Below are 144,179 nucleotides of genomic sequence, written 5' to 3' on the forward strand. Positions count from 1 at the left end.
TATTATTGGCCTAAAACCTAGCCCCTTTATTCAACAACAGTGGAGAGAAAAATAGTTCCAGTCTCCCCAGGCTTTCGGCCATGTATCTGGTGTATTATAACCATGGTATTTTAGTCCCAGATCACAGGACAAACAATGTAAAATAATTTCCTTACTGAGCTCAGCATGCATGTTGGCCCATATCGAGATCTAAAGAAGCAAGGGGGCAAGCTTAATACGATCCTCCACATGCTCTGAACCCAGTTCCTCGAGTAGTGCAAAACAGGGACTATTAGGCCCAACTCCATGTAAATGCCTGCAAAACCAATTTTCTTCTTGTTGCATAGCCCTTTAAATAACACCAACCTGGTAAAAGATTTAGAGTAAACACCTCCAACAAGGACAATATAGACGTATTACCAACTCTAGCTGAGAGTTCAAAAACAGAACCAACAGCAGTATTGACACTGCACGCTGCTTAGACATACACAGTTGCCAATTTCCCCTATCATCAAAGGTTACCCCCAAATAGAAAAACATGTGCCAGGACTAATAAGCTAACCTTTACTTGCTACTGGACCTGGCTTGCTCAATGACTTGCCACAAACCATAGAGTGAATTTAAATATATTGACTTTAATATCCAGGTCCTCCATAAAACTGACAAAGGCATGAACAGCTCCCTGTAAGCCATTAGATGTTCGAGACATAAGGACTCCATCATCAGCATTCAGCAGATCTGCGCTGTCTGTCATTTACCACCAGAGTATCTTTACAATGGAAAGCTAAAAAAAAAGTGTAGACCATTAATGTGTAAAAGAAAAGTGGGCGCTAAAACACACACACTTGCTGCACCCCCCTGAGGAGATGAAAAGATTCAGTGCACTCTCCCTACGTACTATACCTAAATGAGGCTCTAAATCCATCATGGAGTACCTGTAAAGATTCCACTAAATCTGGTGGCCTACCCAATTTATGTAGGATTCCCTAGAGTTCAGTGAGACTGAACATATCAAACGCACTACTTTGGTCCATGAATGCAAGATACAGGGCACCTTTCATAGCCGTTGTATATTTCCCTATCAGCAAACGTAGATTTAAGCACTGCTCCTTTTCCCACCTTCACAGAACTCAAATTGTACAGGACTCATAATAGCATTGTCGTTGGCCCAGCACTCTAATCTCCATAGGACAATACACCCCACAATCTTCACCATGGAATATATATAAATCCATTGGTATCCCATCAGATGCCTTTTTTGATGAACTTTTTCAAATCGCCATTATCACTTCTTCTAAACAAAACTTAATTCCCAAAATAGGGTGGGGCTCAGTTAATGACCCATCATTCCAGGGGACTTCCCCACAGATATAAATCCTGCTTAAGTGATCATACAATTTTTCAGGTGGAATGTTAGATCCCATACCTTCCGTGGTCTTAGTTGCGAATCTCCTTTTATTTACAATTTTCCAAAACCTCAGAGAGTCTTTAGTCCAACCTGCACAAGCTCCACCCACATTTTTGTCTTGAGACCCAGTTTCCTATTTTTAACAGTTGTATTCCTGTCGCACCTTTTTTATACTCAATCTATCTCTGGGCTTTCAACCAAGTTCCTTTCATAACCTCTTATTTGCAGTCCTACATATGAAATCAAACCACCCAGGTTCACATTTCTTCTCAGATCTGCCAGGGATAGTAATTAAATCCCTAGCTGACCTAATCAATTTTTCAATTGCATTCAAGGTCTCCTTAGGAGATGTGTTATCTGTCTGCAAGATATTCACGAATCAGGCTGAGATTTCTTTTCACCAAGGTACCAAGGATGACTGAATTATTAGCATGAGGCCAAGTGACCCTGAGGTCACTATCGTTAACCTCCATAACCTTAGGGCCCATAGCTATGTGTGATTTACTAGGAACTGGTAGATCCAATAAGATCTCAATGGGATTATGGTCAATATGTTCCATTAGGAACTCGTAGATCCAACATGATCTTAATGGTATTGTGGTGAATATGCTTCATCTCCTTAACTCTGCCCTAATAACATACTGGCTCAGGGATCTGGACACAAATGCATAATCAATGACAGTGCCTGAGACCCATCCTACAAATGTGGGTACCAGGGTGGGAAGATTACCCACCAGCTCAATTGGGTTAATCAGCCCAAAGGGGCCTCCAGAAGTGTTTTATTTCCAGTAGTTAAATATCTCTCCTTTCAATGATTTGCATAAATCCATTATTGTTGCAAATTAAGGGCATAATTTCCTCTTCATGTGTATACAAGAATAGCATTGTAGACCATTTGTTATATTGTAACAATGGAAATCGTATTTTCTTCTATATTATAAAGAAAAATAAACATAATGTGGCTTGTCAGAAAGGGAATTTCATTAATGCATACATATTTTTGCTATGTCACTGTTCAACTTACTGCATGCACAGAACTCTAAATAGTAAAGATCTAAATCACAGGAATGTATGCATTTAAATTTTATTAGAACTCACCAGAACTGCTATTCAACATTAGGGTTCTCTCCAAAAACGCCTCAACATAGGCAACACTGACACTTACGAATATAGAAAAATATTCTATTAACACAGAACTGGGGATTCTGAACAAGAGTTATTGCTACATTTTCAACATATACAAACATAATATAACAAAAACAACTTTATTTCAGTCAACAGTAAAATAACATTCTATTTACAAAACAAATATAAAAATATAAAAACTCTCGAGATCCTTAAAACATTGTCCGGAACAAAGCGCCCTTGAAGTACCTTGATGCCTACTTTTTTTTTTTAAAACAAATTTATGCTGCTACTCTACAGTGTATTTTTATACTTTAAACATGCTCAGTAATAAGTATCTATGGCGATGAGTGCACAAAAACATTTAGAAAGGTGCAACAACTTGGGACTGATCCAGTGCAAACAAAAATGACTGCCTGTTTCATGAACACATGGCAACAATATGGACTAAATATGTATTTAGGAATAGCGCAAAATTATTTACAATTTTATAAACAGGAAGATAATTAGATATTTTATGTGATCACATCACAACAAGATATGCAAAATAAAGCCATTTTGCACATTAGGTAGTAGACTCAAATATGATAATAAAAAGGCAAGTGAAGTAAACGTTTGGTTATGCCAACTAGGACTACCACAGTGCTTAAGTGCAGGCACATTGATGGGTGGAAACCAGAACTTCCCTAGTCACTGGAGAAGGTTGTGCATGTATTTCACCATTAAATTCCAACTACCTAATCTTCTAGCAACTTTTTCGGACTATTTTAATTACTTTACAGTGAAGCAAAAGCTATGGCCCTGAAAGCCTAGAGGACAACTTGTGGTAAAGTTTTCTGATCAGGCCATATTTCTATCTTAGCAGGCTTCGGAAGCGCTCTTGGGTACTTGCAGTCTCCTTATTGTTAAATGCACTTTTCATAAGCAACAGAGACGGACATGGCCCAAAATGGCTCTTGGGTGAAGATTTCTAGGCCTACGCAATTACATTTCCAAAGGCAGGATAAAGAGGGATATTTTATTGTATGGCAATATATAATGCTGGGCACCTTTGCCTTCAGACTACCCATTTTTGAACTCATCTCTGGAATGCTCTTATTTTCTGTCAAATAAAGTTGGCTTCAGAGATTAGACATCAGGTTGTCCATGGTCATGTATTACCTTTCGGCACAGCTTCGTCTGAGTGCAATGGCCAACTTCATATGTATAATTTTTTTTCTTGACCATATCACACAGGAGGGTTGTATTATTGGCAGAACAGCTCTTAGCCGGAGTGGCCCAATTTAACTGATCAACAGCTACTGACCGTTCCAATTGGACATCTGCCACAATATAGTTTTGATCTTACTTTATTAACATGAATGATTCTATAATTATATAACTAAATCCCTCATCTCAATTTTGAGTGTGGTGTTCGTTTAAAATGTGCTTCAGTTGTAAGTTATTCGTTTAACAAACGTACAATAAATTCTAATTTATGCAAGAGGGAGGTTTATGCTCAAATGGTTTCCTGTTTGGCAACATATTCTAACAAAACCACGCCGAGCTTTGGATTTTTATAGTCTACTACAATGAAATTGCTGTCCAGCTTTGTGTATATACATCCTGGATTCCACCTGATCAATAAATAAGGAGACTCTTGAGCAGCACTCCATCTCCTTAATGCAAACGTTCTATTAAACAAGCATTTATTTCGAAAACAATGGGTACCTTGGGACAAATTACCCGAGCACATACATGGTTGATATACTGAATATGGCCCAGTGATTTAAAAAAAATAGTTTTATTTCTAAATAAAATAAAATACCATTAATGAAGAACCTAGTGAGTAATAACCGGTTTAAAGAAACTCAGAGTGCTTCCCCAAGGATTGAAAGGCCACTACGCTGAATATTGTGCTCAATGTTTCAAGATACAAGTCCTTTACAGCTGTACTCACACCCTATTAACATTTACAAGCACCTTACAAAATACAGAATGATTGACCTGACACATGCAGTATCGCGGTGGTGGCAATTTGACTGTCTTCTCCGCTGTGCACATTTTTTCTGCAAATAGGTTTTTCAAACCCAATCTCAGTCATTGCAGATTATTGTTCAAATGTGTTTTTGCCAGGTTGGAAGGCGGCCATCACCTTACTTCACTTGAGAAAGAGTTTGAGCAATGGTAGCTAAAGTGGCGTTACAACTCATCGCTGTTAGGAAATGATTTCTTTCTAGAACTGGAGTCTGACAGCAGAGTTGAAATATTCTCCCATGTGTTTGTGCTCTGTCTAGGCAAAAGGAAAGAAAATGCTAATCAAAGTCATAGCCCATCTGAAGCTTGAGATCATCTCCGCCTCTGCAGGGTTCGTAGCCACTTGCCCTCAATCATCTGCTCGCACCAGCAGGGGTTGTGTGGATGAAGTGCTGCTGCCCACGGAGTTCATTCTCACAGGATGGTCTGGTGTTCCTTCACTAGCGAACGTAGTTGTTGAACTGGAAAAAATCTGGTAAATAATCCAAAAATTAACACAAGATTATCATTTTATATAATTGTTCCATACGATGATTTAATAGTGTTTTTTCTCTTGCTGCAGTCTGATGAAATTGATGTAAACATTATGTTTTTAGCACTAAAATGAGATCTTACCAATAGAATGTTCTCATAACCCTATAGATGCTGTGGAATTTTGAATGAGCAATCATTCTATGATGATGATGATGATGACATGCGTATTGTGTTTGAAACTCATCTTAAAACTATGTGGTCTGCTGTATGATGTCAATGCTTAGCATTGTGTTAATTGCAGGTGCACGTTAAGTAAGATCGTTGGATGGCATTGTCTCATTAAATGTGCTAGCGATCATGATTTTATACTGGGATTTATCAAAACTACCAAACATTTTCAATGTGCAAGATACTTATTATTCGCGACACACACAGTACTGCGGGGTAATGTTAGCCTGGAGTAATCTGCTTACCACATAATTTAACATTTAACTTAAAAACGTTGTCAAGAAGATGGTAGGTGTTTTCTTTGTTATGATCCAAGAAATACTTCAATGTGGAATTTGGGTAGAAAACTGAAACAACAATCTGTACCAAAGAATGCTTGATCTTTTACGTCACGGTGCCAATTTGATTAAAGTACTGTGTAGTGGGTGGCTACTTCAAGACACTGTATGGAAGGGGTAAACATTACAAGACTCCAGTACTATCTTTCAGGTGTTTGTTAAGATCTCCCTTCATCTGGGGGCTTTAAACACTACAGATTGGATATTGTAGGAGAACGAGTAGTACCTCTACCCGTATATTTATTGCAATGGCCCCCACTCTACACAATCTCTACTTCTCCACCAAACTTGCTAATAGAAGAGATCAATTTTATTAAAAAAAGCAAGGGAATCAATGGATAAATAATGCAAATACATTACTGGGAAATAGGGTAATTATGAAGTCAACGGAGGGTGCGCATTACAAGAGAAAGAAGAGGTATAAGCAAACAAGGGTGCCATTTCGCTTCGTAGTTTTTAGTTTCCTTTACCATATTGGACAGATTTTGTTCTTTGATTTTCACTCATTTTCCATATCCACCTTAATATAGTGTCAATTGGTTCCCCTTTTATTGAAGAAAAGGTTTTGTTCACACCACTGCAAATATACAGTAAAATGTTAGCAACTCCACTTCGATTATTATTGTGCTGCTGGTTATCACTGGTTACTGTGGGCCGGTGAGGCAGTGGGCTAGGACTATTAATACTTGTATCACATATAGTTTGTGGTATGTAGATGAAATATTCATAAGAAGAATTTAAGACATTAAAATCATATGTTTTAGCTGAAACGTTAATTTGCTTCAGGCCACAGGACTTTGGGCAGGTCACAACAGTATTTCCAGCTTGCAAGGCCAAGTTCCAGATGACTCCAGCTTTATGCAGTTTGACAAGATATGTGAAATGCAACTTTATTTTAAAAACTAGAAGCAATGTCAATAACGAAAAGCTATGAAGCATACACCTTTCAGGCATCACCAATTCAAACCGTTCACTGATCGTCAACTTTTATTTTTATTTTTGAGCTGTAATGCTTTCCCTTTCTCTTCACGCATTCACTTAAGTCCCTTAAGCTGTCAAAATATACCATCTCGGAGTTCATCGAATGGACAATAACACTGCTTAGAACCCATACCAAAAGCAGAAAATTCTGTGCACACCATTTTATACTAGGACTCTTGGGAGCTGGGTATTTTGTAAACTGTTATTGAGGCAGTACAGATTACCTTTGAGTCATCTCTAAACAAGGACAGGCGATCACACTTATTTTAAAATCTGTATCCTCCAAAACCCATTCGACTATAAATGATGGCTGACAGTATTGCTGACGCTGGGATACATACAGATCCAATACACAAAAATGAGTTTGACACTGTATGAAGTTTGGTTATAACCCTCCAAGTTTATTCCATTTTGGACCTTGGTTTTGGACCTCTTTTTTGGCATGACAGCCTCTAAATGATTGCTACCCAGTGTAATTATTTTGGTAAAATGAGGGTGAGCTGCAAATTCCTCTGGCTGCTTAAAGTCAGCGGCTGTGCTAGTGTGTGCATATGAAAGAGCTGACAGAAGAAAACGTTTCTCTGACTCAGCCCAGCTTACCCACACAGGTAGCAAGTTGACAGACCGGGCTCACACTAAAATACAACTTAATTGGAGACCGCGCCTTCCCATTTTGGGTATGGAGTGAGCTCTGTAAAGTTTTGGGAATTGTATTTGTGAATTATGTTTTACTGCATCACCAGCTTGGCTTATGAAAGAAAGGTCAAAGTTGCTGCCTTACATACAAATTGCTAGGCCAATAATCCAAAACATAAGGTCATGTTTGGATAGGTGGATTCCTTCGCAATCTTCATAATAGGACAGATTTGTCTGAGCCAGCCTTAATAAAATATGTGCTTTAGGATGCCTTCCTATGCAACCTAATTACTCTGCTGCACCAGCTATCAGATCTCAGAGTCCTGAGCAGAACAGGCACATTAAGGACGGTTAAGCTTCTTCTGTGGAGGTAGAAGGTGGGGTTGACATCTCCATAGCTTCCGGCAGAAGCTCTCTGCTAATTAACTAAGAGGATGTTTTCACATAGGACAAAGGAAAGGCAAGCAGAACTCCAGGCACTACATGAGGTTTCTTTGAGGCTGTAAAGGGAAGAGCCGAGGCCTACGCAGACGGGGATTGAACCGGAGAAGAGATGTGCCACATCTTAGGAGAGAGTTGCTATCATTAATCTTTCCCAGAATGCAAAGCAGTTGTGGGACAAGCAGTGGGGTAATTCTTGCTATTGACACAAATCGAAGGAAGCATCAATTTTCTTTTTTAAATCCCTTTGGAGGCTTAGAAATCCGAGAGGAACAGAACAGAGGAAGGACCAATCTGGCTGATGTACCTCTGTCATGAGTCTATAGACTTCTTGCTTCTACTTTGGACCCTGTGGACTGCATTCAAGATGGTCACACCATCTGACTGACACTCTTTGGATCAATACAAGGTGGCTTGTTGGCAAACCTTGAAGAAGTGAGCCCTAAGGACTTCTGTGGTGTGGTTACTTATGGGCCTTGCAGGAGTGGTTTTTACAAACTCTTGTTTTGTGCAAATCCAAACTCCAAGGGGCGGAAAGCCAGGGAGGCTCAAGAGTGCAATAGAGGATCTTGGGGGACTGCAGCCACTGAATTCAAAATCGTTCCATCCTTGGTAGTGTGGGGAATTGTTGTTGGCATCCCTGTGACTGGGGGGTACCACAGGGATTTGTCTCTTGCCATCAGGTGCCCGTGGCCTTTCGAATGCAACCTTGTGCAAGGGGGCAGGGTCCTGGGGAACCAAGCACATCATCTGCTTTCCATCTGTTGGAAGGAAAAGGAGCAGCGAGAGAGAAGGAAACCAACTGCTTCCCTGCCTAGCTTCAAGAGATAGAATATCAGACACCAGAGAAGTCAAATGGGCCATGTGGCTCTGAGGAGCCGGCTGGGTGGTCCCCAGGCCATGCATAAGGAAGGGTATGTGCACAGTTGCCCCACAGCAGGGCCTGAGCACCTGCTTTATTACTAAAGCACAAAAAAGGAGAGCAAACTGCCACAGGATGCTGCAGAAAGAGTTGCGGGACCTATAAGCCACTGCAAGGGCAGAAACCTGCATATTTTCTGTGGGTGCTCTTGAGGGGATACCCGCTCAGTCTAGCTATAAGGAACAATAAGTCCAACTTGTGTAGGGAAGAATCTTATACCGCAAGTCTCCCATGAAGGAGACTGCAGGTATCTGGAATCAGAAGGGCACCACATTTAATCTACTCAATAGGACCTAGCTTTATTAAAGCTCCTGGGTGTGTGTGTGACCCCCATGTGCTGTGGGGCGATGAGAAGTTCCTACGCACCTGGTGTAAAAGAAAGAATTGTTCATCTATAAAAAGCGCTGTTGAAATGAATAGGTTTGGCTTATTCATGGTGAAATATAAATGCTATTTCTTGTGATAAAGCCAATATGCTTCTGATTAATCACCCACCACAAGTGGGCAAAAGCTGTATGCCCACTGTTTGAACTGTTAATACACTTTTAACAAAGTTGGTAGGCATTCTCCCTAATTAGTAAATAACCTTTTAAGTTTGGGATAGAAATATACAGATGGGGTTGCTGTTTAAAAGGGCTAGGACATATCAGCGTGGAAGTTTCCATTAGGTACCTGGTGATAATGGTAACTTCTTTGAGGTACATGATTTGCATTTTGCTTAATCCTCGAGGGCCCTTCTAAAAAGATTCCCAACTGCATTTTTACCTGCTATCATGTACATGTGTCCATGTTTGGGTGTAGTATTTTGTTTCCTTTGTACTAAAATACATTTCCTTTTTAAAGAGGAAGCACTGTCTGGACAATGATCTATTAAAATGTATTCTACACACTGCTGTTCCGAGTTTCCAGCCCACAGCACTTCATCAAGCCAGCCTTGAACTGCTATACCTCACTAACCGGAGTCAAGTGGTAAAAAGTGTTTTTTGGGTCCTGCGGCAAAGAACTGGAACATGCTGCCCCTGCACCTCAGGCAGTCACCATCTCTACCTCAATTCAGGAAAGACCTTAAAACCTGGTTCTTCAACTGAAGCTTAGAGGACAAAGCCCCTAAGCGCCTTCAGACTCTTACGGTTAAGTAGTTGCGCTCTATAAACCCTGATTTAATTTGATCCCAGTTTGAGGCTCTGCAGTACAGAGACCCCAGTACAGCAGAGGTGAAAAACTCCAGTTGCCACAATTGGGGTCTTCTGGCTGCCCTGGACCCTCCAAACCCAGATTTCCCTATCCCACTCTATGATGAAGCAATATCTTGATTGTATTGCTAAGAATTTAGGATTTTATTACAAAAAAAACCATACATAAAATTTTGTAACTAACTAGAGAACAGCATATTGTGGTTATATTTTAGGAACAGGCACTGCAAGTGCAGGGGGGTACTTAGTCACATAAATCTTACTTACAGTGCTATCAGAAAGTTGTTGCTCAACCAGCTGTACAATCTGCTGGAAGGTTGGTCTCTTTACAGGATTGGCATCCCAGCAACTTTTCATAATCTCATACCTGTAAACACAAGCAGAAAAATGTATATTCCTATGCCACGCTTCATAAATATTAACAAAATATTCTTTAACAATTCAATGTTCTTAATAGGTCTAAATGTTCATTAGCAAGTTAAAAAAAGAGGGCTGTCTAAAATACCCATTGCCACAAAACTATATGATACAGAGGCAGAAATAGCAGCTCTGTACTTATGTTTAGATCGGACTTTTCATTTGAAAGACATTCTTGTTTCATACATAACTCTGTTACTGCTTTGTGAATCTGCTTGAAAGTTTAAAAATAAAAAAGCTCATCTGATGCTCGGCATGTAAAGTTTCATTGCAGATCCATAATGCAAGGGGCAATAAGAGGGAGAGATAAAAACAAGTGACTTTTACCATTTTAGTTCCCTCCCAGGAAGCCACTGGCACAGCTACAAAAAAAACATCTGAACTAAATGACACTGAACTTGGGAAGAAATTAGAAATGACATGTTTTCGCTTGGATTGGTGTAAATCTGTTCAGTAGTTTTCAAGAAATTAAACTATATAAGTATTTTTAGGCCTTAAATTGAACCTACTGGTCAATCAAGATGGAGCTATATGGGCCATTAGCTCATGAACGGTCTACAAACCCAGATTTGCAGAACATATTTGGATTTATAGTTAAAATAACAACAAAAAGAAAACCTTATTGGGCAAGAGAGATGTTCCTACTTGTGTCCATTTTGGGACAGTAAATCCAAAGTTGGAACTACAAATTCAAAGTCCCCACATATGCTGCCAGCAGCTTTGATAAAAATATTGCCATCCAATTACAGGAATAGGGGACTTAGTTCCCAGGTCTAGAAAAAAAACTGAAGAAGCCATAAGGGGGCACAAAAGCATTCCCTGACCTTTGGCTCCAGATTGGTGGCCACCAAGAGAGCCCTGTGATGTTAAAAATATTTAATTGCTATTTTTGTAGCAAGGTTTGCAGGATCTGAAGAGGCAGGTCATTTCTATTGTGACCCAGAGGTCTGAGATCTGCGGCAACAGCATCCTGGACTCTTTTGGGCATCTCACATAGGTTTGTGGACCTACTGTGGGAGAATGACTTCCCATGAGACATTTAACAAGAGTACAGTAGTTTTTAGGGTACATAGACCCAAAACAGGATCTGTGGATGGTTAAAAAAAAAATAACAAAATGAAAAAAACAGAGGACTAAGCCACAAGCCAGGACCTATAGGCAACCTCAAAATATTTTTACCTATAATTAACAATTGTTTTTCAGTTTTGATTTGGTCCTATAACTGAACATTTCTGATGTGTTGCGTTATGTTGTTATAACCAAAGGGAACCATAACTTCACTTTAATCTTTACTTAATTTAAGATATATGTTGCCACTGTGTAGTAATGGCTAGATCAGAGTTTCCTCACAGGTGAGAAGCATTGCTCTACAAATCCACCTTACATAGCGTGAGTTTTTCTTTTTGTTTTGCTAATAACGTCGGCGCTCTTTCATAAGTCTTCACAAAAATCTTTCCAAACAAAAAAAACATCTGCACTAGTGCCTTCCTGGAAAGATTCAAGTTAATCCATCACGCAGAGGCTAAGAAAAAGAGGGTGTCCCAAAACATTTTTTTCCATGTTAGGAAATTTTGGGAAGCAATACAGAAAAATGGCTGAACAGAGCACCACCAAATTTGGCAAAATGTAGGAACTTTACTCAAAAGGCATGTTTTTGCTATTTGGTGTAAATCCATTCAGCTGTTTGAGAAATTTTAATTTAAAGAGGTGCTCAGGGTGCTCATAAAAAGGTCAACCAGTTAAGTATCTGTAAACTGTGGGTGTCCAGCTATGCCCTGAATTTCCACTGAAAAATGAGATCAGCAAATTCTGACTGCCAGGACACAAGAAGAACAACGTGTTGTGGCAACCATTAAAGTATTTGGGGTCATGGTCCAGACTGCAATGCTTGTAGTGTAGTAAATATAAAGGGTGATAACATATTTTAGTCACAATATAAAGCATCATACTAATTTTAGGAATTATATTGTGTTGTAAGGAAATGCTGCCCTGTGAAAACATCTGGGAATTGATAAACCATGTTTGAAAGAAAACGGTTTTCTCTAGTGATTTTCTCATAGCAGTTATGGAAAGTGCTCCAGAAGCTAAAATGAGTGCACACTTATGTAATTTCACGCTATCTTTGTCAGCTATGTGAGGATAAAGTCAGATATTCTGAAAATAACATGTACTTCCAGCGGCAGTCTGTCAGTTGATTCACCAGTGCTCTATACAGCTTCAAATGAACAACTAGAGGGACAGAGCCAAGGATCTTGCTTTGGAAACTCTGACCTAACTGTATATACACCAATGTGGCTGTTTTGTGTGAATCTTTCTTTGGAAGATGGGTCTTTCTACATCTATAATGCTGTATCAACCACTGAACTTTTTGAAAGCAGATAATGTATTCTTGTCAGGGCATCAGTTGATAGTCTAACAATTGCCGTTAGGCACAGTGGCCCTTATAAAGATGGAGAAACTGAAACCAATCAGGAGTCCTTATGTAATCTTACTCAGTATGGTCATTAACTCTGGGCACAATACTGTACTCCTCGTCGAACCCAGCTGCATGTTGTTCTAGCATTGTTTTGACATTATAATACTGATCAGAACGTTCATATTTAAAACAATTAAATCCTGTTGCGGCTTGCGACATGCTGAAGGGGCAGGGCAGCGCATGGGAGGGGAAGGGGGAATTAACATTAAACAAAAAAATAATAATAATTAAATACTTACCTGGATTGTCACTGTCAACACCGCCGTGCCGCTCCTCTGGGGCAGGCTAAGGCTCCCAGCCTGCCCTGTGACCAATCCTGACACTGTTCAGAGAAGCATCAGGATTGGCTGGGAGACCCCACCCAGGACACTCCCAGGCAGACTGGGAGCCTGTGCCTGCTCTCTCCAGCCTGGTAGCACAGTGTCAGACTGGAGAGAGCTATTTGCGCATGTATGTTTGGCCGGCCTGAGACAGCCTGCCAACCATACATGCGGACTGAGGGGGATTGATGTGCACTCCCCATGGCCCCACCCCTTTACAAGAAAACGATAATAAACGCAGTTTATTATTGTTTTCATGTAAAGGTTTTGCAGCTGCCGCTGCTAGCGGGATGTGGGGGGTAGGGGATAGGCAACACTTCCCTTCCCTCGCAGAGTGGCCACCGCTAATTATATTGCTTCCGAAAAATAAACTTTGTGATTACTATCTTGAACACGTCACACTTTTGGAGCGCTTTCATGTGCTAACGTATCATTAGCAAATATCTGACAGTGTCTTGATCGTGAATACTGTGCCCATGACCATATTGAGCTTGAAAATAATTGGTGGACTGACAACATGGCATCACTTGTTATAGACGTTCACCCTTGTATTAATACTGTATGCCCGATTCACTCACTTACATTTCAGATGGTGCACAGTCCGGGCTTAGCATTCTGTAGCCATCCTTGATCATTTTGTAGAACTTTGAATCAACTGGAATTCGGGGATATGGGCTGCTTCCTACATGGAAATTGTTGAACGAATAAATTACATTTTACAATCCGTATTCACAAAACAAATCAAGAAAAGATACAGGGTAGGATGTGTGAGTTTTTTCTATTTAGCCAATGCGTTTAGTCATAAAATATTTTAAGGTGCAACTTATTTACCCAAAGAAAAGATTTCCCAGAGAAGTATTCCATATGACCAGACATCGCTCTCAAAGGTGTACACACAGTTGAAAATGCTCTCCGGAGCCATCCACTTTACAGGAAGTCGCGCCTTTGAAAGAAAAATAAAACAACAGGAGACACAAATAAATAGCATTTTAATAAACTACACGTTGCAATTTAAAACAAGCAATGCGCACAGCGAACAGATGCAAAACTATACTCACATTGCCCTTAACCACGTAATTTGAGTCACTCTTAATATCTCTCGCAAGTCCAAAATCACAGATCTTTGTAATGCGTCCACGAGTGAGAAGGATGTTTCTAGCCGCCAAATCACGATGAATGCACTAAGGGAAAAAACAATATGAATTCAGAGTTACCAAAAAACTGAGTGAAATACAGTGTGCTACTATTGTATTAGTACATGCTACCGAAAGCAGATATACACTAGTTTAAGTGTTACAAAATTTAAGATTTCATTGCTACTGACAGCAGGTTTCAAATGAGCGTTATAAAATGTGATTTTGGTTCCGTCGAAAAAAGGCGCAAAGTCTAGGTGAATTGCATTGTTTGCGGCAATTACTTCGGTGCCATAGTACATTACTTACTCTATTGGGGGGCATACACTTTATAGTCCTTAGAACCCAATGCATACGAAGAAAATCTGGCCATTTTCAGATTAATTCAATACACCAGTAAACTAATATTGTTTTTCAACATGCAAGTCTGAGCTACTCTGGTGGTAGAACTATTGGCGAGTCCAAAAACTGGCCTTTGCTTTTAAAAGTACTGAGAGGAATATCAGTAAATGAAGGCCAGTAACTTTTGCTGCACATCTGATTAAAAGACTATAGATACGTTTCGAGAAGGAGATTAGGAAAGAGAAGAAGAAATTAAAAGATAGTGGGGGAACAAGAGGGAGGGGAGGGGAGAGAAGGGGAAGATGAGGGAGAGAAATAGAGAGGCCAAGAGCAAGAGGATGCGAGCAAGCTTGTCAAATTAATTCAGCAAAATCTGTAATTTAAGCAAGGAATTCCAAATGCGTGGTTTACGGCATATTTTAATACCAAACAATGGACTTCTATAGAAGATTTATAAATAATAGAAAAACTGGGCTTACTTCTCAACTGCAAAACCTTTTTGGATCTTAAGGAACAAAATATCACCTTACTATTTTCACTGGATCATTTCACTAACTGTATACAATCCTCATGTGAGCAGATATCTTTGTATAACAAGATATTCTAAAGCTAACCGACCAAGGCGATTAATGCAGGGCTGCTTCGCACCCACCTCAGTCCCAACAATGTCTGTACAGCAACTTCCCAAGAGGCTTGGGAGAAGTGAAATAAGAATAAATACAATTTTTGTACCACCTGAGTCAGCAAAATTAGAAATGATTCTTGTACTTGAATAATTAACCAAGAAATCGAAAAGGGAACAAAAACTAAGCCATTTCGTCCTCTACCTTACGGAAAGTGATTTCCCTGTGGACACATTCTTTGGAAATCGTGGATAAGAGGTGGTATTCATTTGGAGGGTCCTGATCTCACAAGTAGGTCGCAGTTAAGTTTTCCCTCCTCTATAAAATACTTTAAGGTTCTTGGTTGACTTGCCTATTTTCCATTTGTTTTTCCCTCTAGAAGTTTCAGACGAAAGGGCAATTCTATTGGCCAATGCCCAGTGTGACAGTTTTTTTGATCTATGCTGGAAAAAGATCATGATCTGCTCCTTTGTTTGCACATTAACTTCTTAGGTGTGACTTTACTAAATGTTAGTTCAGAGAGAAGGCTACTTGGTGGGAGCCTCATCAATTCCTCCAAGCAATCAGAGACATAGCTTTTCATTTCTCCTTAAACTAAAATATCACTTGGCGACATCAATCCTAGCAGGCTCACCAAATTCTTTATGGTGACTTGCTCAGGGTCAAAAGGTAGTGATTAGGGTGAGGCTCAATAAGTCGTCTGCATAACATATTGTTACCAATACATTAAAATATACATAGAGTAAATGTTCTCACTCTGTCCCAGAGGAATTTTACTCTCATGCAACTGGCTGGGGGAAGTCTCCTTCCACCTTCTACTGCAAGGCATGAGGTGCTAGTTCACCTCTATAAATCATTACACTTTCCATTCTTTAGGTCATTTATGCATTCTATATGCGAAGCAGTTATTTTTTGTTATTGCTTCATTAAATCAGCTTTATTTTATTACCACTGCAATCTCCATGTCAGGACTTTCATGCACGCACGTCACAACATTAAAGCCCAACCTAATGGCTATGACAATTCTTGTTTTTCTCTAGCAGGCAGAAAATGCTGTTCTTATAAAGTGAAGTACAAACAAGTGCTTGGATTACGAGAGGGACTATAAAACTACTGATAATAGGTGAGGATTTCATTTACTGGGGACCACCCGAAACTGTCTTTTGAATGTGTGAGCTTTCTATGTAGAGTTTTTCATCTCCTATGTGCACTTTGTGAATACCAGATGTACAGAGTTAATCCTTAGCACTGCTCTCTACTACCACCAAATCTGAGAAATGTTATGTTTAAGACTTAGGGCCTCATTATGAGTTTGGCAGTCCCAACACGGGACCGACAAACTCTCGGAGAGGACGCCATCGCCATGGTGGTGATGCTCCTGCTCACCCTCCGAGCGGATTACAATGTTCCTGGCAGGCTGACCGATGGAAACATTGCAATACGGAAACAATGTTAGGATATTGGCTTTGGCTCCCTTGAGGGAGTGGAGGCCAATATCCTAACACTCCTGCACCCACAGAATATGCACTGCCTGCAAAGCAGACAGTGTGCATTCTGACGGTGCTGGGCAGGGAGGGCCCCTACACTGTCCCTTTCATGGGCATGGGCAGTGCTGGCGTCCCCCTGTGGCTCCCCCAGCGCGGGTTTCTGCCAGCCTGGCGGGTCCGCCCGCCAATCTTGTAATGTGGCAGGTCAGACCGCCACAATTGTGGTGGCCCGACCGCCACAGTCCAACCACCACCGCGGGGCTGGCAATCCTAGGACCGCCAACCTTGTAATGAGGCCATTTATGGGGTAAGAACATTTACACCTTGCAGACCCTATTGCTGATAAACAATTATGACCCATCTACTGCACTGAGAGAGTACTAGAATTGCCCCCTCTATATTTTTCTTGGAGCTATGCTGGTCTAAGACAGAATGCAAGCGTATAGTGCAATGTTTACATTCATATTTGTATTGATCTGAACTCCGAAGTCATTATAAATTAAACATAGTGGTACCTGTTGAGAATGGGATTTTTCAAAGGTTTGCTTTAATTCTTTGACTCCATCTCATTTACGTCAGGAAAAATTAGGTATGAGCAAAGTTATCAACCTAGCACAATTCACCATTTCATTTTGGGTCAGGATCAAGACTAATCCAGATAGTGTTGGTTACAGGAGCATGCGTGTCTTTTTTCAAGAGATGGAGCAATGCCTCTTCTGTGATTCAATCCAGTTGGTGTGTGTATAGGGACACACTTGGAGACCTTTTTTCAAGCAACTTCCCTTCCACTGTTCAAATTCAATAATTAATTAATTCTCAGGCAAACTGCAGTCACTACAAAAGGCATTACTACAGTATGAAAGGGGTTCACTATTAGTATATTTCTGATTAGGCTCATGAACTGTTGATGTTTTTCAGAGATGGTAAGAAATATGATCCAGTTGTTAAAATGCAAACCGATTATTATAAAAATAAATATCTACCAGGGAATACGTTTCTGGCGAATCAACAACCCAGAGACAATATTTTAGTAAATCATCAATTTCTCAGTTCTAAGAGTGTAATTCTTCCTCTAATCATTATGTATAGGTATTATCCAAACTGGAGATCAAAAATAATTTTTTTAATGTATATCTCACTTGCCATTTCTGCTATTCACTCTGTGGGATTTGTATGAGCAAGGCAGACTGTAGTATGTGTGAGGTATGCAGTAAGGTATCCCTGAAAAGTTGGGGGGGGGGGACAAGGTAAGAGTCTAAGGGCTGGCAGTTAGTTGGGTGAAAAGTCAATGGTTGATTCATTGCATCCTTGCTACTTCAATAAATCTTAGAGAGTACCCATGGCCCTGTTGAATACTCATTTATAGTCTCAAACACTCTATGATTCTTCACAGAAATACTTACATTTTTAGACGCAAGAAAGCTCATCCCCTTGGCAACTTGATAAGAAAAACTCAACAGGTCCTCAATGTCTAGAGCCAAATCATCTTCCTCGGGGACAGAGATGTTAATATTTTGATCAATGTATGAACCTATCAAACCAAGCAATAAATATGTTACCTTTCTAATTGTGCCAAGAACAAAATCATTCTTTTACTGAGTTCCATTATATACTACGATACTTACGCAAACCTGTGCTCCTATAACACAGTGCTTTTGGTAAAAAGCACCTAATTATGTTAACAGATACTTAAGCAGAATATGTGCTGTAACAAATGTCATGGGAAGCAACACAATATGGTCAGCACCGTACTGTGCAGGTTGGTGTTGCTATCGCAAACTGCAAGTTATGCACTCAAATCCAGTTCATCTCATGGTTGTTTGTGTACAAATTGTAATGTAAGAGCTTTACATAATTCAAAACAGAATACATTAAAATGTATTTTCACTGAATAGCGAAGAGCAGCAATGCTTGGAGTTTTTCAATACAATTTTAAGTTTGATACCTAAGGTAAGTACTTTGGACTGTGGAGTTTGATATATAATTTATTGGATTAAAGCAAGTAATATACACTTGTTGTCAATGTATGTTACTGACACAACCTGACTCCACCTCCACCTCTGACTGTAAGAAAAAAACATGGACTTGTGTAGAATAGATCAGTATTGGGCTCCACCTGCAGCAATATAGAGTACTCATTAGACTTATGCCTTACAGAGCTAATAAATAAAGTAGCGCAAGTGTGCTCACCCTGGAATATTCAGCTAGATTAGGGACTGGGGAAACAGAGGGCCGTAGGACACAGATTAACCTGTTTTATAAAGTCTTAAATCAGAGAGTTTAGTAGCAGCCGTGACAATTGTAGGCTGCTTTACAAACATATCATGTGTGATCACAATAAATTCACAAACCTACATTCTCCTGTCCAGTTTTGGAATTTCAATTTCAGTCAGTCTTAACTTGTTTATATGCTTATCAAATGTATTAGTGAAACTGGTGTGTGCTTGGTATACTGAGTCTTATAGAGCTATGGGTTCTTGTTGAGTTTTGATGGATATAAGTTTGTGCAAACACAAACTAAAGGAATTTTATATAGGACCCCCTATTGGTAGATAAATCCTGAAGTTAATGTCCCTCGTCATATATAGTCTCACTCTCCAAATATCCAGACAGCATATTTCTCTGTCTGGCTCCCTTGCAGGACCTTTCTTGGATAAACCCTGGGTAGCAAGGCTAATTTTACATTTCCTGTGCTGATCTCTAAACCAATTCTAAATTATTGAGTCACCTAGCTGTAAATTGTAGAACCTATTTTGCCTAAATAGTAACTGTAAATATTCACTCATAGGGTGTGCTTGTATGTGGTATTTCTGGTCTGTCCTTTTTCGTGTTTAATAACATTAATTTGCTCCTGAGACGCCACACCAAGAATGGTCAAACAAATATTGCATTACAATATTTATAACACCTAAGAAATGTCTGTATGGGTGCTGCATGTCTTGAAACATTTATTTAGTATTACAGTTCATCTCTGTCCTTCCAATGTATCTTTGGTTAAATCTGTAAATTAGGTCATTTTAGCGGAAGTACACGTTTTTCTCAAGAAATAAATAACTAACATGCATGCTGCTTGAATTATAACATTAAAACATTGTGTCTCCATCTCTAACTGACATATGGTCTTTTAGAATGAAGCAACTGGACTTGAAAACATTTTTATAACTTTTTTGCAAGATAACTATTGTACATCTTATTTTGAATTGTCGATAGAAGGAGTTATGTGAGCTGCTAATTCACAATCATAACAGAAGGTGCAATACCACTAAACCTCAGTAGCCACATACAAATTCCCTTTTCACAATGTTCATTCGGAAAACTAAACTACCCAGACTAAGGGCCTGATTTAGAATTTGGCGGATGGGTAATTTAGTCAAAAACGTGAAGGATATCCCATCCACTGTATTAGGATCTCAATACGCTAATACGGGATCGGAATACAGCGGACGGGATATCCGACACATCTGTGATGGAGTAACAGCCTCTGCCAGACTCTGAATCAGGCCCAACATTTTGTAAAGACAGTAGATGTAGATTTTTATAAATGCTTTCATGAACAAACACTTACTTGGCCTTCCAAATCTTCTTTTTTCTTGTTTGGGTGGGACAACATAAGGGACCCCCGGTTTCATATCCATATATTCACTGTTCACGTTGCTGTGTAAAAATGAACATAGGTTACATACAAGGCACCCTTAAATAATTCTGTTACAAGCAAAGGTGATTAGAAGCCGACCCAGAATTCAAAAGAGATGGGAATCTACTATTATTTAAAAAACATTAGCGAAGTAGAAAGTCGAACAGAGAAAATCTGCAAAAAATGTAGCTTGGACACCTAATTATTGTATGTTAATCATTCTTTATCAAGCTGTAACCAAATCCAGCATCTCGTTAAAAAAAACAAAAAGAAAAAAAAAGTCTGACAGATTGCCCTTATATGTTTAAGCATAACAGGATGTGTGTGCCACGGATAATAGAGTTATTAACCATGTTACAATAATGCTCTCTGGTTAACTGAGGTTCATGTTTTCCGTTTTATTTAGACACTGTGCTTCAGTTGTGCACTGTTACAGGGTTAAGCAGGCACAGTAGTCCATCATGATGATGTTAGAATATTTTACTGTGTAAAGAGATAGTCCAAGCAAAGCTTTTCTGAAAGCCCCAACAGCAGCAAGAATAGGTCTGGAAACAAGTTAGGTTGTAGGTGAAAGAAAAGACATAATTAGCTATGCATTGCAGAGGCATGTCTTACAAGTATGCATTAACGACAACGAAGCCCCTACAGGCTGTACCCTACTGCCAGGTGTAGAACTGCCTGTCTTAGAGCTAGTGCCAGCAGCAGGTATCTTATGAGCATGTCTTGGTTGTGCAACTACGGCTAGCGAGTATCAGGCCTGATCAACTAGTCATAAAAGTAGTGAGAAACACACATGCACAAGGTGTCAATGTTGACTGTCTACTCCCACTTCTAGTCTTTTGACAAACAATATCAGGGCCGATTTACTTATTTTGAAGGCGAGAACCCTGCTCCGGCAGTACTGGCTAGTTGATCTACATTAGAGAAATTACCGTTGTCTCTGCCAGCCTGTAATTTGAAAACGGAATCCACAAATACTGACATATACTTCACGTCCAGATCATCCAACTGCGGTTGGCTACAACCCTTGAAAGAAACACCAACCTCAGAGCATCGCCATGATTAAAAGATTACTTTGGCAAACAAATGGTGGGGTGCTGCTGTCATAGATTTCTGTGACAAGTTGGGAATTTTTTTTTAGATCTGCAAATACATAGATCTGCATATAAAACCTAAATAATAAATAGCTTACAAGCCATTGAAATCTCTCTGTATAGTGATACCTTACAGTATTACATTTTCTGAATTTAAAGTTTTTTTTCAGTATTAGAAAACCTACCACAAAAGGTCCTTTGGGCTTAGAAGATTCTTGTAAAGTGCAATTTCAACATGATCTTCAAGCTTTGGACAAATAAATGAATCCCGCTTTCTTCGCAGATAATTCAAAAGATCTCCATAGCAGCAATATTCTGTAATTATTAAAGTGGGACCTGAAAGATAAACAGATTGATTTTTTTAAAGGGTTGCATTTAAGAAAAAAAGACAGCATATCATGTTACCCTCACTAGTTATATACATTAGCTAAATACACCCTTCAACAGGTATAAAGATCATAAACTTAACATGGGAAAAAAATTAAATGGCACTTAAATAAGAATTACTGGGAGTATGAAATGTCACATGTTTTGCAGAACATGGTTGCCACTTATAATATTGTAGCAATGAGATTACCAGAAAACGCCACAAACATAAATCTTAAGGTTTTACTTGTAATATAAGGGGATATAAATCAAATGTTACTCTATATTTTCATCACTGTTTAACAGTAATATTTGTCCACTGTTGTTATAACACGTAACAGCAAACCTCATTGAAAGCGCTATCACTCAGAATAATTAAATTAAATGCAAGAGGAGAGGGCAACTGCCTGACAGAGAGAGAAATGACTGCAGCTATCTTGACTAAAAGTCAGAATGAGAAATGGGGAGTGTGAAATGGAAAGCTGCTAGGGCTCTGGCACTAGGAAGGAGTAATTTCTACCACTTTATGTAGGTCAGACTCGAGCATTCTACCACTAGAAGTTTAATATGCACTCACAGATTCACTGTAACCTACAAACGTGTTATCGTCGCTGGCTTTCAGTAAGGTTGTTCTCCAGGTGTGAGTAGTCCACTGCCCCGCTGAAGATCTGCAAGTAATTTGTCTTCTGCATTGGCACAACTGTTTCGCATTTCACACTAAGTACTTTTTTTTAAAAAGTACGCCTTAAAGCAGTGCCTAACATCCTTAATTCTGGCATATCTCCTTACACTGTGCAGAGGGGCGATCAAGAACTGCACCTAAAGTTTGAAATTTACTCTTAACTGTCTTACTCACACCTTTGGTCAAGTCCACTGAAACTTCCTTGGTCGTGGCTTTTCCGGGAATAAGCAACGTAGACTGATGTGTTTGTTTCACTCCACTTACAAATCAATCTTTCTTATGCTGTCATGATTTTAATGTGAAATAGAGAAATGTTCTCTTAAGTGGGTGCAAACTTTTAGTAAATAACATGCGAACTTTCATCATTGAAAATAATTGATGTAATAAACTATAATGACCAAAGTGATTGAGGCGACCAACAACAAACACGGGCGGCTTGATAGATAAATGTTTGCCTTAGGACATTTCCAGGGTGCCCTCACTTAAAGGGCGCGGAGTCTAAAATAAAAAAAGGGAAGCAGACATCTAGGATGGTCAGCATTCTGAGCAACTGAAGTTGGTAATAGGAGGAGCAGGGGAAACTACAATGATCTATTTATTTAACGGGCCCTTTCCATTCAAAGAGAACGGCAGGTGAAAGTTTGTCTCATACGCTTCTTTGAATTAGGACAAGAGGAGCCACCAAATGATAGAAGCACCTTTTAATAGTAATGACACTTCTGCACGTGCAGACTAATCATCATATCATATTAAACTTTAACGCATTATACAGCACTTTGACTGTCAATTTTGGCAATATTAACATTTAAGAGTAAATTACGACATGACGATTTAGCGGAGATGGTATGTCCTAACCAATGATTATGTGAACATGTCAGTAAAGTCCTGGCCCAGGAGTACAATACTTCAAAACAATTACAAGTACAGTTCACATAAGGGCACCCTCGTATGTAATCATCTGCACAATATCAGAGCATTAACTGGGAATGGGTAAATTCAATAGAGGGAAGGACAAGTGAAGCGTTAAACAACGTTGACCAAGGGGCCCTCAAGCAAACTAGTTTGAGAAACCAAGCCTTTGATGTTCTGCAGCATTACAGGCCCTCTGGACAATTTTACCAATGAAGAAACCATGGGGAAGAAGAGAGCTGCTGGCAGCATCAAAGGCTGATTTTTATCAGCAAATGTAAATAACCAACACATGACCATAAACGGGACTGAAACCAGCCCTTCAGAAGAACATAAAAGAATAATATGATCTGTGGATGGCAATCAGGCAGTGTACCACGAATAAATAAAACTGTGTAGGTGATCAGCTGGCACAGGTGAAGAAAATATAAAAGAATTAAAGCTGTGAAAGAGAAAAGGGGGCCCATGAATAGGAAACAGGGAGAGTATGTAGGTGCAATATATATATGAGGAACGTTTCTTTGGCAATCGTAGAGGGAAGTGCTGAAGCAGATATCACATATTCTAGTAGGTATTGAAAACTGGGAACGTTAAACTGAGAATATCTGAGTTTTAGGACAAGCAATACACCAGCTGCAAGGCCCTGAAGAGGCACCTGGTCATCGGAGCAGTCTAAAGGTGTCTTCCTCTTAGTTGAGATATGATGTAATAAGTCCATTGTGCAAAGGAATGTCAATCTTTCTCTGACGTCTTCAGCAGCAATACTGGCAGCTGCACTTTAAAGATGAGGTTTTCAATTTCCAAGATGAAGAATGATCAATCAGGTTGCGTGGCACTTCAACCCTAAGAGGATGAGCAGCCAAGGAAGACATTGTTTGCAATAGAAGTGACAGGTGGGCCAGAGGACGGAACATGCCACTGCAAGAATCCACTGTATGTGAAAGCAAGCAAGGTGCAGACACTCTACTAACTGGGCCTCTGCACACGGTTCCATACTCGTTGATCAATTTATCAGCAGAGCACATCTTCAGACACTATTGGTCCACGAATAAATGGAGAGAGCATGGCAGAGCCTGTTAAACAGCAGGCTCGTAGGAACTTTATGGAACGATGTATACTTCAATGGACAGATGTGCATTAATACAGGGCTGGCTTGCCGAGGTAAAGGCGTGGGAACACATTTACCCACTCCGTTTTGAACAGGAATATCGACTACAAATCACAATTGTTCTAAAATGAGACATCTGAATTCTGAAAAGTCAAACAAGCAGATTAGATCCCCATTTCACTGGACAACGAGGATGCAAGTTTGAAGTCCTTGGTGGAGCGTTCGCAGGAAACCATTATAAATCCAGAGAGATTCTGCAGATGGAGGTTAAATAAACACAAGGGCGCAGGATGAACTCACGATCAACGCCGGGCATTAATGTGTCAGGCCAGACACCTTTGTTTGGTTTTGTTCACTTCCTGATGGAAGTTGCGACGCTCTGAAATCGTCCTCAGGCTTTAAACAACCGGTCTGATTTACGTTTGTTTAAAATACCGCCTCAGGTTGTTTTAGCAATATATCTGAAGAGAGTGTGAGACTATGCACATACACGCAATAAAGCCCTTCACTCGCACTATGTATAATGCCAGAGAGAACTCAGGACAGGGAGACTACCTTCAAATAAACCGGGTAACTGCGCTGCCAAAGGAAACAATGCTCAACACTGCGCTTTCCAAGCGAAGCTGCCTGCACCCCACTGACATAGATAAGACCCTAATTTATAGCAGAAAATAGTGCAAGCTATAAATAGCCAAAACCACACATTCTTTAGGTTTAATAATGGGAGGAGGACAGAATTTTGGCTCCCTGGAGTTCCAAATGAGAACATTTTGAAGGATGCCTTCGGATGAGTCCGCATCCGACATGCATGGACTGAAATGTGACCAAAGAAAAAGGTTGGAGGCGCTGGTTCGGACTGACCCTATCATCCCTAAATACTCTGCAAGCATGACGTAAGCAGATATGACATGCTAAAGGGAAACATTACCACTTGTGGTATGTGACTGCTAAGATTTAAAAGGGCACTACCATAAATGTGATCATTAACCTTGCCAGAAAATGTGGGATGCAGCCTTAGTAAAGTCACAAATATCTGTGCCTGTGTATTTTTATTCACGTTCCAAAAGACTCTTCAGAGCCAGGAAGCCTCAGCCTCAATAGTTCTATTATGATCGACAATGCTGTCCACATAAAAAAACAATGTTGGATTCGGGTGCAAAACCCAGGCCCGGCGACTATTCACTATGCATTGACTTCAACTTAGATGGACTATATTTAAATTAGACCATGGGTCTATCCTGAAGATCTAACACGGGCTAACACTGGACACCAGCGATCTAATAACTACCAATATTTACTTTAAATCAATGTGGAAGGAGAGAAAAACACCAATTGATAACATTTGAGTAACTGACAATTCCAAACGTTAAAAATGATTTTAATCACACGAGGATATTGGTTCCAGGGACACCACAAAATGCAAGAGGTTCATTAAACAGCATGTAAATAGGAACTTTAACGTCGCCATTGATCGAAATGATGCCAGATGAGAACCATTGGCAATGCACAGTCTAATTAAAGTATACCACAGTGTCAATGCTCTTAGATGTGATATTGCTGTAAAATAAATGCTAATTTGTATAAAACAAAATAAAAATCTCAAACTATCTTTGAACTTTCCTTCTGATTACTGCTTCCAGCCAAGGAGAGAATAGGGTGTCCAAGTGATGTTTTTAGATCAGAGTAGAGCAGACCAGTACCTCTGTGACCAACTTACCCCCGACGGTGCAGGCTCCAAGAAGATTCACAATGTTGATGTGATGACCAAGGTAACTGAGGACCTTGAGCTCAGACATGAGCGCTTCTCTCTCTGTGGAGTGGGCACTTGCTAAAAAGCGGAAATAACTATTAAAGGACACATTCTCCAGTGGAATGCAGTTAAAAAGTACGAATTTTCCAGAGCTTCATAAAGAAACTTACGTTTTAGCATTTTCACAGCTACTGTCAGTGGTGCGTCAGACTTGAACAGACCATAAGCCGTTGCCTCAACAACTTTGCCAAAAGCTCCAGCACCCAGAATTTTCCCTAAAAAAAGTATTAAGCAAGGCTATAATATAATATTTTGGAATGACATGTTTGCCATTGGTATTCATAAAATGTAAGCAGTTAGGTTGTTCCTGCACTAAATTTGACAAATACAATAATAAATCAATGGTATCTTTGTATCAACTCATAAACAAATGAACATGAATGAACTCAAATAAGGACTCAAGGGCTGCATTTTAACTCAGACATCTATGAATGCCATGCTGCGATTTAGGACATGCTATTCATGCAAAAAATAGTTTTTTTTTTTTCACATATAACCACAAAGACAAATGATATCAGCAGAGTTTTTACTGCCACTCAAACTTCCCTAAAAAACGGTTGTGCATATTGAAATGAGATATTTTAAAACGTGTATAAGCAAGGCGTGGCTCAAGTAATTGACAAGTAGGGTGACAACATGCCAGGAGAGTTCACTATTTACATCTTCACAAAACCACATAAGACTATTTGGTGGCCATACTGATTCTTTTTGAGAGCACCTCAAACCTTTGAATTTTCTTCATTATTAAAAGTTTGTTGTCATCCCTTGCCTATATCTAGATTGGCGTATCTTGGGTTGAGGAATGGTAGGTCTTCTAATATAGAACGTCTTAAGCAGTTTTGGAGCATACACCGACTTTATTGTGCTCCGCGTAAAGAATAAATCAAATACTGTTCGACTATGAGGCAGCCAAACAGCTATCAAGCATACACACACATAACATAAGCAGTAATTTCAGACTGACCTCTATACAAATGCTAAATAACACAAAGGTGGAATAATGAAGAAGTTATAAATCTAATTGCTGCATGATACAAATATATGCATCTATACTAACCAAAGCAGAGTCGGTCTCTTGGGAACTCCCACTTGTGATCATAAGGAAGTTGTGTCGGGTCTATATACACGTAACTGTTTCCATTTATTTCTTCTACCACTTTCCACTGGATTTCATACTTTGGTTTCTGAAACAAAGAATACCCCCCACACATTACTGACATTTTTTTATGGCCAAGCTACTGCAACTGCTGGTAAAAACAAAATTAAAGACAAGTGAACAACTTTTTAGTATACCTGTATGTATTTGTAAATCAGCACAGCAACAGCGATGCACATAATCCCGGCAGCCACGATAAAACCTATCAATAAGGGAGTGAAGAGTGTGTGCGTGCTGATTTTCTCTAAGTAGAAAGAGAGAGAAAATGGGATTTGTTATGCCACATAATTTACTATAGCAACATTCAGCCATAGTGCATTCAGACGTGCAGTTTTCACAGCCAATCCATAATCCTACAACTAAATCCCCCAATTCTACTCCCCAAATTTAGAAATAATCTCCCCTGGTACAATCTGAGCTTCTTAGAAAGGATAACAAATGCATTATTTAGTAAACCCTAGAATGCCAGTGAAGTGTTGTATTCAAGTTCCTATTATTATTGTCCAGCATAGCAGATTTTTCGCTATACTAGCTTCGATCTCCGGGTGCACATGGTAGCAAATTCCAATTCAGTGAACCACAGCCACTGAAACTGCTTTTGCAAATAATGTCTGCAAATCTAAATTCAACATTTCCTATAAAAGGTGCGTGCATTTGATTCCATATGAATCCAATGTTTTACAGGCAGGCCAATGAGTCAGACCAAACTGGAAACAAGACTGAGGAAGGATTTCCCATTGAATAAACTATTGATATTAAACATATCTAAGCATGGTGTGTAGATGCGGTTAGAAATCTATAATGAGATAGATTTTGAGATAAATAAGCTAAGGGAAGAGAGACCTAATGAGGACATTATGCTGTTATACGGAATGTTCATGTGCAGATGGCACGTCTAACTAAGGACCTGAAGGCCTAACACAAGAAACTTAAAATTGTGCTCCAGTGTATTCAACGTAAAAAAAGGCTTTAGGGATATAAAGAGGTCTGTTCATCTGCATACTTGTAACTCTGAAAAATGATAGGGGAACGGGGGAAGGTTGCTTTTTATTCCACTGTTGATTATTCACAAATCCTTAATAGTATTGTGGCATTACCCTCAATAGAAAAGCTAAACACTGACGAAGTGCTTTCCACAACGTTGGACGCAATGCACTGAACTGTGCCATTTTTCTTCAAAGTGCCCACATCGATAGTACTTTCTACGATTATTTGGCCCGAGGAGGGAAATGATGAATTTTCTGAATAGACCTTTTCTTCCACTGGAGTAATTGCTGGTGAATCGGTGCACCTAGGGGTTAAGAAGCAAACATATTTCATAAGAAACACTTATTTAAAGGCGCACATTTGGAAAACCTTCTTTACCGCTAATACCCAATGGGAACGGTTTTCAAATTTTTAATCGAACCAATACAAATTCTAGATCAAAGTGCATAGTCTACATTCCCACGTGCATATGCAATGTATATTTGTGAGAGCACTACAAAATGGCGAACATCTTTATATGTGGAAAGGTTTTTCTTGTCTTGGTATTTAGGGGCGCCACTCTCTATGGTACAATATCTTACAATATTAACAGTCATGTTAAATAAGGCTAGAAAGGAACTGTCATTGGCCCAATTTTGAGAAACAGACGTGCATATTCAGGCTTCAATCTTACACAATTCAGCCGATGTATGAAATGGTGCTGTTATTGAGAAACAAATGAGTGAGTTTTCATAAGTGTAAATCATATGTTAAATGCCAGCTTTGCATTCACAAGTCACGTACCAGTATTTAAACACTTCCATACCCCTTTAAGAATGGAAAGTGGGCAGAGACAATACAGGCTATTTCTGCAAGATCCAACCAGCGCAAGGCCAATGCCGATTTCCAAATAATACTAGGCGCTTCCTTTTTAGCGACTGATGTGATGCACAATGCAGCACTGCCTTAAGAAATTAGGCCCAACACACGTGACAGTCAACTGGCCACACAGAAGGAGGCAGTCAACTGGCCACACAGAAGGAGGCCGGGCAAAGTCTCTTCAGAGACATTAGGAGTGCTGAGAAGTGACAGCTGAAATGTTGACTACCTCCCTAACGCTAATGCATCTCCTTCTCCATAAGTAGCTAAGCGGATTGCAGTTTAGAGAGGGCATATCTATGAGCTCTGTTAATGTCTTTAAACACTGACTGCCCGACTGTGAACGTGCTCAAGGTGCCAAAGAAGATGCATAACAATGGCTCCTTTCCAAATTAACTAGTTAAACCAATGAGCCATGGCATTTCATGAGTTTAAGAGTTTGCCCTTACATTAAACAAAATCTATATCTACACATCAGCAAAGTGACGTCCCCTCAGATGACAATTCGTACTGTCTTAAGGAGACCACGGCTTACCTAAAAGGCTCAGAGTAGAGGACATCAGAAAACCTGTGACAGGAAGTACGATTATAAAGAAAATCTTGTTCATGCGCTTAAACGTTGCACAAATATTCATCGTATATATAAAACGGCACAGACTACCGCTTTACAGACAGTGGTTGTACCAGATATTCAGAACCTTTGCATACAGGCAAATAAATATTTTAAAGATACCAAATTAGGAGGGCATGTTGGGAAAGCTAGCTGTAAAGTGGGAGAGGCTGAAAGGTGTGGGGTGCGATGGTGGAATGTATGCATTTGTTACATGTGCCACTGAATGCTCAGTGAAAATTATTCGGGTTACCATCCGTCTTCCTTCATGTTATGGGGACACCTTTTTTCAGTCCCGGCTTCTCTTTACACATGATCTTTTCCAGGTGCTACTGTCGAATGGGTTCAATGGAATATAGCCACGACCATATGTATTAAAATGAAATAATGAAGTAAATTAAAGTACGTGACTGGGAAAAAGGTGCCCCTATGACATAAACTCCTAATAAAAGTAAAAAATATATTCGATCCGAGTGTTTAACCACGCGAATGGATTAGGAAATGTTTGCAGTCAAACTCCATTTCCCTTTAAGTTGTTTGAATTAATTGAACGTAGTGCAAACATGGATGAGCAGAAAATATCTTTTATAGGGTCTCTATAAAAGGACTTAGGACAGTGAGGGGCGATAAATGTCAATATTCTCTGAAGAGATAGATAACCATGAGCGTCGATTCACCAAAACGTCAGTTGGTAGCGGAAGTGACATCACACGCCCTTTGACCTCAACTTCAACTCACAGACACACACACACACACACACACTCTCACATCAACACACTGTCAGCCGCACGCACACAACATTCATTTAAAAGTATTTTACTTACCTCAGCTGCCGTGGAAGGGCACATTCAAGCTAATTGTACCGCATTTTTACTACACTAATAGTGAATAATATATTATCATTCACTATCAGTGTTATAAAAATTGACAGAAAAGAAAGAAAGCGGAGTTTCTTCCGCTGTGTTCCTGCCACTGAAGTTGCCACCTATGAAGCCAGGGGTCGCAAAGGCAGTGCAAGTGGTCGCTGCTGCGACCACTAAATGACGTCAATTTCAGGGAAAATAAAAAGAGTCAGTCCGTTAACTGGAACGGAGGGCCTGGGAATGTTGGAATAGAAATGTAAAAACAACATACTAAACATGGATAGAAAAGTCAGAAAGAATATTTTACTGTACAAGCAACATTTGCACAGCAAAAGTCAATTAGCAATGGTCCTTTTAACAGCTCGTCTAAATAATTAAGAAGGCAAAATCCACACAAGTGAAGATTCTCATCAAATGTTGTGTCCCCAAAGAACACGTATTCTGTTGTAAACAAAAATATTATACGTGCTGTGTATGGACTGCTTGAAAAGTAGATTTCGTTTTTTCATACTAATGAAAATCTCTTCTCTATATTTCCATCAATATTTAATTATTTTGAAAAATCAATTAACGTGATGTTTCCTATTATCTCACTGTACTCTAAAATGCTGCTTTTTGTTGTTTGCTGAGAAACCGATAACTTTACACCTCCGGGAACACCATTAACAATTGATTACAATCCATGTAATGGTATTGTGTATGCCTTATTGGTGAAAGTAAACGGCACAAAAGACGGCACTGTTAGAAGCCTGTGTGTGAATAAATGTAGATGCACAATGGCACCAGAATGCAAAGGTAAGTTAACGAGTTAATACTATTATACAGATTAACAAACCTGACTAAACCGCATGCCATACCAATCAAAATTGTCTGAACATCCACTACGGGAAAGTAGTTGCGCTTTACAAGCACTGACTGATTGATTGTAGAAACGTGTGCGCATGGCCATCGGCAGTAGAATTTTAGATAACTTCGTATGAAAAGCATACCGCTGACACTAACATATTACTGGCCCTCACATACACCTGAGAGAATTATTTTGAAACACTGCCATATTGTCTAACGTGGCCTTGTGGATGGTAGATATGGAGGGCTTTCTGGGTCATGCACAGTAGAAGAGGGTTTATTCATTCACAATGATGGCTAGTAGAGGCTGGAGGGACTGCACCCTTGTTTTGCTGACGTCACCCTAGCACACACGCCATAAGTTTGATTTTAAAATGTACACATGGCCTAAACTACACACACCGATGCAGTGTGGCATGCCATGTATTCTTGCTAATGGGGGATTGTGGTCTCCCAGTCATGCTAACGTGGCCCTTTCCCACAATAAACAGCATATTGGATTCTGTGAATTGCCCATGATGTACATATCTTCTATATAACAAAGCAATAATTCACATCTAAAGACATATCCTTAAGCAAACTGTACTTGTGTCATGCAAGAACCCACCTAGTTCTGCAAGGGACTGAATCGTCAGCTACTTACCCCTGCTCATTTCCCGGGCAGAAGTACCAATCGATGGTAGGTGTTGGGTAGCCAGTGGCAACACACTGTAGCACTCCATTTTCGAGCCGCTCAGAGCTGAGGATTTCAGGCTTAGCTGCAAAATCACCAAGATAGGCAACATTACACTAACAGAATGACACCAAAAGAACTTCTGAAATTCTGGCAATTTCTTCAACTTACTTTTCACAATGATGTTAAAAATTGCGAACGCCTGGTCATCACAATTGGCCACATGAAACGAGTAAATGCCTCTTTCCATTCCTTTTAGGCGGATTAAGTGAAGTTCATTAACATACCTGCAAAAAAATAATAATTAAACATTAAAAAAAAAAAATACGCATACAATTATATATCTAGTTTTTACACTAAAAACATCATGTGCCTTCATACAGTATTCCGCAGTCACAGACGTGATAGAAACTGAAAATACTGAAATTCTACAGAGAAAATGTTGACACCTCTACACACCCACATTGTCTATAAAACCAGTTATAACATGGAAGACCCTTTGCCACAAACCCCTACCATACCTGGCAGAGAAATTAGCCCTCAGTGGTATACATAGGCACAAAAGAAGCCTAATCATGACAGCCAACACAACACTAGGAGCCAAGATATTGCCCGATTGGAAGCAGGAAGTGCAAGAATGAAGACCAGAAAACAGGCCTTTCCAGTTCACTCGCTCAGGTTCTTGAACAACATCTCCCTCAGCATCAGAACTGCTAATAGTCAACAGAAGTACAGGAGGAAACTGCAAAGGGACCTTTTCACATAAAATTACCACCCCACTGGTGAGGTACTATGCCTCTTCCTGCTGTTAACGTTCTAATAAAACATACCTCACTTTTCATTCAGCAACCCACAGCTTCTTAGCTAGGCTTGTACCATAAATGTACTCCTATGCATACATAGGTACCATCTCTATCATGGTCTATTCTATATTTTTTTCACTGTTGTCACCATCACGAATAGTCGCATCCATTACCTAACCATCTGCATGCTGCTTTTAGAACTATACTATCAAGAAACGAAACCGCTCAGCAAGTGAACCCCTCCAAAAGCAACATAAGACTCGTACCAATGGTTCAGGAATAAAATAATACATTCTTGAAGAAATAGTGAAACCAGATTGTGAAAAAACAAAACGATTTTCAGTCTAGGGTTTCTCTGTAAAGGTATTTTTTTCGGTAGATCTGTTATTTGTAATTACCTAAATCTGATCTTCACAGAATCCAATGCTACTAAATTAGCAATGTGTATGACATGTTTAAATTTACTCAACTTTAGACTGCATTCTACATTCAGTGGCTAGAAACTAAAAGGCAGTTGGCATGCTTACGGGTACCAATAGGTTTATTGTCCACGTGATGTCAGGTATTTACCTCTTAACAACCTGAGGAAAGGGCAATCACACTAGAATATACTTCTCAAAATCTTCCTCTACCTTCTACTGCATTTCATCCATAGGAACATTAGTAGTCTTTTAATACTTTCTGACATGGAAGCATCCAGGATCCGATAGAAAGCTTACTTGTACATATTCACTCAAATATACTAGACATCTGGTTTAGATGTACAGGGTATTCCTTACCAAGTTATAGACATGACTTGGGAAGCAGCAGACACCATCATGAGGAATTACATCTATCTGCTCTAAAGATAACTCTAAATGTTTGATCTCTCCAGTTGCTAAACAAAATTCAGACCCATGTGTCTGCGCAAACCACAGCCTTGACTCTTCAGTGTAACTATTGTGGGCACAGACTGTGTGGCCAGTTCAAATGTGAAAGTCTCACTCAGGAAGTCTGCATTATTTAGCTATTGAAGGTGCGTGAAGGAGCCTTCAGAGAAAAAGGTTTACATCTGGACTACGCAATAATGTCTAAGAAGCCAGATTTTTCTTACAACAATAACATTGAAAATACCAGAAATTGAAAATTAAAAAAATACCCCTGAGCTGACTGTATGGTAACAGGGTCAAGCTAAAGAATGCTCATGGTGCCAGAAGCAGAAAAAATGCGGCCGTTAGAATGCCATTTTTATGTACAAAACGTAAAGTTTTAAAGTTTACTTCCAGAAGGAAGAAAATGAGAATAACAGAAGGAACTTAAATGCAAGACTCTAGTGTCGCACATTTATTTTTAAGCTGCATCTTCCAGTTACAGGAAAAAGGAGCAATATATGTAAGAAAACCAAAAAAATGGCAGCTACACGACAGGGAACGGTAGAAACTCTTATTAAATCGGCCTTTTAAATGAACAGGTTACTCTACTAACTGTTCTTCACCAGTAAATTTGGAACTTCCGACTTTGAGGTTCAATTCACTAATACATATATGTAGTCTGATCAGGATTGTCAGGTTATTTTGCTACACATGGGGAACACTCCGATCTATTTTCGGATTGGTTTCTTTGTGCTGCTTTAGTCCACTGTTGAATTTGCGTACCGACACTGAAAAACATGAACATGTCTGGCCGTATCAAAAGGCAAGGGTGGTAGATTAACTGTCCGCCTCCTGCCTTTTCAGTCTTCATCCATCTCCATGCCATCCGTTTCTTCTTACATACTAGCCTGAAAAAGCATAAGCCCTAAATGCAAAATTGAAGCGCTCACATTTCTACACCCATGACTTCAGAAGTGGCAAACCATGATTCATGCAATAGTGCAAACATCAAATTACTACTTACGAGTACAGGTTGGTTACTCCTCTGAAAACAAGACGGGTCGTCACAATGCAGCCAGCTGTCTGAAGGCAAGTGACTTCAAATACATTTTGATCTGCCGGACAATTCCAGTCTACTACTCTCTAGTGCTGAACAAAAATTTACATTTGCTACTGATTTAGATATAAGGGGTTTCATCTAAAGAAATCAGACATATTTCTATAAGGATTTATGGAATTTTACTGCATCAGTAACTTTCTTGTCATCTCCTAAAGGTAACATCATCCTATACTCCATAACCACCAGCAGGCACTCCACTGGGGTTCACACAAAACAGTGAGAATAACTCTGTTTTCAGAGGCTGGGGAGCATAACACACCAAACCACTTATTCTGCCTTAAACTTGCTACACCTGTAGCCTGATCAACCAGAGGTCCTGAAGAGGAATATTAGACTACACAGTGGACCTCAATTAGAAAACAGACCCTCTCATCTGGAGTGGTGTTTGAGAGCAGGGTGAACATGCCATCTATGGAATACACTATAGAAAGGGTATTAGAACCAGGAGTCAAGTAAGGCCGAGAGTTGAAAGCATGGCTCCATTCAGAAAATTCCCCTTGCCAAAAAGCAGAGCTTTTATAACTATATTATAACATGGAATGTGAGCCCTCCTTTACAAACAACAGAATGACAATGAATCTGATGCAGACATTCTGTTCAAAGATTCCAATGTTGGGCTTACCGTCTTAGACTGTTATTAATTCTGGCAGATGGCCATAGAGAAACGTAGAGTTCCCAGAAGCTGGCTAATATGCATCGACTGTTTGTTTGTATTTTAGCATTCAATTTCACAACATTCCGCAATATTTTATGCGCTTATATCTTAAAGTTAGCATTCAAAATTACAACTAATAAATTCAGTTACCTGTTATTGCCTTCTTCCCGGAATCGTACAAAGTGGTCAGAAGTATTCAGTAGGGTTTCATTACGGTAGGTCCAGATTTGTTCATCTGGTTTTGGGTATGCTTCATATTCGACTCTTAAGACTAGGTTTTCTCCTGCATGTACTTCCACTGTTGTATTCTCCACCGGAAACAAATTGATGAATCCTAGATCTGATCAGCGGCAACAATACATACATATGTATATTTTAGTTCCGGTAATTACTGAATCCTTCCCCAGTGCCACAACATACAGTAATTTGCAATGACACAGAAAAAATAGATGAAGATGTTCGAAATAGGAAACTGAATATATAAATGTACCCACTAGTTTCTATAAACTATCATTTAATATGCTTAATCTAACAATGAAACAAAGACAGCAAAAAACATAACGATAAGGCAACTGTACATGAGCCATCAGTTACCAAAGGGCTTGTATAAAGAGAGATCTCGAAGGCCAACAGTCTATATAAACTATTGCCCTTTCTTCTGTGGGTCAGTTTAGCTCTACGGTATGTAGGCTTGTGCATTTATAATCAATTTGCATAAGAGCACATAGGCAGAGTACCACAAATTATCTCCACCCAATTACCCGTGTACTGTTCATATACAGTGTTCCTAAACAAGAAGAAAACACATTTGGTCAATCTACCCACAGTGCGTTAGTATTCATGGATACAATTTATTTTTTCCTTTCACTGCTAAATTCAAACACTATTAAATTAATCAGCGTGAAGCTAACCATCATCAGTTTTCCTTAAATTAGCGAAACTCTCTAAATAGAAAGACCTATTGCCTTATATCAGTTTTAGAAATTGAAAAACAAACATTTATTGATCACAGAATCAGAATTCTCATCACCTACCCACACTTTCCACATGAACTTCAATTGAAGCACTTATTTTAGATTTGCGAAGACAAAGTAAAAACAAGCATTTGCAATGCAAAAGGTCTCGCATTTCTCCGAGTTAGAGATATTAGCAGTTGTAAACTCCCAACAGGACTTTTCTTGCCTCATTAAATGGAAAAAAACGAGCGCAATTGCGCTGCTAAAAAATGGAAACGGAAATAGAAACGGTCTCAGGGCTCGACTTCTGCCAAGCAAGATCGCACTGCGAAAAAAGAGAAAAAAAGTAGTCCACAAACCGGATGGAAAACAGCGAGCTTCGTATGTTTTCAGTACTTGGTCGCTGTGCTCAAGGTGGGCTAATCACCGGAAAAGGCATGACATATGAATGCTTTCCACTAATGAAAGCAAGCAGATTTTAACAGGCAAGGCCATGAACCAATGAAAGACACTGACGTGACATGGCCGGGGCTCAGAGCCCTTTTCTAACTACTACAGTATCTCGCAAGTGATACGCATGTTCTAGCGCATGGTATCGCAGACTCGACCCTAAAAAGGTGGCTCCTATGCACGCAGTTTCCAACTTTTAATGCTCAAACTAGGGGGGTAATAAACACAACTCTGCAGCCGCCATGGTGCAGGGGGCCCCAGAGACCCCTTCAGCTTGTCTGTGCAGTGTGTCTCTCTCTGAAGCAGCTGCAGTGTGCTGCCTGCTTTGAGCTGATATATCACTGGCCCCAGGTTGAAAAGAAACAATGTAACATATTTGTTTCTTTTTAGCCTGATCCTGCCAGGCTCCTTACAGGAGTGGGTGGGTCGGCACTGAGAGACAGCATCCTCCACAGAGCACTGCATGTTTTACAGCAGGTGTCTCCAACCAGTCCATCCTGAGCAACCAGTAGCTCCCGGAGGTCTTCATAGTACCTCACAGCCTGCAGTTCATTTTTAAATAAGCACAAGGTCAAATTTTTTTCTTTTAAAGTTAAGGTAAGGCTGTGTTTATAGGACATTGTTATCATCAGGCTGCAGCCAGCAGGGCCTGATAAGGAGCTGTGATGGAGTCCGATTAACAGCCCATGGTGAGACACAGAGGTGAAGAATTGAAGCAATAAGGTATTTAGCTCTTAAATAAAAAGTCCTTGCAACTCAATATTGGAGGTGAGAAAATAATGTGTTTCTCAATGCTTTTAAATCTGAGAAAATTAAAATGAAAGCTTACCTTATGAATAAGTTACCTTTTTATTTTAAATTTTCTCATTTTTTTCCAAAGTGTTGCATTTACAAACACCAGGCATCTTGCTCCCAGAGGCCAGTAGAACACTGTGCCATATTTATAATGTAAAAATACAGTCACTTTTTAAATGGGATAACTTTAAAGTGCAGAGAAATGTTGACCAAAATTTCTCCCATTTAAAAAAAACAGTTGTATGTTTGAGTTATGCATGTATGTGTTATGCATGTAACGATGCCCCATAAGACAAAAGGTATGTCCTGTGCCACAAGTACATACGGCACACGATCTGTTACCCAAACACATATAGGCTCTCTTTACGGGTTCGGCAGTCTTTTTTCAAGACCGCCGAAGCCACTGCAGCCAGCATACCGCCGGTGCTGGCGGTGTGCTGGCCTGCCCTATTAGGACTTTTTCATCATAATTGGGCGGTCGGACAACCCTGTCTGCGGCGGTCCAACCACAATCGTGCGTGTGCGGTCTTGAGACCGCCCCACTCCTAATGAGGACCATAATCTTATTCATATGCAGACATGTTTATACATCACCAAAGACCACACTCACTGACACACTCGGAAGCCCTGTCATAGTGCCTCTAGTCATAGTATTTTGTTCAAACCACAATTTGGCTATATGGACATTAGGCTTAATGTCAAGGAAGCTGGGTGTGGGGGTGTCTGATAATAATGTGCAAGTTGTTTAGCCTTCCGTAGCTCACAATGATTTTCAATGATCAAAAGTAGCTCCCACTACAAAAAAGGTTGGAGACCCCGGTTTTAGATGGAAGAGGTAGCACAGAACTTGGAGTGGAGGAAGGTCGCCACTTTTCCCAAAGAAAAATTCCAGCCGGCTCCTCATATTTTAAGATTCTGCAAAGGCCTACACTTTATGGTTAAGTAAAACTTTATATGAAATAATCTGTATTCATTTCGACAGTGCCTTTATGTCTATGTTTAATTGAATTATCAGTCAGGGGTCATTAGGACTGCTGTAGAACATATTCTAACATGTTTTCTTCTTACATTAGCTGATAAGTGGCAAATATAAGGCCAGGGTAGTAAATGCTAGTCATTGCAGGAGATTTCACAATGCTGCTATTAAAGGATCTGGTGGAAACCTAGAGTTCTAATTTCCATTGGGCATGGTTTGAACAACTTTGAATATTGTGCAATGCAAGTAGTTTGGACATAATTGACAAATATATACCAATAAAAGCACAGCATTGAAAAACGAAAATGACCAGCTTTACTGAAATATTTACAAGTGCTTCATGTATTTCTTAACCAAATTAGAGCCTTTGTTACACACACAAAAAATAACCACATTAAGTTACAGGATACTAAATCAGATCTCAACCTATCACTTGCCAGATGTAACCCTGGCTATTTTTATTTTTATTTTCCCATTATAGACAAGACTACAAGTATAAGACTGCAGTACCCTAACTACTCATAGGTGTAATGGAAAAATGTGAGGTCACTGTGTAAGGTGTAATTGACTATTGTTTGTAAACATATGGAGCATGGAAGCCTTTTTCTTCATTGATGTTAGGGGCAGGCAGCCGTAAGAGTATTATTGCTGCAAGAGGAGAGTCATGATATTCTTAGAGGTCCAAATAAAGTCGGTTTGTACTGTTAGGTAAAATTCTGGTCACGATTAGGGTAAGTTACCCACAAAGGGTCCTTGAATGTGAATCGGGAAAAATTCCTGCTGTATGTGGATAAAAATAATCTGCTTGGGTCAAAGACATTGTTTCCTAAGGAGTCCCTGAGAGTGTCATGTGGGGCCTGAAAATATCACACATTAGGTAAAGTAAACAATGAAATGTCACACCTAAGCCGACGGAAAGTTGGTAGTCATGTTAGACATAGTTAAATGTAGGCATGGTGTCCCCTGCAAATGCAATAAACTAAGGGGAGGAGTTCTGTAGGGACATGTGACTTATCTTAATCAAGGGAGATGTATTGAAAAGGTGACCGCATCTATTACAATGAATGTGAACCACTCAACAAGTCATCTACATTTGTTACTAGGGCTATTGGAATTACCCAGCATGGAAGGACCAAATTATGCAGCAGGGTTGACTGAATTATATGGCAAGAAAAGGCAAATTATGTGACGTAATATGTCACATTTTGTGATAGTATTACTTCATAATTTTGTTATTTTTAACAAAATGTTAACAATGCCTGTGCAAAAGGTTGACCTAATTTGCACCAGTTGAACATACAAATATAGCAAAAAGCAATGGAAAGGTGGCCAGTCAACTTTTGCATAGGGCCTTCTACTGCACAGCAACACGTCACTTGGATTTTAGCAGCTTTTCATCTGTTTTGCCAAAATCTGTAGTTTATGCAGCAGCTGATGAGTTACGTAGCAAATGCAAAATAATGTGGAAAACGACAGCTGCAGAATCACATAATTCCACTGACCCAGTCTTTACCCAAAACAGCAATTATCCATGCCTGCATGGACCATTACATACATCTGCATTATGTTCTCTATTAACTTTATTATATACCATGTTTAAAATAGCACTAGCCAGACTATCATTGGTGCACCTAGAAATTAACGTCGGTGGAGGAAGTTGGGGGCGGGGAGAGGGCAAGTAGTGTTCACACATGAAGTCACACATGAACTGGTGCTACACCTTGGCACTCAGGATAAGGCATTAAATGGAATAAATAGAATCGGTGCTCCTCAAATTTATTGTAGATTAACTTGCTCTGCCAAAACAGAGAAAAACATGCTCAATCTTCACCGTTTGGTGACTAGATTTGATTTGCATCTGCACATCGCTTACAAACCTACTCCCCTATTTAGGCGCCAGGGAGGGGCACATTCACTCAACCCCGGAAGTTACATTTTGTTAATAAAAGGAATAGTAATATTACAATTATAAATATGAACACAACTCAATTTTTGCATGAATCTAGAGCATGCTTATGTCAGAAGTATAACTTTTCTCTTTGATTACAACCATATCATGGAAACTACTACTGATGTAATTTTGATGCAGGAGGCAAAGGTGAATTACTTCTGCAAGGTGGTAGGTAACTGCGAGGGAATGGGCATTGTGGGGTGGGTAGGGTTGCCTCACCCTTCCTTGCGGGGAGGGCTAAGGTTTTGTTATGCGACTAGCTGAAACCCATGACTACTAACCATGCCAGAAGAAATGCTGTACTTAACAAATATATCCATGTCAATAAGGTGTTTAAAATGAAAATTACTACTGACTACAGGAAAAGGGACAGTTATTCTGAGCTAAGTCATTGGAATAGGTGTGTATGGTCTACTAGGCTATACGACATATTCCAATCAATGGAGTAAGTAGCTAAGATGCCAACAGCACATAACTTGGAAAACTTTATTCACAGCCAATAAAAAAAACGTACTAAAAACCAAGTCTATGAAATGGAAAAAGCAAGTAGGGTTCAAGTGACATTAAAATGAGAAGAAGGGACAAATCTTAGGCATACAGATTGTAATGTGCATAGTATACTGTGCACTGCAGATTATGGATAATGGGGGGCCCAAATCTCACCCTGCCAACGTGAACATGGCACTTCTGTGTTTGACTTTAACCATTCTTAAGATTTCTGTGCCAATGATGGAGTACAGGAATGACCAACAGCATGAAGGAGTTAGTTGCAGCAAATTGCTTCACCACCTTGTCTGTCGAGTAGTTGCCTAATCGTACGCAGACTTTGCCACCTTGCACACAGCAGTACTAACCTGTTTTTTGGCACATTTGTTTTACACTGTCCTGCCAATCGACTTGGTCCCTCTAATTTAAAAAGGCAGTCTTTGAAATGTTTATATTACTAATAATTTCATTCTCATGCATGGCATCAATATTCTGAAGAACAATACCCCCCCTCCCAACCCCCAAATTTACACAATTAAAAGTCACTCCCTCAAACAACACTTTTGACCCTAAAAAATACACATGGATCCCTTCTTCGATACAAACATCATATACACTACATACATGTATAGCACTCAGACCCAATATACAACGTATGAACTGCAAAAGAAAAATGTAATGTCAAGAATTTCTATTGGTTGCCCTAGCCATTTTTTACTTTTATGAATTCTTGTCACAGCCATATGGTTTCATATGTGGAAGAATTCATTTTTCGTGGTTCTATAGAGGATTTCTTGATGGAATTCACATAATTACATTTTTTTGTAAAGCTCTGAGCATTTAGGCAGTAGTGTGCGGTGATCCTTGACTGATTGTGAATGTTTTTTTGCAGTTCAAGCCACCTATTTAAAAAAAAAAATGCTTCATTTTACATGTACGGTGCCCATCTCTGAATGGTTTAAGTATACGATTCATTACTACATCACTGGGTGCTTATTAACAGGAGACCGTGGGTGAAGGGGTTAGTTCACAATAGAATGTATGGTTTCTTCCATTTGCCACTCAACTGCTCATGAGCAGTTTGAGGTCTGTTTTGCTTTTGGAAGGATTCTGAGGTGTCGTATAAAATGGTTTTGAACTGCGATTCCGATTCTTTACCTGGAGCAATTGACACAATTCTTCGTACAGTCACATATAAAGTTGAATATAAGTTTCATAAAAAGTGATACATTTTACAGATGGAAGGTATTTACTTCTTCTCTAATCAACCTTGAGGGACACAGAATTGCAAGCGAATCTTTAGGAAAGTGCCACACAATTGCTACACAACTCGAAAATTGTATTCACAAATAATTCTCTGGAGTGCCTAAGAGTCAGCAGCGCCCCAATATATAACCACGAATGTCAAAGTGAGGAACAAAAACAACTTATGAAAATGTATTTATGTAGAAAAATCTAAGTAAGGAGGTTTGAAATTATGCACAACATCGATAAAAGGTAGTACAATACATCATACAACACGTTTCTCTCCCATATATTTTATCCCTTGCTCCAAAATCCGCATTATCAAACTATTGCTGAAACCCACTGCTCAGATTGTAAGGTTTAATGGGATGGAATTCGTTAGTGTATTTAAACAGCAATATTTTATTTGGCTTTTAACTGCACAAAAAAGCTGTGGTTGCGAAAACCATAACTCAAGGCATTATTCAGTCATCCCTATTAATTATTTTATATAAGGCCAGAATGCCCAGGAGTACAGTATACTAAGGAGAATGCTCTATAGTTCACTATTATTTGGCATGTAGTGTGAAAGTGAAGCACAGGAGGTATATCTATACTTTACTAGTGCAATATACTAGTCACAAGCACAAAACAAATGCTTATTAGTAAGTAAGCCCTAGGAAGAAAAGGCTCTAGTTTGACCAAAATCCAAAACCACAAAAAATACTACTGGCAATTTCTGCTTTCTAGAACTGCACACATGGCCCTCCGGGAGATGCTATGATAAAGAAAATTTAACAACTTATGAAGCAGCATTCTAGTCCACAAGAGACAGACATCGGCAATAAGCTAATAAAATAAATATTTATTTTTTTATGAAAACAAAGTGCATATGTACAGTAAAAAGACATACATAGTAAGTGGTACTCTGAGTAACCGTTCACAATAGCAGATGAAAAGAATTTAACAGCAGCTCAAAAACAGAACAATAAACAGTCACTTGTAAGAAACTACTCTCTCTAATGCGATATTCAGCCGTTCCTCAACCCGGCCAATCATGGCTATGATATGGTCCAGGTGGTTCTCCAGACTTGCTACATTTTCCTCCTGCCTGGCCATATAATTGTCCAGCCTGGCCATCCAAGCACGCAAACGCTTGCGGGACAGATTTCTGGTATGTTTCATGTTTGCAGCAGGGGCAGAATGCTTGACCGTGCTTGGGTGCTGGCTTTTGGCCTGCACCAGATGTTGATATCCAGTCTTCTGCCTTTGCTTCTTCAATTGCAGCTCCTCCACCAGTGGTGCTGGTGAAAGGCTTCTCCATGAAGGACCCCGTTGAGGTTCCTTCTGCTTCCCATCTGAAGAAAGAAAAAAACAGCTTTCGTTGTACCCAACATAAGCTCTTGGCCATTGCACCCAACTCTCCTGGTTCTCCTCATTCCAGACTGACCAACTCCACTTCTCTGTATTGATGCTCATTTAAATTAATTTACACCGCACTTCTATATGGGGTCCCACATGGCTTTGCCACTATTTGTTTTACTCTATGTAATCTTTCTCTGTAACGTGCTGCCTCGTCATTCAATCATCGAACTCCTTGTCCATGAAACTCAAACACCTTTTCCTTCCTCGCAGATTCTCCTTGCCCACTTTGCCTACTTCCCAGCCGCCTAACCAGCCCTGATTCTCTACAAACTTACTCTAGATACAAGTCTTTGTAAGTCCTGAAGCCATTCTTGTTCAAACCTGCCTTTTCTCTGGGAACCACCTTCCGACTGAACTAGGAGCCCACCTCCCACGGCTAACACTCAGTGCACTGCATAAAACTACATCTATATTATTTACCAGCCAATAGATATGCAGAATTAGTTCTTAACCACAGTGTGTAAAGTATCTGTTGAACAACAGTAATCATAGGATGCGAAATGAAATGCTTAATTCATTATACTTTCCTAAACAGTTCTATTTCCACACTCCACCAGCTTCCTGTGTGCCATTTGCTTAATGTAACTTCCCTAAATCATTTGGGATCCAAGAGCCCACCTCTTAAATAAACACAACCAATAGAGAGACAAAATGGTTACATTTAGCCTCTAAAAAGTAGGCACTTTCCCTCACGTGTCAGGAATGTTTGCAGCATGTTTCAAAGAGACAAGCACCAGTGATAAACCACATTTAATTTTCTACAGAATAGTTAGGTTTGAAGTTCATATAACAGAGCTGGGTACACATTTTTCTACAACACTATTTTATTGACTTTTCGAACAGAATAAAATAATGAAAATGGAAAAGTCATGTTATAATAATCAACCAGTTCTGATTCTCCTAAATATGTTTTGTAACGCTGTTGAAACGTTTATACACATGGTACAGCCACCAAGGGAAAATCCGGTCATTTAGGAAATAATGATCTTTGTTACACTTGAAGGACTACCTACTGATAAATGACAGTGCTAATTAAGGGCAATTAAGCACCGAACCCTGTGACGATTACCTGAACTCCCCAGCTCTACCCCCTGTATATTACCTCTTCCATTGCATATTATAAGACACCTACCCTTAAAATATATTTTGGTACCAGGGCCCCATTGTCTTCAGCAGAATCAACAACTTTAATGCACGGAATAAAAGAGGCCAGATCTTTACAAGCCTTGTGTGATTGCCTTGGACGTCATGTGTAATTATTTTGTTGTTCTAAGGTGTGCCATAGGCTGTAGCCAATGTATTAAGAACACACCTTTTAGCCGATGTATTAAGAACATCTCTTTCCTTCCACTTTGTATTAAGTTTCTTGGCTGTGCACAGAGGGCGACACAGGAGAGTTCTGCATACCTTAGCCATTTTCTCCTGCCCCCTCTTCTGCGTGTAGCAGGATTCTCACCAAGTCTCTAGCTATTCTCCCTTCAATAAGTTAGGTGACATAATTGAGAACTTCTTAGACGTTATCTAGGAGATACAAAATAATATAAAAAGGATCACACTCCCACCACATATGGATGCTTGTGCCCTTGCCTTTTCCACAACTCCAGCATACATCAGCTGTCAGTGGTTAGATTCCCTTCAAACTACAGTGTCAGGTGCCACCTCATGAGCTTATTATTCCTAAAATGAATAAAGTCCAACTTGGAGTTTGAATCATTAAAATTCCACCCACTGGTACTAGTATCCTCATTTCCTTCATTTTATGCCGTCATGAACAACACAGTCTAGCTCTGAAATCCACCCTCTTGGGAAATCAAACATTTCCAGGTATTTTTTGAAAAGTGTTAGCCATCTGGTAGCTGCTTCTCTGATCTGGGGATGCACAGCCCAATGCCTAATTTGTACATATTCCGTCCAACTCAATTAGTCTGAAGGCTTGCTTGTTTTCTGGCATGGATTTTACTTGTCCCTTAACAAACATATCTTTAACCATTAAGCGGTCACTCATTTCCAAGTTCACTAATCCCTTTCCACCTACATCAGAGAAAGTTCCATTTCACAATGGATCAGATTAAATGGGGCAGATTAAAGAGACCACTCTACAACCCCGTTCTATCCTACAGTAGAAGTGGGGTACTGGTGATTTCCAGTATATTCACATTTCTCTATCTCATCGCTTTCCTAAACCAGGGTGGGCCACAAGAGCTCTACCTCTTTTATGATCCCTTAGAGGACCCATTCAACAATTCTTCAACATCGAGTGGCATGATAAAATGGTATAAGATTTGGGCAGGCTAGGCCACCTTTGTTTAATAGAGCCAAGAGCATTTCCTTTTCATTCTGGCTCCATCCTCACCCAAAAAAAATGTATTACAAGTTTCTGGTGTAGGGAATCAATGCTTAAAATAACAAAAGTAATAGAGGTAAAACATTCTCTAAAACGACGTTCATTGCGCCTCATCATGAAACCGATTTGCAGGTCAATTAAAATTTGACTTTTAGGGCTGGTCAGTGTTGTGTATGCGTATGTACATTCCTTATTGGAATGTTATAGCCGGAGGCTCGAGGGAAGACCAACAGTCTATGACGTTGGGGTTTCCTTAAGTCAGTTGACCTTTCTGTACCCACTTACTTCAATAAAGAAGACTTGCGCTCACTGTGGTTCCTGTCTTTCTTCCACCGTCACCACTTCAAATTGGCGACGAGGATGGTGGAAGTACAGCGCCTGGTGACTGGCGTATTGAGTTAACTGCCTTCTTCACTCCCAGCAGTGATTGTGGACTCTAAGCGCGTGGTCGGCGAAGAAGGTGATTCACGCAATTTTGTATATTTAATATTGGGAATTCTGCTTTATCCGCCGCTTATGCGCTCTCAGGAAAATATGCGTGAGCGGAGACCGTTACCAGACGTGCAACTCGCATTGAATGGACGCGTGCTCGTCTTTAGGAAATGAGCATGCGTCCCGGAAGAATCCGAGCGTCTCCAAGGGAATGGAGACGCAACACCGCGACGAGCGAGAGGAGAGCCAACCCGGAAGAAGCTGAGCGTCTCTAAGTGAACGGAGGCGCAACACCAAGGCGCGTGACTGCAGCATTGCGTCTCCAAGGGAACAGAGACACAACATGAAGACGCGCGAGGGGAGCGTCAACACAGGAGGATTGAAGCGTCTCCCGGGAAACGGAGACACAACGCAAGAGCGTGTGTGTGGAGCATTTCCAAGGTAATGGGAGACGCTCTGCACTGTGTTGGAGGATTTCTTTATTTATTTATTTTGTGGTGTGCGCACAATAGTTTTTTTTTAATCTCTTTTCGTTTCTTCAACACTGGAACTGGAAAGGAAGAGATAAGAAACAATATTAAAGTGAACAGGTCCTAGAAGTTTATTGTTGGCAAGCCAGTAGCTACACTTTAGTTGTGCCAATTGACTGGAACTGTGCACCAGGGCGCGGGTGACATGGCGCAGCCTAATTTTACTATTATTCCCCCACAAGCATTTTGGGCTGCGGGAAGTGCGCCACCTGTTAAATGGGCAGAATGGAAAGATTATTTCTTGAACTATATAGGTGCCATTGATGTAGAGAATAAAATGCCTGTGGAACAGAAGAAAAGAATCTTGCTGCATTCGTTGGGGCCCATTGGATTGAAAACATATAATAAAATTCAGAAATGTTCCTTGAGCAGAGACGTATGTGTATTTGATGCGACGATGCAAGATCTGGACAAATATTTTGCACCGAAAGTCTGCGTTGGAATTACTCGATATACATTTTTCCAAAGGAAACAGGAGAAAGGGGAGTCTGTAGATGACTATGTGGCGGACTTAAAAAAATTGGCCCTTGACTGCAAGTTTGGTGTGATTCATGATGACCTGATAAGGGATCAGGTGGTTATGCAAGGCAACAACCAATCCATCCAGGAAAGATTGTGGATTAATGGTGATTCCCCGCTAGAGGAAATATTAGCCATTGTAAGGAAGGCGGAAATATCAGAAATGTGTGTTTCTGAATTAAAATCAACAGAGAAATATGTTGACAACGTTTACAAAGTAACTAATCGCAAGATGTTCAAGGAACAGAAGAACCCACAAGGTGGAGACGGTGAGAGAAGGTGTTACAGGTGTGAAAGCAAGGAGCACCTAGCTTATGCTAAGACGTGCCCAGCCTTAACGGTGAAATGTAGCAAATGTTGTACAGTGGGCCACTTCGCAAGGGTGTGCAGGAGTAAAAAGAAACTCGTCAAATGTATATTAGAGGGTAATCACACGGGAAGTGAGAATGAAGAATACACACTCGAGTCCAGAGGAGTCGCGGAGGATGGAAATTTTATTCTGAAAATAACTGATAGGGATACTAAAGGGAAACCAGTGTGCGATAAGGAGATTGGTGGGATTCCAATTACAATGTACGCAGACTCTGGCTCACCTTTCACCATCATAAATGAGGAAGTATGGAATACAACATTTGTGGGTAAGATAGGCAAACAGTTATTACAACCAGACGTCCGATCTGAGAGCTACACTGGAGATAAAATTGACTTGATCGGTTTTAGATGGCTTTTGTTCTCCTTCAAAAATAGATGTGCCAGGGGAAAGATATATGTATCAAAAAAGGGCCCTTCAGTCCTAGGATGGAGAGATCAAGGAAGATTACAAATGGTCCCGGATTCCAACAGCAAAGAAAAGGTGTTGTTGGTCGGGGAAGGGTTTTCTTTGGCCACGGAGATGGAAAGGAAATTTCTCAGAGTCTTTGATAAACAGTTGGGAAAATTAGTGGGTTTTGAACATGGAATAGTTTTAAAGAAAGATGCAATACCCAAGATCCATAAAGTACGGCCGGTGCCCATGATGATAAGGGATGAAGTTTCAAAAGAATTGGAGAAGCTGATACGAATGGATGTTATTAAACCAATAGAATGTTCAGAGTGGATTTCACCAGTAGTAATTGCTCGAAGCAGCAATGGAAAGATTTGCTTATGCGTTGATTTAAGATATTTGAATGATAATATTGTGATTGACCGTTTTCCACTACCGAAAATCATTGAGATGGTCTCCAGTCTTAAGGGTGCCTGATGGTTTTCCACGATTGACTTATCTGCAGCTTATCATCAGATTTCCCTGACAACTGAATCGAGAAAATTAACGGCATTCATTACACCTTTTGGGTGTTTCCAGTATTAGTGGATGCCGTTCGGACTAGCGTCTGCGGCTGCAGTTTTTCAACGATTAATGTATAAGTTGTTTGGGAAGTCAAAGGAAGTGATGTGTTTCCAGGATGATATTCTGGTATTTGGAAGTGATAGGAGTATGCATGATTAAAGATTGCGACTTGTGTTAGAGGTGTTGGAGAGCAAGGGTTTGACAGTAGAATTGAGCAAGTGTAAGTTTGCCGAGAGAAGTGTGGAGTATTTGGGGCATGAAATCAGTGGTGAAGGAGTGAAGCCGAAAGCGTCATTGGTTGACACTATCGTTAATGCAGCGACCCCTACAACAAAGGAAGAAGAAAGATCATTCCTGGGTATGGCGGAATTCTGTGCGAAGTTTGTTCCAAACTTTGCAGGGAAGGTTTACAACTTGAGACTACTTCTTAAGAAAAATTCTCGTTTTGCATGGAATGATGTATGTGAACGTGAGTTTGGGAACATAAAGAAAGATTTGAGCAAGGTGGTGAACTTAAGAGAGTTTTGACCCTGGATTGGATACCTTGGTGATTACTGACGCAAGTAATAAAGGACTGGAGGCCAGATGTATGAAAGCATTTTGCATTCGCAAACGGTGTGAATGCCCGTTTGCGAATGCAAAATGCCATTTCAGAATGTATGAAATACATTCTGAATGCAATTTTAAGGAATCGCTAAAATAGCGATTCCTTAAAATTGCGACCCTGTTTACAGAGTCCCAAATTGCGACACTCTAAATTAGAAATCACAAATAAGGATTCCTTATTTGCGATTTCTTAGCACATGTATGAAGCAATTCCTAAATGAGATTTTGGCATTTAGGAATCGCTAATTACCACCAAGTTGAACTTGGTGGTAACCATGTGCAAAATTTTAAAATGCATTTAAAATTCATTTTTAAATTGTACATGTAAAGCACACATTCCCTTTTGGCATGTGTGCACCTTACATGTCCCCCAAAACAATTTTGGGGTGCAGCAGAGGGGGCCTTAGCCCCCCAGCACCCTGGGTTTTTGCATTTCCAAAATTGCGATTTCTGGTTCAGAAATCGCAATTTTGGAATTGCAAAAAATTTGCAGATATGGGCCAACAGGCCCATAGCTGCGAATGGGGCCGGTATCGCAATTTGCGATTTGGTAATAGCATCTGCGATTTTTAAGAAATCACTATTACCGATTCGCAAATGTGATACATGGCACTTTGCGAGTCAGAAATAGCGATTTCTTAAAAATAGCTATTTCCGAATCGCAAAGGGCCGTGATGATACATCTGGTCCTAGGTGCCGTGCTATCACAGAGGGATAGAGATGGGAGGGAAAAAATAATATTGTTCGCTTCCAGGACATTATTACCTTCTGAGAAGTACTCAGTTATTTAAAAGGAGGCTTTAGCTTGCGCATGGGCTTTGGAACATTTCCGTGCATTTGTATGGGGTAAAAACATTACAATTCAATGTGATTACAAACCATTGATCAAGTTACTTACATCCGAAAGCAGTGTGTTGGCATCAGCAAGGATATTAAGGTTGTCCATGCGTATGAAAGATTTCATGTACCGCATTGTGTACGTTCCTGGGAGAAACAATTTGATGGCGGATTGCTTATCCAGGTTGCCTAGTCCGTTGGAGGAGAGTGTAGACGATCCATGGAGTGATTTTAGTGTTGCACTAGTACATGATTCCGGCAGTTCTGCACTTGATAAGGACGCTTGGGGACGGGAGATGATTGATGATTCCATTTTGCAATCTGTGTTAAAATTTATGTTAGAAGGTTGGCCTAGAAAAGACCAGCTCACGGAGCAGGATAAGTACTTCTGGAAAGCTAGGCATGAACTTTCTGTAGAAGGGGACATCATTCTGAGTGGGGATAAAATCATTCCACCACGTGGTATGAGGAACGTAGTGTTGGATTTGTGCCACAAAGGGCATTTTGGCATTGTTCGGACTAAATCAGTAGTTAAAGATCTATTCTGGTGGCCAGGAATACACAAAGCAGTGGAAAGATTTGTAAGATCTTGTAATGTATGTTCCTCAGCGGATAAAAGTTTGCGTACCTTGAGACCATCTATGGATCAAACATTCTTGCCAAGGCAACCTTGGGAATGTGTGGCGGTAGATTTGTTTGGTCCAGTGGGAGATGATCAGGAGTATGTGGTTGTTCTGATGGACTTGTTTTCTAAATGGCCGGAGATTGAAATAATAGAGAAAGCGGACACTGCTACTGTGCTGTAGTTTATGGACAAAGTATTTCTATCTGAAGGCATTCCAGCAAAATTGTTGAGTGACAACGGTGTGCAATTTGTTTCTGATGTAGCAAGGAAGTATTTTGAGAGAGTGGGGAATCAAACACAAAACTACGTCTCTGTACAATCCTAGTGGTAACAGTACTGTAGAAAGATTTAACAGGGTCATCAAAGGCGTTATTCAAGGCACTACAGGGAAGTGTGATTGGCACACGCCTGTGTTCAAGGCAGTATGGGCTTACAGAATCACTGAAAATGACAGGGTTGAGTCCTTTTGTTATTATGAGAGGAAGAAGTCCTAGAGGTAAGCATAACCCTGTGTGGTTATGTGATGCTGGTATAAAACACTGGTCTATGGAATCGGTGAGAGATAGCTTGGACGAATCGCAAGAAAATAATAAGTTATATTACGACCAATCTCATCATGTGAAACCTGTCAAGATTGTTGTGGGTGATTGGGTGCAGGTTAAGAAACCTTATAAAGTTAAGAAGAGGGAGAGCCAATATTTTTAACCGGAACAGGTGACAGAAGTGTTACATAATGCTGTCAAACTGAGTGATGGTAGAGTTTGGAATCTCAAACGTATTGCCTTACTTAACAATAAGCAAGATATTATGTGCGATGTTGATGGAACTAGGAATGGGGAAGGGAAGACTGATTGGCTAGAAGAAGAGTTGAAGGGAATGAGAATGTCAAGGGAAGAAGACGGCCCTTCTTCTTTGGCTCAACATAGCTCCATCAGTGAAAGAGAGGAGATGACTAATGAGTGTGAGAAAAGCGATGTGTGCGGAAGTAGTAAATCTGACCCTGGTGGGGTAGATGGGGCGCAGGAAGAGAAAAGGAGAGTGACACGTCCGTGTTGGTTGAAAGATTATGTGTTAGGGCATATAGGAGTTACTGTAGCAGATACTACGGACACTTAATAGGAAGTTTCTCCATAATTTTGTCTACGTATCATTTTTTTTGTTTGTTTTTTTATTTGTTTCTTTAATTTTTTTATTTTAAAAATAAGGGAGGAGGATGTGTTGTGTATGCGTATGTACATTCCTTATTGGAATGTTATAGCCGGTGGCTCGAGGGAAGTCCAACAGTCTATGACGTTGGGGTTCCCTTTAGTCAGTTGAGCCTGAGTGCACCACGGAGCGGACCTGTTCCCTTACTGTACCCGATTACTTCAAAAAAGAAGACTTGCGCTCACTGTGGTTCCTGTCTTTCTTCCACCGTCACCACTTCAGTCAGTTAACTTTAATCCAGTTCAACACCTATTCAGTAAGATTTAGTTCCAAGTATCTGGTGGAGGGTGTCACCATGTCCTGGTTTTTATGTATCACTACCCCCTCTTTGGGGACAGAGATGCTCAAAATCTCAGATTAAGCTCCGTTGATCACAATCTTTACCTTTCTCATTGATGGTGTGATAAACGTATCCTCATTAATAAAACTGAAAAAGGGGAACAGGGGTCAAAATACTTGTAAATGGCTACTGAGAGCCCATCTGAATCAGGGGCTTTATAGGGGTGCTTCAATAAATTTACATCTTTTTGAATATTCAAATGCTACTTACTGCCCCCTTAGCAGGTGACTATATTCCAACTTGCAATCTAAGGTTCTCCAGCATCTCTGACTCACAACCTCTTTCTCACAGTAGATCAAGCAGTTCCACTTACATTTAGCCTGCATTTCTTTTTTTGTCACCAGAGCACTTAAGTTGATCCATCAAAGAATCCACACTGAGTGCTGAATGTGTAAAACCACTTGAGGCTTTTGAACAAAATATGGATGGCTAAATAAATTCAGCAACTTCATACTATGCAGATTAAATATCACTGTATACTATTTGTGATACAAATATAGATACAGGCGAGATCTCACAAATTAGAATAACACAAATGTTTTACAAACCACAATCAGTTTTTTTATTTTTCAAATGTACAAATCATTGCTTTGTGACTGTGTTAAAATTATATTGTGGGCGAAATCTCCTGCCTAAACCGGCTTGTGAACAATATTTTGGCATTACTGTAGTTGAACAAAAAACTGGAAACATTTGCAATTTCTCAAGATGTGGAACTGAAAACTTCTCAAAGTTTTATAGGTGGAATACGTCAACACACCCTTATTAATTCATATTTTAGTCAATTAGGTTCCATTTCCATTTTCATTGAAACAAATGGCAAACACTCATTCTCAGAAAACAATGAACCATCCAAGGGAAAGGAGGGAAGCAAATGGCAGAACTGAAAACTACAAAACAGCAAATTAAACTGTAATCACATGCAAGTAGACGCATAGCAGGGTATCCAGTGCATATTTTTGACTGTCATTCATTAGTGGCAAAAACTCCTCCTCTACTTCCTCTCCAGTAAATGCAATATTTTCAGATAGGATGCCTGAATCGTACATGTTCCTTTTTCTACCTGAGCAGACCAGAGCTATATTTCTCCTTAGCTCGAATGGGTCATGTACTACTATTTTCGGGACCTTGGTGATAAGATGAACATTTTTATCTCATATTCAACTCCTATAAAAGGTAACACCCTTCCTAGCACTGCAGTTGTTCAATCCTCACCAGTTAAGGGTGTAGAAAAAAGGTACTACAATACATACTGAATAGCCACTCAACACTGACTCTGGAGCAGAACTCCTGGCCTCTGAACAAAGAGGAAGACCGGCTTCCACATTCAGTTTACGCTTCTTTCATGTTTCAGACAGGCCGGACCAAAGCTAGGAAAGTGAACAGGTACTGCTACAGTGTTAATACTGGCCTGTCTCCCAAACCTCAAACATGAACTATTGCCAAGGCCTAGGATAAATGCCACCACACAAGGTGGCTCCTATTTGAAAATGTGTTCTATTCTGCAAGAAAAGTATAATTACACCAAAGGGGCACAACATTATGTCATTAATTTTGAAAAACCTGAAACGTGGAAAAAAATTAAACGTAGTTTTAATCGGTTCTCATTCTTGCACTGACTGGCCTTATCAGTCTGTTGTATGAAGATTAATTATTACCAAATAAATAAAGCAACGTTTATGACAGGAAGCCTGCGAGTTGGAGACCCAGGCAATGCTTGTCCACTGTAGAGCTGGACAGTCCATGGTAAAGATCATTAACTTGGACAGAAGCTCAAGAAGCAAAAACAAAGGTAGCCCACAAGCCTCTCCTTTAGCGTTCATGGTTTACAGAACTGATGGGCAACGTAATGCAGTCCTCGTTCAGCCACAAGTGGTGGTCTCATTTATTTTCAATGAAGATAATATTCTCCCAACAATGATGAATTGGGAGATGTTCACAGAATCAGTCTAAATCAGTAGGCAAGTCAACCCACTGGGATCATGGTTTAGTTCTGTATGTGCATTTGTGAGTAGTTCTTGCTGTACTTTTTGTTTCTTCTATTCTGGTACTTTTTTTCTTAGATTAAGGCACAATAAAGAAAAAGAAGGGGTAAAGGCAAAAGGAAAGTGGGAAATACTCGAACCAAATATGGGAATTCCAGATAGCAGACTTCTATGAACAATGTGACCTACCTAAACAGGGTGTTTGCACAGTTGCACAATATAATTACTCAAAAAGAGAGAGACCTACTCAAGAGAACATGCATCCCATATTTTTGCATCATAAAACACGTCTTACCTATTAATGAAAAAGGAAAGTGGACTCACCAATGACATTTAAAATGATCGAGGCATGCGACATTCCAACAGCATTCCGTGCTTGGCAGGTGAAAATACCAGAATCATTGACCTCTACAGAAGGGCGACTCAGGGTTAAATTAAGTTCGTAGGAAGAATCTGCATGATATTTACTTTTGCTTGTAACTTGCTGTCGATAAAACAAAAAGAAATGTACAGCTCTCTTTTACTGAATGTACAGCCCAACAATATTTCTGAAGCAGTTTTTTTACCCAGAGAAACTTTCAGACTCAATCGATCTCAAGCCATTACAAAAACTGAAATTACTTATTTTAATCTTTCACTTTTTAATACAGTCGTATATCACAGTTAAATCGTGACTGAAGATAAAAATGTAACTTAATTGTATTCTATATACACACACACACGTAGCTACTACAAACATTTCCAACCTCTCACTGATTTATCTGTTTTTTTTCTGCACCCATTGCTTACAACTATTATCCAACATTCTTGGTTAACATGCTGTTTTGTTTCAAATGCATATAAAGCTGTATTTGAAAAGTTTAAGCTAAAAAAAAATCCTCCTTTGCTGGCTTCCCTGAAACACAGCCCCGCTGGGCCCTGCAGTCCTCAAACAATTTGAATTAATGTGTTAAACCCAAAGGAATTGCGTCCAGATTACAAAGAAAATAACACGTTTATTGGAGACGGCACAGTCCCCTGCCAATGCTGGGCAGAATCAACTCTTCTGTCCCAGGATTCTAGAACAGAATATTCCTGACTGTACGGGTGGCGCATGTCACAATCAAACACAAACGCAATGTTTAAAGGAGACCAAACCAGGACTCAAAACATCTCCCTTCATAACAAACATACAAACATGACAAAATGAAGAAACAATTAAGCGGTATACAGAAAGCATAAAAGAAGCAAAGTAGGTACTCAATGAAATGATTTCTAATAAAAAATAAATTTAAAAAACAATTATACATATTCAACAAGCTTTAGAGGAACCAGTCTAGCATGAGCTTCGTTTTTGATTCTAGATGCTACAGTCGCATCTTCACCATCCTTATTATAGAACATGTGACATTGTGCCCTAAACCACTCTTGGCAACTCTCCTAACATTCCAAACCTTACCATCCTGTGTGATCACAATGTTCTGATTAACCTTGACCACAAATATAGGCCTGCCAAACTTGGATACCCCTTTGGCTAATACTCCTGGTTTGCGAACTCTGGCCCAATCACCCACCAAACAATTGGGCCTCTTGGATTTCCATTTAGTATCATAGGCATGTTTAAACTTGTCCTCTTTTCTTTTCACTATTACCTCTTCACCACCCTTATCATCTTGCCTCTTTTTAAACCACCATGGGCACAACTTGGAAACAGGCTCCCTCTCTTTAAGTAACTTAAAGGGACTAACTTCAGCAGTGGTATATGGAGTAATATGATACAACCACAACTTTTCCCTCACTTTTTCCTTCCACCCTGCCTCAAAACCATGTGCCCACAGTATATCCTCTTTCAACACCCGGTTGAATATTTCTACTTGACCATTTCCTTGAGGGTCATTTAAAGCTGTGGTGACATGGCGAATATTACAACACTTGAGTAAACTCTCCATCTCAACAGACTTCAACAGAACTCCATTATCTGCGACAAGAACTTAAGGATATCTTTCTCTAGCAAATAGTTGTTTAAAAAAAAACTCAGACATCAGCATTGGTGACTTGTGATACAATTTCACTTCGGGCCATTTCAAATGGTAGTCAACCAAAACTATGGCAAACTTACAATCCCAAGGTAAGAAATGGAAAAGACCAGAAATGTCAAATCCAACCTTCTGCTACAGAACTTCCAGCCATTCAAAAGGAACCAAAGGTGCAAGAGCCACCTTCAACATCTTCTCACTGTTGGCACATACCTCACACTCCCAAACCACTCTGCTCACCACTCTATCAAGACCAGACCATGAGAAAACATTCCTCATCAACCTCTTCATGGATGACATACCCAGATGTCCTTCAGGTGCCAATGACAATATATAGTCTCTCAAACTGACCGGAGGTACACGCTTCCCTTCTTTAAATAACATGTCTCCTTCAATCTCCAAATATTCCAGAACTTTCTAATAAAGGAACAATTCATAAGAAACTTCTTTCCTCACAGGCCATCCTTCTCTCACATGATCTTTTGCGGACAACAGATCACTCTCCACAGCATCTTTCCACATGTATTTAGTAATGCCACCAAATGTTCCTAACATCACACCTGCTGTACTAGCTGTCACTTCGGTCTCAGCCATTTCACTCTCATCCTCATTGATGGTACACGGTAATCTGGACAAGGAGTCTGCTGTGACATTTTCCTCCCTGGTACATAGTACACATTAAAACTTAACTCCTGCAACCCGGCCATCAAACATGCAATGCGAACTGTAGCATTATACCTCTCTCTAGGAGACAGAATTCCCACTAAAAGCTGGTGGTCTGTCTTCAATGTGAACCGAGATCTCCACACATAATTACGGAAGTGTTCCACTGCCCACACATTTGCCAGTAACTCCTTCTCCACCACAGCGCAGCATCTATCAGTATTTACCAAGTGAGAGAAAGCTACATTCCACTCCTCCTTTCCACTGTGCTGTGACAAAACAGCTCCCACTCCATAAAGACTGGCATCCACAGTAATGATGCAGTTTTTGTTTACATGGAAGGGTTTCAATGTAGGTGCTTCCACCATCTCTGCTTTTAAATGCCTGCTGTTGTGTCGCTGTCTAATTAAACTCAGTGTTTTTCCTAGCCAGTTCCTTTAACGCATGGGTACTCACAAACTTTTTCTCGGGGGCCAAAATTGCAGTATGGTTTGCTGCCGAGGGCCGCACTGAAGTGACAGCGGGGGGGCGGGGCTTAGAGGGGGAACAACCACCCCGCCCCCTTTTTCAAAACATTGTAACACACACAGCGCCATCTGCACACAGCGCCATCTGCTCTCACCCCTACCCCAGTAACACACACTGCGCCATCTGCACACAGCGCCATCTGCTCTCACCCCTACCCCAGTAACACACACAGCGCCATCTGCACACAGCGCCATCAGCACTCACCCCTAGCCCAGTAACACACACAGCGCCATCTGCACACAGCGCCATCAGCACTCACCCCTAGCCCAGTAACACACACAGCGCCATCTGCACACAGCGCCATCAGCACTCTCCCCTACCCCAGTAACACACACAGCGCCATCTGCACACAGCGCCATCAGCACTCTCCCCTACCCCAGTAACACACACAGCGCCATCTGCACACAGCGCCATCAGCACTCTCCCCTACCCCAGTAACACACACAGCGCCATCTGCACACAGCGCCATCAGCACTCTCCCCTACCCCAGTAACACACACAGCGCCATCTGCACACAGCGCCATCAGCACTCACCCCTATCCCAGTAAAACTCACAGCGCCATCTGCACACAGCGCCATCAGCACTCTCCCCTACCCCAGTAACACACACAGCGCCATCTGCACACAGCGCCATCAGCACTCTCCCCTACCCCAGTAACACACACAGCGCCATCTGCACACAGCGCCATCAGCACTCTCCCCTACCCCAGTAACACACACAGCGCCATCTGCACACAGCGCCATCAGCACTCTCCCCTACCCCAGTAACACACACAGCGCCATCTGCACACAGTGCCATCAGCACTCACCCCTACCCCAGTAACACACACAGTGCCATCTGCCATTTGCTTTAATTGTTTATTTAACAAGCAGGTGGGGGTAATGGAGGAGGGTAAGTAGAGAAAGAAGGGGTGGGAATAACACATGGAGAGTGAGGAGAAGCACAACAGTAAGAGAACACTGCAGAGGCACATGGCAAAAAAGAACAACACAGAGCACTGAGTGGGGAGAGAGAAGCACATGGAAGAGACGGAGCAGTGCAGGAGGTTAGAAGAACACAAACGAGACAGAGCAACGCTGAGGGGGAGGGAAGCACCCAAGGGTGACATCTACTAAGCAAATGCACTTGTGGAGGGCTTAGGCAAAAAAGAAATGAGAGAGAGCAGAATGGGAGAGAATAAGAAAGCGGATGAGAGAGAGAGAGCAACATGCAGCAGGAGGAGAGAAGCAAATGAGGGAGACAGCTGGAAAACACATGAACATTCTTTAGCAAAAAGAAAGTATTTCCCTAAAAGTGAGCAGTGGAAGGACACAGATGAAGCTCCTTAATTCCAGGGACAAACATGAGATGGATAAGGCAAGCCATTCAGTAAGAGGCAAGTTAATGAAAGCAATAATAAAGCCCATCAATCATAAGAAATGGGCCTACTTTAATGCTGACATTAGGTTTTTGCATATAGATAGCTTGCGCTTTCTAATAGGTATGACTTAAAAATAATATATCTATCTCAAAATCTGCAGATAGAGCATGTGGAGGCTCTGTACCAAATGAGTTCAAGTTAAAAATGAATGGAGTTCTCCTTTGATGTACTCCAGAGTAAGTCAAGTTGTAAAGTATCTGGAATTAACTTATTCTGCTGGCTCATATCAAAGTTGTCATTGTACCGTTGTAATTTACGTTTCAGTAGATTTAAGGAGAAGCAAATCTGCCTTTATATGAAAAGTTTGTTTTTATTCCCTCATTTTGAAGGTTGTTGGATTTTAGAAGTCACCCCCTTAATTTATTAGTCACACCTACCTTTGGTTACACTGTACGTGTGTTTCCGCGCAGGAAAAAGATGTCTGTGTTGTACTTCCTTAGACCATAAGTATCTCTTAGAAATCTCCGGTCAAGAACGTGGAGTCAACGATTGATCACTTGACCTTTATGAATCTATCATAGTTGATGAAGACTGTAAATCAGGAGTGACTTTTTTCTCTCACCGCCTTGAAATATTTACGCTATTGGGGAGCTGATCCTCTGTGGGATTGTAATATCCTCTGATCATTAGCTTCTCGAAAATAATGTGTGTAGATTTGTAAAATTTGTCTGAATAGAAATAATACGCGTCACATTTGGGGAGCGTATATTATTTAGAAAAACATTAATTTATTATTAGAATGTATACAGCAATATTGTTTTTGTGGTAAAAGTGAAAGGCTTGTCACTTTCAACGAAAGATTTGGCTAAATGTGAGGGTACAGTGCATGGCTGGTGCAGACGTGCAGGTTATAAAGTGAATGTTACAGTGTATAATTACTTGGTGCAGACATTTGTGGAATGTGAGTCAATCAAAGCAATACTTCAGGAGCGTTAATCAGTATGGAGTTCTTAGAAATCGTTAGGTATCTAACTGGATTTAATGGACCTAAGTATGTTCAAAGAACTAACCCTAAGGTATTCGTACAATTATATTATTCCATAAAATAAAAAGTGGATTGTTCGTTTTTGTAGTAATTTACACAACTTTTCTTGCACTGATGTTTTTTGCTGTTACCCACTTTCTAATGTCCTGTGTGGCGTTTTAAACCAGAGGAGCTTTTTTCTTTCCCACTCCATAAAGTATGTTTTTATTTTAGTTGGTTGCCTCTCAGAAGTAACTTGGAGTTCCCCTTTCTCTGCTGAACACTAGAAACGATGAAGTGGTGGGCACTTCCGGTTGCCTTTTCTATACCTTAGGTCGCAGAACCCATTACAAAACTGCTTTCTAGTGTTTGTAACCTTCCAGGAAGCGGGAGTCACATATTTATGTGTATTTATTTATTCATTTTCTACCAGTGTATGGGCCAAAGTTCCTCGAGTCACGGCTCGCGGGCCGCCAAGGTAGGTCTGTGGGGCCGCTGGCGGCCCGCGGGCCGTACTTTGAGTAACGTCGCTTTAACGGCTCCCTCTTGGTGGCAAAATCCTTGATGAATTTACTGTAGTATTCACACAACCCTGAAAACAACAGCAACTTCTTTTTACTATCTTGTTGATGCCATTTATGAAAGTACCAGCTTCTATGACCTTTTAGGTATCACTCCTTTTGACAAGGTATGCCCAAATACTCCACTGTTTCCTGAAATGTTTAAACTGGTTCCCTTTGAGGGTCAGACCATGTTCCTTTAATACCACACACTTTCCTCAAATGCTCCGAATGTTCACACACAATCCCAGAGAAAATGAGAATGTCGTCCTAGAAATATTTAACAAATGTTTCCACACCACTAACAATGTGGAACATTGCTCTTTGGAACATGGATGCTGCTAACGCAAGACCAAACTGCATCCTTTTGAACTGAAACAAACCCTGCGGGGTGATGAATGCAGTTCATTTTTTAGAATCCTCAGTTAAATCAATTTGGTGATATGCTCACCTAAGGATCAAGTGTAGAAAACATACTGGCATCCCCCAACATGCTAGCAACCTCATTAATATTAGGTACAGGGTGACAGTCCACAACAATGTTAGCATATAGTGCTCTAAGGTCAATGCACAACCTCAAGGATGTATCTGTCTTACATGCCAAAGCAGTGGGAGACATCCACTCTGAAGATTCCACTTCTTCAATGATTCCGCCCCTTCAACATTTCATCCAAAATATTCTTCAACTCATCTCTCCCATTAATAGGCACATTCCTCAAACTTTGCCTCACTGGTTGTGCCCCATTTTTGAGCTTGATGCAGTGAGTATAACCATTAAGTTTGTCTAAGTTTTCAGTGAACTCGTCCTCAGTGAACACGCAGCCTCAACCCCTTAATCTACTACTAACACAGATTCCTTGCAATAAGGATTTAGTATGATGCCAAATATCCACTGATCTCTCAACCGAAGAACATTGGCATGCTTCCTCGCCATATAAAGTTTGATAGATTCTTCCCTTCCTTTAAACAATATATCCACACAGGCGCACCCCATCAGATCTATTACAGAACCATCAAAACTCTGGGCCACCACGTCTGACTCTATTAAGTCAATTTTTAGCAATACCATCTTTAAATCTATCAGGAAAAAAGTCCTCAGTAATTATGGTCCATGGAGACCCCAAATCGACCATAAGTTACAATTCCTTGCAGTGAACTTTGCACTTACACATCTTCCTTGCTCCCTCAATCTCACCTTCAGAAATGTCAACAGAAAGTGCAATTCCTTTTTCCTTCTCACTACTATTTCTCCCACGTGCACATTTTACACAAGACACTTTCCCTTTTTCCATATAAGCACCTTTCTTTCTGTCATGTTTACAAACACAAGCAAAATGTCTCATCCTGCCACATTTGCTACACTCCCTCCCAATGACACTGTGAAAATGAAGCCACATAATTGAAACTCCAGCACCTGTAACAAGTCAGTCTTGTCGCCCCCTCCTTCCTATTTGCACACGTTTGCTGGTAGGACTATTAATTAGACATACTTCATCCACAGCATTCTCATTCTTGGTATTGGTGTCTTGTACTGACTTCATTCACTTCTTAGATTGCTCCAAGGACTTAGTGGTAGTGATAGCATCTTGCAAGTTAGGGTCACCACATCACACATAACTTCTCATGTATATTTTTACTTTTCACGTTCACAATAATGTGATCCTTGATCATTTCATCACACATGGCCCCAAAATTACCATCATAGAGAGTACTCTAAAAAATTGTAAAAAAAACATTAAAAGATTCTGCAACACGTTGTGCCCTAGCATAAAATGTAAACCTATTCAGTGCGATAGAAGTGGCAGGTTTAAATCTGCATATAAGTCAAAAATTCGTCCTTCCATTTTGGCCCATGTAATAGGAAGCCCCTTTGACCTGTAAGAATTTAGGAAGGGGTTCAAACTGCATATTTACTATTAAGTACATTTATCAGCCCCCACACCACAAACACAATACTCAGTAAGAGTAATCTACGCCTTAAAAACGTGTCACAATGCAATGTAGTTTGGATTAACCTCAATAGCTGTGTGCATTGCCGTTCCAGCTACCAGTTTCCAATCTAAAAAGGTGGATGCACGCAACACATGTCATTGGTAATTAAATGATGCAGTATCTTGTGGCAGTGAAGCCTTGCGTTTACTCGCCTCACACTCTCCTGCTTCCTGCTCACCTGACCACCACCTTTGTTTCAATGCAAGGACCAGCAGTTCCACAAAATCTCTGCTGTTTCTCCTTCACCTCGTGTCTTCTCGCTCTAGCTACTGGGCGTAGGGGCCAATGGTTATGCGAGGCAGCGGGATAAATTCAAAGAATGCCAAGAGAAGCCACTTCCAAATGGTGGAAAATGAAGAGGTAAGAAACAAAAAAGTACCTCAATTCTGCAAAGCCGCTTAGTAAAATCCACAATCCGCAAATCATAAATCCTTCCAAAATCCAGTAAAGGTAGCACACAAATGCAGCGGCATTCCAAATGCCCTAAAAAAGAAGCTGACACTGCTTCTGCGAAGCATAATGGTAACTGGTACCTCTTCTAGCTCGTCATCAGTGTTAAATCCAAATAAGTTGCGTCGAAATTAGAAAGAAAAGAATAAGTTTATTGTAGATGCCACAGTCCCCTGCCAAGGCTGGGCACCATCTACTGTTCTGTCCCAGGATTGTGGAACACAATATTTATTCCTCACTGTACAGGTGGCACATGCCACACTAAAACACAAACACAATGTTTAAAGGAGACTAAACCAGGCTACAACATCATTGTTTTCTTTAGATCTCTTTGGTACTGCACGACCACGTGAGCAACCGAAATTAAATTACAACCAAACAACCTGCATGCACTTCACGTAGGAATTTACCTTATGCCAGTTAAGTCCTAATTATCACACATGATGACAGAGCTGGTAATGAAAACTGGTATGCTGATGGAAGCGAACCACGAGCGGCGAATAGATGCTCTATTCAACCTTCTCCTCTCAGTCGTGCAGACCAAAGATCCGAAAGCAATGCCGACCACTCACTTTACAGTTTGCGTGTATGAACCAAGACTGGAGTGCACAACATGCTTCGCAATTGTTTTTTTTTAGTAAATTAATACAGTACAGGCAACAACGGGCAGAGGGTTATAAGTGGCAAAAGCAAAAGTGCACTTTTCCCTCCAGGAAAAGGCATGAGTCTACTCTTCCAGATGTAAATTTCTCTCTTCTGCCCTCTGCTGGTTATGCCCTACTGCGGATTCCGCACTTTAATTTATGGCTATAGGTATAAAGCGCCAGCTCCTCTTCTGAAATCAGTAACAGCCCGAAAAATATCACGGTAAAGCAGTTCTTCAACCACTTTGAGATCCAACGCTGAAAATGAGCAGAATAAGCTCTAAATTAATTCAACGCTCAAGCACGTAGTACGAAGAGAGACATCATTACAGAAACTGCTGCACTTATATACAGCAAAAGTGCCGGATAAGTGGCAGCAAAGAAATTCACAATCCACGTATGTGACTTGAACCTTTGTGCATACATATAATGTTGTGGCATACAGCTACTCTGTTGTCACTTTCCACTAAGTGACTCGGGAGTGCCTGGACATCACAATTTTCTTGGCAACTGTTTCTTGCTCAGTTGGGCATTCGAACTGGGCACGGTTACTTTGGAACAGGACTCTGCTAGAGGGCGATGCAGAAAAACAGGGCCATTAATGCAGCCAAAATGATGGCATGAATGACCACTTGCCGATTGGGTTGCCCAAAGATGGCTGCGGTAGTTCTTGCATTATGGCAGTACCAAGCGCATGAAAAAACAATAAGAAGGATGTCCACCAGTGTCTTAAAATTAAGTAAATAGACTGCTTGTCACTTTGAGCATTTTTAGGCAGCAGAAACGCTAGACCGCCGTGGTAGGCCAAGATGCTAAAGTAGATACGCTGCACGTCACACCAACAGGATTTAAACGCATGCAAGTGCTATGGCTGCATTCCACTGCTAAATCTGTATTATGAAGGATTAACATAGATATCACCAACCCTCACGCCACATGACTGACAGCACGACACTCATTGAACATGGATTAACTCCCTCAGTAAATGCAGACAGCGCATGTGTGATTCAGCAGAATGGACTTCACTGGAATTAGAATGGAATGACAAAAAGCAATCTTACCATGTTGGGATGATTTTTCCAGCTGCCTTCCACGGTGCTAAATACATCCCTTATCGTGCAAATAACTTCAAACTTCTCTCCCTGTTTCAGAAGCTGACTGTTTTTTGACAGAAATATGATTGGGATGACCTTGTGAACTAGGAAAAGAATTAAAATAGTGTTCACTACAAACTGAAATACTGAATTCCAAGAAAAACACATGCATCACTTTAAATAGATTTTCAGTCACCATAAAACCCAACGCTCATTTTTCCTTCCTCCTCCATTTTTAAATCTGGCTGTATTGTTCAATGAACCACGGACCACATGCCATCAATTAAAGAAATACAATAAGACAAACAGGGAGGGTAGGATCTGGATCAGCCTCAGCAGCCATCGTCTTCTTTGTGATTTTAATGCTTTGCCATTGTTTGTATGTACAGTTCATCAAGACCATGGCATTTCCTAGATTGCTATATTGTCACAACAGCGCTCTTTTTGCTGACACACTAACATTTTATTTATTCACGACTTTTTGTTTAAGAAGTGTCTGCTGTCTGGATTGCTTAGCCTGTAACATAATCAGTGCTATTCACTAACTGTCCATGTACATTCAATTGTTTCCCTATGAAGTTGTGATGTACGTTGCTGTATTTGCAGCTTTTTTATTCATAAGGCAAAGATGTGCAAGCATAACTTACTATATTATCCCTAACTATATGAAGCACAAGTGTTACTTAGAAAGTGTAAGTGAGTGCAGCAAGTTGTGTCTTTAAACCACCGCCAGTTAGTTAAACTGGGAAACTGATACATAAACACATGTAATTAGCGACGGACCCGTTGGTAGGCACTTGATTAATCAGGCACTTACACTCCTCTACACACCCATAAAGGGAACACATTGCTATGGTGTAGAAACAGTGAACTTGGTATTTCTTTTCTAAAATTCTTATCTAGTGCACACCATAACTGCATTATAATAAGACAGCGCATAACAATAAAATAGTAGTACAATACAAATCAAGAGGCAAAAAATATAAACATTCTATTCCTTATTCAATACAATATTTCAAAGCACTACACTTTTTCACGTGGAGCTCCTCTAAATTACAAAAGAGTTATACATCTCCTGGAACGATGTTCACCAACTTTTCCTCCTTTAAATGATTTGCCAAACCGAAATAGGCTAACAAAGTCCTAAATTCACCATGCAATATAATCGGTATTTTAATTGCATTACAGAAAGTTGCACATAATAAAGTTATAGATGACAACCTGAGAGCTCAAACATTTTCATTGAACTACAGTGCAAACTGTCCAAATTCACTCTGCAAATCGATACAAAGTGCTTTTGCTCAATAGAACCTCCGAATTTTCCAAAAACCTTAATTTAATCCCGGTACCAAAAATAGTAGAGATGCTTGATAGACCGCTTCATAAGGGGGAAGGCCATGTCAAACTGAATGCGAGTGGACAGTGACAGCCAGTGTAATCAGTTAAGTACTGGCCTAATGGGCGGAACGTCGTACTCCCCGCAGAGGAGTGAGGGAGGGTGATCTCGGAAATCCAGCCAAGTCTGAGCTGTCAGTCATATATGAATAACACAACCACTTGTAGAAATGAAGTACAGATTCAAAGACTAAACTGAACAAAAAAACATTGGATAAAAACGTGTTAACCAAGTAACATTTTCCATATGAAAATTCATAATTGGATGTGGATCGATCAAACTCATATGCACTTACTGGAAGATACCAGTGTGGGAAACCCACAGTCGGCTGCTAGCTCAGAAGCCAACAGTATACAATTATATGCCAATAGCAAAACAGACTGCAACCAAAATGTCCAGCTATCTATGAGTCTACGCCCTGAGGGTAATACCTAAAATGTTTTATCTCCCTGAATGACAAAACCTGCTCCTATAGTGGGGTATCATTAACATGCTAAGTACCAGGGATGTCTGGATGTACACTAGACTAATACAGCAATTCCACATACAAACTCAAAGCAGGGTCAACAGAATTGATTCCCAAAGAACACCAAAAGGCCATGCTGGCCTTCTGAAAATCATAGTGATGAAGAAAAAAAATCAGTTGCGTATATGACCCTGAAACGGATTAACTCATGCAAGACGTTGCATAGTTCTTTTTGGGCAATCTTGACAAATGAAACTGGAAATCCAGCACTGCCACTAAACAGGTCACCTTCACATCCTACTTAATAACGTAGTTGAGACTAGAACATGATTTAAAAAAATTAGAATTTTGTCCAAAACTGGAAGGATGTTAATTTGGGAGTTTAACAATATTTCTGCATTTACAGTACATCACTGTCAGCTATTAGACAAAGAATGGCGAACACTAAACTGCTGAATCACTAAAAGAAAAAAAAATATTCAACAAATTTAGGAGGAGGATTATCCTCAGCATAATATGTAGGCTTTTACATTCCAAATCAACAATCAGCTCAGGTACACCAATTTCATCAAAGGCTATTCAATCAAAGGCTATTCTACTTCACCTTTCTGGGGGCTGCTGCAAGTGAATAATGCTAAAATAGGACATTTAAAATCTGACAAATAAAGGAATCTGAGCACTTAGTAACCATAATAACCTTACATTGCGAGAATCTTCATTTTACTAGAAATGCAAACAAGGCTTATGGGGTCATTACAAACTCGGCGGGAAATTCCACTGAGTTTGGTGCTGGCAGTCTAAAAAGAAAAGACTGTTTCCACCAGCCAGCCCAGCAGAATGCAGGGCCTGTACATTGCCGCCGGCTCCGCACGGAGCCGGCGGCAATGTAGAAGTGTGGCGTGTGCAGCAGCACACATCGCGCATATCACTGCCTGTAAATCGGGCAGTGACATGCGCGACAGGGCTCTGCACAGGGGCCCCTGCATTGCCCATGCCAAGGGGGTCCCGGGTCACCCATTCCGCCAGCCTGGGGGATAACTGGTACATTATCCGGCAGGAGGCGCTGCCCTGTCGGATAAGGAACTCTGCCATTGCCAGGCTGCCTGGCGGCGGTAGCCTGGCAGAGGCAGAGTTCCGCCTGTGGTGGGCTTGCCCTGAACATAATATAGTGGTCTGGACCGCCATATTCATACTGACCGCCTTAAGGCCCATTTAGTTCAGGCTAGACTAATAATGAGATATTACAGGTGTGATGGAAAACCTTTATTTCCAACACATTTGTATTAACTTCCTGGTGGTAATATGAAATAGTACCTTTTCCGATTGGACTCGTATTCTCTCACCTCTTTTAAAGGTTTGAGTTCTTGGGTGCACCACAAAATCAATAGGGAACTGGCTTGCCTTTTAAGAACAGCATGAGCGAAATAATTCATTCTGAATAAAATATGTTTGACACAATGAATAACTGTTGTTTAATCTTGAGTGAGATGCTATGGTTTAGAAATACCCGATGCTTTGAACCTTAAAGATAGAATTGGTAAAGCTGGAAAAAAGCAAGCAAGGACGCAATGCTAATGTTTTTAAAATGGCCTGTAGCACAGTAATAGTTCCAACACAGATGGTACTATGGTTTGTGCTCACAGAAGAGCATTATCAAGAGAGTTGACCCCCCCCAATCAAGTTCATAGCATTTTTCAACACATACCTGCATGTGTACATCGTTTGATGATGCTCTATAGCTGTACTTGAAGCTCAGCTAAAACAGAGCTCAAAAACTGCAAATAGGCAATTTAAATTTGATATGCTTTTCTCAAATTCAAATTTTTGACAGACATCAAGGTCTTCAAATAAGTAAATCTTACTTCATGTCACTCAGAGTGACCTACTCGTAAATTTAGAGAAGTTAACGTGATTTCTTACGGGAAAACCTTGTGGATCAAGGGGCATGATAAACCATAATTAAGCCTGGAGCAAGATACAACTACTCACAGAATATGGGTTCTGCATAAAGCCTGAACATTTAGGAGTAATTCATATCCAACACAGGTGTAAGACCTAAGTACCCACACAAAATGCTTTGTTAATCAGGCTCACAGACTTTGAATAGTGAAGTTACAGGTCTTAGTTTGAGGATCATGTTCTCTGTTGCCCACCACATTAAACAGAAATAGAAAACAAATACTGTATAGATTTACCTGGCTTAACATTCAAGGAAAATTGTTGTGAGGTTTTCAGTTGCCCATCTTGCTTTGCTGAACATATATAGCATCCTTCAAAAGATTTCAGTAGATTTTTGAGGATAATGCCCTGCAGGATATCTGGAATGAATGTCATCGCTTCAGGAACAGATGTGCCATCACATCTTTTTAAAGTGAAATCCGAAATAGTTGGGTCATTTGCAGGACACATAACAATCACGCTGCGGCCCTCCTCGCCATCTACGCTATTGGAAATGCTGGAGAGGAATGGAGTCCGGCTATCTGCACAGCACACAAAGTTGAGAAAAATGTTATGCCTTGTTAAGGGACTGACTCAGAGGAAAATAAATATATCAATTATGAATAATAGCAAAGGTTTACACACGCACACACACACACACACACACATATATATATATATATATGTATAAACCTAAAAAGTTACTGTAGACATATAGGGCCTCATTACCACTTTGGCGGTCTTTTCCAAAGACCGCCGAAACTGCTGCAGTCAACAGACCGCCAGTGCTGGCATTCTGCTGAGCACCATATTAGGAGCTGTGTTTGGACTTCTGCCCATTTATGGCCTAGCCGACGGAGTTGAAGAGGCGGTTGCATCACCAGCAAGACTCCGTCCACCGTATTACAAGGTGTAATATGGCTTGGCAGAGTCTTGCTGGTGTGGTGGTGCTGGCAGTGCAAAACAGCCAGGACTTATCCCCTCCTGGACGACCAGCTCACCGTTGATCATCCAAAAGGGGGGAGGTGGGGAGTGTTGGGTGCATGTATAAAGACTAGGTTGTGAAAGATGACTCATAACGGTGCTAAGAGCAAATATTTTGAAGTCTTCAGTATAGTGAAGAGGCTTTATCATGAGCAGCAGTTGCACACAGACAGGAATCATTGAGACACAAAAGTGAAATTGCATTTAAACAATGCAGGAAATAAACAGGCTATACTGCAACAATAACACCATTCAATTTTTCCCATTTCTCCCCGATCCTGGTTTACCCTTCTCACCTCCAACACATAACCACCTTCTTTTAGTTACAATGAAGACAATTAGTATGTTCATCTCTCCTCCTTATCCCTAGTCTCATTTGTTCATTTACTCATACCGCCATCAACTATGTACTGAATTCTCTACCCATCTATTTAAGGAGCTTCCCCCATTATCTAAGTATCTATAACATTGTGTCCCTTGACACCTTCACTGAGTAATCTAGATTGAGTCTATCCATATGCTCATCACAGGAAAACTAACGTTTATAGCTTTTGAAGTCCCCTTTTCTGCTCGGTCATCCTACCCAGTGCACTACTATAATTCTCAATTACTCGCCTAGCATTTATTGTTCTTCACCCTGTCTCCAAGAAATATTGCTTTTTTGTGATATAATAATAAAGAATTACAAAGCCCTCCTCTTGTACAGTGCTTTATGCTTTGTAGTTACAATTACAATAACGCTATGCAATATACTGATGTATATGCTCATGCCCTTGAAAAGAGAACACCTCTGTTAGGCAGTCATTGGCCAGCTCACACAAAGGCTGATATTGGCAGACGGGTAAAGAATCGCTCTCCTTCAAACGACCGCAACCTCTCCAAAATGGATTCAACAACGGCAAAGAGAAACTGATGTATGTCCAATCTTCTTACTTTTCGTTTACCTATCACCATGACTCACCCTCATCTTCATTTGCTTTGACCCTTTCATTTCTATCGTGGCATCCTTAAAAAAAAAAAAAAAAAGCTACTTTTCTAGCCCAGGAATCACTTAGACACAACTGCACTGATTTATGTTCTGCAATTGTATAGCTACACATAATTTGTTACTTTTTGCAGAGCTAACTCTACAACAACCTACCCTAAATGATGGGGTTTCATAAGGTTCAGTCACTGTCTTCTTCCCTGTTCCTCATGAATTTAAAAACAAGTAACAAATAACACTCACATTTTTATGTTCTCTATCCTTTATCACCTTGTGCAACCTGGCTACTATTTTCTGTGGAGAGCCATTACTTGTTGCACAGGCAAAAAAAAAAAAAGAAAAGAAAAAGAAGCATCTGAGTTCTAGTCTCCATCCCCCAACATGTGGGTTCTCATGGACCTTCTCTATTTGCAGTTTATTGATTTATCTTGAAAGTGACAACTGATTATATTATTTCATCTCCAAACAAATGCCTCGGAAATATATATATCACCCTCTCAACATCACTAAAACCTTTCCCATACTCTTACTAGCCCCGTAGACAGTCCATGAATATTTTAATATTTCACAAGGCTGGGTGGCTATAGCAAGTCTCCCCAGAAGTTCCTGATCCTAATCCTTTAACCCACGCATAGCCCCCCTCTCCGCTATATAGGGCAATTAATATCCCACTATGGTGCTATGTTCTTCTGATCCCAAACTGTCCATCACCTGAAAGTCTTCTTATCCCTTATGAAGTCTTCAGCGTCTGGTCCTTCTCATTCCCTTCTCACCAGCACTGGAATGCACTCCCCCAATCCCACGACAGCTACTACCTACATGTCTTCTAGGTTAACATTACGCATTACTACTTAACTGAAATAACTGATATGGATCCCACCAGACTGAATGGACGTAGGAGTCTGAATATTGTAGTTGTTTCATATTGTGTTGCATCTCCACATCGCAACACAGTTTTATTTGGCCAGCAAAAGCCATGTTTTGTGTACCTCTGATACTAGCAAGAACGTATGCTCAAGAGCACATAATCATTATGTTCTGTACAGTACTTCTGACTGACTATGTATATCAATATTTCTGGTTGCTAGCTTTCAAGACCACATCAGCACGCTCCCTATGAAAAGTAAACAAAATCTGAACACTCTAGATTAAATCAGTTGATTGTTAGCTAAACATTACACTGGACAACTTCAAAAACTCTCAATTCAAGTCAGTGAAATCCTTATTGAAACAAATAATGTAGTCCCAAAAGCTCCACTTTCTGATGGAACTTTTCTGTTCTGTTTACAGCAGATAACGAAACCGTTCATCCTACCAGCAGCATTTCTCCGTTTGATAAAAACACTACCTTAAGAAACAAGCAATTTAGAAACAAAATGGACAGTATGTTCAATTATATATCTACGCCATCTTGTAGGTCTGGTGAGTTTAACAATCTCCTCACCCTTGTCATCTATAACGTCAGCAGAAACACTCCGTTTCATTATTAGACCTTAATACCACATTGTCCGTTAAATAAGTGGAAATAAATGTGGCCCAATAAAACATGCTATTAGAAAGAATAGCTGTAACGCCTCTACAATCGCACATCACCACTGCAAAGATGAAAGTCCATATTATTACTGCAGTACAGTTTAACTGAAGAGCCATGTTTCTACCACTTTAGAGAGAAAAATAAATGCTCTCATTCTCACATATAAGGAGTCTGTATATCGTAGCCCTTTGTTTTTTTTATTCTTAATACAGATCATTGGTTAAAGCTTCAACTCCTGAGTAGTACCGCATGGTATCAATCACATCTGCAGGTCTGCCAAGAGTTATATGCTACGTATTATCATTGCGGAGGGGGATACGGTGATCCATTCATGAATGTGTTTCTTGCCAAGTTATGAACCCTACTCAAACTCAACAATGTTGATTAATATGCATTTTATCTCAACATGGTAGTACCGGCTCACTTACATGATTGAAATGTTCTGAACATCATACCCTAAACGGCCAGATATAAAACAATGCGGGTCACTGAAAACAGTAACATTAGATGAGAAAACCAGGTACATCCATAAAGATCTTTCAGCCAATCAAGAAGTCACTACACTTGCAATATTTAATGCAGATACTTGTGCCCTTCTGGAATTACTGACCAGAGGCTTTAACCTGGGTTTAACGAAACTATCTCTTCGAAAAATGCTTTCCTAAATAAAGTACAGAAAAAGTTAATTTGATCCTTACCTTTGACAAACACGTAAATTGACTGGTTACTCGAAGTGTCTTTATTGATGCAGATGTATCGGCCTGTTTCTTTGGCCTGTGCTTTGGAAACTATCAACTGCTGCTCATTGGGATTTCCTTGGAAAGGTGTACTCGGAACAGCCTTTGGTTTCCTGGACAGGAGAGGTTTCTGGAAGATCCAGTATACTGGAGCGTCATCTTTGCAACGTAATCTAATTTCTTGACCGCTATTCACAGTTATGGAATCGTGTCCTGGAGTGATTGAAGGGATTGCATAACCTGCCAAGACAATTTAAATGGTTACGTTTATTTTGCTGTTTGCAGTCAAATGTTTAGATTTAAATGTCACTATTAATTTCTTCAAAATTTTCAATGAGCAGCCTTTTATAACAGTTTTCTTTCAACGATCGATCATAGATTATAGCAAACGGGGTGGGGGGGGGCAGAGCAAAAAAAAAAAAAGAGTGAGCGAAGCGAAGAATAAGGGAAAAGGAGGCAAAAAACAATGCCAGGAGAAACGACCAATAAAAGAGGGAGCAATAATGAACAGGTCAAGAGAAATAGAAAGGAGTAAAGAGAAAGGAAGAAAACAAGAGAGGGGGAATGAGTGAAGAGGAAAGAGAAGACATGCAGATAAGAGACGAGGGATAAAAGGAGGTAATAAAGAAGAGGGGCAAGACAATATGAAGAGGGAAGATGGAAGAAAAAAAAAGATGGAGAAGAGAATATGAGTGAGGGAAGAGGAAGCAGATGTAAAGGAGAGTGAGATGAAAGGGAAGGAAAAGAAAAGAAAAGGAAGAGAGGATAAATCAGAGATGGGGAAAAGAGGGAAAGAAGGGAAAAAGGAAGAGGGAATGAAGAGAGAAGACAGTGAAAAATATAAATTGACGAGAGACAAGAAAGAAGAGACATGGAGAAGGATGGAGCGTGGAAAAGAAGAAGGGGAGTAACGAAGAAGCACCACAGAATAGAGAGAAAAGGAGATGGAGGAGTAAAAGTGTACGGAAATAAAGATGCAAAGAGCGAAACAAGTGCAAATATGGAGCCGAAGAAGTAAAAAAAAAAAAAAGTGTGAAGATGATAAGAAGTTATAAAGAAGAAAGCTAAAAGGATAGAAGATGATGAAGTGACAAAGGAAAAAGGAAAAAATAAAGGAGAAGAGAAATATGAAGAAGACATTGCGGAAGGACTGGGATGGACAAAATCAGGGGGCAGAGATGGACTCGCAGACATCAAGGAAAGAGTACCTACTGATCAGGTTACAGATATGGTTCCACTAAAGCTCTTCTTGCAAATGTTCCAGAGCTGTATCCCGGAGTCATATCGCTTCTGGCAGCAACAAGTAACCTGGTATTTTTTGACCTACAATTACCGGGCCAGGTGCGCAGTCGCACCTAGTAAAATTCGTAACTGGCCATTACCCACATCCTCTAGCACCACGCGGTGAAGAAACAATTGCTCCCTCCGTCAGGAATTAAGACTCTCTAGCCCCAAGAACCCTTAATCTCCTGCCTCCCGATTTGCACTGCATCTGCAACATTTTAACATCTAAGCACCTGCTCAGAGGAGAGCGAATCGTGGAAAACGCGTTAAAAAAAAAAAAACACAGGGCTAACTGGTTATTCCCAATTCCAGGAAGTTTAACTTGTATTTCATGTTAACACATGGGAGATAATGGGTAGCACTGTTAATTCCTGCCTTGATCCACACAGAGTAACAGGGAACATTAAACTGGGTGTTTTTTTTGTTGCTAAAGATGTTTTATTATAGCACGAAGAACCATGGAACCTTTGCAAACTAAGGCTATAACCTCCTTCTGCCAAGGTCTAAATTCAGGCCTTGCTGATCTAAACTAATTAGTCCTTTGTTAATTTCACAACTTCTAGTGGTAGTCAGTTCAAGGGCCACAGCCTCAAACATTAATAGGAGCAGATTTGAAACAGCATTAAAAAAAATGATTACTGTTTCCCGGTGGAGATACCTACAAACATATTGCTAATCTTAAAAAGGCCATCCAATGAAAAGAAAAAAAGGTTCCTCTGCTTAATAAATGTTGCATCGTCAAGAATCACTGGCAAAAAGGGTTTGGATTATTTCTTTGCTTGATGAGGTCTGGCTGGGGTGTGCAACCTACGGCGAGACCATTCACTAGATGGCCCTATTAAATGTGTTACAGGGAGAAGCTTGGATAAAGTAACATTAGGATAGAGTGTCAACCAGTGCCACCTGAATCTTTAAATTGGTCAAGAAGGAGACACTACTGCAGGTGCAGAGCAAAGGTTGAATGCCACGTCCAATCCTCGAGCCCTGGGTGGGCTACCAGACATGATGCAATAATGTTGTCGCAAGTACGACACAAAAACACTTCCTGTACAAACCAGACTCCATTCATCGTCCACTCTCTAGTTAATAATAATAAGCCTAATAGTGCTCTCTCTCTAAGTTCTTTCGCCTCTGTACACGCCAAGTCACAGCAACCAAAATATCACACACGACATTAAGCTCTACCTGAACGCTACAACACAGTATACATGCCATTATGAACGCAGCAGCCACATTTTGGATATGTGGTTTTCGGTTTACTTTGGAAATGAAAATAATTCGAATCTGTGAGTTATACTTGTAGGAAGCAGCTCGCCGTATACATTCTTTCACAGTGAAAGACTTTATGAGACAAAAAATATCAACCCACGATCAACCAGCCCTTTCAAAATCCTGTGCATTTTAACTAGACCCTATTTAGTATTTGTTAAAAATTGACACAAATAGTGACAGGAAATCAAGGCACTGGTTTGCTTACATTTTTTGGATTTAAATAGTACAAAAAGCTTTGCGGAAACTTTTCTTCGGCATGCCATACTGGTCTGGGAGCAGGAAGAAAAGAAAGAAAACGCCATTAAATCTTGGCTTGTCACAGACACTAAAGCAAAGGAGTCAATGGCCGCTTCAGACCTATCACCCCCATAAAATATTCTGTTAGGCCGCCATGACCCCGATCTGTGTGGTCCTTATGTATTCAGAAAGTAGAAAGCGGACGGCTGGGCAGTGGGGCACTCCTTAACAACGACTTCCTGTTGTGCTGAGTAGATCTAAGCAGGCTACTTATTCACCACAACTAGAGGGCTGACGGCGTGAAAAGCAGGCGCGTGACACTGTGCTGGAGACCGGCATACATTGCATGCTCGTGCTAAGTGCAGGCGGTATAAGCTGAACTCGTAAGGTTCGAGGACCAGGACAGATGTTAAGACTCTTGGTGTTCCTTCTTCAGTGGTACGGAAGGAAGGACGGGGACCCAAAGTGATTTTGGTCGCAGTGATACCACACACCTCAATATGGTTCTGAAACTACAGTCCACTGAATCTTACATTACGTTTTGTGAATGCGTGGCCTGGTAACTGAAAGAGGCTGAATGGGCAAAGGCACTTGGCAACAATAGAACATTCAGCTTTATACGTGCGCAGGACCCAGCATCTACATCTGTATCATGAAGTGGATGAAAGTGGCAATTAGTTTAAAGTTGTGGTGAGCCCTCATCTCGACAAGCAATAGGTTAGGCAAAGCAGCTCACCTGAACACACGAGACAATCCGATTTACATAAAATGCTGCTAACTTGAATCTTCTATTTAAAGCCATGCACTGAACACAAATCCTCTGTTCAAACCATGTTGCATACAATATTGGTAACTTGAACGCTCTGGACTAATCATTGTACATACATTACGGCGACCTGAACACGCTGATCAAACCATATTATGAACAATAGTGGTAATCTGTACCGGCCCAACAAACCATATTGCATACACCAGAGGTATCCCGAACACTTGCGACAAAATATTTTACATTCAATACTAACAATCTGAAGACTCCACTCAAACCATGTAAGTAAGACACTGGCAACACGGACTCACTGTGGAGACCATGTTACACACAGTATTGGTAACCTGAACCCTCGGGTCAAACCATGTTAGATACAACATTGGTAATCTGAACTCTCTCGACAGGCCATGTTGCATACACCACAGCTATCCTGAACTTTCATGACCAATTATATATGTAACATTCACCCTTTATTTAAACCATGTTGCATACATTAGTGGTATTCTGAACCCTCTCCACAAATCAAATTACACACAATCCTGGTAAACTGACCACACTCCCAAATCAGGGGATGCAATATTTACAACTGAGTTGCAACAAGCCACCGTTAGCATTAATGATCATGTAAGGTGTCCTGGGTATCACAGTAAAGTTTCCATCATATACTCAAATATGGAAATTCCTTTGACTATCTTTTTAGAGTACTCTGGTCCCTTCTGTGTGGTACGACTTGTTTGGTGTGATTTTAGTGATGGATTGACATGTGACGGATTGCCCATGGCCAGTCCTGTTGGGTGGTATAAAGAATGGTAACCTTGACCCACTGCAGGGAGAGGTCGTACTCACAAGAGATGTTTCAGCCAACTGTTTGAAACATGGTGGATGGCACAAGTCCATATTGACTCCAAGAATGCATCTTCAAGCAACGATGATAACATTAAATCAGATGTTATAAAAAATAAATAAAAACATAAAAAAAACTTCAAAGCTCGCTTGAACCTAGTTACTGTAGTTACCTCAGATAATATGCTCTCACTTTATTCAACAGAAACACACATGGCATCAAGTTTCATGTACCTTTCATGTAAATCCCCTTATAGTTTTTATAATATCACAGGTCTTCTTGCAACTGAATTTATCTGTGGTTATGAAAGGACAATACACAGTTGTCAAGGTTTCTCTGGTTTTCCATTTGACATTCAAATGCTAACATATTTTCACCTCGACTATAATTGATCTGCAAGCTGCATCAGTTACACACTTGATCAGGCAAAATGTAAGGAATTTTTATTTTCATGAGTCAATTCACAGGCATTAAGAATGCAGCTTGGTGCAGTAAATCCAAATTGTCTACAATAATATCTACCTTGAGAAAGGCAGCCTTAAACTTTCTGAGACCCCATCGATGGCTGATGTGACCTCTCTGTGCAAAGTCCCACTAATTACAAGCACTAAAAACAATCCCTAGGTTTCAGCCAACTTTAAAAGGTATCCCACCTCTGTATATCTCAGAAATTAATTAACCTCCTTCTGGGGGAGAGGGTTGTTGATTAAACAAGACTTGTAACGGGGACCATACTGAAGTCTTGATCAATTCCCACTAAAACAGACATGCTCTCTGTTCTTGGCCTTTAGAGTGCCACGTCGCTATAAATAGGCAGGAGACCCCCACACACTTGCATCCACCTTCCAGTTGTACCCTGGAATTTATAAAGGAATGGTCAGAGTTCAGACTTCCATTTGGTACTGTAATCAAGTCTTCCAAATAGAGTTCTTTTCTCTTTTCAGTATCCACTTGCCCCTCCCCCCACAAAATTACCAACAAAGACATCCTCTGTAACTGAGGCGGAAGATGGAAGCTAACGACCAATTTGGCACAGTCCGAGATCCGACCTCTTCTGAAAGTCAAACCACCTGAAACGCAACAGCTTTGTAGGTCGGGCTTTCAAAGACAGGTTCAGTCTGGAATAGTGAGAAGTAATTTTATACATATCCTGGCCTGATTAAGTCAATGCATTTGAACACGTTTGGCTCATAGGTTAACCTGACGCATGCCAGGGTCAAGTTTAATACATACAACAGAATGTTTTACTCGGACAATACGTTCCGGACGTGCATAATGTCGGTCATTAAAGTCAGAAAAGGCTTCCAAAGCAATTAAATCCTGTGTGTGGTTTTTAAATGTACCTTTTACTATTCATGATCACTCCCACAGGCAGCAGACCCAGGCTGCAGTGGTCACTAATGAACTGGTGATTAGCCACAGTTTGCAAATGTCAGTCGCAGACTTTAAACACATAAGCAAACAGCATTGTAGCTTGCAAACCTTTCTCCACATTTCCAACCTAAACTTGCTGTAATCGACTAATATCTTTAGACAAAATCTTAAAGTGATTTTTTCCCAGGTGAGGAATACATTCAACAACAGAACACGGGATAGGATAGGACTTTGAGACAGCTAATTTGGAAAGCAGTAAATAATCACACTGAATTTGAAATGAAGTGGAAATCCGGTCGGGTATTTTCAAACTACATTTTAAAGAGTAACTCTAGGGACAAAAAAGCAAAATCAGCTTTATAGATGCACGCGATATAGCTGAGGAGCAAGGCTGGTCACACAGGCCGTGGTTTGGGGTGGTGTGTGGTATGGTAGCTTTGGTGGTTTGTCAGAGATATTATCTAGTCAAGTGTTTGTGTGTTTCTTTGGTCTAAGAAGGAACAAACGTCTTTGTTGATAAGGTCAGCACTATCAGTTGGTCTCCAGTTTTGTGGCTCGGTTCCAAAGTCTGAAAACTAGCCATGAGCTGATGTAAGGCTACACAGGATGAAGAAGCTGTTGGAATCAAAGCACTGAAGTCTTTCCAGAAATAATTATTTTTTGTAGATACTTAAAAAGTATTCTTGTCCCGAGCCGTGGGCAGCTACTGGTTTTAAGATTTGCTTCAACTAAAAGCCAGTGTTCAGTCCACTTTGTTCTTAGTGACACCCAGATATGTATCCATCACTGTGAATAAACGGGGGTTGCCTTCAACTCCTGACATTTCTGAAGAGCTTAATTTTGATGGCACATCACCTGGCCACAAACGCAACACCTCCATCATGCCTTTCCTCTTCACAGTACAGGGCAGTAAAACTACAGAAACAAGCTTCTACAAGCAATGTTTGACATGTTTTAGAGAGGAAGGATTTTCCACCACACCTAATTCTGATGACTTAGTGTTTTAGCAAGCATCATGCAGGTGTTGAGTAAGAGGGAGCAGATAGGAGAAGACCAGCCACATCTGAGACACAGATGGACAATGAATAATTCAGCCCAGTGCTCAAGACTTAAACGTGTCATAGACCATGATTAATTCAACTTAGCACTTTTGTACCATAAGTGAGACTAAAGGGGTTCGGTAGTAAATAAACTTCCATGTGGACAACTTTTTCCAATATATTAGATGTAAACAACAGATTGTAAATTGAGTGGTATGTGTTCTCAAACACAAAGATAGGATTTCCTTTATAACTTCTTGGTCTATAGAATATTCCCCAGGGGTGAGGAATCCGTCCTTTCCCAAGGGAGCAATTGATGAGATTATGCACCCTAATACAAGCACCTTTTTAATTTGTTAATCCAAGAGACTAAGAAGTCCAAAAAGAATGTCAACGTATTTCTTCTGGGTGAGGTCTACAATGTCAGTGATGTTTTAAAGGAGATGAAACAGGACAAAGGGTAGCAAATCCTCCCCCATCCCAATTTTAGCAGCTTAAGCGGTACTCCATCTTGGCTTAATGGATTAACTCAGCCCCACTAAAACGATAATTACCTCTTTATGGGTCTCATGAATATTACTGCTTGAAAAAATCATAACAGTGAGGGGTCTGGCAAAGCTGCTCTGGATAGTTAAGGAAACAAAGCAATAGTAATGATAAAAACGTAACCATAAGATAGAAATAGATGAGAAAGGAAACAGTATGGATGACAGAAAAAAGATGAGTCGATAGATGGGTAAAGAAAGAACGGGCGGAGGAAAGCGGTGAAAAGGGAAGCCTAAAAGAAGGAAAGTTAAAAAGGAAAAAAAGGAAGAAAAGCTATGATGGAGAGGTGCAAGTGTGTAACAATGAAATGGTTTGACAAGTGAAAAATGGATAGGTGAAACAGGAAAGATGAAAGAGTGACAGGAGGAATAGATGGAAGGGTGAAAGGATGAATGATTGATTCATGGGTGGATCCATGAATAATAAAAGGATGGCTTGCAGGACAGGATGGTAGAAGAAAGCACAGGGATGTGGATCACCTAACACCCGGGACATATTGTTTGGGGTCAAGGGCAATAAGTTTTAATGTTTATTTTGTCCTTGGGACAAGTAGGCCAACCCCCTGCAGCACAAACACTTTGACTACCAGTTTACAGAGAAGGAAACTGTCTGCAGTTGAGGTAAGTGTGTGTCCATATTTTAAGGCTGTTTAAACTTGTAATTATGGTTCATTAATGAAAAGCCTTCTTTATTAGGGTGAACACTGTAAATAAAACGTTTTAAGGCCACACTTCACTACTGGCAGTGATTCCAGTTTAAAAATAAAAAGTGTACAAATATGTTTGAAAAGTTTAACAATATGAGGCTAAGTATAATGCTCCCAGAATGCTCTCTGGTTAGATGCAAATGTCTGCAGAAGCTTGTAAGCAAGAGTTATAATTATTTTCTTTCAAAATAAAAAGTTCAGAAAAAAAATGCAAGTAGAACATTTTAGGTGCTATTTCTTTGAAGCGTCACTTGGTTAAATTTGTTGATGCATTCTAGTATTTTCAAAAAATATTCCTAATGGAAAAATCAGTGTAACCATTTTCAACACAATTATGGTAAGCATGAAAATAAACAAGCACTGGCAAAGCCAACCAATCAAAAAAATGTTGTTCGTTTTTTGGTTTTGTCAATGCGTTTCTTGTTTTGACATGGCTTTTCTAACACTTTATTGTTGTGGGAGCTGCCAGGCCCTCACCATTGTAACAAGCACTGGCAAAAAGGAGAAAAAAAAAAAGTTTTTGGTCTCAAAAAGGACACATTGCCATAAGTGGCATAAACAAAGGCCCCTCGAAGGGCCCCCTCAGCACAGCACCTACCCTGAGTGAGTCTTGTGGGGGGGGTGGCCTCCATGTTCTTTGCAGGGGACCCCCCCCTCCAGGTTCTTTACACCACTGATTGCCACTGTAGTTCCTCGCACTGAACACAACTACTTTGTGTGCCAATATGCTCCTTGTGGAAGAGAGAATGTGATCACTCTCCGTAAAGCCAGATGATAGAAACAGAAATAGAAGCTTACTAAAAACTAAATGTCTTTAACGCCAGACCTATTTAGGGACCCCATTCTTAAAAAAGGTCACAAAAGTGCACCCATGGTATATGTCTTTGAATTAGTAGCGTTCATGTATTCACAAGAACTTGCAGAAGTAGACCAGGAAATAGGAGTACTAGAAAATATTTGGGAGTTGTATTTTAGCACCAGCAAATATCCATGTGTAGAGTTGCTCAGGTGACAATCTATTGAGTGTTTACATGTTCACTTTCCCTCCAACCACTTTTTCCCCCACCCTGAAAGAACTTCTACTTCTGCCATTGTCAGGAGTAAATTTCCAACCTTTCTCATTATGGGAAAAGATTAGAGAAGAGCTGGTGAAAATCCCTAAAACATGCAAGTAAGTAGGTGTGCAGACTAAAAGGCATTCCAGATCTGGAACTATTCCTTACTGCTTCCTCCAGCCCCAGTATGCAGATCTGCGGAAAGGAGGCAAAATAAGAAAATTGCTATAGTAGGGATTGAAAAAGCAGGTATTCAAGCCCTACTATGGTAGTAGCCCTGGCATAATCAGAGAGGCTATTATCAGAGCTCTTAAATAAAGAGATTGCAGTCATAATTTGTCGCCACACTACATGGCACCAAAGGAGCAAGTAGATTATTTTACAGGACAAGTAGATTTAAGAAGCAACCTGTCCCATGGTAAGTAGATATTTTATTAAATTCCACACCCCTGAAGCATGGTTGAGTGAGTTGAGGGAAGGATTGATGGCAGAATGAAAGAACAGATTTAAGTTAATAAAATGAATAAATGGAAGGGATGAAGGATGGATAGCTATAGAATGAAAGGGTGAAGGGTATTCTCGTAAAGAGGGTCATCTATGCCCATTTCGTGTGAATGGTTCAAGTGAGGGGGATTTACATTTTCTGACTACTTCCTTACTCCAAGTGTGCGCCTCACTCAAAATATTTTGAGCGAAAATAGCAGTATTGTGGTTTGCATAGAATATGCCTCGCCAAAAGATAATAGAAAGTCTCCTGCTGGAGGTGAGTGTATGGGCAAAAAGTGACATGAGAAACTGGCCATTCGCATACAGCTACAAAAGCATAATTTCATGAACTTTTCATGGAACGTCTGAATAAATAGTAATCAAATTAATACACCCCTGCTTCTGAGTTCTGCCATAATTTCTCACTGACCAAGATGACCAGATATATCCAGAACACCCTCAGAGGTAAAAACCGCCATAAACAGGCTGGCGGGAAGGGGGTCAGAATCCCCATGGCGGCGCTGCTTGCAGCGTCGCCATGGAGGATTCGCCCAGCCGGGGGAAATCCGGCGGGAAACCGCCGGACCCGGTTTTCCGACCGCAGCTTTACAGCCGCGGTCGGAATGGGCAATGAAGCACCGCCAGCTTGTTGGCGGTGCTTCAGTCATCCGTGGCCCTGGCGGTCTTGGACCACCAGGGTCAGAATGACCCACTAAGACATTCTAGAACAAGACAGCTCAGGGCTCTACACTAGCAGACAAACTTCCCACAAGAATGGAAGTGTGCAGGTAGGGCCGAGTCTAGTGCAGAAGTACGTCGAACACAAACAGTCCTCAATCACCACCCCTGCTTCAAAAGGCATCACTCACATTTTCATAGAAATTAAACACAGGGAGTGAATGGATACAATCAGAAGCAAACTTTTCAAAAGAAAAGCAGCTCTCAATCAGTTCTTTCCATCACTGTTCTGATAACTTGGCTGGCAAACATAATACATACTTGCATGCTTGAATGTCAGTAAATGTGAACTAGCTCTGAAAACATTACACGTTAATAGGTGTAGCAAAGCAAAATCTGAAAGAAGGCTAAAGAGACTAGGGGCAACATTAGGAACGATTTCCAACTCGCAAATTGGTCGCAAATTGTTTTCCAAATGTAAAAAGGGCTGTAAGCGAGGTACAACAGCCAGTCACAAAACAAAATTAGCAATGCAACCGATCTGCGAATCAGTATTTTTGCCACCTGAATTTTCGAGTCACAGTTAGGAAATCCCTGATCAAGGGAGTCGCAATTTGCAAATAGTCACAAAATGACCTGTTTGTACATGCATTTTACCACCAATTCAATTCAGGTGGTAACTGGTTCCAAAGTATAACATGAGCCCCAGAATGCATCAAGGGCTTTCACAATGGTTGCCCTGTACGGGATTGTGAGGCAGATGCACATATTGGCTGCTCAACAGAGGAGGTGGAAACAGAAGAGGATATTCCGAGTCAGGCTGACCATGTTTGAGAAGACAGAGGAACAGATTTATGAACAATACAGGCTAAGTAGCAATGCAGTCTTGGAGCTAATCACCCTCTTAAAGCCTCACCTTGAAAGAAGTACGCAGCACAGCAATTCAATCCCCACCCATATCCAGTTGTTGTGCTCCTTCCACCTACTGGCCAGTGGCAGTTACATAAATTTAGTAGCTCTGGCTGGAGGGGTGTTGCAGAGTGCGCTCTCTCTTTTTTCATACTCTCCTATATGCCATGAGCCTCTTCATACACTGCCACATTTACCTGCCCAAGAATGATGTGGAAATGCAAACTGAGAAATTGCAATTCTACTGGATAGCTAGATTCCCACAGGTCATTAGCTGCAAATATAGGACCTATGTGGCCATACTTCCCCCATCCTATCTAGAACACCTTATCAGTTACAGCAAGAACACCCATTCCCTGAACACCCAAGTGGTATGCAATGCCCACAATATCATCACAGATACTGTGGCACAATATCCAGGGAGCACACATTACTCCTACATGTTAAATCATAGTGGGATTTACTAACAACTTGAAAGAGGTGAATTTAATGACGGTAACCAAGGTACTGTGAAATAATAACACATATATGTTATTGTCCAATCAACACTAATTGCATGTTGTCTCACACAGATATTTGCTTTGTCAGGTAACGGTGTGTATACCCTAAGATCCTGGATCCTCAAACCCTACCCGTCTCCCACCAACCCACATGAAGGGAGATATAACACGGCACTCAGTCGCACCAGGTCAGTGATCAAGCGGACATTCGGACATCTTAAATCCCGCTTTAGGTGCCTGCACAAGAGTGGGGGTGCCTTGCCGCATGCACAAGAGACTTCTTGCAAGATTGTGGGATTCTGTGCCATACTCCACAACATTGCCTGCAAGACAGGCCTACCCGCTAGGGTGTCCAGAAGTGACTCCTAGGATAAGGATCCTGGTCCATCAGCCAACTGAGGCAAGCAGAGCAGCGGAGGGGAGAAGGCGCAGGGGGCACATAGCCAGACATTACTTTGCACAGTAAGTCATGTTCATATTTACAATACTATAAGAAAATACCACAACAAATGATTGCCTGCTAAAAGTATAGCTACTTTTAATGGCAGGTGTTGACAAACATTGACAGACAACCTGTCCACAAAAAATCATAAGCCCAATAAGTAAACATGTAGGTTGGTTACATCACCGACAACTAAGGTGATGAGCAAATATGGCCAGTCGCTGACTTGTGCCCATCGATTATTTTTTAGGAGTGTGTACAGTATGTGAGGTGGCACCATGTTTGGTTGCAGAAGTGCTGAACCCCCCTCTCGATTTGCGGTTTATCATCCTCATCTGTTTGTGCCGTAGGAGCTGAACCTGCAGCATCGCTTCCTCTAGCCCATTATACAATGCATGTTGTTCAGAAGTCTCCTGGAACCCAGAAGTCTGCCTTGTGTGTTGGCATCTACGCCCATGCAGAGTGGAGCACTGCTGCCAGGACCTGATGACTGGCTATCAGCTTGGAGTGGGTGGCTGTATGGTATCCTGCCCTTCTACTACTGCTAGCTGTGGGGAGAAGGACACAGTGCTGAAGTGGCCATGAGATGTAGCAGACACCCTTTTAGGCTCTTCTGTTTGGCCTTCCTCCATCTGGCCCTTCAATTTTATCCGTAGGTGAATCTAATTGGATAAACAGGGATATCATTAAGAGTATTATGTGCGATAAACAATCTCAGTGGCTGTACAATATTATTCTGTACATTTCTAACACTGACTACACTGTTTCTCTGACTACATTTCCCATCATGCAGCATGAGTTTTTTTTCTACATGTAAAACAACCGTCCAGACATGTATTTTTAATGTTGTGTTACATGCATGTGTTCACCAGGTTTAAGGCCAGAAATGTTGGCATAGTTAAGGTTTAGTACTTACTTTGAGAGGGTAGAGGCACAGATTTGTCCAGGGTCCCAAACCCTAAAATAGCCTCTGGTTCCAGGGTGGTCTCCACCAGTGATGTGGGTGGGGGTACAGTTGAGGGACCACCTCCTGTTGCCCAAGACTAAAGCAGGCGTGTTGCCACCCTTTCTTTTCTGCAGGTCCACATGTTGCACCACCTTTTATGTATTTCTTCCACCGAGCGTTCTGACACTCCCACAGCATTTACTTTAGTCTGCATGTCTTTCCGGATTTTATGTTTCTGAGACTCTGGCACAGTCATGGAAGCATGGCGAAACAGCTGCTTGAGATTATTGCAGCATGCCTCAGTTAATATCTCCAGTTCTCTCTCAGAGAACTATAATTTCAACTTTCTCATCCGTCCTTCTCTGCCTGTTAGCTGGCCATTTCTGGGTGTTTTAGGTGCAGTTAGAGCTCCACAGGCCTCTTGTGCTGTGCAGCAGTTCTAGCCTCATCATTCTTCCTGCTCTCCTGGGCAGCACTTCCTGTTTATGAGGATCCTTCAACTGACCCATGAAACAGAATCACATTTTTTTTTTAAAAGAGGTTGCTAATTGCGACTGGAACCACAATTTGCAACTGCATTTGCAGATTGCTATCACAAAGAGGAAATTGCAATTTGCGATTTCCTATCTAGCGATGCAAGTCGTTAAATCAGGCCGGCATGGGAACGTACATACCATTTTGCTAGAGACTATCTTCTGCGGCTACTGAGATGCCCGGGGGTCAGACTCAAACCCATGGGCCCAATCCACAAAAAAAGAAAACAAAAAACACACAATAGTAAATTTGTACTTGCGCAATACTAATGCACATAGGTGTAAATTTACTACTGTTTGCTATTCACACACATTGCCTTTAGTACTATTATAAAACTGAACAAAGCAAAGGTTTAAAGGCCTAATACCAACACAATCATGCAATGTTACTATTTCAACAGCGAGGAACTGTACAATTCTGCATGAGGGAAAGGTATATCTCTTGCACTGTGCAACTGTAGGTTTTTGTCTTTCTATTTTTGTTTCTCCAAAAGAAAAACATTTATCCCTGTGGTGAAACTACTTCCACCACATTCCCACAAACTTTGTGGGTATTTCATTCCCCTGTCCTCCTTGGAAAGGACTTTACTCCAGCATTTTGTTGCACAAAATCTACAATCGTTTTTAGGGAGGGAAATGGCTTGAGAGCAGCTTGTGAATAACCACAAACTCACTGGTTTGCAGGCAATCACAAGGCAAGTATGCGCCACAAGATGCATATTGCTTATTCATTTAGCTTTCAATGGCAACTGCAAAAACTCTGCTCTGTGTACCCTACACCACCCGTCCCCTGCGCATACTTTGAAAACCTAGCACTCTATTTCGAAATGAAAGTCAGCAATGGCTCAAGACACAATGCATTTCACAGGGTGGTGAGGCATTTCAGTTGTCTTGGGCACAAGGAGGCGTCTGCACAAAGGCTTGCAAGCAACTCACCTGCGTGCAACTATTCACCGACGCAGCAAAAAGCTGCAAATTGAGGCAGCAAACAGCGACAGACTATAGCTAAGTATGCTGGTTTAAAATATACCTCGTTATTGAAATTTCAAAATATTAAAATCATTCGAAGATTATTCCGGTGCAGATAGGTATGCGGACATGGGAACACGGAGTCGAATGACCCTTTAGAATGTTGCAAATCCCTCCAGTCAATATTCAGAGTTTATGGACATGTTTGGTGGCAGTGGGAGTGGACACACCACGACTGCGCTATCTTGTTCGATTCAAAGTATCAGAAAAGGAGAGCGCTGTACACTAGAGAGAGAGAGATCAAATGCCCACGGTATTTCCTGGACTCGCCAATGGAATGCAAGGTATTAGTTATGTCAAGTTCGGGAGAGGATATTGTGAGGAAGTGGGAGGAGGGGCACACGATACAGACAGGGCACAACTACCAAGATCTAGTCCTATATTTATTTAGAATAACATCGGAAGGGAATGCAATAAATCTGGTCTACCGAGGGGTCAAGGACATGTAACAGTGTCATTTAAAGTTGTGCCAAGCGAGGTCACATTAACCGGCTTATTGTTATCTTTTCTTGGTCTCTTGACAAACGACGGGCTGCATTACGAAATGTGCATTACACCAACATTTTCAGTGCTAAAATAACTGTACAAGACATAAGTTTTGGTTTATGATTCTGTAAATGTATTACTTTGGACACTCCTGTAAAATCGACAAAAAATGATGGTTTTTTTTAGTATAATACCCAACTCCAAATAAACTGAAGGATTATTAAATAGTGGTAATTTTGTCGTGTTAACGGTTAGGGCTAGAAACAATCTAAGATTCCTGAATAATATCTTTCTAGTACAGAAATTCTTCCCTCCAGATCCTTAAATAAAAAATGGGGGGTTGCTGTGGGCGTGTCAGATTTTTTCATTCTTAGTGTGCACATTTAGTTCAGCCTTTTTTTGGAACCAAGTATGAGTGTGCAAACAGGGTGAACAGAGTTAATATCCAATGGGCAGCAATTGTGTGGGTATTCACTTTTACAGTGGCCACCTCTGCCTCTCCTCCAGCAATGCCCAGATCTCAATGCCAAAGGCTACAATTACGAATGTTGAAATGTCACCATGCAACATAATTTTCCACAATTGTAAAAGACATAAATCTACGTGTAAATGCTTGCAGATCCTGATTGGCTGGTCTATGCAGTGGCAGATTACGCTTTTAGTGCACTTTAGTAAACACAGGTGTGCAAAACACTTAGTGAATCAGGTCCAACATTTAATCAACGTGCACCACAGAACTTCTACTAGTTTGAAAAAGCATGACAAAGAACCAACCTAACCATGCTCCTCTATGTACTTGTCATAAAGTGGCACTGGATGAGCTCACATTCAGGAGGATGAAAGTATGCCTCATTATCTATACGGCTTACATGAGTCCATGCCAACAACACTCCGCCAGCATGGTGTTGAACTTCATGAAATTTCTGTACTATTTAACTATAGCTGGAAGGCCCATATCCCCTGCATTCCTGTACAACTACTGGGAACACCTGTTGCACCGTCACACAAAATGGAGTATTCCCAACTAAGCCTCCAACAGAAGATGTCATAGAAGAAACGAGATGACGACCAGAGAGACAGAGCCAACTATGGGAGAGGCATAATGCCCTATACCCATACGTAGTGGTCGATCTATAGATATTGATAAAACAGCCAAATTAAAAGAGGTTCTTAAATGGTCTGGAGGAGAATAGGAATGAAAAAGGCTCTTCCAAGCTGTAGTTCGGAGTCCATCATAACAGAGCTAGCAGCAGTACAGCGGCCTTGGAGGCAGAAGCACTGAACCTTTGATGACGAGCTTTCTGACCCAGCTCAATATACTTCTGTCCTCCGTAGAAAAGGAAGTCAGCAAGAAATCTCACTGCTCTGTCAGCTACCACACCTTGTACAATGACCAAGCAGACATCATTACCATTAAAAGGGTCTGCCATGGGCACAGTGGAAGTAGAAGAGCTATATGAGGAACCAAACTAACATGTAGGTATCATGCATGGCAATGAGACCCACCAACCATACGTGTTCATGCATAAAATGACCTATCCAGAGCTACAACAAATAATATGTATCTTTTTCTCACGGAATCTACTCCTTTGTTCCCTTATATTTCCATACTGTACCCATGTAAAGTGCTTTTTGCCAAACTGTAAGCTAACTAGGCGACTAGCCACATCAGCAAACTGGCACAATCTACCCAGTAGTTCATTAAAGTACCAAGCACTATACACAAAGCAAAAAACACGCCAAACTAGAATTTACCAGGGGAAATAAATAGGCTTGGTTGGCTTTAACTAGTCACATGAATGGAGAACACTGCCATTAAATCCAATACATACAATTCAGTACATTTGGCCTTTGTTTAGTGTGAAAAATAGAACACTGGCGTGTACAAGTGCACAAATAACTCTCTATTTACTAAACTTAAAATTACTACTTAACTGAAGATTTCTCAATTTTTTCGAGAAGTGGCCAGCCAAAAAGAAATACTAGTGTGCGGATGGCGACCACTCACTACTGCTCGTACAAGTCATTAATGATGGCAAACAGACTATGGCACCAAGGTCTGAAATCGAGACTGCTTTCAATAAGTGCGACAGCTGCAGTAGGTAATGTAATCTCAAACACAGCCCTCCTCTCACATTTCATCACTTCAAGCCACTTCTGATTTGAAATCTACTTTAGATGGATTAATCCATTACACTATGACCCGGCGGAGCTTTAGGATAAACACGCCGTAGATCAAACGATGCACAAGCGACGAGGTACCTCCGTAGTATGCCTGCTTGGAGCATAAGGAGCATGGCTTGCTAATGAATTAGTTAATTACGAAACGGGTCACACTGCAAGCGGGGGTGTACATTGATTTAATTACAAAAAACAAATACAGAATGCACCTGAAATAAGACAGTTTCAGTTATTGGAGGAATAATGGCATAGGAAACACGTTGCCCCGCTATTGAGGTCAGATAAAGTGTACAGGTGATACAGCTGTTGTTGCCAGGCAGATAGCATCGCAGGCAAATGCTTTTCCACACAAGCGAGTTTGAAATGATGATACATACATCCTATTGACTATTTTTTGGGCGGGAGGGATGCAACACAGTGGGGTGGGGGGGAAAATAGCACATTATGAGATGGATACAATTTTAATGACAAAAACTCTTCTGACTCCTCATGAGTGAGCAGAGCGATGAACAAACCATCCTAGGGAAAGACGACATCAGTCCCACCAGTCCCAAGGTATAATGCTCAGATCAAAATGTTCTTGTAAATAACACAAAATAATACATTCCTTGCAGACAGAACCTCACCCTGGCTGTTCATTTATTTTTTCTTAAGACCTGATGAAAGCCAAAAACTTTTGATTTTACTTAAATTCTATGTTCAATATACTTAATTAGGGGATTTGTTACAGTCCTCATCGTCAATTTGTCTGTCATGGCTTCATTCACGTTTTCTATTGCCCACTACAGCATACAGCGTAGAGCAATGGGATAAGCCCTCTTCAGCCATTGGCCGACTTCACTCAGTGAGGGAATTCTTCCCTTTAACAAGGAGCACATCCACATACAAAGTAGTTCCCTTCGCTCCCAGGGCCCAGTATGTGACTTCCATTGTGACAGATAACTTTAAAATTTGCTGGATAAATAGGAAGTTTTGCGTCTGCACATGAAAAGAGTTGTATAGCATGCAAATAATAAGGTGCAGACAAAAAAACTGTAAAACTTCAAGGTAGCGTGTTCATTGTATTCCTTTTTACAAGCTAAATGTAGAATCATTTGCTCAGTGCAGATTCTAAAAATGTGCCCACTGCACTCAAAACAATTTTGTCACCATATGAACAAATCTTTACCTCATTAACTACCCTCTAAACTCACTTGGCAGCAACTAGAGGTGGGCAAGCCAAGAAATTACCTGGGAGAGTCAAGCCAAGGGCTTTGCATAGCTGTAAGTGCCAGTGCAAGACCCAAGCCTTGAACACTTTTGGCATGTAACTCGTGCTACAAATATATAAAAATATGATGAAGTCACTTCAAAATTCAAGCAACTAAATTTAATTCACAGAAACCTCCACTGAGGAGCAAAAGACATGTTTTAGGCCTAAGAAACTGAAAGATTTGAAGAGATGCATAGTTATCAAGCTAAGAAAATGAAATATTGGAAGTAAATAGCTATCAAGCTTTTCTTCACTAGATGAACTTCAACTTTGCAAATGATAGACCACGGTGACCAGCATGCACTGGTAGGGCGCCCGAGGAATGCTTCACCGGAAACCCACAGCTAAAGGATATTGTTGAGTGCCAGTCCTGTTCGGAGTGCTGCCATCCCGAGGTTTCTGTTTTTTGCATAAAGTGGTCCCAGGGACAGTGCTTATGCAGCAGAGGGAGATGACCCTTGCAGAAACATGCTGACTGGAGAACAGATAAAGTGGCACAGGTCTTTAAATGTTATGCTGCAAACAAACGTGACATTCATAATTTTTATATCAAGCTTTGCTTCCCTGAAAGAACTGCAACTTTGTAAACCGTGGCCCACGTTGGCCAGAATGCACTAATAACAAATTGAAGGATTTCACCTTAGTACAACCGATTATATCACTACGTTGATAAGAATAGTTTTTTTTAACAAGAACATTGACATACTTATGCCCTCCCCCACCCTGATAACAATGCCACTAGTGAGCCACAAGACAAGTCACTTGTCATTTGCAGCCTATACCTGGCTTAGATTAATATCATCATACAGCAACAGTAAAGCGTATTAAATCAAACAAGAGGTTTTTGTAGACAGCATATCCCGAACTGACGTATTTGAAGGTGTTGTTATAAGTGACAATGAAGATTAAAAATAATAGTGAAATGAAAGATTTGTCAAATATCACACAATGTGGTGACGTGAAGAAGCCATGATTGATCCCATGTTTTCTGGTAGCACATTGTGGAGTTCACCCGCTAACCTGGTACCTCGGTCTCTCGCCCGTTTTATGTCAAAAGGTCACTCATTGCCTTGTCTTTGCCTTGTGCATGAGGTTAGAGCGCGGTGGCAAGCATAAGCAGCACATGGGCTCGACTCCTTTTGGGCTCCAGGATCAAAAAGAACCTCCAGCTGCCTCGAGATTATAGTGGCTGGCCCAGCAATATCAGCATATATATGAAGGCTGGTAAGGGGAAGACATATCAAAATGGACATGTCTATGTAGCAGCGAAGGGTCTAAAATTGGCGCCCTGCCAAACCCTTCATCAATATAAGAAATACACCTCGTTTCTCAGCCACAGCTGGTTAGACAGCGTCTCACACGGCTTCATCTAGACTTACTTTAAGAGCCATTATATCACAAAACAAGCAATATTAGAGAGGGGAGAACAATTAGAAGTCCTGTTAATAGCCCTCTAATGACAACCTTTACTTCACGCAAATATTCCCACTCGACTCTGAGGTTATGACGAATTCTTCTGTTTTGCAAAAAAAAAAAAAAAAAGTAAAAATGTTGTATACAAGGCAGCCACGAACACTTTGATACATTTCGAAAAAGGTTGGTATCATTGTAGAAAAATATCTTTATCAAGGCGGCCGTTCTCTCTTTTAGCTGTATCAGGAAACAATTTCTAAACACTCTCTGTTCGGGTCTCGCACAAATGTGTAAGAATCTGACCTGTTATTTCATCAAATTAGATTACAAGAAAATAAAAAAAAAGTGAAATGTATTTGCTTATTAACCACACATCTCCTGCGGACACCCTAGCCTGTTTAATCCGCGCTACAAAGAAGCACAGCGAACCAGGTGACATCATACTTTACATAAAAATTGACAATTTCTCACTAGTGATGCAGCTACTGCCATCATTAATATAGATGTATTTAACGTGTAGCGGTATTCCCTAAAACATGTTTAGGTTTTCTGAAAAAGCTTAGATAAACATTACCCTCTCGTTTCTTTATTTCATGCGTTTGACATGCTCAGGAGGTAACAGGAACCTCTGAAAATGTTATGTGTTTAATTATTATGATGGAGCAATAGGTCCTTCAGAAGCAACAGAAAGTGTTCCTTGTGTTTCCAGTATCATTCAAAACTGACATGACCGGCCATAATGAGCTGGACAGTTCCAATTGTGAGGGGTAAAGAGTGATTTCAAAATGGTTAGGCCCCTTCTGCAACGGCACAGATAAGCTAAAAGGCTGAGTGCTCAAAGGAATTCACAGTGGGCCTACTAATTCCATTGACCCGTTTTTAGCATTCAAATGAGATACCAATAACATTTTAAGGGACATCTTCGAAATGAAAGATTTGACATTCTGGATGCCTCGCAGCGATAGCAGAAGAGGTGGTATTAGGGGTCCTATCCACAGCTGCTGGGACATTACCTACACTCTTCTGGGAACAGAAACAATGCAAGCAGGACCATCCCCTTCTCCGGCATCGCAAGGGCCGCTCCCATCTATGCTTAGGGATGCATGGGCACACTGTCGTTGGGGAGCTGAGTTACAAGTCCAGCCTTTTGAACACAAGGAGAAACAGCGGCCCTCATCTTGTTCATCCCATCCATGGCCTTAGACACAGTTTCCCATAATATCCTCCTCAGAAGACTCCATGAGATTGGCATGCAAAGGTCTACTTTCAAATGGATCTGTTCCTTCCTCATGGAAAGAACCCAAGAGTCAGCTGCCACCCTTCACATCACAGACCAAGAGATTGATATGCGGAGTCCCAGAGTGATCTTCCCTCAGCCCCACCTTTTTCAACATATACATGACACCGCTCACCAACATCATCTGATCACAAGACATCACTGTTATTTCCTATGCTAATGACACCCAACTCATCCTCTCCCTGACAAACAAGACAACCACCACTAGGACCAACTTCACCAACTGCATGACCATGGTAGCAGAACGGATACAAACCAACTTTGACAAGATGGAAATACTGGTCTTTGGCAACAAGACCTCCTCACAGGACTCCACCTGGTGGCTGATGGAGCTAGGACCAACACCCACAGACCACTCAAGAAATCTAGGGATCATACCAGATGGCAAGCTCAACATGACGTCTGAAGTCATGCAGTGTGCACCTCCTGCTTCCACATATGCACATGCTACGGAAGATCTTCAAATGGCTGCCTCAGAACACTAGACGCATCACACAGACACTCATCCCCAGTAGGGTGAGCTATGACGAAACTCTACGCCGCTTTCTCCAAACAACTCCTACACAGAGTCCAGACCATCCAGAACACTGCTGCAAGACTCCTACCTGACCTCCCATGTCCCACCTGCATTACACCACACCGCAAGAAGCCTTACTGGCTCCCCATTCACAAGCGCAGCCAATTCAAACTTCTCATGCACACATACACAGCCCTACACAACACAGGACCAGAATGCCTGGACAGGTGCATACACTTTGACCAACCTACCAGACACCTATGCTCTGCATCACTCTCCCTCACACACAGTGCCCACATCCACAAAAGCAAAACTGGAGGTTGCTCATTCTCCAGCATTGCATCAAAGACATGCAACAACCTCTCTCAACACATCAGAACCTCCTCTTCCCTTCTAGAGATCTGCAAAAAGCTGAAGTCATGCTCTTTCTTATAAGCACCTTGAGGACCACACACCTACCCTCTTGCCTAAGTATCTGGGAGGAGCGGGCCCTATAATGAAGCATTCAATCTCAGGATGGATGAGGGTTCCGCATCCTTAAAAAGACACATATCATTGACTTTGGTCAACATGATTACTATGTACTTGGCAACAGGAATCCCCTCTCTTCAGTTTTGATTTCCCCAACTGGGCTTCACACTGCATTAGCGCTCATCAAAAACTACTGCAGCTATTAGTAGAGGTATTTTGGGAGGGAGTAACTCTGTGTTAAATCTACTCCTTTTAGGTGGTTGATGATTTTCATACACTGGTGCAACCAATTCCATTTGCAGCCTGCTGAGCTTTTCAACTGTCAGAACAATATTTTCTATAACCAGCTGCATAAGGCCCAAAATGTGTTATTCTAGAGGTTAGCACCTCCAAGTACAACCATCACCTCTGCCTTCTCTGAATTAAACCTTAACCAAATGATCCCAGCCCACCAACACCGTCCCCCATGTCCAACATACCCAAATGTAAATGGTCAGAAGGCTTGATGACGCTACAATCACAATTAAAAATTATCCGTCTATTATCAGTGTGCATATAGAATTTGAGTACTCTACCGAGCCCATCAGCAAGTGGATACTGCCAATATCCTGAGAAAGACATTGATAATCAAGAAGTGGCAAATATATAGATTCTCTGACACCTTTGTAACTAATTCCTACCTGGATGTCATATAGTCTGTTAGTCTCTAGAAGATATTTCATTGAAAAGAAATAATACTTTGTTTTTAATTTTTTTGCCTTTGACCAATAGAGATTACCGAAAAATTAGCTGTGTCTTTGGATCAGGAGAAGGTTTTCAAAGAAGCAGGCAGCACTCCATGTTTGAAGGCTGAATGAACTAGGTTCAACTGCAAAGAATAATTTTGAACATCGAAGAGTACCAAGGTTATGACATGGCTACTTTAGGATGGAAAAAAAAAAAACCACACTGGGCGTGCATGGGTCAGTAAAGAGAGGGATAAAGTGTTCGGCCATGGTCTTCTCAATAATCCCTAAAAAAAATTTAAAAAATAAAACCCTCAGCCTATTTGAGAGGCTGTTCCTTTTGACGAGGAGGCTGAAAATGAAAAGAAGATACCTTTCTATGTATTACTGGCATCCAAAAGTTGTGAAAAGAAATTCAACTTTTTGACTATCCTTAATTATTTCTTATAGGCAGATAATCAGGACCTGTACACAGCATGGTCCTCAAGAGTGTGGTTCTTTCAGCATTTGCTTCCACACCTCAAACTTCAGACATAAGTGTCAGAAGACTGAAACAAACAAAGTACAAGACTGGGGGAAAAGTGGCACAATCTAGAAGATGCCTAAACTTCTTAACAGCAGAGCATAGCTAATGGATGGTACATGCAGTAATTAGGCAACTGATGGCTCCATGATAAGCAATAGTCAAGTGCCTCAGAAAAAAAATGTGTGACTGATTTTGGACCAGTTCCACTCTGTAACCAAGGATTGAGCACTGCTAGCGTTACTCTTCCCAGTTAAGTAGAAATTGAAAAGCAACCTCTAAAGCAGATATTCTATGCTGGCTTTGGCGTACGTGGTAGAAGGGCTAAACATACATGTTCAAATTTACAGTTTGCTATGTTGCACAGGTTTTCCTCGGCTACTTATCACTCTCCCTTGAACTACCTGCTCGTGATCTAACATAGCACACAAAGTTAATAAGTTCCCCACCACCGAGCCCAATAGCCAATGCCTCCATTTTCTTGCTGGCGTTAGAAGTACACAACCAAACACATTGTGTTTATGCTACTGGCTGTTTATATGCATTTCTAACTTTGGGGGGAAAATAATAAAATAAAAAAATAAAAACATTTTTTAATAAAATGGTAGATACTCGGAGAGTCATCAGCAGAAAAAAAAAATTCATAACTGTGCAAAACAAAGGAAGAAAGTAGCAGAAGATACACATTTTAGTCCACAAACTAACACCTACGTCCTAAACCTGGGATCCCTTGTGTCTACTCGTTTTGTCCTGTTACTATCAAGGCTCTCATATGATGGGTTTGGAAAGAGCCTGGATGACAATGGGTTGCTACATTGCCGAGAGCTAAGCTTGCCTGTTCAGCACTTTTGCCTACTGGTTTGCTCATTCATCCTCTTTGTCCCAAGTCATTTCAAGTTAGTTTCATATACCGTTCTGTTCCGTGCTTTTCAGACTTGGCAATTGCTGCCTGCATGTGAAGTCAAGGGGCGGGTACAGTGGTGCCGGGACAATTTTCAGAGTTCGGATGATGCTACCAACGTTACATCACTAAAGTCATAAGGACTGTGAACAATCCAAGCATTTCACAAAGAACAAGCACAGCAAATGAGCCACACCCATTCAGTAGGAGAGTGGTAAAGGTGTAGTATGTACCAGGTAGTGCATTTTGAAGTACACCGTTACAAATATATTACTGAAGAGTGGTGTGGTAGCACACTGTCATTTACAGAGAGCACAGTTTACACTGAAATGGCCACAAAATTAGCACCGACATGCAGTTTAACTGATGAAACTATATACCAAACAAATGATGTGTAGAAATCTGCTCTCAGCAAATACTTACCATTCTCACATCACCAAGTAACCTGTCTTGATCTGTCACCACTAAAAAACTTTGTTACCATCACAATTTAAAATTACAACCAATGTGCTTCATTTGTGCTCTAACTGCTGATATATTTTGAAATACTCGTACATCTCATTTACAGGTGTTTACATTTTGTTGCACGTTTAAAAAAAAAAATTACATCCTACAGCTTGTCCTTTGCCACTCCTTTTACCCAAGTAGGTTTGTCACATTTCACTTTGAAAAATCCTCATACTTTCAATCACAGAAAGAGAAGTAAACCCCAATCTCAATGTTAAGAGAAAAAAACAGTAATTTGTCAGAAGATATAACCAGGTATTGACCTTAATGGAGCATTGGAAAGAACAACATGCTGAACTATAGCTCCACAAAAAAGGTGCACAGCCTCAATGAGATCCAAACCAAGTACCAAAGCAGAGTATGAGAAAAACTGAATGCAGGCCTTTTGGTCAGAGGTTTTAGAGGGCATTTCTGTGAAGAAAGGTTGAATAATTGGATGTTTCAACTTCTGTGATCTTTCAATATTCCCCTGCCTGCAATCAGTCATCTTTGCAACCGTACGCATGCAAGTGAAGATTCCCTGTACATAACACTATTTTTAAACATGACAGCTCTCAACATTATGAAGCTGCCAAAGTTGTGCATACACAGTTTGCCAAGTAAAACCTTGAAACTTTGCACAGCCTACTTTTATTCCATAATAACAGCATGGATAGAATACTTGACTTAGTCTCCGCCATCGACAACTGCTTGGGGCCACATTACAATCCATCGTTCACCCACGTCACAAACGTTTCATTATACAAATCCGTACTAACCCTGCTCCTCATAGGAGCAATCCATCCTGAAATGCCAGACGAGGCCACCTCCAGAAGGGGCTACAAACACCCCCAGACTGTTTTCTCCCTAATTGGGGCTTGTTAGTAGGGTGTAGCTTTAGTCCTATGGCACAGTTAGAATAGGACTCAGGCCCAGACATATCTCGCACATTTATGGCATCAACTGTAACGACAAAAAGGTGATGGATGGAATTCTTAAATGAATTGCTCAGGGCTGAAATCTAGTCCATTGTTTTCACCCACCATGCCACTCTAGACAATCAATCAACATTTATAAAGTGGACTCATCACCCAGGGGGGTCTCAAGGTGCTAGCTGGGGGACACGGGTCAGGTGAAGAGACAGGTCTCGAGGTCCCTCCTGAACTGAGCCAGCAAGGGGGACCGCCTGAGGTGGAGTGCATTGTGTTCCAGGTCTGCGGAGAGGCGGTGGTTGGGGTAGCCAGGTCCGATGTTGTAAAGGACCTTGAACGCGTGTGCCAGGACCTTGAAAGTGGCCCCAAAAAGCCCCCCACCCCTGAAGCAAACCATGGTCAAGACCGATTTGAATAAGTCTTGGTCCTAACCGAGGTGGCAGGGTGAGCAAAAGGTAGATAGGAATGCAACTCCCAGAGACTGCCAGTGGTTAAACTTATTGCAAGCATCTCTCATCACCTTGTGTTTGTTTTACCCACTTGTAATCAGTATTGCAAAAGGTTGAGTTGCACTCCACAGGGTTAAATTAATCTTACCAAGTTAGGGTTCTGAGTGAGATACTTTGTATACAGTACTCTACACTGCCCCCTTCCAAGCAGTGAAATGAAAAAACCAAACTACCATGTGAAATACGTTTACATATAAAATCACGAAAAGCAGAAAAGAAGAAGATAAACTTGTTTGTGGGTTTTCAATACACACGTGAACAAGCCCAGGGCTAGCAGGTACGTTTGTTTTCAATAGACAAGCAAAAAAGCCCAGGGCTTGGTAAACACATTTCCCCAGAAATAATCACATAGAAGTTCAAAACGATCTACTTGTTTCCACCTCTCGAAGTACTCCAAAGATCTTTGTGAAATAATAACTTCATTTTAACACAACTTTGTTTGTAGTGTTTCATAAGGGGCCGAGGAAAGCTGTGTTTACAATTGCATGGAAGGCTTCTACTCTGCTGTACACTACAGTAGAATGTGTTTTCAATTTCAATGGCATGCCACTGAATTTGTTTGTTACACAGAATCAAGAACAGAAACAAGTCGACCCATCGGTAGAACACTCACTGATCTCAAAGGTGGCCCACAAGGAGTCAAAACAAATCTGTACAATACAATTGGGAGTATGTCATGCCGTCTGGTCTAGCAAAGCCGTTTCACCACTAGGAGCCAAGCGGTGGTGCTGTGTTATGTATCACATACCTGAACACTGAGGCATGAATTCACACCTGCTTTCAAAAGTGCACATGAGATTTCGAGTTGTATAATTGAAAAACAACATCTTGGAATATTAAAAAAAAAAAAAAAAAAAAAAACTCATATAATAGAAATACAACAAAAAATATATATATAATAATCAGATAAAGCTCAAGGACTACAACAACAATGGCGTGTGTATTACTCACCCAGAGAGAATTAAGGGCCAGATGTAGGAAACTGTTTGCGACTCGCAAACGGCAAAATTTGCCGTTTGCGAGTCGCAAAACGCAGTTTCCTATGCAGAAATGCATTTTGCGAGTCGGAACCGACTCGCAAAATGCATTTCCGACTCGCAAATAGGAAGGGGTGTTCCCTTCCTATTTGCGACTTGCAGTGGGATGCAATACCATTTGCGACCGCGTACGCGGTCGCAAATGGCATCGCAGTTACCATCCACTTCAAGTGGATGGTAACCCACTCGCAAATTGGAAGGGGTCCCCATGGGACCCCTTCCAGTTTGTGAATGGACCCAAAAATACCGAAACTAAAGGTTTCGGTTTGTTTTTAAGTGCAGCTCGTTTTCCTATAAGGAAAACGGGCTACACTTAAAAAAAAAAAACTGCTTTATTTAAAAGCAGTCACGAACATGGAGGTCTGCTGACGACAGCAGGCCTCCATGTTTGCGAGTGCCTATACTCGCTATGGGGCCGCAATTTGCGACCCCCCTCATGAATATTCATGAGGTGGGTCATTGCGACCCCATAGCGAGTCGCAGTCGGTGTCTGAGACACCGTACTGCACACCAAATTGCGAGTTGCAATTTGCGAGTCGGATGGACTCGCAAATTGCAACTCGCAATTTGGTTTGGTGCTACATCTGGCCCTTTATCCATGTTGGGCCTTTCTATATGATTTAATAGCCTACCACTACAATCATGGTTCTGGATTAGAAGTTCTTCAAACACAGAAACAGTTCACAGGAGTTAGTAATACAAATGTTTCACCATTTAATGGCGGTTAGTGCAGCAGAAGAGCTGAAAATGAAGTCTAGTAGTACTAACTAAAGAACGGTATTCACAGATAAGGAACAACTTGTAGATACAGGAGAGTACTACAAAAATTCTACAAACGCCAGGATTTCTAGCTAGGTTAATACAGACTCCACTTACATATCTTGCATAGCAATGCTCCACACCAAGAAGTGGATGCGAAAACAGTAAACAGCAGAAGCTTCTCAAATCCAAACTACTCGATCAGAGTGGATAAGCCAGCACATTTCTTGTATGCAGAAGAACACTTTACAAGTGAGCGTAGCAGACATGCCTCCACGAGCCTCAAACGGCGATCATGTAACCGATACATATTTTTTAGCGTTTGTTTTCAACATTTTATCATCTTTGCAAAAAGGAAGACTTAGTCCTGCAGTGTGATCAATCCTCCAAAAACGACATGTATGAAGAGAACCTCTATCATTAAAAAAATGAGTTTTACAAATTAGAAGTCTTTCAGCACTCAACTAGATTCACTTTCAGGGCGTGTCTCAGTTTGCTAACTTTTCACAATATATCTATATAGAAGTCACATAATCAGTAAATATAGATCAAACAGAGATTCTAAGTGAACCAAAATGTTTCCAGTTAATGTAGTCTGCCTGATCAAGTGCTCGGCTTGCATCACATTCAGGCACGTTTGTCAAATTAATGGAGATATTGTGGGAATAAACTGCTTTCATGGAGATCCTGCATTCAATCAGGTAAGCTTTAAGGTGTGCCTGCGTATATAATGATGTGTGTGTCAAATTACTGGGGAAAAAGATCAGCACAAAACAAGGCAATGTTCCTGTGTATAATACGACTGTCTGCACTCTTTGAACCATGTTTGTGCCTACGAGCATGCCTCCTAAAACAATCTCTCTCATCTTAAACAGCCAGGACCACAATTGTACGCAAGTGTTTGCTTTAATGCATATTTGTCCCTGCATTGGCAGAATATTAGGATGTGATATTCTGCAGGAAGCCTAGAAATAGTGACTTCCGAGTTAACTACACAACGCTCCATCTAGCTCCATTTTTGATTCTTAGTAAGGGGCCTATGATAAGGATAGCATGTTTGCCCAGCTGTTTAAGGCCCTTCTGGATTCACTGGCAGATTTCCAGGTCTTACATGGCTCTTTTCTCGCTGGCTCCCACCTACCCTCTCATATCGCGCCATGCTACAGCTTTTTCTTCTCTGGCTAACTGGGCACTTGTAGACTGAGCAGCGTTATTTCAACCTACCGAGCTGGTTCTCTCATAGTTGGCTTTTTCCGTCTTTACCACTGCCTTATTCTATTAGCAGAACACTTTGACCGAGTACACTCTTCAAAATATCCTTTATCAGTACTGCATCCCCTCTTCGGCCAAAAAATCTCCATCATTACGTGAGTGTGAATTCTTCACTAGTTCTTTCTTTGTGGAATGTACATATTACTTCCACAGTTAGATGAAGTGTTGAGCTCTAAGGCAGCAATAGGACGGAACTTGCAAGTGTGTGATTGCCAGATTATTTCAAAAGTAAATGCTGGGATTTATGAGGGGCCTGTGAAGGTGCAGTATCATCAGAGTCGGATTTCAGACATGGTTCTCCTGAAATAAGCTCTGCAGGAGTTTGAGGGAATCTATTTCAGAGAAGAAAGCATGTACGATGAAAAAGATTGTGCATCCCTTTATGATTCAATACATTTCTCAAAGATGTAAAAACAAAAACAAAACAAAAAAAACTTACAGAAAAAGTACACTGTTTTATGAGGTAAGAATTCACTTGAATGACCTGCACAAGCATCAATCTTGATGCAGGCAATTCATCGGGGGAGGTGGGTGGGGCCGGCAATGCTCATTTTTGAAGAACATACATTGAGTGCCGATAGGCTCAACGGCCATGGTATGCTGCCCTATGGTTAAAGTTTGATTAATATCAGACATCATTCACAGCACACAAGGACATATGAAGCTGGTTTTATCTTGGAATGGGTGACACTTTTCAGCACTTCACGAACATAGGCTGTGCCTTGAATCAGAAAATTCCAAAGACAACTTAGAAGTCTAGCTTTTTCAATGTTATGACAGGAATTTTTGCCTTTGGACATAGTCCCATCATGATTATGCTCAATACAGGTGGCACTCACTAATCTTAACAGTACCACCCCACCCAGGAACTGAAGATTAACACACCACATGACTAGTGGGTACGTCCATGAGCAAAACTGTAAGACGGAAAAGACAGGGCAGTCAATCAGATTCCTAGACAGCATGAGTCAGAGTAGCAAATATGTATTTTACTGGTTCTGCAGTCTCTAATTTAAGTGTTCCATTGTGCTGGAGGGAGAAAATAACATTGTAAGTGATAAAAATTGTAAAGGTTACTGAAAATAGAATTAAAGATTTCTCGGGCCTGTGAGTAAAAAATATTGCAGAAACCATTTCTAAAACATTCTACAACACCAACTAACTCCGTGGTTCACTCCGCTAGGTTCTCCTCACACTTTTGCAGAGCACCCCAATGCAAGTTGCTCCAACTCTGCCTGGTCATGCAATAGAAATAAGTAATGCTTCCTGAGAACCAGAAGCTGGGAAAATCCAGACATTCATGAGAGTGGTGGCAGATGTAATACTTTTAAGCAGATGCTGACTTCTAAAAGAACCAACAAGAGTTCAGCTTTTGCTTCTCCCATTCTCTACTTACAATGATCATGAATTAACCTTGGCTAGCGATGGGCATACGGCACTGGAAAAGAGCAGAAGGAAACTAACTTAAGGTGAGAAATTGCAGAAACCAATGAACTAAGTAGATGGAAAACACTAGCTGTCGAAAGTGAACGACAGACCCAACACCAAAACAATACCAGTACCATTTTCAAGCAAGTACAGACTACATCAGGCCTTAGTTTACATGCTACATAAAAACATTCAAATAAATGCATAAAATCTATAGAGAATATATAATTCATCCTCAATGCATGTGGGGTTTTTCTATTAGTTTTAATGTGTCTCAGGCTCATCTGTGGAGTAAATGATGCAGCCAGAATGTGTGCTTACATTTTATAGCGCTGCCACAATATGGACTTCTACCATCTAAGAGGCGTGTTTCTTCCCATCTTGCAGGTCACATGGTGTTATATCAAAAACTCACATCCTCTTACAATCAAAGTTTACATCAAGGAGCAATTAAACGTTTTATAATTGTTTGTGGGTTAGCGAGAGAAAAGGCAAAGGTATAGGATGTACGATAAAGAGTAAGGCATCGAGACATGCACAATCAGACAAATGGAGAGGAATGAAGGAGGCATTAGAGGAAAAGGGGAATTTGCAGAAGAAGAAAGCATAGGAAGGGGAAAAAAAGGGAATGGCATTACAGGAACTGAGAAAATGATAGTGAGACAAGTTAACTCCTGGAAAAGGAGGAACAAGAGACAAATGGAGAAATGGGGAGCCCAAGTTGGATGAAACATTTTGCCATTCGACCACTGATCTTTTTGGAGCTGTGTAAAGGATAGCTCTCGGTTATGAGGACCAAGAAAGGCCTTCACTTCTGATCTATCTGCAGACCAATCTTCTTCGTGGTCTTAATTTCACATGCAATTTTAAAAGGAGGCAGGTCTTTTACCTGATCTCCAGAGTCGAGCACTAGATACTGCAATGTGTTTGTTGAGTTTTATAGGACATGGACAAGGGCCACAAGGACTAGAAGTCTCAACTTTGAAAACAAAACTAAATGCCAAATGTGAGATAAAGGTGGAAACATTCTGGGCCTGCTCTCACCTTCAGTTGGCAGAAGACTGAAGATAGGCTCCCAAGCAGCTACATTATTTCAGATGCTTTTTAATAGTGGTACCTCAAGGATAACATGTCAGAAGAGCACACAGCACCTACCTTGCTCCAGTCACTTCCACATTTAAAAAATAATACTAACCCCTGCTTCACAAGTCAGAGACGCCCAGAGAATGCTCACATTTTTTGTTATTTTTGAACTAGCATATACATAACTGACCTAGCAACATGGCGCATCACAAAGGACAGTGGAAGATACGTCAGTTATTAGAAGGAAGACCATGTTGATCCATAAAAACGGAAAATAGGTGAAGACTTGTACGAAATGATTGTAGGATGGTATAACTATCACTGAGCATGTAAAAAAGTTGGCACATTCTCCATTTGGCCCTACAATACAGTGCCAGCCTGCATTTGACATCTCCTCAACACCAGAAGTGGATTTGTACATATTAGCTTTCTATAGACACTTACATGGTGAGTGGTTGTTTATAGGAGAACGTGAGGTCTCAAAATAAAACAGGCTTTCATAGGAAGCTAGTGATGCATCCAGCAGGTATGTTAATATGGTCATCGTCAATAAGTCGAGCAGCAGTGTGGAGAGGAGATATTAGGTGACGATGGAACAGGGAACATCACACAATGCATGTGAGAACGCAGGTGTCAAACTAGAGTCAACAAGATGGGACAATATTGAGAAGGGGGCAAGTAACATTATATGTCGGAGCACACCAAGCACACCACAGTGGATCAACAAATGTCAAAAGTGTATGACTCACGTCAATATGAAACTATGCCATGTGGTGCCCGATCAGCAACATCACAGGTAAGAACAACAACCCAAATGGCACAGAGATGTACCCTCAAGTTAGAGCACTGGGTGGTACTATCTGTTCATTGAAAGTGACAAGTAGTAAAAGGTTCCGCCCTGTGCTGAGGCCCATGAAACAGGAACAGCAATTTTATGATTAGCTACTTGATTAAAATAGAAATGGAGTTCGCCCTCTAACTCCTGTGAAATGCCATTAAACTGCAGAGGCTCCCTCATCACAAGGTAGAGTATTAACCCAGATAAGAACAAGGGTAACACGCCATCTTGAAGGGTTACAGAAGGGAAACTTGTTGATGAGTTGTACATATTTTTAATAAACTGACACTATAGGTGCAGCGGAGGTGAAAGGTACCCTCTGCCTCTCTGACGCGGTAGCACATTTTAAATTCTTCAATTTCATGGTAGTGTTGTCAGTGAGGACAAAGTGAGTAAATGCATGGGGCCTCTGCATTCTCAGGAGAGCGAAGACAGAGTGTGTTTAAACAGCAAGAAATTCAATTTGGAACGAGGCTGGATCTGAATAGTCCCACGGAGGCTACAAATAGACTACAAAATGAAAATGTTTGGCAGAAAGGACAATGAAAGACATTTCCCTGCAGTGCGCTTCTTTAGATGCAGGAGAGGAGGATAAGGTCTCGTTCCAGGATGCTACAGCTCATTTCCCCCTTCGCTTCTTTTAATACCGAAGGGGACTTCAGGAAATGAGTAAACCACCAAGGGGGGGGGGGGGGCGGGGGGCACAGATCCTACAAGGTCCAGAAAACGAGACCTATTTTGAACTACAGAAATCAGCCCTTCGACATTTCCAAACATTACAGTCATGGCCTGGAGTAACAAAAATTTCACGGAATGACTTTGTTCATTCAAGGTTAAAAGGTAGGTCAAGTGATGTGATAAGAGAATGATGTGTTTGTAATTGTAAATTCCAAGATGCGAGATTGGTTTAACATCGTGTGATGTCAAGGTGTGTATATGTCATTGAAATCGGAAGCCATCTATCCTGGCTGGACAAGCAATACTGCCGGTGACCTAGAGCTAAAAGTCCAACCACAAGCAGAGGGTGGTACACTTAGGCCTTCATTATGAGTCTGATGAGCGGTAAGACCGCCAGTGCAGTCATAACGCCGCAGGCCCTATTATGCGTTCACCGCATGGCTGGCGGGCGGAAACAGCGTTTCCGCCCCGGCCCTGCAGTGAACAGGCCTTTTACATTGACACTGGCTCCTAATGGAGCCGGCGACAATGTGGCAGTGCGGCGAGTGCAGCAGCACCCATTGCGCATTCCACTGCCCGTAATTCAGGCAGTGGAATTCACGATGGGGCTGTGCATTGGGGCCCCTGCACTGCACATCCCAAGTGCATTTGTGTGGATTTGTAGACACTCCCCACTGCCTGGTGAGAGTGATTTTTTCAACTGGATGCCATCTTGGGTGAGAGCTAGAGAGACTTATGAAAAGTTTTACTAAAGCCTGGCGTTCAACGCTAGTGACCATGACTAGTCACTATGATTATGCCTATAATCCAGTAGGGCCGAGTTACACGCTTGCCACTAAGAAATGAGGCGATACAAAGGTCATGAGTTCAAATTACAGCAAGGCCTACTAAGCCCTCCAAGGTCAGTAAATTTAGTGCAAGAAATTAGTTTATAGGGACACCTGCTGATTCCAACAGTGGTGTAAACTTAGCCCAGGCGGTGAGGCTGCCCCCTCAGCAAAAGTGGTAGGTGGTGGGCCTGGCAGCCTCCCCCCCTCCCCAAGTTTCATTACGTCACTGGTTTCCAGCCCTTTGGAACAGCAGTCGCGTGAAGCACTATTAAAAACAAACTTTATCAGGAGACACCTAACACAAAGTACAATACAACTCACTGAAAAGCCTGCGAGAGGTAGAGAGTAAACAGCAAGTGTTTTGCTGCCTTTAAATGTGTATCAATGTCTTGGGGGGGAAAGGACCCCAAGAAACAAAAATTATCACTTTCTACTTACTGACAAGATTTTAAGGCTCAGCTGGATCAATGTGGACAAAACTGTTCCTGTAACTATAGTTCCTCAAAGTTCGCAAATTTTTACAAGTGTAGTACTAATTCTCTAAAACTACATTTGGTCCACCCTGAGGACATGCTCACTGATGCTTCGTGGCACCCAAACTATTCCAGAAGACAAATTGCTAAAGTAGTGCCACTGAATTGCTGTCATATGTCATTTCATTTAATGTACTGATGATCTCTTGGTGAAGCACATATGTCAAAACGAAACATAATTCGAAGGGTCCCATCAAGGTCAATGAATGAAATAGGATTTTAGAAGAGCAAAAAAGTCACACTTAGTGGTTTTTGGACTCACTCAAAGCCCTTGCTAGCTTTGTACACACATACTTAAAAGAAGACAGCGAGTGAGGGGTGCTGCTCGATAACGTGGCCCCAGATTTACCAACAAACGTGCTCAGCTTCATCTACATAATTCTTAATCCTAGCTGACATCTTACTGGATCCATAGCTGCCGATTTTGTTGTTACTCATGTCACACAAAGTATGTGTGCAGTGCCTAAGAAGAATAAATGTTGGCACACAAATACCACATCCATTCTTCTCATATTCCAGCCAACGTACATCACAGACTCTGTTTGGGTTCCATCTTGCTTCGGAAATCAGACACTGAAACAATGTGGGTTGGACTGGTTCAGAGCAACAAAGAAAGGGGCTAAATTCAGAAGAACTACATTTGAATAATATACAAATAAAGAAGGAAAGCCTCAACACACAAACAACTGGAACTATCCAAGAGATCCAGGAAGTGAGCAGTTCCTTATGCAGCCCTTTATCATGGCATTTCAAGATGAGCATAGTTCATTGTTGTTTCCACAAACAATGTGTGTGGAAACCTTTGAAAACGCAAATGCGTCAGCACGAGCATGCCGCAAGTTTTAAGCTGGAGGTAGAAACAGAGACAAAGGGAGGTGCCACTGTAGAAAATCTTTCAACTTCTTACTGCAGAAAGTGTGACACCCCATGTGCTCTCGACTGGCTTCGACAAGCATGAGGAATAAGCCATACAAGATAGTCACACACATGGGGAACAGCCGACTGCTGAATGCAGCCCCACACATTGTGCAAACTGAAACTATTAATTCCCTCCTCGCAACACACAATGGCAAACCCGAAATAAATTTAAGGTCAGTGTACTTTTCTAACGTATTAACAATGCACCCCAACTAAAAGTGTCATCAACCTCCATCACAAAGGACAAACTTATTGATGGGCCTCCCCATTAGACTGTTCTGAATCTCCATAAATTCATTCATCAGACGTGTGTCGCTACTGTGAGCTTTGCCCTGCCTAAAGACCAGGTTTATTTTAAGAGACTCATTGGTGTGCATCACCACCCCACTCCCCACCCCAGGTGCAGGGCAGCCACACCTTTTGCCATGAGCCACTTCCCTTGTTTGAACTGATGACACTGCCCCAGAAACCCATTGTTCTGGCTTCACTAACAGCTCTGAAAGCACTTCTAGACCAGTCTGGCTCTTCCACAAGTGCAGGACTGCTCAATCTGTTATATCAATCCCAAAACAGAAGGCACCAGAAAACCAGGCCATTGCTAACCAATGCCCCCCAACCCCAGTGTCCTTGCGAGAAGGGTAGCCCAAGGAAATGAAATACTGGAAAGCTAATCCATACTCAGTTAGGTCCTAGTGGTCTGTATCCCCCCAGCTAACCTCTATACCGGACAGTGGCCAGCAGAACTATTATTTAAAATGTAGCCTTTCTCTTGCAAAGTTAGTATAAGTAACTTGTAAGTTACTAACAATTTGAAGTTTGGCCTCAAATGCATATTTTTTGACTGACAGTAGATATATCATCTTAAAACAATTGCAACTCTGCCGATATAATCACAAAGCTCACTGGTCATTGCTCTATGTAATTTCCCTGAAAACTCGACATTTTTCTATTCACGTTCCGTAATACACCTTGTATCCTTACCAAATGCAGGCTTTTTGTATCTCTGAACTCAAACTCTGTGTTTCTTACATTTTCTGCTTTATTAAAATTATACATTTTCCACATGCTCAAGAAATTGAAAATGGTCCTGTTGCCTGAGGAGTATGTGGTGCAAGCTTTCCAGGGAAGAGGGACTGTAAGGGGGTGGGGGGGGAGAAAGAGAGAAAGAGATATATATTATATATATCCTTAAAAAAAATGTCACATTACATGACAGTTGGTGATCATGAAAGGACCATCTTAAACAAGGTTTTTTTAAACTCTAATTTTACAAGACGGAGACTACCTTTCGGGTAATAAAAGATCTAATATTTTAAAAAAGTATGATCAACTTGTTTATTTGTGAGCGCCCTTCATTTATGACCAGGATCGCGGAAATGTCTAGGTCAGTGGACAAACCATTTAAAGGAGTGCAGAAAAGCTCGGGGCGCATCCTAAACAGGGTCCCACAGCAGGAAGCTGTAACAGGTATCAAGAATTTTTATTACCAAAATAGAACCCTGAATATCTAGAGCTTGGTACTCAGGTCTTCCAAGTTATCACATGATAACAGCAAGAGCGTCACACAACATCTAAATAGATAATGAACCCATCATTTAAAAATCAATGTAATTGTCTTGTTAGGCCAGAGGAATGCGGTCTAAAAGTTGCTCCCAAGCATGCACTTTGCAATTCCACAATAGCAGCTGGAGGTGCAGGCTTGTTGTCGCCCCTGGTGACACGACCATCAACAGAACAGTCTCACTTCTATCCATGTGCAGAAGCTCAACTTGTAAACAACGCAAGGTTGTAAAAATGAAAAGTAACTAACCTCTCATTAACAAAGAGAAACTGGCACTCTGAGATTAAAAAGCTTATAGCGATGTTTCTAAACCTTTGCAAGTCATGCCCATTCAGCTTTGGAGCAGGATGACTCGTTACACTGCCCACAGGCATCTCTACCCACACCACACTCACAGCCAGGCATCAATCTCCATTCCACCCTAAACTCATGGTTTGTTGCAAAATGAGTAAAACAGAGCATAATAATATGGCAGTGCTACCAAACTGAAAACAACTGAAAAGCTAAAAAAAAAAAAAAAGAAAGAAGATGAAAGGCGATAAAGAGGGGAGATTAAAATAATGAGCATGAAAGAATGCACTTTACAAAAGGCATGCAATCACTTTATTGTCCTGCTTCTCGGCTGTCACACTTCCAAATATGACAAAATCCTTAACGTTCACCAGCTCAAAAAGAAAAACGATGGGCCATCACAACTGAATGCTAGGATCAGCGAATCAGATTGGTTAGCAATGGCTTATTGTAATTTTCAAAATATACACTGCATGCAAAATTAACCCATTGTTTGACGAACGGCCAGTATAGACAGAGGAAATGCTAACGGGAAACATGTTAGTAAAATAAACAGGCAGCCCTGGTGTTGATCACAGTTATCATTGTTTTAGGGAAAGGCGGCTTTTGTGACCCTGGTCTTAAGCAACAATATTAGCAAATCCAGTGATATGTCAACAACACATCTTTTGAACTAAAACGTGATCACTGACATTAAGGTTATTCCTGAAATCGTTGTCCTGTTGTCTCTGCCTTTGTATTAAGTTGCGTTAACGTTGCTGAGCCCAAGATGCACAGGGGTGTGTGAAGATCAGGTGGCATAGCAATATCTACTGGTAGTTCTGCTGAACTGAAGATGTGCTTACAGAAACCTACTTTCCAGAGGGGTGATGATGCTCGCTGCCACATTCAACACTATGTTGACAAAGCACACCCAATCTAATTCCTCTGAATGCACTCCGTGACTCAGGAGCTAGTCTTCAACTCTCCCAAGACATTTGGAGAACAGACTTTTAGAGAAGTCTACTTACAGCAAGGAGAGCCGGATGCACATCAGCTCTCTAGCCACCAGCTACCTAAATTATTTACATTTAGAACCAGTGGGTGTACATTTCCACATGCGGGAATCTTGAACATCACTCTAACATGGCTTCCCCAGGACTTAAACTGGACACATTTTAGAGGGACGTTAGAAGGGGTGGTGAAGAAGTGTGTACATTAATAACTTGGGAATGAGTCATTATCACTAATTTTTGTTCATTTACCACCCCCCTTGTATGCACCACCTGTGGCGCGCGACCAGAAGTCAAGAAAGGGCTAGCTAGTATCTAGCACTACTAATTGACTCTGCACTCATGTGACGAAATTCACAGTGCAAACACAAAATCCTTAACCACATGCCAGCACAATTAACGGAGAATAAGAAAAGTGCACAAGCAGGCTCTACAGCTCCACTGAGATGTCTCTAGCAGGCGAGTGATTACTGCCCCCTTGTGTTTTGTCTTATGTTCCCCGTAACCTTAACAACTCTGCGCACTATCTGATCCAGCAATGACTGCTTCTACAGTTTCTCTGTGGTGTTTCAGCAGCACCAGAGCAACCTTCGTCAACACCAATAACCAGAGGAAAAAAGAAAAAAAATCACGTGTTTCTACGGGGGCACAGGGCTAGGACAGTTTGAATGCCAGCTCCGAGCAACCAGCATAAAACGTGTGCAAGGGCTGCCTCCGAGCATATGACGTGAATGAACTAAAAAAGTACCAGGACATCACACACAGACACATTACTGCTACGTCCATTGTCCAAGTCATCACCTTTGAAGATCAGTGGTACACAGGCGTGCATATAGATCTTCAGTGCACATAACCACATCGTGCATGGTTCGTCAACTTCGCCCCATTCTGTGGAAGTTTCTTTCCGTTTTATAATTGCTAGCCCAAATACAGGCATTTCTCCATGTTCTCGCTAATAAAAATCCAACTCGTCTACTGTTCTTGGTCAATGAATGGTATATGAACGTATCTCCCCAGGTTCCCTTTAGTCTCCCCTGGAGAAACTGTCAAGAGTCGGTCAGCATGAGGAGTGCATTCCTGGTTGGGAAGGGCTGATGATATGGAAAATGTGCTCTTGTAGCAGAACCCTTTGCACTAATTTGAGGGGTCAGGGTCCCTGCTCTGGAAAGGGAAAGTATGCGATACTGAGAAAGGTGGGGAGAGTACCACATTAATAAACATTTGGAAGCACTGGGTCTATATATTCACAAAGGACAGGTTAAACGGTATGCAACTGAACTCTGAAAAGGGGACTTACTCCGCACATAAGAATGCTATTGAACTGTTGCATTTTTACAGCGCTCCATACATTTTATAGTGCTTTTTGACGAGGTGCCAAGGGTTTCCAGGAGATCGAGTAAGGAAGGGGCTATTCTGTTTGTTCCCAAAGGTTAATAAAGTATATAGATTTCAGAGTGTCCTATGCGGTAATTACATGATCCTTTCCCTGGGGAGGGGGAGACAACTGAATGTATTGAGCTGGTATCCAGGGTGACCACAGGCTATCAGTCCAACTAATTCAATCCGTCCGGCTGCCTGCCTCGCACACAAAGGCGCATTTTACACAAATTAAGGCACATAACTAAACACGCACACACAGCCATGCTTCAGAAGAAACAAAAACAATGTGTCGATGATTTGATTCGGGCGCAAGAAGCCCCAAAACACCTCATAAAGTGCTGCCGTTTAATACCAATAGTTGAAAGCAATACACAAATGTCAAATCACTACATAAAGTGCTATGGTTCCACGCGAATAGCGCTATAAGTCTGCCAATAGTATATATAACCTATTATACACAAAAATACATAGTAGGTTATCAACTAGTAACTCGAGTAGTGATCACTGCTACAAACGACATGTTTCCGAAATTGCCCCAGTTTCAAATTCCCACGGTTGACTTGAAAACTGATTTGCTTAGAAATAGATCCCAATAATCAAACAGAGCACTGCACAATAAAATAAACTACGACATATGTTATTATTATTTTTATAAGTGTGTGGTGTGTGTGTGTGAACAGAAGGGACTGCCCCGTGCCTCTCAAGGCTCAGACATTAAAACATACACAAGGAAAGATCGTTACGGCATGCAAATGGGCTCCTCGCCGCAGAGGGAGAGGCTGCTGCACCAGGATAAAGGATGTTTGTGTAACGCGCTCATATGACAGCCAGGGAACAAAAAAGAAAAAAAAAACACCTGACATCAGCGTGGTACTCGGACTGCACTGCCAGCAGCCCGGGGTGGTGTGCGGGATAGTGAGAAAGACGACGGCTGCGCAGTGTAGAGACTTGGGGGGAGTCAAGTAACCCAAAAGGTATACTGAACGAGTGCACTCCCACGGACCCCATCCCCCCAAAGACCCGAGGAGCCGGTGGCATGACTGCCTCCCGTGCTTGTCAGGAGCTTCAATTCCCCCCTTCGTTTCACGGGCACTCTCTAGCTGGCACGCCAGAAAGCCCCATCATAGACTTGAAAAGAGCCGCAGTGTAAATACCTGGGGCAGAGAGCGGGCTTGGGAGCCCCACTAACCAAACCCAATTGTACGACCGGGTCCAGGCTCCAGGCTCTAGGGATGGATGCGCGCACCAGGGGTAGGCGGGTTGGTTGAGGAGTGATTGCATGAAGAAGTTCGGTGCAGTTGCTCGAACAGGTTGAATATGCGGCGTCTGTAGGCACTGGCTGTGGATGTGAAGCGACTGCACTCTCGGTTTTGCATCTTGGAAGTGGACACAACCCCTCCACGTGCACTCTTATTATGGAAAGGAGCGTTACAGATACATTTCTCAAGACTTTTTGAAAGCTATTCGTTGCCACGTTGCTGTTTGGGATGCACACAGGTGCATCCACGAGCTACTCACCCATTGACTACATTCACAACCTGCCAAGGTGTGCAGTCACCCACATACAGCGTCGCCAGTTATTGTTCATCTTCCGCAGCACACCTGCGAGAGCAATCACTCCACAGCCAGACTTTCCGCTCATCGCGCGCCGCCTCTTGCAGATACCGCACGCACACGTGCATGCAATCTCCACACAGTGATCGTGACATCTCAAAGGAGTCCCTCGGTGGTTGAGGTCACACCTTTGTAACCCATCCTCCCCCCAAAAACATAACACCTGAAGCACATCGCCTTTCTTCAAAGAACAACGCCGGGCAGTGTTTGGAGCAACCTAATCTTACAAACATTAAAATACCAAATGCACAACTGAGACAGCGCGCCTGTGAAAAGTTCCCATCAAACATCGCTCTATATCGGAGTATGTCCACCACGAGCAGGTGTTTTTGCGCTCTAGCAACAGCCCACTCCCCCTAATCCTCTCCCCAAAGAGTTCATGAAGAAGCAGCTCGCACCTGCGTGAAGGGACACCAGCAACAGCAGGCAGGGAGCAAGCAGCGGGTCCATGGCCAGAGGATCCCGCGGTCTCTGGCGCTCTCTCCGCGGCTCACGCTCTTTCTGCTCTGAAACCAGCCACAGGCGAGGATCCGGCTAAACAGCGCTTTACTACGGCTCCGCCTAGCTCTGTGTGTATGCAACAGAAGAGACCCGCCCACACCCTGCCAGCGCGGGCCTCGTGGAGGGAGGAAGGCCCGGGCTCCCAGCTCCTCCCAGGGGAGGCGCCGCCGCGCCTGTCGGAGTGCCTGAACCAGCCTCCTGCTGCTGCGCGGGACACCTCAGGCCTCAAGGATGAGACAACACCAGGCAGAAGCGGGATTGCTAGCTCACACTCGTGATTGTACCAGGGTTATTGATAACGTTGATCATGACAGTCAGTTATAAAACTGTGATATCATGGCGACTTCCAAATCAGATATTTTTACATTTCCTGTCCGTTTTAAATGCGATGTCCGAAGCTAATAGTTGAATTTTCATGTCGCTGGAATCTGTCAGCCGACTTGCAGTGGCGTAACGAAACTTGAGGGTGCCCACTTGCAGAATACCTTGACGGGGACTAACCTACCGGGACTCAGTAAGGGGCAGAGTTTACTGTGCTTAGCGGGCCCCTGGTGCTTGCCCACTGCACCGCTGGCACTGCGGGACTTTTGGTACCCCACTGTTGACAGTATTCAGATATTCCTATTTTTGTTTCAATTCCTGTGATGCGTTTGTCTATATTGTGAGTTTTTAACGCTTCCGGTTATCACTTTTTTTTTTTTTACAAATAACCAGAAGTTACTAAAGTCCCCGATACCTCTCTAGTTTGAATTTTCCAATCTCATATTTGGGGAAAAGAGAAACGTAAGCGACATTGACTCCAGGCTGTGTGAAAAAGGCTGCATTATTGAAAACAGGTGCACCGAACAAACAAACTTCCCTGGCTTTTCCCTCACAAAACTAACAACCTCACTAAAGTCATTTAACTAGTACTACCCTCCTGTCCTCTTCCTTTTGTATTTTAGTTATTACTGTTTAAGAATTCTCTTTCCATCTAATAGTCAGTTCAGTTCACAATCTTTATTGGCTATACCAGAAGTAAGCCATAAAAGTACATGATTTATACTGTAAAACAATACATAAAACAATAGGCTCATAAACGTTTGAAATAAACAGTTTGGGTAGTTAAAATACAACTAATACATAAAACCAGGTTTTACGGTTTGATGAGATTTTTCCTAATATGCATGGCTTTTATGATAAAGTTTGCTACCCTATAGCATATATTTGGGGAGTTTAAGGTTAACAGTAGTTTAAATGCTTCCTGATGGTGTAAAGAGTGAACGGAGAGCCATGCGGGCTCTCCGTGTTTCAGCAGCGTGCTCGGCGTGTCCGGAAGGGGCACGGAGCACAAGGCTATAAATAAAGGAAGGAACAGCGGGGACGCAGTTCCGAGTGTGGCAGCAACGATACATGTCTCTGCGTGGTCCTTAAACGCCGCGCTGCGCCACGTGTCCACAATGGCGACGAGCGGGATGCAAGACATCGCGCTATAATTAAATAAATATACAAGGTTGTACAAGCGCTGAAAGGACGTACCCGAACAAGTGGTGCAGTCGGCCGCTGAAAATAAAGAAGACCACGCGGTGCGATGTCGGCCGCTGTGAGGAGGCGAAGGCCATTAGTGGAGCCCGATCGCCTCGTGGTGTGCCTCGCGTCGGCGGAGGGTGGTGCCGTTTGGTTTCCCGATCGGGGAAACCCAAGAAGGTGAGCCCTGCCCCGCCCCAGAAGAGGATCATCGCGTGCAGCCAATCGCTCTGTTGAGTGCCCTGCCTTCGGGCGTGTCCTTGCTGCCAGGAGAGCAGCTGAAATTGACGCCGCTCGCTATCTCAGCCGAGCGCTCTGTTTATGAGTGTCTCCGGGCTGAGAAAGCTGAAATTGACAAGCGTTTTCCCCGAGGCTGGGGAATCCTGAAATTGACGTGCGTTTTCCCCGAGGCTGGGGAATCTTTTACAAAAGAAGGGGAAGGCGTGCCTGGATAAAATAACAACGCGAGAGTGAAGGAAGGGGGAAACTGGCAGGCGGACCCCTAGAGGGAGAGTAAAAAAAAAAAAAAAAAAGACAAAAAAAAAAAGTTGAAAAAAAAAAAAAAAAAGAGACAGCATTAACCCTTGCAAAGCACTGGAGTGAGAGAGTGCAAACATGAGTGCCCCACCACAAGACAATGCTAATAATGCCAATCCTCCTCAACCACCAGGGAATCCTCAACTTCCAGCACAACTAAATAATAGTATTCACTCCTCGATTACCTCCTTACCACCGTTTAGCCAGCTGATTGACCCGGCCACAGCTGCGCCAAGGTGGCGTCTGTGGATAAATCGCTTAGAAAACTATTTTTGTGCTACCCGAGAGACGGATGGAGCAGTGCGTAGGTCTGTGATGCTGCTGATGGGCGGAGATGAGTTACAGGAGCTTTTTGATTCTCTCCCTGATACAGGGGAGAAGTCTGATTTTGACGCAGCGGTGACTGCTTTGAATAGGCATTTTGATCCTCAACTTAACTCAGATTACGAACGTTTTAAACTAAGACAGGCGCAACAGACCGAGGTCGAGTCAATGGATATGTTTTATGCCAGGTTGAGAAAACTGGTGAGCTCTTGCACGGGTCTCAACCAACAAGAAGAGATCCGAGCACAGATCATTCAAGGATGTCGGTCTAATGCTTTGAGAAAACTTATTCTTCGGCAACAGGGCATGTCCCTTGATGACATTCTGATTCTGGCGAGGTCACATGAACTATCGGCGGTACGAGCAGATGCCATGGCGGCAGTGAGAGGTCAGTCATTGGCTGCTGCGTCATCGACTCGCGTAGTTCAAGTCAAAAAGGAACAAGTGGATGCCGTCCAGACACGTCAGGCAACACCTCGTAAGCTGAACCCTGCTAAACCCAGTGATAGAGCCTGCGGAAGCTGTGGCTATGAACATCGACCGAATGCGGGGTGCCCGGCAAAAGGGCAATCATGTAACCGCTGTGGTAAGCCGAACCATTTTGCTAAAATGTGCAGATCCAGGAGAAACAAGCCCGGTGAACAGAAAGGAAGAGACACGAATGTCAGAGCTGTATCCAAAAGTGCGGAGGAAGTAAGGGATCAGGCGACAGCGAGTGGTCCGGTCTTTGAGGAAGATGAAGAAGAGGAAATTTTTGTAATATCCTTTACGGGAGGAAAACCAGGAAAAAAGAGGCCACCGCCCATGAGTGACATTCACGTCAATGGCACGCTGGTTTCTGTACTCATTGATACTGGAGCGTCCGTCAATGTCATGGATGAAACCCTTTTCAAAAAATTAGTACCTGCCCTGCCACTTACTTCGACAGCTACCAAAATATATAATTACGGGGGAAGAGAGCCCCTTCCCCTCAAAGGAATCGTGGAAGTGGCTGTAAGCAGTGGAGATAGATCAACAGAGGCAAAGTTCTATGTCGTGGCCGGGGATCGCGGCACCTTGCTAGGATGTCACACGGCTGAAGAGTTAGAGCTGGTATTCTTTGCGCGTCAAATATATGACACTCAAGTGGAGCGCCTTCTCCATGAATTCCCGCAGTTGTTCGAGGGACTAGGACGTTTGAAAGGAAAATGCATCAAGTTGCACATAGACCACAATGTGATTCCTGTGGCTCTACGACATCGTCGGGTGCCTTTTCATCTACGGCCGGTTGTTGAGAAGGAGTTGCGGTCGTTGGAAGAACAAGGAGTCATTGAAAAAGTGGATGGGCCTACGCCATGGGTGTCACCGTTGGTGATCGCACCGAAACCTAAACAGCCGGGAGCGATTCGTCTCTGTGTCAACATGCGCCTGCCGAACAAGGCTATCAAGAGAGAGAGGCACATAACCCCCACTATGGATGACATCATTGCGGATCTGAATGGGGCCCAGTGGTTCTCAAAGTTGGATCTTAATGTGGGGTATCATCAGTTGGAGCTGGACCCTGAAAGTAGGAACATTACTACCTTCTCGACACATGTGGGGCTAAGAAGGTACAAGAGGCTGAGTTTTGGAGTGTCGTCAGCTGCTGAAGTATTTCAGAATGCGATTCGAGAAACGTTGTCCGGATTACCGGGGGTAATCAACTTAAGTGATGATATCTTGGTATACTCCAAGACTAGAGAAGAGCATCATCGTCATCTAAGGTCGACGTTGAAAAGATTGATGGAAGCAGGGCTAACACTTCATAAGAAGAAATGTGCCTTTTATCAAAACTCAGTAGAGTTTTTCGGATATGTGTTTTCAAAAGATGGTCTGCAAGTGGACCCACGGAAGGCTGAAGTGATCCGTCAAGCCCCTGTTCCGCAAAATCCAACGGAAGTTCGCAGTTTTCTAGGGATGGCCACATATTGCGGAAGGTTTATACCACAGCTTGCCACCATGTCTGAACCTCTTCGACGACTCACGAAAGGGCAACACCGTTGGGACTGGACTCCGGATGCGCAACAAGCATTTATGTATATTAAAAATGCGTTGCTGGATAAAGCGACTATGGCTTATTTCAACCCCGGTAGGAAAACTGAAGTGGTGGTGGATGCGAGCCCCATTGGGCTTGGAGCTGTGCTCTTACAGGAACAGAGGCATCAAGAGTGGATCCCTGTTGCATACGCCAGTCGGGCACTGTCGGCGGTTGAAACCCGGTATGCGCAGATCGAGCGTGAAGCTCTAGCCATTCGATGGGCGTGCCGCCATTTCCACCTGTATTTGTATGGGCACGAGTTTCAAGTAGTGACTGACCACAAGCCTTTGGTCCCCTTGTTTGCGGGTAGTCCACGTTTGGCACCTCCGAGAATTGAACGATGGACTGTTCTACTTCAACCTTATAGATTCACGGTTGTATATCGGCCTGGTGCGAATAATCCTGCAGATTATCTGTCTCGACACCCGTCTCCGAAGGTGTTTGATAGTAATCAAGAACAGGATGAAGAAAATACTGAAGTTGTTGTTAGCATGGTTGTGCAGTCGGCATGCCCTAATGCTCTTCTCGTAACTGACATTGTGAACGCTACCCAGGAAGATGTAATGTTGAGTCACGTCAAAGAAGCGTTAAGCCACAAAAGGTGGAAATATTTTCTAGAGAAGACCCACATGTCCTGCCCTGATCAAAAAGTGGCTATGCAGAGTATCTGGAAGGTGCGTGATGAGCTATCTACTGATAGTGATGGGTTGGTTCTGAGAGGAAGGCGAATCGTGCTTCCACAATGTCTCTGGTCGAAGGTGATCGAGTTGGCTCATCAAGGGCACCAGGGGGCTGCTAAAACCAAAGCAAAATTACGGGCTAAAGTCTGGTTCCCGGGTATGGATACTCAGGTTGATGAAATGGTAGGGAGATGTCATTCCTGCATCATTACGTCAATAGAGCCTCCGAGTTGCCCCGTGGTAACTGAACCGGCCACTCTGAAACCCTGGGCTAAAGTGAGCATGGACTTTGGGAGTTTCCCAGATGGGAGATTAACTGCTGTTTTGATTGATTCATATACCAAGTTCCCAGTGGTGGAAGTTGTAGCGTCAATGGCGTTTGAAAATGTACGGCCAGTTCTACAAAAGACATTTGCTTTGTTTGGTTTGCCTGACGAAGTCCGAACTGATAATGGTCCTCCTTTCCAAGGGCAAGAGTTTAGGTCATACCTTGACGGTCTGGCAATTCGTCATCGTAAGATAATGCCTTACTGGCCTCAGGCAAATGGGGACGTGGAAAGGTTCATGCGAACCTTGAACAGGGCTCTAAGGATTGGAGTGGAACAAAATGAAAATAGTGAACAATGTCTGTATCAGTTTTTGAGTGCTTATCGTCAAACACCTCATAGTACCACTAGCTGTGCTCCCTCCTCTTTGATGTTCAAAGTGTCTCCACGTGATTGTATTCCTTCCGGTCCTAAGTGGAAACCTCCTGTATTGGACGTAAAAGCCACTCAAAGCCGGCGAGAAGCTACTAACCAGCGGGTGAGTGTCCAACGGCGAGCGAAGTTTCGAGGATTCCAAGAAGGGGATCGAGTGGTAGTGAAACATCGGCGAGAAGGAGGGAAGTTCCGAACGCCGTTTGAGCCGGATGTATGGGAAGTAATTGGCATAAAAGGGTCAATGATAACTGCAGCAAGAGGGAGACAAAGAGTAACACGAAACGTATCACATTTTAAGAGGGCTGGTCTGAGAGAGTTGACCAGTGAGGAAGGAGAGATAGAGGACCTTTCCTATGATTCACCACTACCGGCTGAAGAAAGGAAGGATGTTACAGAGCCAACGAGGATCGAGCAAACCAGGCCTGGTTGTGTTTTTGAACATGGAAGTGGTAGCACTAGAAGTGCGAGGTATGACTTACGCCCTAATCCTGTGCCGAGCAGTCAGCTGAAAGACTTTGTTTGTTGAATAGATTGCTTGGAAAGTAAGTGTCGGTGTCGTCCGTTAGTGTAAGCACACTGTGAGAAGAACGATGTGGACAGTGTGCAACGGCCTCCAGCCGTCTAAAGTGGACTCTGTGAGCGACACAAGGGTTTAGGGTGCTAAGAAACAAATTTGTAGTGTTCTCAGTTATTTGTTATTTGGGATTATTCTTTCAATTTTATGTTGAGGTTTTTCGTATGAAAATGTTTTCATTATTTGTTTAAGTTCATTTTTGTTAATCCCTGTCCATGTGGAGTAAAACATGGGAGGGATGTAAAGAGTGAACGGAGAGCCATGCGGGCTCTCCGTGTTTCAGCAGCGTGCTCGGCGTGTCCGGGAGGGGCACAGAGCACAAGGCTATAAATAAAGGAAGGAACTGCGGGGACGCAGTTCCGAGTGTGGCAGCAACAATACATGTCTCTGCGTGGTCCTTAAACGCCACGCTGCGCCACGTGTCCACAGATGGGTTCTTATATTTAATAGATGTAAAACTGGTTCAAGATAAATGGCTCTAATATATTCATAAAATCTACAAAATAAAATGAGGTGTAAATTGCTTTGTTTACTCACTGTATCACAGGGGCATCTGTCTGACTCTAAAGGGCAATGCCTAATAAGGGGGTATGCTACTAGGTGGTGAGCTATGCCCAGCGTCTGGTTAACACAAACCTGTGCTGCAAGTTGGTGAACATGGAGAGATAGCCAAATCTACCTACATTCAAAGAAAAAGATAAGTAAAAACCAACAGTGGTTTTAGTAGATTTAGTTAGCTTCCTTGAGTCCGCCTTGGCTTTCATAAAGGTATCCTTGATAGATTTTTTTGAAAATGACAGTGCATCCTCTGGGTTATGTTTAATAGATTTATTAAAACAGATTTAAAAGAGGATTCAATAAAAGCTATCCAGGGTATGCACATGGCATTGTCCAATTTCACACCGTCCAGTATCAGGTCTTTGGTGAAACCAGTCACTTTCTTAGACCATATACTATGCCATAAGAGCAGGGGTCTCACCTGTAGCACATCTTCCAGGTATTGTAAACCCACTTCTTGGTGCATTATCCAATTAGAGGATGAAGTGGGTAGACATAGCATAAGTTTTAAGAAGCAATTCTCTTCTGTTTGTAGGGGAGTCATTTTGGTGTGGCCCCATACCCCAGCTGCAGACGCAACTGTATACATAACTCTGGCCTTGTAGATATCCAACATGGTGCTTATGGGGTGACTCCCTAATTTGCTTGCAAATCTAAATATATCCCCTGAATTTCTTCTAAGTTTGTTCCTACCTGAACAAGCCTGTTGGTCCCATTTACAGTTGCTAGCGAATAATACCACCAGATAGTTAAAACAGTCAACTGTACTTATCTCCATATTCTGGATGTAGAAGCTTCTGCATTTCTTGACCTTCTTGCCACAAGCCATAGTAAATGTTTTGGATTTATTGATAATCATATCCTTAAATGACATAAACTATTCAAAACCACTCATTAACTTTTGGAGCCTCAGGGGTGTTCTAGAGATCATGACGACATCATCTGCATAGAGTAGGCGAGGCACTGGGCGCCCATCCACGTATGGGGGGTCCGCCTGTAGGCCCTGCAAATGTTTGTCTACCCCAGTAATGTACAGGGAAAATAGCAATGGGGCAAGGACGCAGCCTTGACGGATGCCTCTACCTATCTTAAAAGGGGGGGGTGGGGTACATTCTCCAAGTTGGCCAAATTAAACTCTGCATATCAGATTGATATACAGATCAGCCAAGAAATTGATAATATACCTGGGGGCGCCTATCTTTATTAGGGTGGACCATAAAAGGGCATGTTCGACTAAGTCAAAAGCACTACTAAGGTCTGCAAGGCATAAATATAGAGCACCTTTCTTAGCCTTAGTATATTTTCCTATAATTAGGTCCAGGTTAACACATTGCTCTATAGTTCCTAGACCTTTCCAAAAACCATACTGAACCGGTGACAAGATGTTATTTTCCTCCACCCAGTCATTTAATCTTTCCAATAATATTCTGCTACATGTTTTCAAGGAGGAGTCCAGCAGTGAGATTGGTCGATAGTTTTTTGGGTCTGACTTAGCCCCCTTCTTAGAAATTGGTATTATAATGGATGTATACCAAGACAGCGCAATATCGCCAGATAGGGCCAGATTGAATATTCTAGTCAAAATTGGTGCCCAGAGGGAGGTATTATGTTTAAAAACACCCAGAGGGACACCTACTGGTTCTGGAGCCTTGCCTTCTGCACTGGGAAGGATAGCAGAGTGGACCTCACATGTCGTGGTCTCTGGAAAGTTAGGTTGGCCCTGGTTGTTCTGCCTGGTTAGATCTAGGGACCCAATCCCTTCCCTGAAGACCTCTGAGTAATGGGCCACCCATGTTGGGCAGTCTACACTAGATCCCAGATCTCAAGGCATCCATTCTGAAAGAAAGGGGGCGTTAATGGTTTCCCAAAACAATTTAGTATTATTAGTCTCTGTCGCCTGGGCTAATTTAGACCATGCACCTTCCCTTAGTTCCTGTTTCCTACGTTCTAGTGTCTTCTTATAATTTATTCTCACAGACTTAATACCTGCCGGGTCTCTAGGTGATGACTGCAAAGCTAGTTTAAGAGTCCTCCTCTCTTTCGTGCAGGCCTGGTTGAACCACACCTTTATAAGCAAAGGTCGTCTATGAAGTGGGCTATATGTCAGCAGCCCCTGTATATAGGCGGTAATAGTCCCAAAACATTTTAATAACCTGGTGACCTCAATATCCACCTTTAGACAATAACCTACTTCCTTCTGGCAGCCACATATAACATCTCGTAGAATCTCAGCAGGCACTATGTCCTCCCATTTTCATCTCACCCCCATGGATCTATGTATTTCGATCTGATTCGGGGTAGTATAAAATACATCCCTTGGGCCCCAGAGGGACGTAGGAAGGCTGATCGGGTCATGATCACTAAGGAGGGACAACACCGTGTACGGTGTGTCTGTGCCAATTAGTGCAAAGGATGACAAGATGATGTGATCTATGACTGAAGTTGAGTTTGGGCCCCTGTGAGTTGGGATGATTTCATCGGAGACGCCGTGCTTGCGTTCCAGGAGCGGTAGGTCATAAGTAGACAACATCAGATTAAGGGCTTCTCCACACTCATTATGAGAAAAATTATCATATCCTGACCCATAAGGGGTAGTAAACCCGCAAGACCCGGGGGAGGTGTGAGTGCGAGGCTGGATATTAAAGTCCTGGCACAAATAATAACGGGATTGGAGCTGATGGTTTTTAGGAACCTATCTAGGCTTTGTTTCAGGGCATGGGCAACACTATGTTTGGTGGTGTCAAAGATGTTATTGTAGAAGTTAATAACAACCTTATCAACCTTATTCTTGTGTTTCAACCACAAGAGTTAAAAATGTGTGGTCTCCATTGAGATCTTTTTAACCACTACGGAAAGTTTGTTAGAAAGAAGCACCATGAGCCCCCCCCTTAGCCCTCCTAGATGGAGACGGTGTAGCTAGCAGTGAGGTGAATCAAAGTACATGGGTAGGTGTAGCGCACCAGGTTTCTTGGATGCAAAGCACATCTAGCTTACTAAGAAGTGCACCCATCTCTTCAGTCACAGTTTTGCCACGTAGGCCCTGTACATTCCATGTTCCAAGATAATGGCGGCCAATTGTGTTATTGACTCCCTATCTAACTGAACACATATTTTTCTGGGGAAGGTACATTGATGATGTACTCATGATCTGGACAGGTGATGAGTCACAGTTGGTCGAATTTGTTCTGTATATCAACAACAATGATTTTAACATCAACATGACATATGAATACAGCAGAGATCGAATCAACTTTCTTGACTTAGAAATATTTATAGAGAACAACTGTGTACATACTAATTTACATCGCAAATCGACTGCCTGCAATGCATTGCTACATGCCAGGAGTGCCCATCCTACTACACAGATCAAAGCTATTCCTTTTGGAGAAATGGTTCGGGTGAAGAGAAATTGCAGCAATGACAGACTCTGTGAATTAGAACTAAACAGATTAGTCACCAGATTTACCCATAGAGGCTTTTATAATACTACTTTGAACAGTGCAAGAACCAAACTCAACAAGCTACCTAGATCAGTGCTGTTGAGAAATAGGAAAATAAAGGATGTTAAATCAGAAAAGACAATATCGTTCTGTACCTCGTTCAGCCAAAATAGCCAGGATATATATAGAATCCTGCTTAAACACTGGAATGTTCTTCACACCGATAACACCTTAAAACATATTCTATCTAGGAAGCCCCACATGATTCACAAAAAAGGCATCACAATCAGGGATCTGATATGTAAGAGCTTTCTACCACCTTTCAAGGAGAAATCATCAACTTGGCTACCTGAAAAACCTAAAGGTTTTTTCAATTGTAGCAGATGTAACATATGCCACCTTGCTCTACACAAGACACATACCTTTAATTTCAACGGTAGTAAATCATACAAGATCCAAGATTTTATAAATTGCAATACAAGATATGTTGTGTATGTCTTGGTATGTGAATGCATGAAGATATATGTAGGGAGTACTATTCGACCTCTCAAGGAGAGGATTCAGGAACATGTACGGGCCTTGAGGAATAATGATACGGCCTCTCCAATAGTACGCCATGTGACTAAGGAACACTCCCTTATGGAGACTCCTGTTTTTAAGTACATGGGTATTAGCCAAACACGAGCACATCCCAGAGGAGGCAATCGGGAGTTAGAACTCAGAAAAAATGAAGTTAGATGGATAATCAGGCTAAAGAGCATACTACTAGGTATGAACGTGGATCATGAAATGTACTATTTCCTATGAAGCTATATGGCCAGAGTAATAACATGTACTTATGTATGCCTCTCATGTTTTCTAACTACATATGTCGTGACTCTTACTCCGTTATGCATATGAACTGTGAAAAACTAATATGTATCTTAATATGGTTAAAATATGGTTTGCATGACACTTTATAATCTCCACCAACCATTGATACTTCTAATTCACTTCACAATATAGACTAACAGCACTGCAAATAGCCGTTATCTACATTGAGAGACATAATGTGACAAGTGCGTCCAAATCCTCGTAGTCGTATAATAATGTAATATTGCCTTTTGGAGTTCCCTTAACCTTTAGGTCGATACTAGACATTTGCGTTTCCCTGTAATGGGCCGTGTGTGCTAACGAAATACTCGTTGCACACTCTAAGATGGCGGCCGCGGGTAGTCCTATTTCAGTTTCTAACTACTACTAAAGACGCAGTCAGGAGACATTCCGGTTCGCGTTACATACACGGAAGGACTTTCGACACAGTCCGAACGGACTACCAACTAGGTAGGAGACAGCATTAAGGGTTCTGTGTGTGAGGACTTATTGCGTGTATGCACTGTATAGCAATTAGCATACACATGTACTTAACAATCTTAAACTGTTTGGATGCCGAGAATTACTTTGACAGTAGGGTTTTCTGGCTCTTTTCTATTACTTGCTACAAGACTTTGCGTGATGAACATCCGTTAAGTTTTCTGTTTGTACAACTTATTACAGGTTACGCAGTGTATAAATCACCCATACCTGTGAACTGCACATTCGGATTTTATTGTATAAACAACTACAGGTTAGTGATACTCTTCGGCTTATTGACTTCGGGACACCTTTGTTGCTATCTTCATTTGACATGGTTTACTGACCTTGTCCTTTTGTAGCTCTACAGTGCTGCTGCATCTAAATTGATTCACCCAATCTGAAACAGGACATTCTATTTACAAAGAATACAGAAAAATAAGGTACAGGATACAAACATCTAAATTTTCATTTTACACCACTCAGCTCTTTATTAGAGCCATTTACTCATGGTCAGAATAGATATTTCCTTTCACTTGAACATATGGTGACAGGATATCGTGTTGCTGATTTACTTGGTGCAACAACTAACATTAACTTGCATGAATATAGCATGCACTTCTTTCTTCCCTCTTTCTACCTGATAATTATTGTCTTCTTTCTGGCATTTCAATTAATACAAAAGCTACTTTTTTAGATATATTGTGTAAGTTTGATACTACTTTGAATATATAGAATTTTGTTGGCATGTTGACTGGTGTTTTGATGGAGAGGTCCTTTTCTTATCACACTTTTAGGTGCTTAGTTGTGTTCACACGTAGTTGGTGTGTGGTATCACATTGGATTTTAAAATTCACTTTTTGGTGCAAGATGGTAGATTGGTCAAAGTATTTATGTAAAAACAAGTGATATTAAGAAATGATATGATTTGTTTTATCAGCCTTGATAAAGTCCCGTTTGGGACGAAACACGTGTCGGCTGAATTGGATTATGGCTGAATTGGATTGTTGATCTACAAATTTATTTTCTACATCGGTCTGAAATGGATTATTAAATTACATGTTGATCTTCCACATTGGATGACAAGAACTTTCAGTGCAACAAACCAATGAATTGGACATTACTCGGCCACTGATGAACTTATTGCAGCATGAGGCTTGGACATTGCCAAAACACAAAATAGGAGGCTGTGACTAAGTCATAGGTCTTGGGACAAATGTGTGGTGTTCTTGCTTATATTTGACTTGGCTTTATTATATATTTTTTGTTGATCCTTCTCAAATCTTTTGTTGTACACATGCACATTTTATAGATATGCTTGGTATTAAAAGTATTGTAACAGTACAGTCTCGGATACATCATACACCATTGTCTTACAGCGTAGGTCTATTTTTTTCTCTTAAATTACAGTACGACTATTTATCAAATTTCTCAACAGTATTATGGATTCCATGTATTGAACTAGAATTTGTAATCCCTTTTCACTTGTTTAGGTGTGCTCCATTCCTAAATTGAGCTATATGTTATTGACAGGTTCCTGGGTCCGTGAATCTTCCCTACGTAACTACCTACAGTTGGAGTTACCTCAGTTGGTTCCCCATTGGTTCCCCCTCCCCATGGTGTATTATATTCCTGGTCTCCATCTCATCCCTATCCCATAGGACCAATGGGAGCCTGTTAGGGCTCGGGAACGTTTCGAGGTTGGATGATTCCTTTACCCTAAGCCTCCTCTTCTCTTTCCAATCAATCATTATTTGATAATGAACTTAATATCTGGTATTTATTGCTTAGGGGTAACGGAGTGGTGGAGTGTGCATTTTTAATGAGGTTACAGCCTGGGTATGTCAATATAGACCGTGGCAGCATCCTGGGCATGGGCTGACATTCTGGTTGGCCTGGTTGTAGATGTCTATAAAATACACCTAGCAGGGACAGTTCCGGTGAGCTTTTATCTTTCGGTCAAAACGAGGCACTGCACAGGATGTCCCTGACCATATAGGGGTTTCTGAGATTGATGATTACACAATCCCCCCTTTCCCTAGGGGGCCCACCCATCTAATAGTCCTCTGCAACTGTAACTGCCATAACATCCGGCCGAACATTATAACAACCTGGCTCGACCAGGCGTAGTCAAGTGTACCCTCTCCTTTTGCCACCTGGGCTGCCACTATCCAGCCTAGAACTGTGCAAACTTAACCTTCCCCTGCTATACACCTGCTTCCAAGCGATGTATAATTACAGCATTCTTCCTTATGGTGCACCTGTAAACAAGAAAGGCATCCCTGACATCCCAGCCTACCACCCCCTCAAGTGGTGGGAGAGAGGGGGAAAAAACCTTCGTAGCTGTCCTACCCCCCCAGCTACTGTGTTGCCTTGCCAAAATGGTGGCAGGTGGCACAAAATGGCCTGTTATATAACCGGCACCCAACGCGTAGCCCAAAATAGCCCAACTGAAGCCCAAGCAGTTTAGGACTGCTACATTTCCCCAATAATCCAGACGGGGTGACCTCCCCCTGGGTCCGCTACCCCCCACTAAAACCCCATTGCGGAAAAGAGAGACATTACCAGGGCTGACATCAATCTGTGTGAAAAAGGCTGCTTTATTGAAAACATGTGCACCTAACAATCAGAATTCCCTGGCCTTTGCCTCACAAAACGAACAACCTCACTAAACAAGTCATTTAACTATATCCCATCCACACCCGTAGCCTACTCTCCCTTCTTTTCCACCACCCCTTTTTATTATTGCCCTCCTAGACTCTTCCTTTTGTATTTTAGTGATTGCTGTTTAAGAACTCTCTTCCCATCTGATAGTCCTCCACAACTGTAACTGCCATAAATTCCTGCCGAACATTTTAACAACCTGGCTTGACCAGGTTTAGTCAAGGGTACCCTCTCCTTTCTCACCCGGGCTGCCGCTTTCAAGCCTAAAACTGTGCAAATCCTGCAAAATTAACCTGCCACCAGAAAGACCCAGCAGGATATTTCTGCCCCCCACACACACTTCTAGCCCCCTTCTAACTGATCCTGAACATGCTATACAAAATGTCCTTCACATGCACCAAATAGAGCTCCATGCCCATAAAGGACAAGTGCCACAAGTTTGCATGCTCCAAATACGTGACCCCTCTCTCACCACAGAAAGATTTCATTTCCTTATTTATTTTCTTCCTTGTTCTTTCAATTGCCCCAGGCCGCCTAGCACCTCGCCATACTTTCCTGGGCACAAATGCCATCCAAATTACGTGACAACCCATCCATTGCCTCTGCAACTCCTATATGTTTTTCTTCATCCACTTCAAGACCTGTAGTCCCTTCTCAGACACTAAATCGTTTTTCCCTAAATGAATCAGTACATCCAGACACTGGCCCCTTACCATCAGCTTGTTCAAGCATGGCAAAATTCACTCCTCTGCATCCCTCCCCATGGCGTGCCATTGCAGACCAAAAGCTGCTGTATCTAAACCCAGGTTGGCACTGTGAGTGCCCTTTTGCATCTGTATTCTGGCCCATTTTACGAAGGAGTGGCCCACAAGCCAAATGAAACTACTCGCATAAGCCGGCCCGTCTACTGAACCATTATTGCTCATTCACCTCTGAACCCTAGCATAGTTATTTTGGGGGTGCTTCCAAAGTTTATACCAGTGCCCCCTCATTATATTTAAAAGGGTAAACTGATTTAATGGCTAACAAATGGAGGTTAAGCTGCTTAGTGCAAAATATATATCATTCACTTTTAAACTGGGCATGGGTACTTATGACAACTACTGACTGTCCAGAGAACATTAATTAGAGCAGTCTTCCAAAAAACGTGCTGTGTTACAGGACACAAAGCAACATGATTTGCAAGTATCCAACTTGCCCTGACAGCTCCACTAGGTCTCCAACGTGAGCTAACATGTTTCATTAACAGCTTCCTGTGACTTTGAACAATTATCTATTAATATATTTAACTGATGTATAACGCTATGCATCACAAGATTTTAGTACACTTCAAATAACCATCAATGACCTACAGGTGATGTACACAGGGACAGAGAAAGCGGAAACAGATATCTGAAATGGCTGGTTCCAATACACATTTGCCATACCCGAGAATTATTTATTTACGTGTTTTGTAACGTGCAGCCAAGACCCAAGGGTAGCAGAGCACTTTACACAGAAGACAATTTCCCAAAAATAGTGTGGGGATGCTGTTACAGTAGTAACAAAACATTCCCTCACAAATGTACATCAAATAAAGTTCATATAACATTACTGACTAAAAGAATTGTAATACAAACGGATAATTATTAAGGAAATATAAGCAGCCATAAAGTATCCAACCACACCTTTTGTATACGTATTTATACATTTCAACCCTATTTCCATCTGGTTTAGATGCTAAAGCGAGGATGTGGCACTGAACTGCGTTACACTTAAGACAGTAAACTGAATTTGATTTTGGTTTCAATAGTTCAATTGTGTAGTTGCTCGGGCTGATGTGGTTGTAATTACATAGGAATCAAATGACTCCAGCCATGGTTATAGAACAGCCTTAAGTGGAACCAGCAATGATTCAGATTGTCGGCATTTTCCAACAGGACATTGCTGATGTCCAGACGAGAGGTAACTAAAGTCTGGTTTGCTTTACTTTAATATGCAAATGAAAGTCAATTCTTTACCTTCTTGGCAGAGTGGAGGAGAAGGTCACCAGATTTGCTATGTAGTTCATTTGTAGAGGAAGTGAAAAACTAGAATCTAATGTTAAATCCAGAGTAAGAAGCCATTCAGATTATTTTAATTCTGAGAGGTTTGTGGTTGAGAGTAGTAATGAGTAGTAATGAAGCGTTCTAATTCCTTGTGGGGTCAGGATTAGGACATTGCCAGACATCTAAGCTCAGAGTTTAATGAGGCAGATGCAAAAGTTCTCCTTGATAGAATAATTGTTTTAGAGTGCAGTGTCAATCTATATATTGATGAATGCCATATCCGGTGCTGCTAAACACCGAGCTCAATATATCAAGATACAAGCTGAACATAGTGTGTGGTAGACTAGAGCTCTGAAGGATGTAAAAAGATATTTCAAATATTCTGAGATATTTTCCAATCTTGGCCAATCATTGATGATTAGCTGGAAATGAGGACAACTTCTTCAGAACTTTCTAGAATACTCATACACTGTTGCAGAACTTTAACAAATCTTTGATGATAAATTGTATCGAAGTCTATTGAGAGATCCAGGTGTTTGAGGAAACAGGCACACACCCTTATGAAATATGCAGTGTACATCATCCACATTTTTAGGAGGCACTGTTTCAGTGCTGCAATTGTAATTGTAAATTATTACACTTTAATTATGGGAAAATCAGTTAATCTCCCTGTACAATATATAAAAAAATTAATTGAATCTGGTTTTATGTTATGAAATCCGGTACTCATGTAAATTATTCCAGTGCTATTGGGCTCAGTACAGACTATGTTAAACTGCAATTACACACACATATTTTATATATATATTATTTAATGGTGGTCTCCACTAGGGTAGTTATAGTTAGGACCTAGTTTCCACATGGCAAACGTGTTTTGACTTGCCTATATCTTTGGCGCCGGTTGATAAAACTTCACAAAGTTTCCCAAAAAATTTGACGCTCACTTCAGTTGCTGTCTGGAAAGTTTCAAGGTGATCCGTCAAGCAGGGGCTGAAAAAAGGTGGGTCCCAAAAAGTGTTTTCCCCATGTTCATTTCCATAGGGATTTTGAACATGACTACACCGAATCGCTGGACAGATTTACACCAAATTTGGTAGAAAGCTGGCTCTTGGTCCACAAAGCACATTTAGTGTGATTTGGTGTGAATCCGTTCAATAGTTTTCTAGTTATTAAATGAAAAACAAATTTGTATATATAGGGACACAGCTCCTTAGTGCCTCCTGTACGGAGTGCTCGTGGCTCCACACGCTAGGAGCAGTGCTGTTATTGGGTGGTCGCAACCTTTCTAGAAAGTTGTGGCCTCCATTTTATGAATTAGGACATGGTCCCGGGGATAAAAATGAAGGTCAGAAACTATAGAAGGGTCAGGGTAGGAGTACCCTGACCTCATTGGTGCATTGTAGGGGTCTCTGAGGGACCCTTATGTGTTTCAAAATGTCCCAAAACATTTTTTCCCAAGTGGTTGGAGTCACATACCTGTTGCAATGCTCAGTGTGGCCCCTCCGTGTAACATTTTGGAGGAGTCACGAACCCCACCTGAAAAAACACTCACTCACACAGTAATGAATGTACTCACAGAGTCATAGACCCACGCAGACACTCATGCACCCACTCATAAACCCACTCAGCAACTCACGCACCCACTCACAGACCCACTCAGACACTTACACCCACTCACAGACCCACTCAGCGACTCATGCACCCACTCACAGACCCACTCACACACTCATACATCCAGTCACAGACCCACTCATACAGTCATGCATCCACCCACTCAGAGAGTCATGCAGGGGGCTGCCCGCAGAGCCTGCCCCCCAAAGGCTGTGCATGGTGCAGGGTTGGGTGGTTATAGGGAGTTGACCGCAGGGCCTGGCCATACGGCAGTCCCCGTGGAAAACCCCCGGCACACACAGCCACGGTGGTTGGATTAATGTATAGCAATTAAAATGACTTTACCTTAAAAAAACATAGAAATTAACTGACAAAAACAAAGGTTACAGGGATGTTATAGTTAGGTAATAGAATTTAAAAAAACATGGAAATTTACTTTAAAAAAACAAAGGTTTCAGAGACGTTATAGTTAGGTTCTGAATTTCCTCACACAAAACCATAGAAATTCAGTTATAGTTAGAGTTATTTCAAGTAACTATAACTTGAGCCCTAAGGTAAGTATAACTCACGCCCTCGCCATGCACTGCCAATTACCCAAGATATTACAGCAGTAATGACAACTTTTATTACATCATTAAAAATGTCAATGAAACATTAGCAGTCAAATTATTGAAGAGAAAACTGTGCATGGCAGGGATGCGAGTTATAGTTATCTTAGGGCGTGAGTTTTAGTTACTTGAAATAACTCTAACTATAACTGCTGAATTTCTATGGTTTTGTGCGATTAAATTCAGAACCTAAATATAACGTCCCTGTAAACTTTGGTTTCTTAAGTGAAAATACAGATATATATATATGACCTTCTGGTGGTCGCCATTGGGTAGTAATAGTTAGGAACATGTTTCCATCGGAAAAGAGTTTGTCGACTTGTCTATATTTTGTCGCCCTTTAACGGATCTTCACAATTTTTTTTTTTTTAAAGTGTGTCGGTGATTCTTGTTGCACATGGAAGTTTTCTGGCTGATCCGTCAAGCAGGGGCCGAGAAAAGGAGGGGGTAAAAAAAAGAGTGTTTCCTTCGTTAATTTCCATAGGAGTTTTGAACATGACTACAGCCCGAAACGCTAGATGGAATAACACCAAATTTTGCAGAAAGCTCGATTTTGTTTTGTAGATTGTCCTTTTTGTTATTTGGTGTAAATCCGTTCAATAGTTGTTTAGAAATGTAAGGAAATCCAATTTTGTATATCTAGAGCTGCGGATCTCTCCTGATGACTTCGGAAGAATAACAGCTCAACAGCTCTCGCTTGCTGGGAGTGGAGTTTTCATCTGTTTACCTGTCCACAGAGACAAAAAGGTTTCTTATCACACACAGGGAGCTGCATGTTTAGCATCTCCGTGGATCTGAGAGCAATTCTGGCTCCCACAAGAGGACCTGCAAAGCCATCTGGGCCCCCCCACGGTCTTAATCGTGCATACTGGGTGCCCTGGGGGACACACAGGAGACATGGCCAGGCTTCGGGGAATGGTGTCCCCAGGGCCGAAATCAGCTGGGAGAGGGGAGCTGTGCTGCCCCTTTCCCATTGATTTGGCTCATCCCTGTCCACCTTAATAGTATGCAATGGTTTTACTGCATTTTGCCAGGATGATGGTCAGCTTACCAAAGGGCCTTCCAGTGTGTTTCCTGCTGATTTTGGTGATGCATTCTTGATGCAGAGAAATATGAGGACATCCCCACTAAACAAGCACTTACATTATATAGCTAGGAGGAAGGACCCTCGTTTTGGTAGAGTATTACATATTTGTAGTCTCATTGGCTTCGCTTTAGGAGGATTCCTGTTATCCATAGCTGCCAAGGTTTCAGATTGCTATGTGTGACATTTTCATAATTTCAGTGTTATTATGAGTGACATTTCAAGGACTACGAGTGACACTTTCTCACAAGCAAAATCAAGCAATGAAGACAAGGGAAACATGAAACATTTAATATTAGGAACATTGACTGGAATGAGGGGGGGCAGTTTAGTATTGAGTGGGGGCGGAACGGTTACAAGTTACTGGGAGAGATTCAGATTAGGTTATAATACATCAAAGTATTCTTCATTCAGACACCGTCACCCAGAACTACAATATACTCAATAACATACTCATCTCCTGGCCCCCATGTGGGACAAACTAAGGAAGGGGACACATTACTTTCCGCAGGGCAGCACCTCATTCAGGTACAAGGGGTCAGAATCAGGATACCAAAAAAAGAACAACACCAAATGTGTTCTGCAGTAGGGAACAATGGATGAACTCTTCACAGTATGTTTGCTCCACTGAACTGCACAAAAATGGCTTTTCAAATGGCAGATAAGCATGTGTGCACATACTGTCTGAAACTCTAAATTACACGCACAACATTGTGTGAAGTATGACCTCTGGTCTACATTTGCACACGCTGAGAAATATAAGATCATCTGTGTCCATCTATAATGTTTGTGCCTAAAATGCAAATTCATGTGTCCACTTGCACACGTCGCGTCACATATGAATGTACAACCTACAATTCAGGGAAAGCGGAGACTCCATAGCACCATACTACCAAAGAAATAAATATTTTATAAACTTGCAGTTCAGGTCAGCAACAAATCCACGCTTTAGCCTCCTCCACACCTACACTTGACCATCCTCTTGTCCTTAATCACTCTGGCTCCAGATGGCAGCAGAATTCCTCGGGGCCTGGTTGAGCAGGCAGGAAATTGAAATTAAACATTCTGCCATACCCTGTGCTGGCCAGACCCTCCAATGGCATGATTTAGTTGGTTTAGTCCATGTAGGACCAACGTGAATATTAACGGAGCCCGAGCCATTCATCATTCTCTGGTGTCAGCGGCATTCTTCAGAATGTGAAAACCACCAAATTAAAGGAAGGATCATTGGAGGTGGTGGCACCAGTTGTTGCCAGAAAATCAGCAACAACCAGGAGGTCATGCACCACCCTCAGCTAATTCAGTTAGTCGGACCTAGCATTGCAGGCCACGGCGGGGTCTCAGCTGAGCCAAGCCCACCGCTGCACGAGCCTGAGGACGAAACCCATGCAGTTCTTCCAGGCTGCAATAAATTAAATTATATAAGTTGGGTGTGTTCCTCATATGTCAGACACTGTAGTCTGAGTGAAAGTTATTTTAAATATGCAAAACAGTGCCACAGATCTGACACACAGCCAGCAGCACACTGTCTCTGCACAGCAGAGTGAGACAGACACACACAGCAGCAGCAAAATGACAGGCAGCTGTAAGCGCTGCAGGCCGGCTCAGAACATTACTCCTATCATCTCTTCAGAGCTGCTTTTCCACAGGTGCCGGCAGTGATGCCCCGCCATGACACTGTTACCCCTCACAGAGCACTAGGATTCTGCATGCCTGTAATTAAATGCTGCAGTCACCTTGCTTCACCCCGACAGCGCACAGCTAGGCAAGGAGCTAAAAATGCATGATCAATGCATTTTATTGTGGTGATGCGGACCACCACATTACAATGCATTAGTCTAACGCCTGATGCATGGTACTCGGCAGGGCTGGTTATCACAGAATTCTGGAGAAAGAAGCATGAGGAACAATCACATTGCCAAACGCACATAAGGTCACTCGAAACATATACCCGTGGTCCATTAGGCAGCTGTAGTGCAGAATACACACTGGACATTTACCCAATGAGGTAGCACTTACTAACTAACCAGTAGAAAGCACTCCAGTTCAGTAGGCATTTTGTGCAAAACTGTGGATTCTTGTTGGATAAAAGAGCAGGTGCGCTTCGGTTCTGGCCATGATGCTCATTTCCAGGCGTGGCTCTTCCGTTAGGGCGGAGGAGCATCACTCCCCTTCCAGCAGCAGCAGCTGCAAAACACCTTTAACAAACGAAAAGTTAATAAACCATGTTTATTATCTTTTGTTTGTTAAAGTGGCGGGACATTGGGGATGATGAGATGAGGGGGGTGCACTGTGCACTTCCCTCACTGGGCATGTGTTTTTAGCTGGCCGTCTCAGGCTGGCCAAACATACATGCGCAGTGGGCTGTGTCCAGTAGGGTTAAATCATATCTCTGTTCTTGGTTAAACCTTCATGTTTCTAAGTAAACATAATGTGCTGTGTTACACAATTAGTTTTATCAATGCTTGTTTTACCAATGCTTTTTCACTAATGTGAGCAGGTGTAAACATGTGCTTCTAATTGGGTGTGGTGACTCATCCACACGTGGAAACCCAACTGCTTTCCTGATTGGCTATAAATAGCAGAGTGAAGCTTGCCTCCTTGCTTGGCTTTGTTTTGCTTCCTGATCTCAGCATCTGATTTGGCAGTCCAGCCCCTGCTGTCATCCTTGTATTCAGGACTTTTGAGGCAATTTTTTTCTTCATTCCTGTACCAGCTGACACCAGGCATTCCTCCAGCACTCCGGAAAAAACTGCAGCTAAGTGACTAGTATTCTCCAGGGAGTTTGTTCTTTGAGCGCCCCGCTTTCCTAGAACAGCTGGTGTATTTCAGGCCTCGTATTTTGGCAGAGTGCTTATCTTGAATAGACAAATGCATTTCTGAACATTCTACATTACTATTGTAGTTACTTGACTAAATGTGCTTCAGGAAATCTGCTTGAGCTCAAGTACTACAAAAAGTGATAGTGCAATTTTAACCTCTTAGCTGCTGGGCCTTCCCCCCATCCCAGTGCTGAGCCCTTTTTTGGCTATTTGGGGTAGTTCGCGTTTAGGCCTTCATAACTTTTTGTCCACATCAGCTATCCATGCCAAATTTGCGTCCTTTTTTTCCAACATCCTAGGGATTCTAAAGGTACCTAGAGTTTCTGGATTTCCCCTGGAGGAGACCAAGAAATTAGCCAAAATACACCTGAAATTTCATTTTTTCAACAAAATTGAAAAAGAGGGCTGCTGAAGAAGGCTTGTGTTTTTTTCCCTGAAATTGGCACCAACAAAGGGTTTGCAGTGCTAGAATCACCATCTTCCCAGCTTTCAGGAACAGGCAGAGTTGAATCAGAAAGCCACATTTTCAACACAAATTTGGCATTTTACTGGGACATACTTCATTTTTACTATTTTTGGTGCTTTCATCCTCCTTCCAGTTAGTGACAGGAATGGGTGTGAAACCAACACTGGATCCCGGAAAGCTAAGTATTTCTGAAAAGTAGACAAAATTCTGAATTAGCAAGGGGTCATTGTGTAGATCCTACAAGGTTTTCCTACAGAAAATAACAGCAGAAATAAAAAAATATTGAAATTGAGCTGAAAAAAACAGCCATTAAAGCAATATACCCTTACGTGTGCTGGACTCTTCTGGTTGCAAGGATATATAGGGCTTGTAGGTTCATCAAGATCCCTAGGTATCCAGAGCCAATAAATGAGCTGCACCTTGCAATGGGTTTTCATTCTATATCAGGTATACAGCAATTCATTTGCTGAAATATAAAGATTGAAAAATAGGTATCAAGAAAACCTTTGTATTTCCAAAATGGGTATAAGATAAGGTATTGAGAAGCAGTGGTTATTTGCCCATCTCTGAATTCCGGGGTGCCCATACTAGCATGTGAATTACAGGCCATTTCTCAAATAGACGTGTTTTTTACACACTGTCTTTCATTTGGAAGGAAAAAATGTAGAGAAAGACAAGGAGCAATAACACTTGTTCTGCTATTCTGTGTTCCCCCAAGTCTCCTGATAAAAATGGTACCTCACTTGCGTGAGTAGGCCCAATGCTCGCGACAGGAAAGGCAACATTGAAATCTGACGTGTTTTTTGCAAAGTGCCTAGCTGTAGATTTTGGCCTCTAGCTCAGCCGGCACCTAGGGAAACCTACAAAACCTGTGCATTTTTGAAAACTAGACACCTAGGGGAATCCAGGATGGGCTGACTTGTGGAACTCTGATAAGGTTCTCTTACCCAGAATCCTTTGCAAACCTCAAAATGTAGCCAAAAACCACTTTTCCCTCACATTTCGGTGACAGAAAGTTATGGAATCTGAGAGGAGCCACAAATTTCCTTCCACCCAGCGTTCCCCCAAGTCTCCTGATAAAAATGATACCTCACTTGTGGGGGTAGGCCTAATGCCCGAGACAGGAAATGCCCCAAAACACAACGTGGACCCATCACATTTTCACAAAGAAAACAGAGCTGTTTTGTGCAAAGTGCCTAGCTGTGGATTTAGGCCTCTAGCTCAGCCGGCACCTAGGGAAACCTAGCAAACCTGCACAGTTCTGAAAACTAGACACCTAGGGGAATCCAAGATGGGGTGACTTGTGGAGCTCTGATCAGGTTCTGTTACTCAGAATCCTTTGCAAACCTCAAAATGTGGCCAAAAAACACTTTTTCCTCACATTTCGGTGACAGAAAATTCTGAAATCTGAGAGGAGCCACACATTTCCTTCAACCAAGCGTTCCCCTAAGTCTCCCGATAAAAATTATACCTCACTTGTGGGGGTAGGCCTAATGCCCGAGACAGGAAATGCCCCAAAACACAACGTGGACACATCACATTTTCACAAAGAAAACAGAGCTGTTTTTTGCAAAGAGCCTAGCTGTGGATTTTGGCCTCTAGCTCAGCCGGCACCTAGGGAAACCTAGCAAACCTGCACAGTTTTGAAAACTAGACACCTAGGGGAATCCATGATGGGGTGACCTGTGGGGCTCTGATCAGGTTCTGTTACCCAGAATCCTTTGCTAACCTCAATATTTGGAAAAAAATCACTTTTTCCTCACATTTCGGTGATAGAAAGTTCTGGAATCTGAGAGGAGCCACTAATTTCCTTCCACCCAGCATTCCCCCAAGTCTCCCGATAAAAATTGTACCTCACTTGTGTGGGTCGGCCTAGTGCCCGCTACACGAATAGATCACACAACAGTCAATGTTGGTACTTACATGAGGCAACTGTTGTCCCTGGGGTGATCCATTCCTTATGGAGGCACTAGGTATAGGCACTCAAGTGGGGTAGTGTTTTTATCAGGACAGGTGAGGAATCACTGGGTGGTAGGAATTTTGTGGATCACAGCATATTCCTGTAGTTTGTGTGACAGAAATGCAAGAAAAATAGAGTTTTTATTCAACATTTCAGCTTTGCAGGGTATTCTGGGTAAGAAAACTTTGGGGAATCCACACAAGTCACACCTCTGTGAACTCCCCCAGATGTCTAGTTTCCAGAAATGTTTGGGTTTAGTATGTTTCCCTATATGGCTGCCGAACCCAGGACCAAAAACACAGGTGCCTGCCTTACAAAACCAGTTTGTTTTGTGATAGATAATTTTGATGTCTCCACAATACAATTTGGGCAGTGGAATTTGGGGCTGAACTAAATTGGGGAGCTCCCAAGAGAGCACCCTCTCTGTGCTTGCGGCTGCATCCACCTGCTCTCTGTGTTGGGCTAACCCACTATTGCCCCGTTGCACAGACTGTGCTTGCGCAGGGACAACAGGACTGCCCTCATCACCTCCCTCACAATTTTCTGGAAGGAGTTAAGCAATGGGACTCCTCCAACTGAAAAATCACTCCCAGAGTCTGTCCTATCCCTCAGATGCTGTCTCAGTATCTGCTGTCTCATTCTCAGATCCTATGTCAGAGCTATCCTCTATAACCCGAGTGACGGCGTCAGCAGCAGTGATCCATCAAGATGCCATCTCTGCTATTGGCTAAGCAGTTGCTCTAAAACACTAGCATACATAAACAGACACAAAAGTGCTGGTGTGTGTGTATGATAAGTGTAACAATAGAGGCCACCTTACCTGCGCTTCTTCCCTCAATCAGCACGTTCTTTCAAGACACTCAAACACCTTGTCACATACCCTTCGTCACAGTCTTTAGCACCTCCTGTGCCCAGTCCAACAATCATTATTGGTGCTCCCACTCCCATGTCCTCCTCCTTGGATTCCCTCATTACCACCCAGCAAAAGTGCCCTTCATCTCTCCATAGCCACCCCCACCCCGCACATACATTTCATTTGTATTATAGCGCAGGTAGTGGCTGACTTTACTAATGTACTCAGCTATTTACATAAAATACAGATTTGCTCTTTGCAGTAGGCATATAAACCTTCTGAGCTTCTTTATGGCACTAAAACTGCCACTAGCAAAAGTCTGATCCTTTTGTAGCAGAAACATAATCACAAGACTTACTTGACTTTTTTATTGCTGCCTAAAAGCTACAGTTGAAATGCGTTAGTTGAAGTATGTGCATTGCTTTGAAGACGCAAGCTGCAACTGCAAGACAACTGGTGGCAAATATATATATATATATATATATACATATATATATGATGTATATATTTATATATATATATATATATAAATATCTATAGAATATATATAGATCACTTTTATATGTGGGTCTGGTTTTCCTGGGGACCGATCGCAGCCCCTAGGGAAACCACACATGCATTGACAAAAGTGATATATATATATATATAAATATATCTATAGATATATCCATGTAGATAGATATATCTATCAACATGGATTGATATATCCATATATATATATAAATATATATATATATATATATATTTATATATATATATATATATATATATATATTTTAAACAAAAGCGTCCTCTCTGTGAAAGCGCACTCCCACCAGGTTAATTTAGGAAAATCGAAATTCAGCAACTCGATATAGGCCTGAATTTTGAAAAGACTGAAAGGAATTCGCTGTGAGTTGCTGAATTTCGATTTTCCTAAATTAACCTGGTGGGAGTGCGCTTTCACAGAGAGGACGCTTTTGTTTAAAATATATATATATATATATATATTTTTTTTGGTAGTTGTAGGGTTTCCTTGGGGGGCAAAATGCCCCCAGGGAAACCCTACAACTACTAAAAAAAAGTATTGCCCCGACAGGGGGTTGCCCTGCCCACGGACGACCCCCTTTCAATTTCTTTATTTAAAAAAAAAACAAATTAGCCCCTGGGGGTGGCACGATCACGCCCCCCTAGGGGGCACCAACCTTCAAATAAAAAAAATATGGCCCCGGGGGGCCAGCCTGTTTTCCGAGGGGGGCCGACACCCCCAAGTGAAATCCCTGGTGTCTAGTGGCGTTTCTAGCAGCTGCGATCGAGGGCCAGGAAACGTGTTCAGGAAGGCCTCGTATGAAAGGGGAGAGTCTCTCCTTTCATACAAGGCCTTCCTGAACGTCGGAAAGGCCGTTTCCTGCTCCAATGGAGAAAACAGCAATGTGACGTCAGCGCGACGTCACAAAGCAGCGGGTGGCGGGCGGGTGGGGAGACAAGGAAGAGCTTCTGTGTCTCCCAGGGGCTTAAAAAAATAATACAAATCCTCGGGTGCGATGCACCCGAGGATTTTCTTACCACCTCCCTGGTGTTAGCTACTGGTCGTGACCCTCACCAGGGAGGTAGTGTGGATGTCGGCCAGTGGCCGACGCCCGCACCAAAAGGGTTAAAAGAGTATTTACGTGACTTTTCTTTCTCTAATAGCATAACTCTTGGATTTAAACTGTTCCATTCATGCCTGTGTTTCAGGTTTGAGGAATTTGCTTTTGAAGGGTTTTTCACACACACAGTGAAACCAAACTGTGCCACCCTAACTGTTTAAACCCAGAGTGGACATTTGTATTTCTTGGATCGTTTTTGTTCCTTTTAGTTTAACCCTATGCATGCAGGAAAGTTATATGTGATATAATTAATGCCCTTGTTTGCCTTCCTTGTGCATGATAAGTGCAACCACAGTTCTAATTGTAGTGTGCAACATTGAATCTCTGTGAAGCCAGCCCTAGTGTCGCAGTAATTATTATTATAGTACTCAGTTTGGGTTTTTGGTAATGCAGTGTTAGTAATTGTGCCAACAGTTGTTATTATCCAAGAAAAGTGCTGGAGCATCCTGGTGTTCTTCTACCGCTCCCGTGCCCATATCAAAAAGAGAGATTCAGTTTCAAGGAAGTTGAGTGCACTAACTCTACTATCACACTGTCAACAACAACCTGCCCCAGAAGATACAGGGTGCCTGGCTGGACTGGCAAGATGTGGCAATGTTTTGTCTCTTTCTCTTCCACTCCCACTTTCCTTTTGGAACACCTGCCGGGGTTTCTGTGTCCACCAGGAAGTGCCGAGAGGTGTTCCAGGAGGTCGGGGGCATATCATCGCCCCTGCAGACATCCTGCTTTTCAGGTGAGTGGCCCCGTCTCAACACTAGGATTCTTTAGAGCCCCAGGGACCGCCACCTCCCTGGGGCTTTTTTAAAATCTTGGAGGGGGGCCGCACAGACCCCCCTCCATTGGCTCATATGGGCCCCGGGGAACACCACCTCCCAGGGACTTTAATAATAATATGGAAGGGGGCTGCATGGACCCCCTTCTAGGGGCTTGGAAATTTGGAAATGCCCTACGGATGACCACCTTTCTGTGGATAAATGAACTTGTACTGAGGGGGGCTGAGCAGACACTCTGGGTACCACTATCTCCCTGGGGCTTTTATAAAATCTTGCAGGGGGTGCTTGTGAACCCCTCTCCATTGGGCTCTTATAAGCCCCTGGGACCATAGACTCCGGTGCTTTAATAATAATATGGAGGGGGTCATGTGGATTCCCCTCCTGGGGCTTGGAAATGTCTCTGGGACCCTACCTTCCCAGAGATAAATTAACTTTAGTTGCGGGGGCCACGCAGCCCCCATCCAGTATTATAAATGATACTGGCCCGTGAAGATGGCAGTCCTTGGGGCTCGGGCAGATCGCCAGGCCCCTGGGACTACCACTTCCTCGAGGCCAGTGTGATTTATAATACTGGGTGGGGAGCCTCCCTCCACTGGGCCAACTTGGGCCCCGGGGACCCCATCCCCCAGGGCCCAGCCACGTCTACCCTGGCCCCACCCAGAGCACCCAGTGTGCAATAATGGGGACCGCAGAGGAGGCTGATGGACCACGCTGTCCCGGCCAGGTCCCCACCTCCTGTAGGAGCCTGCACTGCTCCGGCACGTACATAGCTGCAAGAAATACAGCTCCCCTGCATGTGGGAGAAATCATTCATCTGTTTCCCTGCCTGCATAACAGCGGGCAGGGAAACAGATGAAATTGAACTCTCACGAAGCGGGAGTACATTTACAGTTCCCATTTGCTGGAAGCAGACTTAGGCCTTCATTACAACCCTGGCGGTCGGGGTTAAAGCGGCGGTAATACAGCCAACA

General features: G+C 41.7%; 1 protein-coding gene across 1 annotated transcript; it reads right to left on the reverse strand.

Annotated features, from left to right (window-relative positions):
• Positions 1-2,455: 2,455 nt before the first annotated feature.
• On the reverse strand, positions 2,456-115,076 carry KIT (KIT proto-oncogene, receptor tyrosine kinase). Its single transcript, XM_069201159.1, has 21 exons — positions 114,902-115,076; positions 72,911-73,189; positions 68,967-69,251; positions 64,877-65,013; positions 54,903-55,062; positions 35,715-35,904; positions 32,307-32,422; positions 32,106-32,220; positions 28,396-28,589; positions 27,436-27,542; positions 27,200-27,326; positions 26,253-26,357; positions 26,050-26,160; positions 21,453-21,603; positions 20,105-20,193; positions 17,943-18,070; positions 14,013-14,135; positions 13,786-13,897; positions 13,537-13,636; positions 10,009-10,108; positions 2,456-5,000 (listed from the first exon to the last, which is right to left on the reverse strand). Exons 1-21 carry the CDS (start codon positions 114,951-114,953, stop codon positions 4,878-4,880), a joined length of 2,904 nt encoding a protein of 967 aa, XP_069057260.1. The 5' UTR covers positions 114,954-115,076; the 3' UTR covers positions 2,456-4,877.
• Positions 115,077-144,179: the final 29,103 nt, after the last annotated feature.

Source organism: Pleurodeles waltl, chromosome 1_2 (genome assembly GCF_031143425.1).
Source record: "Pleurodeles waltl isolate 20211129_DDA chromosome 1_2, aPleWal1.hap1.20221129, whole genome shotgun sequence".
NCBI lineage: Eukaryota > Metazoa > Chordata > Amphibia > Caudata > Salamandridae > Pleurodeles > Pleurodeles waltl.

Bases quoted from the DNA above. Each gene is read 5' to 3' on its own strand.
- KIT (XM_069201159.1), bottom strand. From the start codon at position 114,953: ATGGACCCGCTGCTTGCTCCCTGCCTGCTGTTGCTGGTGTCCCTTCAC. The intron at 69,252-72,910 runs GTAAGGATCAAA...TGTGCTGTGCAG, and splicing joins AATTTACGTGTTTGTCAAAG to ATAGCCGGACTCCATTCCTC. The intron at 27,543-28,395 runs GTAATGCCACAA...CTTTCTACTTAG, and splicing joins GTTTAGCTTTTCTATTGAGG to AGAAAATCAGCACGCACACA.